The following is a 144,179-nucleotide window of genomic DNA, read 5'->3' as shown; positions in this document are numbered from 1 at the left end:
TTTATACAGATAGCACTGTAGATATTTCCATGTTTATACAGATAGCGGTGTAGGTATTTCCATGTGTATACAGATGGCAGTGTAGATATTTCCATGTTTATACAGATAGCAGTGTAGATATTTCCATGTTTATGCAGATAGCGGTGTAGTTATATCCATGTTTATAGAGATAGCAGTGTAGATATTTCCATGTTTATACAGATGGCTGTGTGTATATTTCCATGTGTATACAGATGGCAGTGTAGATATTTCCACGTTTATACAGATGGAGGTGTAGATATTTCCATGTTTATACAGATAGCGGTGTGGCTATTTCCATGTTTATAGAGATAGCGGTGCAGATATTTCCATGTTTATGGAGATGGCTGTGAGGATATTTCCATGTTTATAGAGATGGCAGTGTAGATATTTCCACGTTTATACAGATAGTGGTTTAGGTATTTCCATGTTTATACAGATGACTGTGTGGGTATTTCCATGTATATACAGATAGCGGTGTAGATATTTCCATGTTTATGCCGATAGCGGAGTAGATGTTTCCATGTTTATACAGATAGCGGTGTAGATATTTCCATGTTTACAGAGATAGCGGTGTAGGTATTTCCATGTTTATAGTGATAACAGTGTAGATATTTCCATGTTTATACAGATCGTGGTGTAGATATTTCCATGTTTATACAGATAGCGGTGTGGCTCTTTCTATGTTTATACAGAAGGCAGTGCAGATATTTCCATGTTTATACATATGGCGGTGTAGATATTTCCATGTTTATGCTAATGGCGGTGTAGATATTTCCATGTTTATACAGATAGCGTTGTAGATACTTAAATGTTTATAGATATTGCAGTGTAGATATTTCTATGTTTATACAGATGGCAGTGTAGATATTTCCATGTGTATACAGATTGCAGTGTAGATATTTCCATGGTTATAGAGATGGAGGTGTAGATATTTCCATGTTTATGCACATGACTGTTTAGATATTTCCATATTTTTACAGATGGCGGTGTAGTTATTTCCATGTTTATAGAGATGGCTGTGAAGGTATTTACATGTTTATTCAGATCGTGGTGTAGATATTTCCATGTTTATAAAGATAGCGGTGTAGATATTTGCATGTTTATACAGATAGTGGTGGAGATATTTCCATGTTTATAGAGATAGCGGTGTAGATATTTCCATGTTTATACAGATAACGGTGTAGATATTTCCATGTTAATAGAGATAGCGGTGTAGATATTTCCATAGTTATACAGATAGCGGGGTGGCAATTTCCATGTTTATACAGATGGCAGTGTAGATATTTCCATGTTTATACAAATTGCGGTGTAGATATTTCCATGTTTATAAAAATAGGTGTGTAGATATTTCCAAGTTTATAGAGATAGCGGTGGAGATATTTCCGGGTTTATAGAGATAGCGGTGGAAATATTTCCATGTTTATACAGATAACGATGTAGATATTTCCATGTTTATACAGATGGCGGTGTAGATATTTCAATGTTTATAAAGATAGCGGTGTAGATATTTCCATGTTTATAGAGATAGCGGTGGAGATATTTCCATGTTTATAGAGATAGCGGTGGACATATTTCCATGTTTATACAGATAGCCATGTAGATATTTCCATGTTTATAGAGATAACGGTGTAGATATTTCCTCATTTATACAGATAGCGGTGTAGGTATTTCCACGTTTATACAGATGGCAGTGTAGATATTTCCATGTTTATACAGATAGTGGTGTAGATATTTCCATGTTTATACAGATGACTGTGTTGGTATTTCCATGTATATACAGATGGCGCTGTAGATATTTCCATGTTTATAGAGATAGCCTTGTAGATATTTCCATGTTTATACAGATAGCGGTGTAGACATTTCCATGTTTATAGAGATAGCGGTGTGGATATATCCTAGTTTATAGAGATAGCGGTGTAGATAATTCCAAATTTATGCAGGTAGCCGTGTAGATATTTCCATGTTTATACAGATGACTGTGTAGATATTTCCAAGTTTTTACAGATGGCGGTGTGGATATTTCCATATTTATACAGATAGCGGGGTGGCTATTTCCATGTTTATACATATAGCGGTGTAGATATTTCCAAGTTTATAGAGATGGCTTTGAGAATATTTCCATGTTGATATAGATAGCAGTGTAGATATTTCCATGTACAGATGGAGGTGTAGATATTTCCATGTTTATACAGATAGCGGTGTGGCTATTTGCATGTTTATAGAGATAGCAGTGGAGGTATTTCCATGTTTATAGAGACAGCTGTGAGGAGGTTTCCATGTTTGTACAGATGGCAGTGTACATATTTCCAAGTTTATACAGATAGTGGTTTAGGTATTTCCATGTTTATACAGATGACTGTGTATGTATTTCCATGTATATTCAGATAGCTGTGTAGATATTTCCATGTTTATACACATAGCGTTGTAGATATTTTCATGTTTATACAGATAGCGGTGTAGTTATTTCCATGTTTATTCAGATGGCGGCGGAAATAATTCCATGTTTGTACGGATGGCGGTGGAGATGTTTCCAAGTATATACAGATGACGGTGTAGATATTTCCATGTTTATACAGATAGCGGTGTAGATATTTCCATGTTTATACAGATGGCTGTGTAGATATTTCCATGTGTATACAGATGGCATTGTAGATATTTCCATGTGTATACAGATAGCGGTGTAGATATTTCCATGTTTATACAGATAGCAGTGTAGGTAATTCCATGTTTATAGAGATAGCGTTGTAGATATTTCCATGTTTATACAGTTAGCAGTGTAGATATTTCCATGCTTATACTGATAGCGGTGTAGACCTTTCCAACTTTACACAGATATCGGTGTAGATATTTCCATCTTTGCACAGATTGTGGTGTAGATATTTCCATCTTTAAACAGATAGCGGTGTAGATATTTTCAGGTTTACACAGATAGTGGTGTAGATATTTCTATGTTTACAAAGTTAGTGGTGTAGATATTTCCATGTTTTTACAAATGACTGTGTAGGTATTTCCAGGTTTATACAGATGGCTGTGTAGATATTTCCATGTGTATAGAGATGGCAGTGTAGATATTTCCATGTTTATACAGATGGGGGTGTAGATATGTCCATGTTTATGCAGTTGACTGTGTAGATATTTCCATGTTTTTACAGATGGCGGTGTGGATATTCCATGTTTATACCGATAGCGGTGTGGCTATTTCCATGTTTATATAGATCGCGGTGGAGATATTTCCATCTTTCTACAGATGGCAGTGTACATATTTCCATGTCTCTACAGACTGCGGTGTGGATATTTCCATATTTATACAGATGGCAGATAGAGGTGTAGATATTTGTGTATTCATTCAGACGGCAGTGTATATATTTCCTTGTTTATACAGATAGCGGGGTGGCTATTTCCATGTTTATACAGATAACGATGAAGATATTTCCATGTTTATACAGATAACGATGCAGATATTTCCTTGTTTATACAGATAGCGGTGTTGATATTTCAATGTTTATACAGATAGCGGTGTGGACATTTCCATGTTTATACAGATAGCATTGTAGATATTTCCATGTTTATACAGATAGTGGTGTAGATATTACCATGTTAATAGAGATAGCGGTGTAGATATTTCCATGTTTATAGAGATATCGGTGGAGATATTTCCATGTTTATACAGATAACGATGTAGATATTTCCATGTTTATAGCGTTAGTGGTGTGGTTATGTCCATGTTTATACAGATAGCGGTGTAAATATTTCCATGTTTATACAGATAGCGGTGTAGATATTTCCATGTTTATTCAGATAGCGGTGTAGATATTTCCATGTTTATACAGACAGCGGTGTAGATATTTCCTTGTTGATACAGATAGCGGTGGAGATATTTCCAAGTTTATACCGATAGCGGTGGACATACTTTCATGTTTATAGAGATGGCGGTGTAGATATTTCCAACTTCATACAGATAGCGGTGTAGTTATTTCCATGTTTATACATATAGCGGTGTAGATATTTCATGTTTATACAGATAGTGGTGTAGGTATTTCAATGTTTATAGAGATAGCTGTGTAGATGTTTCCATGTTTACACAGATGGCTGCGTAGATATTTCCTTGTGCATACAGATGGCAGTGTAGATATTTCCATGTTTAAACAGATGGAGGTGTAGATATTTCCATGTTTATACAGATGACTGTGTAGATATTTCCATGTTTATACAGATGACTGTGTAGATATTTCCATGTTTTTTACAGATTGCGGTGTAAATATTTCCATGTTATACAGATAGTGGTGTGGCAATTTCCATGTTTATACAGATAGCTATGTTGATATTTCCATGTTGATAGAGATGACTGTGCAGATATTTCCATGTTTATACAGATCACAGTGTAGATATTTCCATGTTTATAGAGATAGTGGTGTAGATATTCCCATGTTTATAAAGGTGGCTGTGTAGTTATTTCCATGTTTATACAGATGGCGGTGTAGATATTTCATGTTTATAGAGATAGCCATGTAGATATTTCCATGTTTATACTGATAGCAGTGTAGACATTTCCATGTTTATAGAGATTGCGGTGTAGATATTTCCATATTTATACATATAGCAATGTAGATATTTCCATATTTATACAGATATTGGTGTAGTTTTTTCCATGTTTATACAAATGTCTTTGTACATATTTCCGTGTTTATACAGATGGCGGTGTAGATATTTCCATATTTATAGAGATAGCGGTGTAGATATTTCCATGTTTATACAGATGGCAGTGTAGATATTTCCATGTTTATACACATAGCGGTGTAGATATTTTCATGTTTATACAGATAGCGGTGGAGATATTTCCATGTTTTTACAGATAGTGGTTTAGATATTTCCATGTTTATACAGATGACGATGTAGATATTTCCAAGTTTATGCAGATAGCGGTGTAGATATTTCCGTGTTTATACAGATAGCGGTGGAGATATTTCCATGTTTATACAGATAGTGTTGGAGGTATTTCCATGTTTACAAAGATTGCGGTTTAGATATTTCCAAGTTTAAGCAGATAGCGGTGTAGATATTTCCATGTTTATAGAGATAGCGGTATAGTTTTTTCCATGTTTATACAGATAGTGGTGTAGTTATTTCCATGTTTATAGAGATAGCAGTGTAGATATTTCCATATTTATACAGATAGCGGTGTAGATAATTCCATGTTTATTCAGATGGCGGTGTATATATTTCCAGGTTTATACACATAGCGGTTTGGCTGTTTCCACGTTTTTACTGACGGCAGTGTAGATATTTCCATGTTTATACAGATAGAGTTGTAGATATTTCCATGTTTATAAAGATAGTGGTGTAGATATTTCCATGTTCATTGAGATAGCGGTGGAGAGATTTCCATGTTTATAAAGATAGCAGTGTAGATATTTCCATGTTTACAGAGATAGCGGTGGAGATGTTTCCATGTTTATAGAGATAGCGGTCGAGATATTTCCATGTTTATACAGATAACGATGTAGATATTTCCATGTTTATACAGATAGCGGTGTAGATATTTCCATGTTTATAGAGATGGCTGTGTGGATATCTCCATGTTTATGGAGATGGCAGTGTAGATATTTGCATGTTTATACAGATAGTGGTGTAGGTATTTCCATGTTTATACAGATGACTGTGTAGGTATTTCCAAGTTTATAGAGATGGCGTGTAGATATTTCCATGTTTATAGAGATAGCCATGTAGATATTTCCATGTTTAAACAGACAGCGGTGTAGACATTTCTATGTTTATAGAGATTGCAGTGTAGGTATTTCCATATTTATACAGATGGCGGTGTAGGTATTTCCATGTTTATAGAGATAGCAATGTACATATTTCCATGTTTATACAGATAGCGCTGTAGACATTTCCATGTTTATAGAGATAGCGGTGTAGGTGTTTCCATATTTCTACAGATATCCATGTAGATACTTCCATGTTCATTCAGATGCCAGTGTAGGTATTTCCATGTTTATACAGAGAGCTGTGTAGATATTTCCAACTTTACACCTATGGCGATGTAGATATTTCCATCTTTGCACAGATTGCGGTGTAGATATTTCCATCTTCACACAGATAGCGGTGTAGTTATTTCCATGTTTACACAGATAGTGGTGTAGATATTTCCATGTTTACACAGATAGTGGTGAAGATATTTCCATGTTTTTACAGATGACTGTGTAGGTATTTCCATGTTTATACAGATGGCAGTGTAGATACTTCTATGTTTATACAGTTGGCGGTGCAGATATTTCCATGTTTATACAGATGGCCGTGTAGATATTTCCATGTTTATACTGATGGCGTTGAAGATATTTCCATGCTTATGCAGATGGCGGTGTAGATATTTAAATGTTTTTAGAGATGGCGGTGTAGATAACTCTAAGTTTATAGAGACAGCAGTGTAGATATTTCCATGTTTATAAAGATGACGGTGTAGCTATTCCCATGTTTATAGAGATAGCGATGTAGATATTTCCATGTTTATAGAGATGGCTGTGTAGATATTTCTAGGTGTATACAGATGGCAGTGTAGATATTTCTATGTGTATACAGATGGCAGTGTAGATATTTCCATGTTTATACAGATGGAGTAGCTGATATTTCCATGTTTATACAGATGACTCTGTAGATATTTCCATTTTTTACAGATGGCGGTTTAGATATGTCCAGGTGTATACAGATAGCGGTTTGGCTATTTCCATGTTCATACAGAAAGCGGTGTAGATATTTCCATGTTTATACAAATAGTGGTGTAGATATTTCCAAGTTTATACGGATGACTGTGTAGATAATTCCATGTTTATACAGATGGCCTTGTAGATATTTCCCTGTTTATAGAGATAGCCATCTAGATATTTCCATGTTTACACAGATTGTGGTGCAGGTATTTCCATGTTTAAAGGGATAGCGAAGTAGATATTTCCATCTTTGCACAGATTGCGGTGTTGATATTTCCAGCTTTACACAGATAGCGGTGAAGATATTTCCATGTTAATACAGGTAGCGGTGTAGAAATTTCCATGTTTATATAGATCGCGGTGGAGATATTTCCATCTTTCTACAGATGGCAGTGTACATATTTCCATGTCTCTACAGACTGCGGTGTGGATATTTCCATATTTATACAGATGGCGGTGTAGATATTTGCATGTTTATGCAGATGGCTTTGTAGATATTTCCACGTTTATAGATATGGCGGCCTAGATATTTCTATGTTTATACAGATAGCGGTGTAGATATTTCCATGTTTATAGAAATGGCGGTGTATTTCCATGTTTGTAGAAATAGCGGTGTAGATATTTCCATATTTATACAGATAGCGGTGTAGATATTTTTATATTTATTCAGATGGCAGTGTAGATATTTCCATGTTTATACAGATAGCGGGGTGGCTATTTCCATGTTTATACAGATGGCAGTGTAGATATTTCCATGTTTATAGAGATAGCGGTGGAGGTATTTCCACGTTTATGGAGATGGCGGTGTAGATATTTCTATGTTTATAGAGATAGCGGTGTGGATATTTCCATGTTTATAGTAATGGCGGTGTAAGTATTTCCATGTTTATAGAGATAGCGGTGTAGATATTTCCATCTTTATACAGATAGCGGTGTAGATATTTCCATGTTTATACAGATGGCGGTGTAGATATTTCCATGTTCATAGAGATAGCGATGGAGATATTTCCATGTTTATACAGATAGCGGTGGGGATATTTCCATGTTTATACAGATGGCATTGTAGATATTTCCATATATATACAGATGACGGTGCAGATATTTCCATGTTTATGCAGATGGCGGTGTAGAAATTTCCATGTTTATATAGGTGGCGGTGTACATATTTCTATGTTTATAGAGGTAGTGGTGTAGATATTTCCATGTTTATAGAGATGGCGGTGTAAGTATTTCCATGTTTATAGAGATAGCAGTGTAGATATTTCCATATTTATACAGATAGCGGTGTAGATATTTCCATGTTTATTCAGATAGCGGTGTTTGCATTTCCATGTTTATACAGATAGCGGTGTTGATATTTCCATGTTTATAAAGCTCGCGCTGTAGATATTTCCATCTTTATACAGATGGCAGTGTAGATATTTCCATGTTTATACACATAACGGTGGACATATTTCCATGTTCATAGAGATGGCGGTGTAGATAGTTCCATGTTTATGGAGATGGAAGTGTAGATATTTTCAGGTTTATAGAGATGGCGGTATAGATATTTCCATGTCTATTGAGATAGCGGTGTAGATATTTCCATGTTTTACAGAACGCTGTGTAGATATTTCCATGTGTATACAGATGGCCGTTTAGATATTCCCATGTTTATACAGATGGTGATGTAGATATTTCCATGTTTATACAGATGTCTGTGTAGGTATTTCCATGTATATACAGATGGCGGTGAAGTTATTTCCATGTTTATACAGATAGCTGTGTAGACATTTCCGTGTTTATAGAGATAGTGGTGTAGGTATTTCCATGTTTATACAGAGAGCGGTGTAGATATTTCCGTGCTTACAGAGATTGAGGTGTAGATATTTCCATATTTGGACAGATTGCGTTGCAGATATTTCCATCTTCACACAGATAGCGGTGTACATATTTGCATGTTTACACAGACAGCTGTGTAGATATTTCCATGTTAACACAGATAGTGTTGTAGATTTTTCCATGTTCATACAGATTGCGGTGAAGGTATTTCCATGTTGATACAGATAGCGGTGTAGATATTTCCATGTTTACACAGTCAACGGTGTAGATATTTCCATGTTTATACAGATGGCGGTGTAGATATTTCCATGTTCATAGAGATAGCAATGGAGATATTTCCATGTTTATACAGGTAGCGGTGGGGATATTTCCATGTTTATACAGATGGCGTTGTAGATATTTCCATATATATACAGATGACGGTGCAGATATTTCCATGTTTATGCAGATGGCGGTGTAGATATTTCCATGTTTATAGAGGTGGCGGTGTACATATTTCTATGTTTATAGAGATAGTGGTATAGATATTTCCATGTTTATAGAGATGGCGGTGTAAGTATTTCCATGTTTATAGAGATAGCAGTGTAGATATTTCCATATTTATACAGATAGCGGTGTAGATATTTCCATGTTTATTCAGATAGCGGTGTTTGCATTTCCATGTTTATACAGATAGCGGTGTTATTTCCATGTTTATAAACATGGCGTAGATATTTCCAAGTTTATACAGATAGCAGTGTAGATATTTCCATGTTTATACATATGGCGCTTTAGATATTTGCATGTTTATAATGATAGCGGTGTAGGTATTTCCATGTTTAGAGAGATAGCGGTGTAGATATTTCCATGTTTATACAGATAATGTTGTAGATATTTCCATGTTTATACAGATGACTGTGTAGGAACTTCCATGTTTCTACAGATGGCAGTGAAGATATTTCTATGTTTATACTGATGGCAGTGCAGATATTTTCATGTTTATATAGATGTCGGTGTACATATTTGCATGTTTATGCAGATGGCGGTGCAGATATTTCCATGTTTATAAAGATGGCGGTGTAGATATTTCTATGTTTATAGAGATAGAGGTGTAGATTTTTCCATATTTGGACAGATTGCGGTGTAAATATTTCCATCTTCACACAGATAGCGGTGTACATATTTGCATGTTTACACAGAGAGCTGTGTAGGTATTTCCATGTTAACACAGATAGTGTTGTAGATTTTTCCATGTTTATACAGATTGTGGTGTAGTAATTTCCATGTTTATAAAGATAGCGGTGTAGATATTTCCAGGTTTATACAGATAGCGGTGGAAATATTTCCAAGTTTACACAGACAGCGGTTTAGATATTTCCATGTTTATACAGATAGCGGTATAGATATTTCCATGTTTATACAGATAGCGGTGGAGATATTTCCATGTTAATACGGATAGCGGTGGAGATATTTCCATGTGTATACACATGGCGGTGTAGATATTTCCAAGTTTAAGCAGATAGCAGTGTAGATATTTCCATGTTTATACAGATGGCGGTTTAGATATGTGCATGTTTATAAAGATAGCGGTGTAGGTATTTCCATGTTTATAGAGATTGCGGTGTAGATATTTCCATATTTATACAGATAGAGGTGTAGATATTTGTGTATTTATTCAGACGGCAGTGTAGATATTTCCATGTTTATACAGATAGCGGGGTGGCTATTTCCATGTTTATACAGATAACGATGTAGATATTTCCATGTTTATACAGATAACGATGCAGATATTTCCTTGTTTATACAGATAGCGGTGTTGATATTTCAATGTTTATACAGATAGCGGTGTGGACATTTCCATGTTTATACAGATAGCATTGTAGATATTTCCATGTTTATACAGATAGTGGTGTAGATATTACCATGTTAATAGAGATAGCGGTGTAGATATTTCCATGTTTATAGAGATATCGGTGGAGATATTTCCATGTTTATACAGATAACGATGTAGATATTTCCATGTTTATAGCGTTAGTGGTGTGGTTATGTCCATGTTTATACAGATAGCGGTGTAAATATTTCCATGTTTATACAGATAGCGGTGTAGATATTTCCATGTTTATTCAGATAGCGGTGTAGATATTTCCATGTTTATACAGACAGCGGTGTAGATATTTCCGTGTTGATACAGATAGCGGTGGAGATATTTCCAAGTTTATACCGATAGCGGTGGACATACTTTCATGTTTATAGAGATGGCGTTGTAGATATTTCCAACTTCATACAGATAGCGGTGTAGATATTTCCATGTTTATACATATAGCGGTGTAGATATTTCATGTTTATACAGATAGTGGTGTAGGTATTTCAATGTTTATAGAGATAGCTGTGTAGATGTTTCCATGTTTACACAGATGGCTGCGTAGATATTTCCTTGTGCATACAGATGGCAGTGTAGATATTTCCATGTTTATACAGATGGAGGTGTAGATATTTCCATGTTTATACAGATGACTGTGTAGATATTTCCATTTTTTTACAGATGGCGGTGTAAATATTTCCATGTTATACAGATAGTGGTGTGGCAATTTCCATGTTTATACAGATAGCTATGTTGATATTTCCATGTTGATAGAGATGGCTGTGCAGATATTTCCATGTTTATACAGATCACAGTGTAGATATTTCCATGTTTATAGAGATAGTGGTGTAGATATTCCCATGTTTATAAAGATGGCTGTGTAGTTATTTCCATGTTTATACAGATGGCGGTGTAGATATTTCATGTTTATAGAGATAGCCATGTAGATATTTCCATGTTTATACTGATAGCAGTGTAGACATTTCCATGTTTATAGAGATTGCGGTGTAGATATTTCCATATTTATACATATAGCAATGTAGATATTTCCATATTTATACAGATAGCGGTGTAGTTTTTTCCATGTTTATACAAATGTCTTTGTACATATTTCCGTGTTTATACAGATGGCGGTGTAGATATTTCCATATTTATAGAGATAGCGGTGTAGATATTTCCATGTTTATACAGATGGCAGTGTAGATATTTCCATGTTTATACACATAGCGGTGTAGATATTTTCATGTTTATACAGATAGCGGTGGAGATATATCCATGTTTTTACAGATAGTGGTTTAGATATTTCCATGTTTATACAGATGACGATGTAGATATTTCCAAGTTTATGCAGATAGCGGTGTAGATATTTCCATGTTTATACAGATAGCGGTGGAGATATTTCCATGTTTATACAGATAGTGTTGGAGGTATTTCCATGTTTACAAAGATTGCGGTTTAGATATTTCCAAGTTTAAGCAGATGGCGGTGTAGATATTTCCATGTTTATAGAGATAGCGGTATAGTTTTATCCATGTTTATGCAGATAGTGGTGTAGTTATTTCCATGTTTATAGAGATAGCAGTGTAGATATTTCCATATTTATACAGATAGCGGTGTAGATAATTCCATGTTTATTCAGATGGCGGTGTATATATTTCCAGGTTTATACACATAGCGGTTTGGCTGTTTCCACGTTTTTACTGACGGCAGTGTAGATATTTCCATGTTTATACAGATAGAGTTGTAGATATTTCCATGTTTATAAAGATAGTGGTGTAGATATTTCCATGTTCATTGAGATAGCGGTGGAGAGATTTCCATGTTTATAAAGATAGCAGTGTAGATATTTCCATGTTTACAGAGATAGCGGTGGAGATGTTTCCATGTTTATAGAGATAGCGGTCGAGATATTTCCATGTTTATACAGATAACGATGTAGATATTTCCATGTTTATACAGATAACGATGTAGATATTTCCATGTTTATACAGATAGCGGTGTAGATATTTGCATGTTTATAGAGATGGCTGTGTGGATATCTCCATGTTTATGGAGATGGCAGTGTAGATATTTCCATGTTTATACAGATAGTGGTGTAGGTATTTCCATGTTTATACAGATGACTGTGTAGGTATTTCCAAGTTTATAGAGATGGCGGTGTAGATATTTCCATGTTTATAGAGATAGCCATGTAGTTATTTCCATGTTTAAACAGACAGCGGTGTAGACATTTCTATGTTTATAGAGATAGCAGTGTAGGTATTTCCATATTTATACAGATGGCGGTGTAGGTATTTCCATGTTTATAGAGATAGGAATGTACATATTTCCATGTTTATACAGATAGCGCTGTAGACATTTCCATGTTTATAGAGATAGCGGTGTAGGTGTTTCCATATTTCTACAGATATCCATGTAGATATTTCCATGTTCATTCAGATGCCAGTGTAGGTATTTCCATGTTTATACAGAGAGCTGTGTAGATATTTCCAACTTTACACCTATGGCGATGTAGACATTTCCATCTTTGCACAGATTGCGGTGTAGATATTTCCATCTTCACACAGATAGCGGTGTAGTTATTTCCATGTTTACACAGATAGTGGTGTAGATATTTCCATGTTTACACAGATAGTGGTGAAGATATTTCCATGTTTTTACAGATGACTGTGTAGGTATTTCCATGTTTATACAGATGGCAGTGTAGATATTTCTATGTTTATACAGTTGGCGGTGCAGATATTTCCATGTTTATACAGATGGCAGTGTAGATATTTCCATGTTTATACACATAACGGTGGACATATTTCCATGTTCATAGAGATGGCGGTGTAGATAGTTCCATGTTTATGGAGATGGAAGTGTAGATATTTTCAGGTTTATAGAGATGGCGGTATAGATATTTCCATGTCTATTGAGATAGCGGTGTAGATATTTCCATGTTTTACAGAACGCTGTGTAGATATTTCCATGTGTATACAGATGGCCGTTTAGATATTCCCATGTTTATACAGATGGTGATGTAGATATTTCCATGTTTATACAGATGTCTGTGTAGGTATTTCCATGTATATACAGATGGCGGTGAAGTTATTTCCATGTTTATACAGATAGCTGTGTAGACATTTCCGTGTTTATAGAGATAGTGGTGTAGGTATTTCCATGTTTATACAGAGAGCGGTGTAGATATTTCCGTGCTTACAGAGATTGAGGTGTAGATATTTCCATATTTGGACAGATTGCGTTGCAGATATTTCCATCTTCACACAGATAGCGGTGTACATATTTGCATGTTTACACAGACAGCTGTGTAGATATTTCCATGTTAACACAGATAGTGTTGTAGATTTTTCCATGTTCATACAGATTGCGGTGAAGGTATTTCCATGTTGATACAGATAGCGGTGTAGATATTTCCATGTTTACACAGTCAACGGTGTAGATATTTCCATGTTTATACAGATGGCGGTGTAGATATTTCCATGTTCATAGAGATAGCAATGGAGATATTTCCATGTTTATACAGGTAGCGGTGGGGATATTTCCATGTTTATACAGATGGCGTTGTAGATATTTCCATATATATACAGATGACGGTGCAGATATTTCCATGTTTATGCAGATGGCGGTGTAGATATTTCCATGTTTATAGAGGTGGCGGTGTACATATTTCTATGTTTATAGAGATAGTGGTATAGATATTTCCATGTTTATAGAGATGGCGGTGTAAGTATTTCCATGTTTATAGAGATAGCAGTGTAGATATTTCCATATTTATACAGATAGCGGTGTAGATATTTCCATGTTTATTCAGATAGCGGTGTTTGCATTTCCATGTTTATACAGATAGCGGTGTTATTTCCATGTTTATAAACATGGCGTAGATATTTCCAAGTTTATACAGATAGCAGTGTAGATATTTCCATGTTTATACATATGGCGCTTTAGATATTTGCATGTTTATAATGATAGCGGTGTAGGTATTTCCATGTTTAGAGAGATAGCGGTGTAGATATTTCCATGTTTATACAGATAATGTTGTAGATATTTCCATGTTTATACAGATGACTGTGTAGGAACTTCCATGTTTCTACAGATGGCAGTGAAGATATTTCTATGTTTATACTGATGGCAGTGCAGATATTTTCATGTTTGTATAGATGTCGGTGTACATATTTGCATGTTTATGCAGATGGCGGTGCAGATATTTCCATGTTTATAAAGATGGCGGTGTAGATATTTCTATGTTTATAGAGATAGAGGTGTAGATATTTCCATATTTGGACAGATTGTGGTGTAAATATTTCCATCTTCACACAGATAGCGGTGTACATATTTGCATGTTTACACAGAGAGCTGTGTAGGTATTTCCATGTTAACACAGATAGTGTTGTAGATTTTTCCATGTTTATACAGATTGTGGTGTAGTAATTTCCATGTTTATAAAGATAGCGGTGTAGATATTTCCAGGTTTATACAGATAGGGGTGGAAATATTTCCAAGTTTACACAGACAGCGGTTTAGATATTTCCATGTTTATACAGATAGCGGTATAGATATTTCCATGTTTATACAGATAGCGGTGGAGATATTTCCATGTTAATATGGATAGCGGTGGAGATATTTCCATGTGTATACACATGGCGGTGTCATATTTCCAAGTTTAAGCAGATAGCAGTGTAGATATTTCCATGTTTATACAGATGGCGGTTTAGATATGTGCATGTTTATAAAGATAGCGGTGTAGGTATTTCCATGTTTATAGAGATTGCGGTGTAGATATTTCCATATTTATACAGATAGAGGTGTAGATATTTGTGTATTTATTCAGACGGCAGTGTAGATATTTCCATGTTTATACAGATAGCGGGGTGGCTATTTCCATGTTTATACAGATAACGATGTAGATATTTCCATGTTTATACAGATAACGATGCAGATATTTCCTTGTTTATACAGATAGCGGTGTTGATATTTCAATGTTTATACAGATAGCGGTGTGGACATTTCCATGTTTATACAGATAGCATTGTAGATATTTCCATGTTTATACAGATAGTGGTGTAGATATTACCATGTTAATAGAGATAGCGGTGTAGATATTTCCATGTTTATAGAGATATCGGTGGAGATATTTCCATGTTTATACAGATAACGATGTAGATATTTCCATGTTTATAGCGTTAGTGGTGTGGTTATGTCCATGTTTATACAGATAGCGGTGTAAATATTTCCATGTTTATACAGATAGCGGTGTAGATATTTCCATGTTTATTCAGATAGCGGTGTAGATATTTCCATGTTTATACAGACAGCGGTGTAGATATTTCCATGTTGATACAGATAGCGGTGGAGATATTTCCAAGTTTATACCGATAGCGGTGGACATACTTTCATGTTTATAGAGATGGCGGTGTAGATATTTCCAACTTCATACAGATAGCGGTGTAGATATTTCCATGTTTATACATATAGCGGTGTAGATATTTCATGTTTATACAGATAGTGGTGTAGGTATTTCAATGTTTATAGAGATAGCTGTGTAGATGTTTCCATGTTTACACAGATGGCTGCGTAGATATTTCCTTGTGCATACAGATGGCAGTGTAGATATTTCCATGTTTAAACAGATGGAGGTGTAGATATTTCCATGTTTATACAGATGACTGTGTAGATATTTCCATGTTTTTTACAGATGGCGGTGTAAATATTTCCATGTTATACAGATAGTGGTGTGGCAATTTCCATGTTTATACAGATAGCTATGTTGATATTTCCATGTTGATAGAGATGGCTGTGCAGATATTTCCATGTTTATACAGATCACAGTGTAGATATTTCCATGTTTATAGAGATAGTGGTGTAGATATTCCCATGTTTATAAAGATGGCTGTGTAGTTATTTCCATGTTTATACAGATGGCGGTGTAGATATTTCATGTTTATAGAGATAGCCATGTAGATATTTCCATGTTTATACTGATAGCAGTGTAGACATTTCCATGTTTATAGAGATTGCGGTGTAGATATTTCCATATTTATACATATAGCAATGTAGATATTTCCATATTTATACAGATAGCGGTGTAGTTTTTTCCATGTTTATACAAATGTCTTTGTACATATTTCCGTGTTTATACAGATGGCGGTGTAGATATTTCCATATTTATAGAGATAGCGGTGTAGATATTTCCATGCTTATACAGATTGATGTGTAGATATTTCCATTTTTATTGAGATAGCGGTGTAGATATCTCCATGTTTATACATATAGCGGTGTAGATATTTCCATGTTTATACAGATAGTGGTGTAGATATTTCCATCTTTATACAGGTAGCAGTGTAAATATTTCCATGTTTATACAGATAGCGGTGTACATATTTCCATGTTTTTACAGATAGCGGTTTAGATATTTCCATGTTTATACATGTGACGGTGGAGATATTTCCATGTTTATACAGATGGCGGTGTAGATATTTCCAAGTTTATACAGATTGCGGTGTAGATATTTCCATGTTTATACAGATAGCGGTGTAGATATTTCCAAGTTTAAGCAGATAGCGCTGTAGGTATTTCCATGTTTATAGAGATAGCAGTGTAGATATTTCCATGTTTATACAGATGGCAGTGTAGATATTTCCATTTTCATGCAGATGGTGGTTTAGATATTTAAATGTTTATACAGAAGGCAGTGTAGATATTTCTGTTTATAGAGATAACGGTGTTGATATTTCCACGTTTATAAAGATGGCGGTGTAGGTGTTTCCATGTTTATAGAGATAGCGGTGTAGATATTTCCATGTTTATACAGATAGCGGTGTAGATATTTCCATGTTTATAGAGATAGTGGTGTGGTTATGTCCATGTTTATACAGATAGCGGTGTACATATTTCCATGTTTATACAGCTCGCGTTGTAGATTTTTCCAAGTTTACACAGATAGCGGTGTAGATAGTTCCATCTTTGAACAGATTGCTGTGTAGATATTTCCATATTTACACAGATAGTTGTGTAGATTTTTCCATGTTTACACAGATAGCGGTGTAGATATTTCCATATTTACACAGATAGTGTTGTAGATATTTCCACGTTTTTACAGATGGCTGTGTAGTTATTTCCATGTTTATGCAGATGGCAGTTTAGATATTTCTATGTTTATAGAGATGGTGGTGCAGATATTGCCATGTTTATACAGATGGCGGTGTAGATATTTCCATGTTTATGCACATGGCGGTGTAGATATTTCCGTGTTTATAAAGATGGCAGTGTAGATATTTCTATGTTTATAGAGTTAGTGGTGTGGTTATGTACATGTTTATACAGATAGCGGTGTAGATATTTCCATGATTATACAGATAGCGGCATAGATATTTCCAAGTTTATAGAGATTGCGGTGGAGATATTGCCATGTTTATACATATAGCGATGTAGATATTTCCATGTTTATACAGATAGCGGTGTAGATATTTCCATGTTTATACAGATAGCGGTGTAGATATTTCCATGATAATGCAGATAGCGGTGTAGATATTTCCATGTTGATACAGATAGCGGTGGAGGTATTTCCCAGTTTATACAGATAGCGGTGGACATACTTTCATGTATATTGAGATGGCGATGTAGATATTTCCAAGTTTATACAGATAGCGGTGTACATATTTCCATGTTTATACAGATAGCGGTGTAGATATTTCCATGTTTATACAGATAGCGGTGTAGGTATTTCCATGTTTAAAGAGACAGCGGTGTAGATTTTTCCATGTTTATATGGAAGGCTGCGTATATATTCCCTTACGTACACAGATGGCAGTGTAGATATTTCCATGTTTAAACAGATGGAGTTATAGTTATTTCCGTGTTTATACAGATGACTGTGTAGATATTTCCATGTTTTTAACAGATGGCGGTGTAAATATTTCCTTGTTATACAGATAGTGGTGTGGCTATTTTCATGGTTATACAGATAGCGATGTATATATTTCCATGTTTATAGAGATGGCTGTGAAGATATTTCCATGTTTATACAGATTGCAGTGTATATATTTCCATGTTTATACAGATAGTGGTGTAGATATTCCCATGTTTATAAAGATGGCTGTGTAGGTGTTTTCATGTTTATACAGATGGCGGTGTAGACATTTCATGTTTATAGAGGTAGCCATGTAGATATTTCCATGTTTATAATGATAGCAGTGCTGACATTTCCATGTTTATGGATATACTGGTGTAGATATATCCATATTTATACAGATAGCTATGTAGATATTTCCATGTTTATATATATAGCAGTGTAGTTATTTCCATGTTTATACAGATGACTGTGTACATATTTCCATGTTTATACAGATGGCTGTGTAGATATTTCCATGTTTATAGAGATATCGGTGTAGATATTTCCATGCTTATACAGATAGCTGTGTAGATATTTCCATGTTTATAGAGATGGCGGTATAGATATCTCCATGTTTACACACATAGCGGTGTAGATATTTCCTTGTTTATACAGATAGCTTTGTAGATATTTCCAAGTTTATACAGATAGCGGTTTAGATATTTCCATATTTATACAGATGGCGGTGGAGATATTTCCATGTTTACACAGATGGCGGTGTAGATATTTCCCAGATAATACAGATTACGGTGTAGATATTTCCATGTTTACACAGATAGCGGTGTAGGTATTTCCATGTTTATAGAGACAGCAGTGTAGATATTTCCATGTGTATACAGATGGCTGTGTAGTTATTTCCATGTCTATAGAGATGGCAGTGTAGATATTTCCATGATTATACAGACGGAGGTGTAGATATTTCCATGTTTATGCACATGACTGTTTAGATATTTCCATATTTTTACAGACGGTGGTGTAGATATTTCCATTTTTATAGAGATGGCTGTGTAGATATTTCCATGTTTACACAGATGGCGGTGTAGATATTTCCATATTTATACAGATAGTGTTTTGGATATTTCCATGTTTATACAGATGACTGTGTAGTTATTTCCATGTTTATACAGATAGCGGTGAAGACATCTCCATGTTTACAGAGATAGTGGTATATATATTTCCATATTTATACAGATAGCGGTGCAGATATTTCCATGTTTATACAGATAGCGGAGTAGATGTTTCCATGTTTACACAGATAGCGGTGTAGTAATATCCATGTTTATACAGTTCGTGGTGTAGATATTTCCATGTTTATAGAGATAGCGGTGTAGATATTTCCATGTTTACAGAGATAGAGTTGTAGATATTTCCGTATTTGCACAGATAGGTGTGTAGATATTTCCATGATTATACAGATAGCGTTGGAGATATTTCCATGTTTATAGAGATAGCGTTGTAGATATTTGCATGTTTACACAGATAGTGATGTAGTTATTTCCATGTTTATAGAGATAGCGGTGTAGATATTTCCATGTTTATACAGATAGCGGTGTAGATATTTCCATGTTTTTACAGATAGCGGTGTAGGTATTTCCATGTTTATAGAGATAGCGGTGTAGATGTTTCCATGTTTATACAGATGGCTGAATAGATATTTCCTTGTTTATAAAGATGGCAGTGTAGAAATTTCCATGTTTAAACAGATGGAGGTGTAGATATTTCCATCTTTATACAGATGACTCTGTAGATATTTCCATGTTTTTTACAGATGGCTGTGTAAATATTTCCATGTTATACAGATTGTGGTGTAGCTATTTCCATGGTTATAGAGATGGCGGTGTAGATATTTCCATGTTTATAGAGACGGCTGTGAGTATATTTCCATGTTTATACAGATGGCAGTGTAGATATTTCCACGTTTATACAGATAGTGGTTTAGGTATTTCCATGTTTATACAGATGACTGTGTACGTATTTCCATGTATATTCAGATAGTGGTGTGGATATTTATACACATGTTTATACAGATGACTGTGAAGGTATTTCCATGTTTATACAGATGTCGGTGTAGATATTTCCATATTTATAGAAATATCCATGTAGATATTTCCATGTTTATAAAGATAGCGGTGAAGACATTTCCATGTTAATTGAGATAGCGGTGTATATATTTCCATATTTATACACATAGCGGTGTAGATATTTCCATTTTTATACAGAAAGTGGTGTAGATATTTCCATGTTTATCCAGATAGCGGTGTAGACATATCCATGTTTATACAGATCGTGGTGTAGATATTTCCATGTTTATACAGATAGCGTCGTAGATATTTCCATGTTTACACAGATAGTGGTGAAGATATTTCCATGTTTTTACAGATGACTGTGTAGGTATTTCCATGTTTATACAGATGGCAGTGTAGATATTTCTATGTTTATACAGTTGGCGGTGCAGATATTTCCATGTTTATACAGATGGCAGTGTAGATATTTCCATGTTTATACACATAACGGTGGACATATTTCCATGTTCATAGAGATGGCGGTGTAGATAGTTCCATGTTTATGGAGATGGAAGTGTAGATATTTTCAGGTTTATAGAGATGGCGGTATAGATATTTCCATGTCTATTGAGATAGCGGTGTAGATATTTCCATGTTTTACAGAACGCTGTGTAGATATTTCCATGTGTATACAGATGGCCGTTTAGATATTCCCATGTTTATACAGATGGTGATGTAGATATTTCCATGTTTATACAGATGTCTGTGTAGGTATTTCCATGTATATACAGATGGCGGTGAAGTTATTTCCATGTTTATACAGATAGCTGTGTAGACATTTCCGTGTTTATAGAGATAGTGGTGTAGGTATTTCCATGTTTATACAGAGAGCGGTGTAGATATTTCCGTGCTTACAGAGATTGAGGTGTAGATATTTCCATATTTGGACAGATTGCGTTGCAGATATTTCCATCTTCACAAAGATAGCGGTGTACATATTTGCATGTTTACACAGACAGCTGTGTAGATATTTCCATGTTAACACAGATAGTGTTGTAGATTTTTCCATGTTCATACAGATTGCGGTGAAGGTATTTCCATGTTGATACAGATAGCGGTGTAGATATTTCCATGTTTACACAGTCAACGGTGTAGATATTTCCATGTTTATACAGATGGCGGTGTAGATATTTCCATGTTCATAGAGATAGCAATGGAGATATTTCCATGTTTATACAGGTAGCGGTGGGGATATTTCCATGTTTATACAGATGGCGTTGTAGATATTTCCATATATATACAGATGACGGTGCAGATATTTCCATGTTTATGCAGATGGCGGTGTAGATATTTCCATGTTTATAGAGGTGGCGGTGTACATATTTCTATGTTTATAGAGATAGTGGTATAGATATTTCCATGTTTATAGAGATGGCGGTGTAAGTATTTCCATGTTTATAGAGATAGCAGTGTAGATATTTCCATATTTATACAGATAGCGGTGTAGATATTTCCATGTTTATTCAGATAGCGGTGTTTGCATTTCCATGTTTATACAGATAGCGGTGTTATTTCCATGTTTATAAACATGGCGTAGATATTTCCAAGTTTATACAGATAGCAGTGTAGATATTTCCATGTTTATACATATGGCGCTTTAGATATTTGCATGTTTATAATGATAGCGGTGTAGGTATTTCCATGTTTAGAGAGATAGCGGTGTAGATATTTCCATGTTTATACAGATAATGTTGTAGATATTTCCATGTTTATACAGATGACTGTGTAGGAACTTCCATGTTTCTACAGATGGCAGTGAAGATATTTCTATGTTTATACTGATGGCAGTGCAGATATTTTCATGTTTGTATAGATGTCGGTGTACATATTTGCATGTTTATGCAGATGGCGGTGCAGATATTTCCATGTTTATAAAGATGGCGGTGTAGATATTTCTATGTTTATAGAGATAGAGGTGTAGATATTTCCATATTTGGACAGATTGTGGTGTAAATATTTCCATCTTCACACAGATAGCGGTGTACATATTTGCATGTTTACACAGAGAGCTGTGTAGGTATTTCCATGTTAACACAGATAGTGTTGTAGATTTTTCCATGTTTATACAGATTGTGGTGTAGTAATTTCCATGTTTATAAAGATAGCGGTGTAGATATTTCCAGGTTTATACAGATAGCGGTGGAAATATTTCCAAGTTTACACAGACAGCGGTTTAGATATTTCCATGTTTATACAGATAGCGGTATAGATATTTCCATGTTTATACAGATAGCGGTGGAGATATTTCCATGTTAATATGGATAGCGGTGGAGATATTTCCATGTGTATACACATGGCGGTGTCATATTTCCAAGTTTAAGCAGATAGCAGTGTAGATATTTCCATGTTTATACAGATGGCGGTTTAGATATGTGCATGTTTATAAAGATAGCGGTGTAGGTATTTCCATGTTTATAGAGATTGCGGTGTAGATATTTCCATATTTATACAGATAGAGGTGTAGATATTTGTGTATTTATTCAGACGGCAGTGTAGATATTTCCATGTTTATACAGATAGCAGGGTGGCTATTTCCATGTTTATACAGATAACGATGTAGATATTTCCATGTTTATACAGATAACGATGCAGATATTTCCTTGTTTATACAGATAGCGGTGTTGATATTTCAATGTTTATACAGATAGCGGTGTGGACATTTCCATGTTTATACAGATAGCATTGTAGATATTTCCATGTTTATACAGATAGTGGTGTAGATATTACCATGTTAATAGAGATAGCGGTGTAGATATTTCCATGTTTATAGAGATATCGGTGGAGATATTTCCATGTTTATACAGATAACGATGTAGATATTTCCATGTTTATAGCGTTAGTGGTGTGGTTATGTCCATGTTTATACAGATAGCGGTGTAAATATTTCCATGTTTATACAGATAGCGGTGTAGATATTTCAATGTTTATTCAGATAGCGGTGTAGATATTTCCATGTTTATACAGACAGCGGTGTAGATATTTCCATGTTGATACAGATAGCGGTGGAGATATTTCCAAGTTTATACCGATAGCGGTGGACATACTTTCATGTTTATAGAGATGGCGGTGTAGATATTTCCAACTTCATACAGATAGCGGTGTAGATATTTCCATGTTTATACATATAGCGGTGTAGATATTTCATGTTTATACAGATAGTGGTGTAGGTATTTCAATGTTTATAGAGATAGCTGTGTAGATGTTTCCATGTTTACACAGATGGCTGCGTAGATATTTCCTTGTGCATACAGATGGCAGTGTAGATATTTCCATGTTTAAACAGATGGAGGTGTAGATATTTCCATGTTTATAGAGATGACTGTGTAGATATTTCCATGTTTTTTACAGATGGCGGTGTAAATATTTCCATGTTATACAGATAGTGGTGTGGCAATTTCCATGTTTATACAGATAGCTATGTTGATATTTCCATGTTGATAGAGATGGCTGTGCAGATATTTCCATGTTTATACAGATCACAGTGTAGATATTTCCATGTTTATAGAGATAGTGGTGTAGATATTCCCATGTTTATAAAGATGGCTGTGTAGTTATTTCCATGTTTATACAGATGGCGGTGTAGATATTTCATGTTTATAGAGATAGCCATGTAGATATTTCCATGTTTGTACTGATAGCAGTGTAGACATTTCCATGTTTATAGAGATTGCGGTGTAGATATTTCCATATTTATACATATAGCAATGTAGATATTTCCATATTTATACAGATAGCGGTGTAGTTTTTTCCATGTTTATACAAATGTCTTTGTACATATTTCCGTGTTTATACAGATGGCGGTGTAGATATTTCCATATTCATAGAGATAGCGGTGTAGATATTTCCATGTTTATACAGATGGCAGTGTAGATATTTCCATGTTTATACACATAGCGGTGTAGATATTTTCATGTTTATACAGATAGCGGTGGAGATATTTCCATGTTTTTACAGATAGTGGTTTAGATATTTCCATGTTTATACAGATGGCAGTGTAGATATTTCCAAGTTTATGCAGATAGCGGTGTAGATATTTCCATGTTTATACAGATAGCGGTGGAGATATTTCCATGTTTATACAGATAGTGTTGGAGGTATTTCCATGTTTACAAAGATTGCGGTTTAGATATTTCCAAGTTTAAGCAGATAGCGGTGTAGATATTTCCATGTTTATAGAGATAGCGGTATAGTTTTTTCCATGTTTATGCAGATAGTGGTGTAGTTATTTCCATGTTTATAGAGATAGCAGTGTAGATATTTCCATATTTATACAGATAGCGGTGTAGATAATTCCATGTTTATTCAGATGGCGGTGTATATATTTCCAGGTTTATACACATAGCGGTTTGGCTGTTTCCACGTTTTTACTGACGGCAGTGTAGATATTTCCATGTTTATACAGATAGAGTTGTAGATATTTTCATGTTTATAAAGATAGTGGTGTAGATATTTCCATGTTCATTGAGATAGCGGTGGAGAGATTTCCATGTTTATAAAGATAGCAGTGTAGATATTTCCATGTTTACAGAGATAGCGGTGGAGATGTTTCCATGTTTATAGAGATAGCGGTCGAGATATTTCCATGTTTATACAGATAACGATGTAGATATTTCCATGTTTATACAGATAGCGGTGTAGATATTTGCATGTTTATAGAGATGGCTGTGTGGATATCTCCATGTTTATGGAGATGGCAGTGTAGATATTTCCATGTTTATACAGATAGTGGTGTAGGTATTTCCATGTTTATACAGATGACTGTGTAGGTATTTCCAAGTTTATAGAGATGGCGGTGTAGATATTTCCATGTTTATAGAGATAGCCATGTAGTTATTTCCATGTTTAAACAGACAGCGGTGTAGACATTTCTATGTTTATAGAGATAGCAGTGTAGGTATTTCCATATTTATACAGATGGCGGTGTAGGTATTTCCATGTTTATAGAGATAGCAATGTACATATTTCCATGTTTATACAGATAGCGCTGTAGACATTTCCATGTTTATAGAGATAGCGGTGTAGGTGTTTCCATATTTCTACAGATATCCATGTAGATACTTCCATGTTCATTCAGATGCCAGTGTAGGTATTTCCATGTTTATACAGAGAGCTGTGTAGATATTTCCAACTTTACACCTATGGCGATGTAGACATTTCCATCTTTGCACAGATTGCGGTGTAGATATTTCCATCTTCACACAGATAGCGGTGTAGTTATTTCCATGTTTACACAGATAGTGGTGTAGATATTTCCATGTTTACACAGATAGTGGTGAAGATATTTACCATGTTTTTACAGATGACTGTGTAGGTATTTCCATGTTTTTACAGATGGCAGTGTAGATATTTCTATGTTTATACAGTTGGCGGTGCAGATATTTCCATGTTTATACAGATGGCAGTGTAGATATTTCCATGTTTATACACATAACGGTGGACATATTTCCATGTTCATAGAGATGGCGGTGTAGATAGTTCCATGTTTATGGAGATGGAAGTGTAGATATTTTCAGGTTTATAGAGATGGCGGTATAGATATTTCCATGTCTATTGAGATAGCGGTGTAGATATTTCCATGTTTTACAGAACGCTGTGTAGATATTTCCATGTGTATACAGATGGCCGTTTAGATATTCCCATGTTTATACAGATGGTGATGTAGATATTTCCATGTTTATACAGATGTCTGTGTAGGTATTTCCATGTATATACAGATGGCGGTGAAGTTATTTCCATGTTTATACAGATAGCTGTGTAGACATTTCCGTGTTTATAGAGATAGTGGTGTAGGTATTTCCATGTTTATACAGAGAGCGGTGTAGATATTTCCGTGCTTACAGAGATTGAGGTGTAGATATTTCCATATTTGGACAGATTGCGTTGCAGATATTTCCATCTTCACAAAGATAGCGGTGTACATATTTGCATGTTTACACAGACAGCTGTGTAGATATTTCCATGTTAACACAGATAGTGTTGTAGATTTTTCCATGTTCATACAGATTGCGGTGAAGGTATTTCCATGTTGATACAGATAGCGGTGTAGATATTTCCATGTTTACACAGTCAACGGTGTAGATATTTCCATGTTTATACAGATGGCGGTGTAGATATTTCCATGTTCATAGAGATAGCAATGGAGATATTTCCATGTTTATACAGGTAGCGGTGGGGATATTTCCATGTTTATACAGATGGCGTTGTAGATATTTCCATATATATACAGATGACGGTGCAGATATTTCCATGTTTATGCAGATGGCGGTGTAGATATTTCCATGTTTATAGAGGTGGCGGTGTACATATTTCTATGTTTATAGAGATAGTGGTATAGATATTTCCATGTTTATAGAGATGGCGGTGTAAGTATTTCCATGTTTATAGAGATAGCAGTGTAGATATTTCCATATTTATACAGATAGCGGTGTAGATATTTCCATGTTTATTCAGATAGCGGTGTTTGCATTTCCATGTTTATACAGATAGCGGTGTTATTTCCATGTTTATAAACATGGCGTAGATATTTCCAAGTTTATACAGATAGCAGTGTAGATATTTCCATGTTTATACATATGGCGCTTTAGATATTTGCATGTTTATAATGATAGCGGTGTAGGTATTTCCATGTTTAGAGAGATAGCGGTGTAGATATTTCCATGTTTATACAGATAATGTTGTAGATATTTCCATGTTTATACAGATGACTGTGTAGGAACTTCCATGTTTCTACAGATGGCAGTGAAGATATTTCTATGCTTATACTGATGGCAGTGCAGATATTTTCATGTTTATATAGATGTCGGTGTACATATTTGCATGTTTATGCAGATGGCGGTGCAGATATTTCCATGTTTATAAAGATGGCGGTGTAGATATTTCTATGTTTATAGAGATAGAGGTGTAGATATTTCCATATTTGGACAGATTGCGGTGTAAATATTTCCATCTTCACACAGATAGCGGTGTACATATTTGCATGTTTACACAGAGAGCTGTGTAGGTATTTCCATGTTAACACAGATAGTGTTGTAGATTTTTCCATGTTTATACAGATTGTGGTGTAGTAATTTCCATGTTTATAAAGATAGCGGTGTAGATATTTCCAGGTTTATACAGATAGCGGTGGAAATATTTCCAAGTTTACACAGACAGCGGTTTAGATATTTCCATGTTTATACAGATAGCGGTATAGATATTTCCATGTTTATACAGATAGCGGTGGAGATATTTCCATGTTAATACGGATAGCGGTGGAGATATTTCCATGTGTATACACATGGCGGTGTAGATATTTCCAAGTTTAAGCAGATAGCAGTGTAGATATTTCCATGTTTATACAGATGGCGGTTTAGATATGTGCATGTTTATAAAGATAGCGGTGTAGGTATTTCCATGTTTATAGAGATTGCGGTGTAGATATTTCCATATTTATACAGATAGAGGTGTAGATATTTGTGTATTTATTCAGACGGCAGTGTAGATATTTCCATGTTTATACAGATAGCGGGGTGGCTATTTCCATGTTTATACAGATAACGATGTAGATATTTCCATGTTTATACAGATAACGATGCAGATATTTCCTTGTTTATACAGATAGCGGTGTTGATATTTCAATGTTTATACAGATAGCGGTGTGGACATTTCCATGTTTATACAGATAGCATTGTAGATATTTCCATGTTTATACAGATAGTGGTGTAGATATTACCATGTTAATAGAGATAGCGGTGTAGATATTTCCATGTTTATAGAGATATCGGTGGAGATATTTCCATGTTTATACAGATAACGATGTAGATATTTCCATGTTTATAGCGTTAGTGGTGTGGTTATGTCCATGTTTATACAGATAGCGGTGTAAATATTTCCATGTTTATACAGATAGCGGTGTAGATATTTCCATGTTTATTCAGATAGCGGTGTAGATATTTCCATGTTTATACAGACAGCGGTGTAGATATTTCCATGTTGATACAGATAGCGGTGGAGATATTTCCAAGTTTATACCGATAGCGGTGGACATACTTTCATGTTTATAGAGATGGCGGTGTAGATATTTCCAACTTCATACAGATAGCGGTGTAGATATTTCCATGTTTATACATATAGCGGTGTAGATATTTCATGTTTATACAGATAGTGGTGTAGGTATTTCAATGTTTATAGAGATAGCTGTGTAGATGTTTCCATGTTTACACAGATGGCTGCGTAGATATTTCCTTGTGCATACAGATGGCAGTGTAGATATTTCCATGTTTAAACAGATGGAGGTGTAGATATTTCCATGTTTATACAGATGACTGTGTAGATATTTCCATGTTTTTTACAGATGGCGGTGTAAATATTTCCATGTTATACAGATAGTGGTGTGGCAATTTCCATGTTTATACAGATAGCTATGTTGATATTTCCATGTTGATAGAGATGGCTGTGCAGATATTTCCATGTTTATACAGATCACAGTGTAGATATTTCCATGTTTATGGAGATAGTGGTGTAGATATTCCCATGTTTATAAAGGTGGCTGTGTAGTTATTTCCATGTTTATACAGATGGCGGTGTAGATATTTCATGTTTATAGAGATAGCCATGTAGATATTTCCATGTTTATACTGATAGCAGTGTAGACATTTCCATGTTTATAGAGATTGCGGTGTAGATATTTCCATATTTATACATATAGCAATGTAGATATTTCCATATTTATACAGATAGCGGTGTAGTTTTTTCCATGTTTATACAAATGTCTTTGTACATATTTCCGTGTTTATACAGATGGCGGTGTAGATATTTCCATATTCATAGAGATAGCGGTGTAGATATTTCCATGTTTATACAGATGGCAGTGTAGATATTTCCATGTTTATACACATAGCGGTGTAGATATTTTCATGTTTATACAGATAGCGGTGGAGATATTTCCATGTTTTTACAGATAGTGGTTTAGATATTTCCATGTTTATACAGATGGCAGTGTAGATATTTCCAAGTTTATGCAGATAGCGGTGTAGATATTTCCATGTTTATACAGATAGCGGTGGAGATATTTCCATGTTTATACAGATAGTGTTGGAGGTATTTCCATGTTTACAAAGATTGCGGTTTAGATATTTCCAAGTTTAAGCAGATAGCGGTGTAGATATTTCCATGTTTATAGAGATAGCGGTATAGTTTTTTCCATGTTTATGCAGATAGTGGTGTAGTTATTTCCATGTTTATAGAGATAGCAGTGTAGATATTTCCATATTTATACAGATAGCGGTGTAGATAATTCCATGTTTATTCAGATGGCGGTGTATATATTTCCAGGTTTATACACATAGCGGTTTGGCTGTTTCCACGTTTTTACTGACGGCAGTGTAGATATTTCCATGTTTATACAGATAGAGTTGTAGATATTTCCATGTTTATAAAGATAGTGGTGTAGATATTTCCATGTTCATTGAGATAGCGGTGGAGAGATTTCCATGTTTATAAAGATAGCAGTGTAGATATTTCCATGTTTACAGAGATAGCGGTGGAGATGTTTCCATGTTTATAGAGATAGCGGTCGAGATATTTCCATGTTTATACAGATAACGATGTAGATATTTCCATGTTTATACAGATAGCGGTGTAGATATTTGCATGTTTATAGAGATGGCTGTGTGGATATCTCCATGTTTATGGAGATGGCAGTGTAGATATTTCCATGTTTATACAGATAGTGGTGTAGGTATTTCCATGTTTATACAGATGACTGTGTAGGTATTTCCAAGTTTATAGAGATGGCGGTGTAGATATTTCCATGTTTATAGAGATAGCCATGTAGTTATTTCCATGTTTAAACAGACAGCGGTGTAGACATTTCTATGTTTATAGAGATAGCAGTGTAGGTATTTCCATATTTATACAGATGGCGGTGTAGGTATTTCCATGTTTATAGAGATAGCAATGTACATATTTCCATGTTTATACAGATAGCGCTGTAGACATTTCCATGTTTATAGAGATAGCGGTGTAGGTGTTTCCATATTTCTACAGATATCCATGTAGATATTTCCATGTTCATTCAGATGCCAGTGTAGGTATTTCCATGTTTATACAGAGAGCTGTGTAGATATTTCCAACTTTACACCTATGGCGATGTAGTCATTTCCATCTTTGCACAGATTGCGGTGTAGATATTTCCATCTTCACACAGATAGCGGTGTAGTTATTTCCATGTTTACACAGATAGTGGTGTAGATATTTCCATGTTTACACAGATAGTGGTGAAGATATTTCCATGTTTTTACAGATGACTGTGTAGGTATTTCCATGTTTATACAGATGGCAGTGTAGATATTTCTATGTTTATACAGTTGGCGGTGCAGATATTTCCATGTTTATACAGATGGCAGTGTAGATATTTCCATGTTTATACACATAACGGTGGACATATTTCCATGTTCATAGAGATGGCGGTGTAGATAGTTCCATGTTTATGGAGATGGAAGTGTAGATATTTTCAGGTTTTTAGAGATGGCGGTATAGATATTTCCATGTCTATTGAGATAGCGGTGTAGATATTTCCATGTTTTACAGAACGCTGTGTAGATATTTCCATGTGTATACAGATGGCCGTTTAGATATTCCCATGTTTATACAGATGGTGATGTAGATATTTCCATGTTTATACAGATGTCTGTGTAGGTATTTCCATGTATATACAGATGGCGGTGAAGTTATTTCCATGTTTATACAGATAGCTGTGTAGACATTTCCGTGTTTATAGAGATAGTGGTGTAGGTATTTCCATGTTTATACAGAGAGCGGTGTAGATATTTCCGTGCTTACAGAGATAGAGGTGTAGATATTTCCATATTTGGACAGATTGCGTTGCAGATATTTCCATCTTCACACAGATAGCGGTGTACATATTTGCATGTTTACACAGACAGCTGTGTAGATATTTCCATGTTAACACAGATAGTGTTGTAGATTTTTCCATGTTCATACAGATTGCGGTGAAGGTATTTCCATGTTGATACAGATAGCGGTGTAGATATTTCCATGTTTACACAGTCAACGGTGTAGATATTTCCATGTTTATACAGATGGCGGTGTAGATATTTCCATGTTCATAGAGATAGCAATGGAGATATTTCCATGTTTATACAGGTAGCGGTGGGGATATTTCCATGTTTATACAGATGACGTTGTAGATATTTCCATATATATACAGATGACGGTGCAGATATTTCCATGTTTATGCAGATGGCGGTGTAGATATTTCCATGTTTATAGAGGTGGCGGTGTACATATTTCTATGTTTATAGAGATAGTGGTATAGATATTTCCATGTTTATAGAGATGGCGGTGTAAGTATTTCCATGTTTATAGAGATAGCAGTGTAGATATTTCCATATTTATACAGATAGCGGTGTAGATATTTCCATGTTTATTCAGATAGCGGTGTTTGCATTTCCATGTTTATACAGATAGCGGTGTTATTTCCATGTTTATAAACATGGCGTAGATATTTCCAAGTTTATACAGATAGCAGTGTAGATATTTCCATGTTTATACATATGGCGCTTTAGATATTTGCATGTTTATAATGATAGCGGTGTAGGTATTTCCATGTTTAGAGAGATAGCGGTGTAGATATTTCCATGTTTATACAGATAATGTTGTAGATATTTCCATGTTTATACAGATGACTGTGTAGGAACTTCCATGTTTCTACAGATGGCAGTGAAGATATTTCTATGTTTATACTGATGGCAGTGCAGATATTTTCATGTTTATATAGATGTCGGTGTACATATTTGCATGTTTATGCAGATGGCGGTGCAGATATTTCCATGTTTATAAAGATGGCGGTGTAGATATTTCTATGTTTATAGAGATAGAGGTGTAGATACTTCCATATTTGGACAGATTGCGGTGTAAATATTTCCATCTTCACACAGATAGCGGTGTACATATTTGCATGTTTACACAGAGAGCTGTGTAGGTATTTCCATGTTAACACAGATAGTGTTGTAGATTTTTCCATGTTTATACAGATTGTGGTGTAGTAATTTCCATGTTTATAAAGATAGCGGTGTAGATATTTCCAGGTTTATACAGATAGCGGTGGAAATATTTCCAAGTTTACACAGACAGCGGTTTAGATATTTCCATGTTTATACAGATAGCGGTATAGATATTTCCATGTTTATACAGATAGCGGTGGAGATATTTCCATGTTAATACAGATAGCGGTGGAGATATTTCCATGTGTATACACATGGCGGTGTAGATATTTCCAAGTTTAAGCAGATAGCAGTGTAGATATTTCCATGTTTATACAGATGGCGGTTTAGATATGTGCATGTTTATAAAGATAGCGGTGTAGGTATTTCCATGTTTATAGAGATTGCGGTGTAGATATTTCCATATTTATACAGATAGAGGTGTAGATATTTGTGTATTTATTCAGACGGCAGTGTAGATATTTCCATGTTTATACAGATAGCGGGGTGGCTATTTCCATGTTTATACAGATAACGATGTAGATATTTCCATGTTTATACAGATAACGATGCAGATATTTCCTTGTTTATACAGATAGCGGTGTTGATATTTCAATGTTTATACAGATAGCGGTGTGGACATTTCCATGTTTATACAGATAGCATTGTAGATATTTCCATGTTTATACAGATAGTGGTGTAGATATTACCATGTTAATAGAGATAGCGGTGTAGATATTTCCATGTTTATAGAGATATCGGTGGAGATATTTCCATGTTTATACAGATAATGATGTAGATATTTCCATGTTTATAGCGTTAGTGGTGTGGTTATGTCCATGTTTATACAGATAGCGGTGTAAATATTTCCATGTTTATACAGATAGCGGTGTAGATATTTCCATGTTTATTCAGATAGCGGTGTAGATATTTCCATGTTTATACAGACAGCGGTGTAGATATTTCCATGTTGATACAGATAGCGGTGGAGATATTTCCAAGTTTATACCGATAGCGGTGGACATACTTTCATGTTTATAGAGATGGCGGTGTAGATATTTCCAACTTCATACAGATAGCGGTGTAGATATTTCCATGTTTATACATATAGCGGTGTAGATATTTCATGTTTATACAGATAGTGGTGTAGGTATTTCAATGTTTATAGAGATAGCTGTGTAGATGTTTCCATGTTTACACAGATGGCTGCGTAGATATTTCCTTGTGCATACAGATGGCAGTGTAGATATTTCCATGTTTAAACAGATGGAGGTGTAGATATTTCCATGTTTATACAGATGACTGTGTAGATATTTCCATGTTTTTTACAGATGGCGGTGTAAATATTTCCATGTTATACAGATAGTGGTGTGGCAATTTCCATGTTTATACAGATAGCTATGTTGATATTTCCATGTTGATAGAGATGGCTGTGCAGATATTTCCATGTTTATACAGATCACAGTGTAGATATTTCCATGTTTATAGAGATAGTGGTGTAGATATTCCCATGTTTATAAAGATGGCTGTGTAGTTATTTCCATGTTTATACAGATGGCGGTGTAGATATTTCATGTTTATAGAGATAGCCATGTAGATATTTCCATGTTTATACTGATAGCAGTGTAGACATTTCCATGTTTATAGAGATTGCGGTGTAGATATTTCCATATTTATACATATAGCAATGTAGATATTTCCATATTTATACAGATAGCGGTGTAGTTTTTTCCATGTTTATACAAATGTCTTTGTACATATTTCCGTGTTTATACAGATGGCGGTGTAGATATTTCCATATTTATAGAGATAGCGGTGTAGATATTTCCATGCTTATACAGATTGATGTGTAGATATTTCCATTTTTATTGAGATAGCGGTGTAGATATCTCCATGTTTATACATATAGCGGTGTAGATATTTCCATGTTTATACAGATAGTGGTGTAGATATTTCCATCTTTATACAGGTAGCAGTGTAAATATTTCCATGTTTATACAGATAGCGGTGTACATATTTCCATGTTTTTACAGATAGCGGTTTAGATATTTCCATGTTTATACATGTGACGGTGGAGATATTTCCATGTTTATACAGATGGCGGTGTAGATATTTCCAAGTTTATACAGATTGCGGTGTAGATATTTCCATGTTTATACAGATAGCGGTGTAGATATTTCCAAGTTTAAGCAGATAGCGCTGTAGGTATTTCCATGTTTATAGAGATAGCAGTGTAGATATTTCCATGTTTATACAGATGGCAGTGTAGATATTTCCATTTTCATGCAGATGGTGGTTTAGATATTTAAATGTTTATACAGAAGGCAGTGTAGATATTTCTGTTTATAGAGATAGCGGTGTTGATATTTCCACGTTTATAAAGATGGCGGTGTAGGTGTTTCCATGTTTATAGAGATAGCGGTGTAGATATTTCCATGTTTATACAGATAGCGGTGTAGATATTTCCATGTTTATAGAGATAGTGGTGTGGTTATGTCCATGTTTATACAGATAGCGGTGTACATATTTCCATGTTTATACAGCTCGCGTTGTAGATTTTTCCAAGTTTACACAGATAGCGGTGTAGATAGTTCCATCTTTGAACAGATTGCTGTGTAGATATTTCCATATTTACACAGATAGTTGTGTAGATTTTTCCATGTTTACACAGATAGCGGTGTAGATATTTCCATATTTACACAGATAGTGTTGTAGATATTTCCACGTTTTTACAGATGGCTGTGTAGTTATTTCCATGTTTATGCAGATGGCAGTTTAGATATTTCTATGTTTATAGAGATGGTGGTGCAGATATTGCCATGTTTATACAGATGGCGGTGTAGATATTTCCATGTTTATGCACATGGCGGTGTAGATATTTCCGTGTTTATAAAGATGGCAGTGTAGATATTTCTATGTTTATAGAGTTAGTGGTGTGGTTATGTACATGTTTATACAGATAGCGGTGTAGATATTTCCATGTTTATACAGATAGCGGCATAGATATTTCCAAGTTTATAGAGATTGCGGTGGAGATATTGCCATGTTTATACATATAGCGATGTAGATATTTCCATGTTTATACAGATAGCGGTGTAGATATTTCCATGTTTATACAGATAGCGGTGTAGATATTTCCATGATAATGCAGATAGCGGTGTAGATATTTCCATGTTGATACAGATAGCGGTGGAGTTATTTCCCAGTTTATACAGATAGCGGTGGACATACTTTCATGTATATAGAGATGGCGATGTAGATATTTCCAAGTTTATACAGATAGCGGTGTACATATTTCCATGTTTATACAGATAGCGGTGTAGATATTTCCATGTTTATACAGATAGCGGTGTAGGTATTTCCATGTTTAAAGAGACAGCGGTGTAGATTTTTCCATGTTTATATGGATGGCTGCGTATATATTCCCTTACGTACACAGATGGCAGTGTAGATATTTCCATGTTTAAACAGATGGAGTTATAGTTATTTCCGTGTTTATACAGATGACTGTGTAGATATTTCCATGTTTTTAACAGATGGCGGTGTAAATATTTCCTTGTTATACAGATAGTGGTGTGGCTATTTTCATGGTTATACAGATAGCGATGTATATATTTCCATGTTTATAGAGATGGCTGTGAAGATATTTCCATGTTTATACAGATTGCAGTGTATATATTTCCATGTTTATACAGATAGTGGTGAAGATATTCCCATGTTTATAAAGATGGCTGTGTAGGTGTTTTCATGTTTATACAGATGGCGGTGTAGACATTTCATGTTTATAGAGGTAGCCATGTAGATATTTCCATGTTTATACTGATAGCAGTGCTGACATTTCCATGTTTATGGATATACTGGTGTAGATATATCCATATTTATACAGATAGCTATGTAGATATTTCCATGTTTATATATATAGCAGTGTAGTTATTTCCATGTTTATACAGATGACTGTGTACATATTTCCATGTTTATACAGATGGCTGTGTAGATATTTCCATGTTTATAGAGATATCGGTGTAGATATTTCCATGCTTATACAGATAGCTGTGTAGATATTTCCATGTTTATAGAGATGGCGGTATAGATATCTCCATGTTTACACACATAGCGGTGTAGATATTTCCTTGTTTATACAGATAGCTTTGTAGATATTTCCAAGTTTATACAGATAGCGGTTTAGATATTTCCATATTTATACAGATGGCGGTGGAGATATTTCCATGTTTACACAGATGGCGGTGTAGATATTTCCCAGATAATACAGATTACGGTGTAGATATTTCCATGTTTACACAGATAGCGGTGTAGGTATTTCCATGTTTATAGAGACAGCAGTGTAGATATTTCCATGTGTATACAGATGGCTGTGTAGTTATTTCCATGTCTATAGAGATGGCAGTGTAGATATTTCCATGATTATACAGACGGAGGTGTAGATATTTCCATGTTTATGCACATGACTGTTTAGATATTTCCATATTTTTACAGACGGTGGTGTAGATATTTCCATTTTTATAGAGATGGCTGTGTAGATATTTCCATGTTTACACAGATGGCGGTGTAGATATTTCCATATTTATACAGATAGTGTTTTGGATATTTCCATGTTTATACAGATGACTGTGTAGTTATTTCCATGTTTATACAGATAGCGGTGAAGACATCTCCATGTTTACAGAGATAGTGGTATATATATTTCCATATTTATACAGATAGCGGTGCAGATATTTCCATGTTTATACAGATAGCGGAGTAGATGTTTCCATGTTTACACAGATAGCGGTGTAGTAATATCCATGTTTATACAGTTCGTGGTGTAGATATTTCCATGTTTATAGAGATAGCGGTGTAGATATTTCCATGTTTACAGAGATAGAGTTGTAGATATTTCCGTATTTGCACAGATAGGTGTGTAGATATTTCCATGATTATACAGATAGCGTTGGAGATATTTCCATGTTTATAGAGATAGCGTTGTAGATATTTGCATGTTTACACAGATAGTGATGTAGTTATTTCCATGTTTATAGAGATAGCGGTGTAGATATTTCCATGTTTATACAGATAGCGGTGTAGATATTTCCATGTTTTTACAGATAGCGGTGTAGGTATTTCCATGTTTATAGAGATAGCGGTGTAGATGTTTCCATGTTTATACAGATGGCTGAATAGATATTTCCTTGTTTATAAAGATGGCAGTGTAGAAATTTCCATGTTTAAACAGATGGAGGTGTAGATATTTCCATCTTTATACAGATGACTCTGTAGATATTTCCATGTTTTTTACAGATGGCTGTGTAAATATTTCCATGTTATACAGATTGTGGTGTAGCTATTTCCATGGTTATAGAGATGGCGGTGTAGATATTTCCATGTTTATAGAGATGGCTGTGAGTATATTTCCATGTTTATACAGATGGCAGTGTAGATATTTCCACGTTTATACAGATAGTGGTTTAGGTATTTCCATGTTTATACAGATGACTGTGTACGTATTTCCATGTATATTCAGATAGTGGTGTGGATATTTATACACATGTTTATACAGATGACTGTGAAGGTATTTCCATGTTTATACAGATGTCGGTGTAGATATTTCCATATTTATAGAAATATCCATGTAGATATTTCCATGTTTATAAAGATAGCGGTGAAGACATTTCCATGTTAATTGAGATAGCGGTGTATATATTTCCATATTTATACACATAGCGGTGTAGATATTTCCATTTTTATACAGAAAGTGGTGTAGATATTTCCATGTTTATCCAGATAGCGGTGTAGACATATCCATGTTTATACAGATCGTGGTGTAGATATTTCCATGTTTATACAGATAGCGTCGTAGATATTTCCATGTTTACAGAGATAGAGGTGTAGCTATTTCCATATTTGCACAGATAGCTGTGTAGATATTTCAATGATTATACAGATAGTGGTGGAGATATTACCATGTTTATAGAGATGGCGGGGTAGGTATTTCCAAGTTTATGTAGATAGTGGTGTATATATTTGCATGTTTATACAGGTAGTGAGGTAGATATTTGCATGTTTACACAGATAGCGATGTAGTTATTTCCAAGTTTATAGAGATAGCGGTGTAAATATTTCCATGTTTATAGAGATGGCTGTGAGGATATTTCCATGTTTATACAGATGGCAGTGTAGATATTTCCACGTTTATACAGATAGAGGTTTAGGTATTTCCATGTTTATACAGATGACTGTGTAGGTATTTCCATGTATATACAGATAGTGGTGTAGATATTTCCATGTTTATACAGATAGTGGTGTAGGTATTTCCATGTTTATAGAGATAGCAGTATAGATATCTCCATGTTTATACAGATGGCGTTGGAGATAATTCCAAGTTTATACAGAGGGCAGTGTAGGTATTTCCATGTTTATACAGATAGCATTGTAGATATTTCAATGTTTATACAGATAGCGGTGTAGGTATTTCCATGTTTATAGAGATAGCAGTGTAGATATTTCCATGTTTTTACAGATGGCTGTGTAGATATTTCCATCTGTATGCAGATGGCAGTGTAGATATTTCCATGTTTATACAGATAGCGGTGTGGCTATTTCCAACTTTATAGAGATAGCGGTGTAGATATTCCCATGTTTATAGAGATGGCTGTGAGGATATTTCCATGTTTATACAGATGGCAGTGTAGATATTTCCACGTTTATACAGATAGTGGTGTAGTTATTTCCATGTTTATGCAGATGACTGTGTTGGTATTTCCATGTATATACAGATAGCGGTGTAGATATTTCCATGTTTATACAGATAGCGGTGTAGGTATTTCCATGTTTATAGAGATAGCGGTGTAGATATTTCCATGTTTATAGTGTTAGCGGTGTAGATATTCCATGTTTATTCAGATGGCGGTGTAGATATTTCCATGTTTATACAGATAGCGGTGTAGATATTTCCATGTTTATATAGATAGCGGTGAAGACATTTCCAACTTTACATAGATAGCGGTGTAGATATTTCCATCTTTGCACAGATTGCGGTGTAGATATTTCCATTTTTACACAGATAGCGGTGTAGATATTTCCATGTTTACACAGATAGTGGTGTAGATATTTCCATGTTTTTACAGATGACTGTGTAGGTACTTCCATGATTATACAGATGGCAGTGTAGATACTTCTATGTTTATACAGATGGCGGTGCAGATATTTCCATGTTTATACAGATAGCGGTGTAGGTATTTCCATGTTTATAGAGATAGCAGTGTAGATATTTCCAAGTGTATTCAGATGGCTGTGTAGTTATTTCCATGTGTATAGAGATGGTAGTGTAGATATTTCCATGATTATACAGACGGAGGTGTAGATATTTCCATGTTTATGCACATGACTGTTTAGATATTTCCATATTTTTACAGACGGTGGTGTAGATATTTCCATGTTTATAGAGATGGCTGTGTAGACATTTCCATGTTTACACAGATGGCGGTTTAGCTATGTCCAGGTGTATACTGATAGCGGTGTGGCTATTTCCATGTTTATACAGATAGCGGTGTAGATATTTCCATGTTTATTCAAATAGTAGTGTAGATATTTCCAGGTTTATACAGATGACTGTATAGATATTTCCATGTTTATACAGATGGCCTTGTAGATATTTCCCTGTTTATAGAGATAGCCATCTAGATATTTCCATCTTTATACAGATAGCGGTGAAGGTAATTCCATGTTTATAGAGATAGCGGTGTAGATATTTCCATGTTTATGCAGTTAGCATTGTAGATATTTCCATGTTTATACTGATAGTGGTGTAGATAATTCCAACTTTACACAGATATCAGTGTAGATATTTGCATTTTTGCACAGATTGTGTTGTAGATATTTCCATCTTTACACAGATAGCGGTGTAGATATTTCCAGGTTTACATAGATAGCGGTGTAGATGTTTCCATGTTTACAAAGATATTGGTGTAGTTATTTCCATGTTTTTACAAATGACTGTGTAGGTATTTCCATGTTTATACAGATGGCAGTGTAGATATTTCTATGTTTATACAGATGACGGTGCAGATATTTCCATGTTTATACAGATGGCGGGGTGGATATTTCCATGTTTATGCAGATGGCGGTTAGGTATTTCCATGTTTATAGAGATGGCGGTGTACATATTTCTATGTTTACAGAGATAGCGGTGTAGATATTTCCATGTTTATACTGATAGCGGTGTAGATATTTCCATGTTTATAGAGATACTGTTGTGGTTATGTCCATGTTTATACAGATAGCGGTGCAGATACTTCCATGTTTATACAGCTCGCGGTGTAGATATTGCCAGCTTTATACAGATGGCAGTGTAGCTATTTCCATGTTTATGCCAATAGCTTTGTAGATATTTCCATGTTTATACAGATGGCTGTGTAGATATTTCCATGTGAATACAGACGACTGTGTAGGTATTTCCATGTTTAAACAGATGGCAGTGTAGATATTTCCATTTATATAGAGAGAGACATGTAGATATTTCCATGTTTATACATATAGTGGTGTAGTTATTTCCATGTTTATATAGATAGCGATGAAGATATTTCCATGTTTACACAGATAGCGGTGGATATATTTCCATTTTCATAGAGATGGCGGTGTAGTTATTTCCACGTTTATACAGATAGCGGTGTAGATATTTTCATGTTTATACAGATAGTGATGTAGATATTTCCATGTTTATACAGATAGCCGTGTAGATATTTCCATGTTGATACAGATCGTGGTGTAGATATTTCCATATTTATACAGATACCGCTGTATATATTTCCATGTTTATACAGGTAGCGGTGTACATATTTCCATGTTTATAGAGATATCGGTGTAGAATTTTGAATGTTTTTACAGATGGCGGTGAAAATATTTCTATGTTTATACAGGTGGCGGTGTAGATATTTCCATGTTTATACTGATGGTGGTGTAGTTATTTCCATATTTATGCAGATGTCAGTGTAGATATTTCCATGTTTATAGAGATGGCGGTGTAGATATTTCCATGTTTATATGGATAGCAGTGTTATATTTCCATGTTTATACAGGTAGCGGTGTAGATATTTCCAGATTTATACAGATCGCGGTGTGGATATATCCAACTTTTTACAGATGGCGGTGTAGATATTTCTATGTTTATACAGATGGCGGTGTAGATATTTCCATGTTTATACAGATGGTGGTGTAGACATTTCCATGTTTATGCAGATGGCGGTGTAGGTATTTCCATGTTTATAGACATGCTGGTGTAGATATTTCTATATTTATAGAGATAGCGGTGTAGATGATTCCATGTTTATAGAGGTCGCGGTGTAGGTATTTCCATGTTTATGGAGACAGCGGTGTAGGTATTTCCATGTTTATACAGATAGCGGTGAGGCTATTTCAATATTTATACAGATATCGATGTAGATATTTCCATGTTTATACAGATAGCGGTGTAGATATTTCCATGTTTATACAGATAGCGGTGGAGATATTTCCATGTTTATAAAGATTGCGGAGGAGATATTTCCATATTTATACAGATGGCGGTGAAGATATTTCCATGTTTATACAGATATCGTTGTGGCTGTTTCCATGTTTATACAGTCGGCAGTGTAGATATTTCCAGGTTTATACAGATAGTGGTGTAGATATTTCCATGTTTATAGAGATAGCAGTGTAGTTATTTACATGTTTATACAGACTGCTGTGTAGATATTTCCATGTGTATACAGATGGCAGCGTAGATATTTCCATGTTTATACAGATTGAGGTGTAGATACTTCATTGTTTCTACAGATGACTGTGTAGATATTTCCATGTTTTTACACATGGCGTTGTAGATATTTCCATGTTTATACAGATAGCGGTGTGGCTATTTCCATGTTTATACAGATAGCAATGTACTTATTTCCATGTCTATAGAGATGGCTGTGTAGATATTTCCATGTTTATACTGATAGCGGTGTAGTTATTTCCAAGTTTATAGAGATAGCAGTGTAGATATTTCCAGATTTATACAGATAGCGGTGTAGATAATTCCATGTTTATTCAGATGGTGGTGTAGATATTTCCAGGTTTATACACATAGCAGTGTGGCTGTTTCCATGTGTATACAGATGGCAGTGTATATATTTCCATGTTTATTCAGATAGTGGTGTAGATAATTCCTTGTTCATGAAGATAGCGGTGTAGATATTTCCATGTTTATAGAGATTGCGGTGGAGGTATTTCCATGATTATAGAGATAGCGGTCGAGATGTTTCCATGTTTATACAGGTAACGATGTAGATATTTCCATGTTTATGAGATATCGGTGTAGATATTTCCATGTTTACAGAGATGGCGGTGTAGATATTTCCATGTTTATGCAGATGGCAGTGTAGATATTTCCATTTTTATACAGATATTGGTGTGGCTATTTCCATGTTTATACAGATGACTGTGTATATATTTTCATGTTTATAGAGATGGCGGTGTAGATATATCCATGTTTATAGAGATAGCCATGTAGATATTTCCAAGTTTAAACAGACAGCGGTGTAGACATTTCTATGTTTATAGAGATAGCAGTGTATGTATTTCCATATTTATACAGATGGCGGTGTAGATATTTCCATGTTTATATAGATAGCCATGTAGATATTTCCATGTTTATACAGATTGCGGTGAAGACTTTTCCATGTTTGTAGAGATAGCGGTGTATGTATTTCCAAATTTATACAGATAGCCCTGTAGATATTTCCATATTCATTAAGATGCCGGTGTAGATATTTCCATGTTTATACAGATAACGTTGTGGCTATTTCCATGTTTATACAGATGGCAGTGTAGGTATTTCCATGTTAATACAGATAGCGATGTAGATATTTCCATGTTTATACAGATAGCCGAGCAGATATTTCCATGTTTATACATATAAAGTTGTAGATATTTCCATGTTTATACAGATAGCCGAGCAGATATTTCCATGTTTATACATATAACGTTGTAGATATTTTCATGTTAATACAGATAGCGGTGAAGGTATTTCCATGTTTATACATATAGCGGTGGAGATATTTCCATGTTTATACAGATAGCGGTGGAGATATGTCCTTGTTTATTCAGTTGGCGGTGTTGATATTTCCATGTTTACCCAGATCGTGGTGTAGATATTTCCATGTTTATACAGATAGCGGTGTAGATATTTCCATGTTTATACATATAGAGGTGGAAATATTTCCATCTTTATACAGATAGTGGTGGAGATATTTCCATGTTTATACAGATGACTGTGTCTATATTTGCATGTTTATACAGATGGCGGTGTAGATATTTCCAAGTTTATAGAGAAAACACTGTAGATATTTCCATGTTTTTACAGATAGCGGTGTGGATATTTTCATGTTTATAGAGATAGCGGTGTAGAAATTTCCATGTTTATACAGATAGTGGTGTAGATATTTCCATATTTACACTGAGAGTGGTGTAGATATTTCCATCTTTGCACACATTGCGGTGTAGATATTTCCGTCTTTACACAGATAGCGGTGTAGATATTTCCAAGTTTACACATATATCTGTGTAGATATTTCCACGTTTACACAGATAGTGTTGTATATATTTCCATGTATATACATATAGCGGTGCAGATATTTCCATGTTTATACAGATAGCAGTGGAGACATTTCCAGGTTTATACAGATAGCGGTGAAGATATTTCCATGTTTATGCAGATAGCAGTGTTGATATTTCCATGTTTATAGAGATGGCGGTGTAGATATTTCCATGTTTATACAGATAGCGATGTAGATATTTCCATGTTTATAGAGATAGCGGTGTATATATTTCCATGTTTATACAGATACCGGTGTTGGTATTTCCATGTTTATACAGATAGCGGTGTAGATATTTCCATTTTTATACAGCTCGCGGTATAGATATTTCCATGTTTATACTCATAGCGGTGTAGATATTTCCATGTTTATACAGATGGCGGTGTAGATATTTCCATGTTTATAGAGATAACATTGTAGATATTTCTATGTTTGTAGAGATAGCGGTGTAGATTTTTAGAAGTTTATAGAGATGGCGCTGTATGTATTTACATGTTTATAGACATAGCGGTGTAGATATTTCCATGTTCATACAGATGACAGTGTAGATAATTCCATGTCTATGGAGATGGCAGTTTATATATTTTCATGTTTATATAGATGGCGGTGTAGATATTGCCATGTTTTTAGAGATAGTTGCGTAAATATTTTCATGTTTATACAGATTGCTGTGTAGATATTTCCATGTGTATACAGATGTCTTTGTAGATATTTCCATGTTTATACAGATGGCGCTGTAGATATTTCCATGTTTTTACAGAGAGCGGTGTACATATTTCCATGTTTATACAGATAGCGGTGAAGTTATTTCCATGTTTATAGAGACACCGGTGTAGATATTTCCATATTTATGCAGAGAGCGGTGTAGATATTTCAAAGTTTACTGATGGCGGTGTAGATATTTCCATGTTTATACAGATGCCGGTGTAGATACTTCCATGGTTTTGCAGATAGCGTTGTAGATATTTCCATTTTTATACAAATAACGTTGTAGATATTTCCATGTTTGTAGAGATAGCGGTGTAGATATTTCCTTGTTTATACAGATGGTGGGGTAGATGTTTCTACATTTATACAGATAACTGTGTAGATATTTCCATGTTTATACTGAGAGCGGTGGAGATATTCCCATGTTTATATAAATAGCGGTGTAGATATTTCCATGTTTATACAGATAGTTTTGTAGATATTTCCATGTTTATACAGATAGGGGTGGATATATTTCCTTGTTTATACAGATCGTGGTGTAGGTATTTCCATGATCATACTGACAGCTGTGTAGATATTTCCATGTTTATACAGGTAGCGGTGTAGATATTTCCATGTTTTTACAGATCCTGGTGTAGCTATTTCCATCTTTCCACAGATGGCATTGTTGATATTTCCATGTTTATACAGATGGCGCTGTAGATATTTCCATGTTGATACAGATCGCGGTGGAGATATTTCCATCTTTAAACAGATGGCCGTGTAGATATTTCCATGCTTACATAGATAGTGGTGTAGATATTTCCATTTTTACACAGATGGTGGTGTTGATACTTTCATGTTTATGGAGATGGCTGTGCAGATATTTTCATGCTTATATAGATGGTGGTGTAGATATTTCCACGTTTACAGAGATGGCGGTGTAGATATTTCCATGTTTATAGAGATAGCAGTGTAAGTATTTCCATGTGTATAGAGATGGCGGTGTACATATATCCATTTTTATACAGATTGCTGTGTAGATATTTCCATGTTTGTACAGATGGCAGTGTAGATATTTCCATGTTTATAGGGACGCTGGTGTAGATATTTCCATGTTTATACAGATGACTGTGTAGGTATTTCCATGTTTATAGAGATGGCAGTGTAGATATTTCCATGTTTATAGATATAGCGATGTAGATATTTCCATGTTTATACAGATGACTGTGTCGTTATTTCCATGTTTATAGAGATGGCGGTGTAGTTATTTCCATGTCTATTCAGATGGCAGTGTAGATATTTCCACGTTTATTCAGATGGCGGTATAGATATATCCATGTTTATACTGATAGCGTTGCGGATATATCCATGTTTATACAGATAGCGGTGTACATATTATCATGTTTATAGAGAAGGCTGTGTAGATATTTCCATGTTTATACACTTGGCAGAGTAGCTATTTCCATGTTTCTACACACAGTGGTGTAGATATTTCCATATATATACAGACGGCGGTGTTGATATTTCCATGTTTATTCAGATGCGGCTGTAGGTATTTCCACGTTTATTCAGATGGCGGTGTAGATATTTCCATGTTTATACAGATAGCAGTCTGGCTATATCCACGTTTATACAGATATCGGTGTAGATATTTCCATGTTTATAGTGATGGCTGTGTAGATATTTCCATGTTTATACACTTGGCAGTGTAGCTCTTTCCATGTTTCTACAGATAGTGGTATAGGTATTTCCATGTTTATACAGATGACTGTGTAGTTATTTCCATGTTTATACAGATGGCGGTGTAGGTATTTCCATGTTTATAGAGATTGCCATTTAGATATTTCCATGTTTATACAGATAGCGGTGTAGATATTTCCATGTTCATACAGATAGCCGTGTAGATATTTCCATATTTATACAGATAGCGCTGTAGAAATTTCCATGTTTATACGGATAGCTGTGTAGATATTTCCATGTTTATAGAGATGGGGGTGTAGACATTTCCATATTTATACAGATAGCGGTGTAGATATTAGCATCTTTGCACAGATTGTGGTGTCGACATTTCCATGTGTATTCAGATAGCGGTGTAGATATTTCCATGTTTACACAGATATCTCTGTAGATATTTCCATGTTTACACAGATAGCGTTGTAGATATTTCCAGGTTTATACAGATTGCGGTGTAGATATTTCCATGTTTATACACATAGCAGTGCAGATATTTGCAAGTATATACAGATAGCGGTGTAGGTATTTTCATGTTTATATAGATGGCGGTGTAGATATTTCCATGTTTATACAGAGATCGGTGTAGATATTTCCATGTTTATACAGATATCGGTTTAGATATTTCCATGTTTATACAGATAGCTTTGGAAATATCTCCATGTTTATAGAGATCGTGGTGTAGGTATATCCATGTTTATACAGATAGCGGTGTAGTTATTTCCACGTTTATAAAGTTAGCGGTGTAGATATTTCCATGTTAATACAGATCGTGTTGTAGGTATTTCCATCTTTCCACAGAAGCAGTGTAGATGTTTCCATGTTTATACAGATGGCGCCGTAGATATTTCCATGTTTATAGAGATAGCGTTGTAGATATTTCCATGTTCATGCAGATGGCGGTGAAGATATATCCATGTTTATAGAGTTGGCGGTGTAGATTTTCCATGTTTATACACATGGTGGTGCAGATATTTCCATGTTTATGCAGGTGGCGGTGTAGATAATTTCATGTTTATAGAGATTGCTTGTAGATATTTCCATGTCTATAGAGATAGCGGTGAAGTTATTTCCTTGTTTATACAAATGGCGGTGTAGATATTTCCATGTTTATACAGAGAGCGGTGTAGATATCTCCAAGTATATACAGATAGCGGTGTAGCTATTTCCATGTTTATACAGATAGCTGTGTAGATATTTCCATGTTTATACAGATAGCAGTGTAGATATTTCCATGGTCCTGCAGATGGTGGTGAAGATATTTCCAGGTTTATACAAATGGCGGTGTAGATAGTTAAATGTTTATGGAGATGGCAGTGTATATATTTTCATGTTTATAGAGATGGCGGTGTAGATATTTCCAAGTTTTTAGAGATAGCGGTGTGGATATTTCCATGTGTACACAACTAAAGTTGTAGATATTTCCATGTTTATAGAGATAGTGCTTTATATAATTCCATGTTTACATGGATAGCGTTGTAGATATTTCCATGTTTATAGAGATAGCGGTGTAGATATTTCCATGTTTATACTGATAGTGGTGTAGATATTTCCATGTTTATACACACATTGGAGTAAATTTTTCCATGTTTATACAGATAGAGGTGTAGATATTTGCATGTTTATACATATAGCGATGTAGAGATTTCCTTGTTTATACAGATAGCGGTGTAGATATTTCCATGTTTGCACAAATGGCAATGTAGGTCGTTCCATGTTTATGGAGATGGCGGTGTATTTTCTGTTTCTGGAGATGGCGGTGTAGATATTTAAATTTTTATAGAGATAGCGGTGTAGATATTTCCATGTTTATAGAGATAGCGGTGTAGGTATTTCCATATTTATTGTGATAGCGGTGTAGATATTTCCAAATTTATTCAGATAGCGGTGTAGATATTTCCATGTTCATATGGATTTCGGTGTTGATATTTCCATGTTTATAGGGATAACGCTGTAGTTATTTCCATGTTTATACAGATAGCGTTGTAGGTATTTCCATGTTCATGCAGAGAGCGGTGTTGATATTTCATTGTTTATAGAGATGGCTGTGTAGATATTTCCATGTTTATAAAGATGGCAGTGTAGATATTTCCATGTTTATACAGATGGAGTTGTAGACATTTCCATGTTTATGAAGATGACTGTGTAGTTATTTCCATGTTTATACAGATGTCGGTGTAGATATTTTCATGTTTATACAGATAGTGGGGTAGATTTTTCCATGTTTGTAGAAATGGCGGTGTAGCTATTTCCTTGTTTATACAGATGGCTATGTAGATATATCCATATGTATGCAGATGGCAGTGTAGATATTTCCATGTTTATAGATATGGTGGTGTAGTTATTTCCATGTATATACAGATGACTGTGTAGGTATTTGCATGTTTATTCAGATGGCAGTGAATTTATTTCCGTGTTTATAGAGATAACGGTGTAGATATTTCAATATTTATACAGATAGCGGTGTAGATATTTCCATGTTTATACAGATTGTGGTGTAGATATTTCCTTCTTTATACCGATAGCGGTGTAGATATTTCCATGTTTATGCAGATGGCGGTGTAGATACTTCCATGTTTATGCAGATGGCGGTGTAGGTATTTGAGTTTATAGAATAGCGGTGTAGATATTTCCATGTTTATAGAGATAGCATTGTAGATATTTCCATGTTCATAGAGATCGCGGAGTAGGTATTTCCATGTTTATACTGATAGAGGTGTTGACATTTCCATGTTTATAGGGAGAGCAGTGTAGATATTTCCATGTTTATATGGATAGCGTTGTAGGTATTTCCATGTTTATACAAATAGCGGTGCAGATATTTCTATGTTTATAAGGATGGCTGTGTAGATATTTCCAAGTTTATGCAGATGGCAGTGTGGATATTTCCATGTTTATACAGATGACTGTGTAGGTATTTCCGTGTTTATACATATGGTGTTGTAGATATTTCCATGTTTATAGAGATAGTGGTGTAGGTATTTCCATGTTTATACAGATAGCAGTGTAGATATTTCCATGATTATAGATATGGCGCTGTAGGTATTTCCATGTTTATAGAGATAGTGGTGTAGATATTTCCATGTTTATACAGATGGCGGTGTAGGTATTTCCTTGTTTCTACAGATAGCGGTGTAGATATTTCCATGTTTGTAGGGATAGCGCTGCAGATAATTCCATGTTTACAGAGATAGCGGTGAAGATATTTCCATCTTTGCACAGATTGCGGTGTAGATATTTCCATCTATTCACTGAGAGCTGTGTACATATTTCCAAGTTTACAAATATAGCTGTGTAGTTATTTCCATGTTTACACAGATAGAGTTGCAGAAATTTCCATGTATATACAGATAACGGTGTAGATATTTCCATGTTCATAAAGACAGTGGTGTAGATATTTCCATCTTTATTCAGATAGCGGTGGAGATAGCTCCATGTTTATGCAGATAGCGATGTAGATATTTCCATGTTTATACAGACAGCGGTGTAGATATTTCCATGTTTATGGAGATAGCGTTGTAGATATTTCCATGCTTATAAAGATGGCTGTGTAGATATTTCCATGTGTATACGGATGGCAGTGTAAATATTTCCATGTTTATAAAGATAGTGGTGTAGATATTTGCATGTTTATGCAGATGGCGGTGTAGATTTTTCCATGTTAATAGAGATAGCGCTGTAGATATTTCCATGATTATTAGAAATAGTTTTATAGATATTTCCATGTTTATACAGATAGCGGTGTGCATATTTCCATGTTTATACAGATGGCGGTGTAGATATTTCCATGTTTATACAGATGGCGGTGTAGATTTTTCCATGTTTATACAGATGGAGGTGTAGATATTTCCATGTTTATACTGATACCGGAGTACATATTTCCATGTTTACAGAAATAACGGTGTAGATATTTCCATCCTTCCACAGATTGCGGTGTAGGTATTGCCATCTTTACACAGATAGCGGTGTAGATATTTCCAAGTTTACAAAGATAGCGGTGTAGATATTTCCATGTTTTCACAGATAGCGTTGTAGGTATTTCCATGATTATACAGATGGCGGAGTAGATATGTCCATGATGGTACAGGTAGCGTTGTAGATATTTCCAGGTTCATAGAGATAGCGGTGGAGATATTTCCATATTTATACGGTTTGCGGTGTTGCTATTTCAATGTTTATACAGATAGTGCTGTAGGTATTCCCATGTTTATATGGATAGCGGTGTTGATATTTCCATGTTTATGGAGATGGCTGTGTAGATATTTCAAATTTATACAGATGGCATTGTAGATATTTTCATGTTTATACAGAAGGTGGGGTAGATATTTTCATGTTTATACAGATGACTGTGTATGCATTTCCATGTTTATACAGATGTCAGTGTAGATGTTTACAATATTTATAGAGATAGCGAAGTATATATTTCCATGTTTATACAGATTGCGGTGTAGATATTTCCATGTTTATACACATAGCTGTGGAGGTATTTCCATGTATATACAGACCGTGGTGTAGATATTTCCATGTTTATACAGATTGCGGTGTAGATATTTCCCTGTTTATACAGATAGCGGTGTAGATATTTCCATGATCATAGAGATAGCGGTGGAGATATTTCCATCTTTGTAGAGATAGCGGTGTAGATATTTTCATGTTGCTACAGATGTGGGTGTAGATATTTCCATTTTTATAGAGATAGCAAAGAAGTTATTTCCATGTATATAGAGATAGCGCTGTAGATATTTCCATGTTTATAGAGATAGGGGTGAAGATATGTCCTCGTTTATACAGATAGCGGTGTAGATATTTCCATGTTTATAGAGATAGCGCTGTAGATATTTCCATGTTTATAAAGATAGCGTTGTAGATACTTCCTTGTTTATACAGATATCGGTGTAGATATTTCCATGTTTATACAGATAGCAGTGTAGATATTTCCACGTTTAAACTGGTAGCGGTGTAGATGTTTCCATGTATATACAGATCGTGGTGTAGATATTTCCATCTTTCCACAGATGGCAGTGTAGATATGTCCATGTTTATGCAGATGGTGCTGTAGATATTTCCATGTTTATACAGATAGCGTAGTAGATATTTCCTTATTCATACAGATGGTGGTGAAGATATTTCCATGTTTATAGAGATGGCGGTGTAGATATTTCTATGTTTATAGTGATAGCGGTGTAGATATTTCCATGTGTATAGAGATGGCGGTGTAGTTATTTCCATGTTTACAGAGATAGTGTTGTAGATATTTCCATGTTTAAACAGATCGCGGTGTAGATATTTCCATGTTTATACAGATATCGGTGTTGGTATTTCCATGTTTATACTGCTCGCGGTGTAGATGTATCCATCTTTATACAGATGGCAGTGTAGATATTTCCATGTTAATACAGATAGCTGTGTAGATATTTCCATGTTTATACAGAAGGCGGTGTAGTTAGTTCCATGTTTATGGAGATGGCGGTGTAGATATTTTCATGTTTATAGAGATGGCGGTGTAGCTAATTCCATGTTTATACAGATGGAGGTGTAGGCATTTGCATGTTTATACAGATGGCAGTGTAGATATTTCCATGTTTACGCAGATGGCGGTGTAGATATTTCCATGTTTATAGAGATAGCGTTGTAGATGTTTCTATGTTTATAGAGATAGTGTTGTAGATATTTCCATGTTTATAGAGACAGCGGTGTAGATAGTTCCATGTTTATACAGCTCGCAATGTAGATGTTTCCATCTTTTTTCAGAGGGCAGCGCAGATATTTCCATGTTTGTACAGATAGCGGTGTAGATATTTCCATGTTTATACAGATGACGGTGTTGATAGTTCCATGTTTATGGAGATTGCAGTGTAGATATTTTGATGTTTATATAGATGGCGGTGTAGATATTTACATGTTTATAGAGATAGCGGTGTAGATGTTTCCATGTTTATACAGATGGATGTGTAGATACTTCCATGTGCATACAGATGACTGTGTAGATATTTCCCTGTTTATACAGATGGCTGTGTAGATATTTCCATGTTTATACAGATAGCGGAGTAGATATTTCCATGCTTATACAGATAGTGGTGTAAATATTTCCATGTTTATATAGCTCGTGGTGTAGATACTTCCATGTTTATACAGATGGCGATGTAGATATTTCCATGTTTATACAGATAGCGGTATAGATATTTTCATGTTTATACTGATAGCGGTGTAGATATTTCCATGTTTATACAGGTAGCGGTGCAGATATTTCCATGTTTATACAGATCGTGTTGAAGATATTTCCATCTTTCCACAGATGGCAGCGTACATATTTCCACGTTTACACAGATAGTAGTGTAGATGTTTCCAAGTTTACACAGATAGTGGTGTAGATATTTCCATGTTTATACAGATATCGGTGTAGATATTTCCATGCTTATAAATATAGCATTGTAGATATTTCCATGTTTGTACAGATAGCGGTGTAGATATTTCCATGTTTATACAGATAGCGGTGTAGTTATTTCCATATTTATACAGATAGCGGTGTTGATATTTCCATGTTTATAGGGATAGCGGTGTAGATTTTTCCATGTTTACACAGATAGCAGTGTAGGTATATCCATGTTTGTACAGATAGCGGTGTAGATATTTTCATGTTTATACAGGCGGCTGTGTAGTTATATCCATGTTCATACAGATGGCTGTTTATAAATTTCCATGTTTATACAGATAGTGGTGTAGATATTTCCACGTTTATACATACGGCTATGTAGATATTTCCATCTTTATACAGATGGCACTGTAGGTATTTCCATGTATATACAGATAGCGGCGTAGGTATTTCCATTTTTACACATATAGCGGTGTAGACATTTCTATGTTAATACAAATGTCGTTGTAGTTATTTCCATGTTTACACAGATAGCGGTGTTCATACTTTCATGTTTATACAGATGGCTGTGTAGATATATCCATGTTTATACAGATGGCAGTGTAGTTATTTCCAAGTTTATATTGATGTTCGTGTAGAGGTTTCCATGTTTATACAGATGACTGTGTAGTTATTTACATGTTTATACAGTTGGCTGTGTAGATATTTCCATGTTTATACAGATGGCGGTGTAGATATTTCCATGTTTATAGAGATAGCCGTGTAGATATTTCCATGTCTATACAGATGACGGTGTAGTTATTTCCATGTTTATACAGATATCGGTGTAGATATTTCCGTGTTTATACAGATGGCAGTGTAGATATTTTCATCTTTATACAGATGGCGGTGTAGATATTTCCATATTTATACAGATGGTGGGGTAGATATTTCCAGGATTATAGAGATGGTAGTGTAGATATTTCCATGTTGATACAGATAGCGATGTAGACATTTCCATGATTACACATATAGCGGTTTAAATATTTCCATGTTTATACAGATGGCGGTGTAGATATTTCCATGTTTATAGAGATGGCGGTGTAGATATTTCCATGTTTATGCAGATGGCGGTGTAGATATTTCCATGTTTACAGAGATAGCGGTTTAGGTATTTCCATGTTTATACATATAGCGGTGTAGATATTTCCATGTTTACACTGATAGCATAGAAGATATTTCCATGTTTATACAGATAGCGGTACAGATATTTCCATGTTTATATAGATACCGGAGTAGATATTTTCATCTTTACACTGATAGCGGTGTAGATATTTCCATATTTATACAGATAGCTGTGTAGATATTTCCGTGTTTATACAAATAGCGGTGTAGTTATTTCCATGTTTATACAGATAGCTGTGTTGATATTTCCATGTTTATAGGGATAGTGGTGTAGGTAATTCCATGTTTATACAGATAACGGTGTAGTTATTTCCAAGTTTATACAGATAGCGGTGTAGATATTTCCATGTTTATACAGATGGCAGTGTAGGTATTTCCATGTTTATACAGATGGCGGTGTAGATATTTCCATGTTTATAGAGATGGCGGTGTATATGATTCCCTGTTTATGCCGATAACGGTGTAGATATTTCCATGTGTATACAGATATCGGTTTAGATATTTCCATGTTTACACAGATAGTGGTGTATATATTTCCATCTTTTCACAGATTGTGGTGTAGATATTTCCATCTTTACACATATAGCTGTGTAGATATTTCCATGTTTACACAGATAGCTCTGTAGTTATTTCCAAGTTTGCACAGATAGCGTTGTAGATATTTCCATCTTTATACAGATAGCGGTGTAGATATTTCCATTTTTACACAAATGGTTGTGCAGATAGTTCCATGTTTGGGGAGGCAGCGGTGTATATGTTTTCAAGTTTATAGAGATGGCGGTGTAGTTATTTCCATATTTATAGAGATAGCGTTGTAGACATTTCCATGTCTACACAGGTAGAAGTCTACGTATTTCCATCTGAATAGAGATAGCGGTGCAGTTGTTTCCATATTTATACTGATGGCTGTGTAGATATTTCCATGTGTATGCAGATGACAGTGTAGATATTTCCATGTTTATAGGGATTGTGGTGTAGATATTTTCACGTTTATACAGATGATCTTGTAGGTATTTCCATTTTGTACATATGGTGGTGTAGATATCTCCGTGTTTATAGAGATGGCGGTGCAGTTATTTCCATGTTTATAGTTTGCGGTGTAGATATTTCCATATTCACACAGATAGCGGTGTAGATATTTCCATGTTTACCCAGAGAGCTGTGTAGATATTTGCATGTTTATACTAATAGCGTTGTAGATATTTCCGTCTTTATACAGATAGCGGTGAAGATATTTCCATGTTTATACAGATAACGGTGTAGATGTTTCCATGTTTATACAGATTGCGGTGGAGATGTATCCATGTTTATACAGATAGCGGTGTAGATAATTCCATGTTTATAGAGATAGCGGTGTCGATATTTCCATATTTATACAGAGAGCGGTGTGGTTATTTCCATGTTTAAACAGAAGGCAGCGTAGATATTTCCATGTTTATACAGATAGAGGTGTAGATATTTCCATGTTTCTACAGATAGCTGTGTAGATATTTCCAGATTTGTAGATATAGCGGTGTAGATATTTCCATGTTTATGCAGATGGTGGTGTAGGTCTTTCCATATTTATACAGATAGCAGAGGAGATATTTCCATGTTTATACAGATAGCGATGTAGATATTTCCATGTTTATACAGATGTCTGTGTAGATATCTCTATGTGTATACAGATGGCAATATAGATATTTCTATGTTCATAGAGATGGTGGTGTAGATATTTCCATGTTTATTCAGATGACTGTGTAGATATTTGCATGTTTATACAGATGGTGGTGAAGAAATTTCCATGTTTATACAGACAGCGGTGGAGATATTTCCACGTTTATACAGATGGCGATGCAGATATTTCCAAGTTTATACAGATAGCGGTGTAGATATTTCCTTGTTTATAGAGATTGCGGTGTAGATACTTCCATGTGTATACCGATGGCATTGTAGATATCCCCATGTTTATACAGATGGAGGTGTAGCTATTTCCATGTTTACACAGATAGCTCTGTAGATATTTCCAAGTTTACACAGATAGCATTGTAGATATTTCCATCTTTATACAGATAGCGGTGTAGATATTTCCATATTTATACAGATAGCGGTGTAGATATTTCCATTTTTAAACAGATGGTGGTGCAGATAGTTCCATGTGTATGGAGACAATGGTGTAGATATTTCCATGTTTATACAGATGGCGGTGTAGGTATTTACATGTTTGTAGAGATTGCGGTGAAGATATTTCCTTGTTAATACTTATGACGCTGTACATATTTCCATGTTTATAGAGAAAGCCGTGTAGATATATCCATCATTATACATATAGCGGTGTAGTGATTTCCATGTTTAAACAGATAGGGTTGGAGATATGTCCATGTTTACCCAGATACTGGTGTAGATATTTCCATGTTTACATAGTTAGCGGTGTAGATATTTCCAGCTTTACACATATAGCAGTGTAGATATTTCCAAGTTTATACATATACCGGTGTAGATATTTCCATGTTTACACAGATAGTGTTGTAGATATTTCCATGTTTATACAGATAGCGGTATAGATATTTCCATGTTTATATAGATACCGGTGTAGATATTTCCATCTTTACACAGATAGCGGTGTAGATATTTCCATGTTTATACAGATAGCGGTGTAGATATTTCCATGTTTATACAGATAGCGGTGTAGTTATTTCCATGTTTATAAAGATAGCGGTGTAGATATTTCCATGTTTAGAGAGATGGTGGTGTAGATATTTCCATGTTTATACAGATGGCTGTGTAGATACTTCCATGTTTATACAAATGGCGGTGCAGTTATTGCCTTGTATATACAGATGGCGGTGTAGATATTTACATGTTTTTAGAGATGGCGGTGAAGATATTTCCATATTTAATGAGATGTCGGTGTAGATATTTCCATGTTTATGGAGATGGTAGTGTAGATATTTCTATGTTTATACTGATAGCGGGTTAGATATTTCCATGTTTACACGGATAGCGATGTAGATATTTCCATGTTTATAAAGATTGCGGTGTCGATATTTCCATGTTTATAAAGATAGCGGTGTAGTTATTTCCATGTTTATACAAATGTCAGAGTAGATATTTCCATTTTTATGGAGATTGCGGTGTAGATATTTCCATGTTTATACAGATATCGATGTCGATATTTCCATGTTTATACAGATGGCACTGTAGTTATTTCCATCTTTATACAGATGGCGGTGAACATATTTCCATGTTTTTACAGAAGGCAGTGTGGATATTTCCATGTTTATACTGATGACGGTATAGATATTTCTATGTTTATACAGATGGCGTTGTAGACATTTCCATGTTTATATAGATGGCGGTGTTGATAGTTCCATATTTATACAGATAGCGGTGTGGATATTTCCATGATTACACAGATAGCGGTGATCATTTTTCCATGTTTATAGGGATAGCGGTGTAGATATTTGCCTGTTTATACAGATAGCTGTGTAGATACATTCATGATTATACAGATGGCTGTGTGTATATATCCAGGTTTATATAGATGGCAGTGTAGTTATTTCCATGTTTATATAGATGTTTGTGTAGAGATTTCTATGTTTATACAGATGACTGTGTAGATATTTCCATGTCTGTACAGATGGCAGTGTAGATATTTCCATGTACACAGACTGCGGTGTAGATATTTCCATGTTTATACAGATGGCGGTGTGGATATTTCCTTGTTTATACATATGGCGCTGTAGATATTTCCATGTTTATAGAGAAAGCGGTGTAGGTATTTCCATGTTTATACATATAGCAGTGTACATATTTCCATGTTTACACAGATAGCGGTGTAGTTATTTCCATGTTTATACAGGTCATGATGTTGATATTTCCATGTGTGTACGAATAGTGGTGTACGTATTTCCATGTTTATACAGATGGCAGTGTAGATATTTCCGTATTTATACAGATGGTGGTGTTGATATTTCCATGTTTATACAGATGACTGTGTAGATATTTCCGTGTGTATACTGATGGCAGTGTTGATATTTCCATCTTAATACAGATGGCGTTGTAGTTATTTCCATGTTTATACAGATGGCACTGTGGATATTTCCATGTTTATACAGATGGTGGTTTATGTATTTCCATGTTTATGTAGATAGCGGTGTAGATATTTCTATGTTTACACTAATATCGGTGTAGATATTTCCATGTTTATACAGATGGCGGTGCAGATTATTTCGTCTTTATACAGCCGGCATTGTAGATATTCCATGTTTACACAGATAGCGATATAGATATTTCTATGTTTTTAGAGATAGCGGTGCAGATATTTCCATGATTATACAGATAGCAGTGTAGATATTTGCATGTTTATACTGATTGTGGTGTAGATAATTCCATCTTTACACAGACTGCAGTGTAGATATTTCCATGTTTATACAGATGGCGGTGTAGATATTTCCATGTTTATACAGATAGCGGTGTATATATTTCCATGTTTACACAGATAGCGGTGTAGATATTTCCATCTTTTCACAGATTGCGTTGTAAATATTTCCATGTTTATTCAGATAGCGGTGTAGGTATTTCCATGTTTATACAGATGGCAGTGTAGATATTTCCATCTTTAAAACAGATGGCGGTGTAGATATTTCCATGTTTATACAGATGGCGGCGTAGATATTTTCAGGTTTATAGAGATGGCAATGTAGACATTTCCATGTTTATACAGATAGCGATGTAGATATTTCCATGATAACACAGATCGCGTTGTAGATTTTTCCATGTTTATTGAAATGGCGGTGTAGATATTTCCGTGTTTATACTGATAGCGGTGTAGTTATTTCCATGTTTATAAAGATAGCGGTGTTGATATTTCCATGTTTATAGGGATAGCGGTGTAGATATTATGTGTAGATATTTCCATGTTTTTAGAGATAGCAGCGTAGATATTTACATGTTTACACAGATAGCGTTGTAGATACGTCCATGTTTACACAGATAGTGGTGTAGATATTTCCATGTTTACATAGTTAGCAGTGTAGATATTTCCAGCTTTACACAGATAGTGGTGTAGATACTTCCAAGTTCATATAGATAGCGGTGAAGATATTTTTATGTTTATTCAGATAGCGGTGTACATATTTACATGTTTATACTGGTCATGGTGTAGAAATTTCCATGTTTATGCGGATAAAGGTGTACGTATTTCCATGTTTATACAGATGTCAGTGTAGATATTTCCATATTTATGCAGATGGTGGTGTAGGTATTTCCATGTTTATAGAGATGACTTTGTAGATATTTCCGTGTTTATACTCATTGCAGTGTTGGTATTTCCAAGGTAATACAGATGGCGGTGTAGATTTTTCCATGTTTATACAGATGGCGTTGTATGTATTTCCATGTTTATTCAGATGGCGGTGTAGATATTTGCATATTTACCCAGATAGCGTTGAAGATATTTCCATGTTTATACAGACGGCCTTGAAGATATTTCTATGTTTATACAGATAGCGGTGTAGGTATTTCCATTTTTGCACTGGTAGCGCTGTAATTATTTCCATGTTTATACACATGGCCGTGTTGATAATTCCATCTTTATACAGATGGCATTGTAGATATTTCCATGTTTATACCGATAGCGATATAGGAATTTGCATGTTTATACAAATGGCGGTGTAGATAATTCCATCTTCATTCAGATAGCGGTGTAGATAATTCCATGTTTATACAGATGGCGGTGTAGATATTTCCATGTTTATAAAGAGGGCGGTGTAGATATTTCCATGTTTATAGAGATGGAAGTGTAGTTATTTCTATGTTTATACAGCGGGAGGTGTAGATATTTAAATGTTTATACAGATAGTGATATAGATATTTCCACGTTCATACAGATGACGGTGTATATATTTCCATTTTTATAAAGATTTCGGTGTAGATATTTCAATGTTTATACAGGTGGCGTTGTAGATATTTCCATGTTTCTACAGATGGCAGTGTAGGTATTTCCATGTTTATAGAGATGGCGGTGTTGATATTTCCATGTTTATACAGATTGCGGTGTAGAGATTTCCATGATTACACAGATAGCGGTGTAGATATTTCCATGTTTATACAGGTAGCGTTGTAGATATTTCCATGTTTATACAGATAGCGGTGTAGTTATTTTTATGTTTATACAGATAGCGGAGTTGATTTTTCCATGTTTATAGGGATAGCGGTGTAGATTTTTCCATGTTTATACTGATAGCGGTGTAGATATTTCCATGTTTATATACATAGTGGTGTACTTATTTCCATGTTTATAGAGATAGCGGTGTAGATATTTCCAGGTTTATACAAATGGCTGTGTAGATATCTCCATGTGTATACAGATGGCAGGGTAGATATTTCCATGTTTACACAGATGGAGGTGTAGATACTTCCATGTTTATACAAATGACTGTGTAGATACTTCCATGTTTTTACAGATGGCGGTGTAGATATTTCCATGTTTATACAGATAGCGGGGTAGACATTTACATGTTTATAGAGATAGCGGTGTAGATATTTCATTTTTATACAGATAGTGTTGTAGAAGTTTCCATGTTTTTACTGATAGCTGTGTAGATATTTCCTTGTTTATTGAGATGGCTGTGTAGATATTTCCATGTATATAGAGATAGTTATGTAGATATTTCCATGTTTATACAGATGGAGGTGTAGATACTTCCATGTTTACATAGAAGACGATGTAGTTATTTCCATGTTTTTACAGATGGCGGTGTAGATATTTCCATGTTTATACCGATAGCGGTGTGGCTATTTCCATGTTTATACAGATAGCAATGTAGATATTGCCATGTTTATTGAGATGGCTGTGTGTATATTTCCATGTTTTTACAGATGGCTGTGTAGATATTTCCATGTTAATAGAGATACCCATGTAGATATTTCCATGTTTATACAGATAGCAGTGTAGACATTTCCAAGTTCATAGAGATAGCGGAGTAGATATTTCCAAATTTATACAGATAGCGTTGAAGGTATTTTCATGTTTATACAGATGGCGGTGTAGATAATTCCATGTTTATTCAGATAGCGCTGTAGTTATTTCCATGTTTGTACAGATGTTGGTGTGTACATTTCCATGTTTATACAGATGGCGGTGGAGATATTTCCAAGTTCATACAGATGGAGGTGTAGATATTTCCATATTTATACAGGTAGCCGTGTAGATATTTCCATGTTTATTCAGATGGCGGTGTATATACTTCCATGTTTATACAGATAGCGGTGTGGCTATTTCCTTCTTTATACAGATAGCAGTGTAGATATTTCCATGTTTATGCAGATAGCGTTGTAGATATTTCCATGTTTATACAGATAGTGGTGTAGTTATTTCCGTGTTTATAAAGAAAGCGGTGGAGATATTTCCATGTTTATACAGATAGCGGTTTAGTTATTTCCATTTTTATACACATAGCGGTGAAGTTATTTCCATGTTCATAGAGATAGCGTTGTAGATATTTCAAGGTTTATACAGATGGATGTGTAGATATTTCCATGTGTATGTAGATGGCAGTGTAGATATTTCCATTTTTATACAGATGGAGGTGTAGATACTTCCATGTTTATACAGATGACTGTGCAGGTATTTCCATGTTTTTACAGATGGCGGTGCAGATATTTCCATGTTTATACAGATAGCGGTGGAGATATTTCCAAGTTTATACAGATAGCGGAGGAGATATTTCCATGTTTATACAGATAGCGGTGGATATATTTCTATGTTTATAGAGATGGCGGTGTAGATATTTCCAAGTTTATACACATAGTATTGTAGATATTTCCATGTTTATGCAGATAGCGGTGTAGATATTTCCATGTTTCTACAGATAGCGGTGTAGATATTTCCATGTTTATAGAGGTAGCGGTGTAGATATTTCCAGGTTTATACAGATGGCAGTGTAGATATTTCCATGTTTATAGAGACGGAGGTGTAGATACTTCCATGTTTATACAGATGAGTGTGTAGATATTTCCATGTTTTTATAAATGGCGGTGTAGATATTTCCATATTTATAAAGATAGCGGTGTGGCTATTTCCATGTTTTTACAGATAGCGATGTAGATATTTCCAGGTTTATAGAGATGGCTGTGTAGATATTTCCATGTATACACAGATGGCAGTGTAGATATTTCCATGTTTATACAGATAGTGGTGTAGATATTTCCATCTTTATACAGATGACTTTGTAGGTATTTCCATGTTTATACAGCTGGCGGTGTAGATATTTCCATGTATATCGAGATAGCCATGTAGATAATTCCATGTTTATACAGATAGCACTGTAGACATTTCCTTGTTTATAGAGATGGCGGTGTAGATATTTCCATATGTATACAGATAGCGGTGTAGATATTTAAAAGTTTATACAGATAGCGATGTAGATATTTCCATGTTTATACAGATAGCGGTGTAGATATTTCCATGTTTATACTGATAGCGGTAGAGATATTTCCACGTTTATACAGATAGTGGTGTAGATATTTCCTTGTTTATAGAGAAAGCGGTGTAGATATTTCCAAGTTTATACAGATAGCAGTGTAGATATTTCCATCTTTATACAGATAGCGGTGTAGTTATTTCCATGTTTATAGAGATAGCGGTGTGGATATTTCCAGGTTTATACAGATGGCTCTGTAGATATTTCCATGTGTATACAGATGGCAGTGTAGTTATTTCCATGTTTATACAGAAGGAGGTGTAGATACTTCCATGTTTATACAGATGACTGTGTAGATATTTCCATGTTTTACAGATGGCGGTGTAGATATTTCCATGTTTATACAGATAGCGGTGTGGCTATTTCCATATTTATAAAGATAGCGATGTATTTTTTTCCAGGCTTATAGAGATGGCTGTGTAGGTATTTCCATGTTTATACAGATGGCAGTGTAGTTATTTCCATGTTTATACAGTTAGTGGTGTAGAAATTTCCATGTTTATAGAGACGAATGTGTAGGTATTTTCATGTTTAAACAGATGGCGGTGTGGATATTTCCAAGTATGTAGAGATAGCCAAGTAGTTATTTCCATCTTTATACAGATAGCGGTGTAGACATTTCCATGCTTATAGAAAGGGCGGTGTAGATATTTCCATATGTATACAGATAGCGGTGTAGATATTTCCAAGATTATACAGATAGCGGTGTAGATATTTCCATGTTTATACAGAGAGCGATGTAGAAATTTCCATGTTTATATAGATAGCGGTGGAAATATTTCCATGTATATAGAGATAGCGGTGGATATATTTCCATGTTTATAGAGATGGCAGTGTAAATATTTCCACGTTTATACAGAGAGGGGTGTAGATATTTCCATGTTTATACAGATAGTGGTTTAGATATTTCCATGTTTATACAGATAGCGGTGTAGGTATTTCCAGGTTCATAGAAATAGCGTTGTAGATATTTCCAGGATTATACAGATGGCTGTGTAGATATTTCCATGTGTATACAGATGGCAGTGTAGCTATTTCCATGTTTATACAGATGGAGGTGTTTATAATTCCATGTTTATACAGATGGAGGTGTTGATACTTCTATGTTTATACAGATGAATGTGTAGATATTTCCATGTTTTTATAGATGGCGGTGTAGATATTTCCATGTTTATATAGATAGCGGTGTGGTTATTTCCATGTTTATACAGATAGCGATGTAGATATTTCCATGTTAATAGAGATGGCTGTGTAGATATTTCCATGTTTATACAGATGGCAGTGTAGATATTTCCATGTTTATACAGAAGGAGGTGTAGATACTTCCATGTTTATACAGAAAACTGTGTAGATATTTCCATGTTTTACAGATGGCGGTGTAGATATTTCCATGTTTATACAGATAGCGGTGTAGCTATTTCCATGTTCATAAAGATAGCGATGTAGTTTTCTCCAGGCTTATAGAGATGGCTGTGTAGGTATTTCCATGTTTATACAGATGGCAGTGTAGATATTTCCATGTTTATACAGTTAGTGGTGTAGATATTTCCAAGTTTATAGAGACGAATGTGTAGGTATTTTCATGTTTAAACAGATGGCGGTGTGGATATTTCCAAGTATGTAGAGACAGCCAAGTAGTTATTTCCATGTTTATACAGATAGCGGTGTAGACATTTCCATGTTTATAGAAATGGCGGTATAGATATTTCCATATGTATACAGATAGCGGTGTAGATATTTCCAAGATTAGACAGATAGCGGTGTAGATATTTCCATGTTTATACAGATAGCGATGTAGATATTTCCATGTTTATATAGATAGCGGTGGAAATATTTCCATGTATATAGAGATAGCGATGTAGATATTTCCATGTTTATATAGATAGCGGTGGAAATATTTCCATGTATATAGAGATAGCGGTGGATATATTTCCATGTTTATAGAGATGGCAGTGTAAATATTTCCACCTTTATACACATAGCGGTGTAGATATTTCCATGTTTATACAGATAGTGGTGTAGATATTTCCATGTTTATACAGATAGCGGTGTAGGTATTTCCAGGATCATAGAGATAGCGTTGTAGATATTTCCAGGATTATATAGATGGCTGTGTAGATATTTCCATGTGTATACAAATGGCAGTGTAGCTATTTCCATGTTTATACAGATGGAGGTGTTTATAATTCCATGTTTATACAGATGGAGGTGTTGATACTTCCATGTTTATACAGATGAATGTGTAGATATTTCCATGTTTTTACAGTTGGCGGTGTAGATATTTCCATGTTTATATAGATAGCGGTGTGGTTATTTCCATGTTTATACAGATAGCGATGTAGATATTTCCATGTTAATAGAGATGGCTGTGTAGATATTTCCATGTTTATACAGTTGGCAGTGTAGATATTTCCATGTTTATACAGATAGTGGTGTAGATATTTCCATGTTTATACAGAAGACTGTGAAGGTATTCCCATGTTTATACAGATGGCGTTGTAGATATTTCCATGTTTATAGAGATACCCTTGTAGATATTTCCATGTTTATACATATAGCGGTGTAGACATTTCCATGTTTATAGAGATAGCGGGGTAGATATTTCCATATTTATACAGATAGTGTTGTAGATATTTCCATGTTTATACAGACAGCGGTGTTGATATTTCCTTGTTTATACAGATAGCGGTTTAGTTATTTCCATGTTTATGCAGATGGTGGTGTATATATTTCCATGTTTATGCAGATAGCAGTTGAGATATTTCCATGTTTATACAGTTGGCGGTGTAGATATTTCCATGTTTTTAGAGATAGCTGTGTAGTTATTTCCATGTTTATGGAGTTAGCGGTGTAGATATTTCCATATTTATACAGATAGCCGTGTAGTTATTTCCATGTTTATTCAGATGGCAGTGTAGATATTTCGACGTTCATGCAGATAGCAATGTAGTTATTTCCATGTTTATACAGATAGCGGTGTAGATATTTCCATGTTAATACAGATAGCGGTGGAGATATTTCCAAGTTCATACAGATAGCGGAGGAGATATTTCCATGGTTATACAGATAGCGGTGGATATATTTCTATGTTACTAGAGATGGCAGTGTAGATATTTCCAAGTTTATACACATAGCTGTGAAGATATTTCCATGTTTATACAGATAGCGGTGTAGATATTTCCATGTTTATACAGATAGCGGTGTAGTTATTTCCATGTTTATAGAGATAGCATTGTAGATACTTCCAGGTTTATACAGATGGCTGTGTAGATATATCCATGTTTATAGAGATGGCAGTGTAGATATTTCCATTTTTATAGAGATGGAGGTGTAGATACTTCCATGTTTATACAGATGACTTTGTAGATATTTCCATGTTTTTATAAATGGCGGTGTAGATATTTCCATATTTATAAAGATAGCGGTGTGGCTATTTCCATGTTTTTACAGATAGTGATGTAGATATTTCCAGATTTACAGAGATGGCTGTGTAGGTATTTCCGTGTATACACAGATGGCAGTGTAGATATTTCCATGTTTATACAGATAGTGGTGTAGATCTTTCCATGTTTATACAGATGACTGTGTAGGTATTTCCATGTTTATACAGATGGCGGTGAAGATATCTCCATGTATATCGAGATAGCCGTGTAGATAATTCCATGTTTATACAGATAGCGCTGTAGACATTTCCATGTTTGTACAGATGGCGGTGTAGATATTTCCATATGTATACAGATAGCGGTGTATATATTTCCAAGTTTATACAGAAAGCGATGTAGGTATTTCCATGTTTATACAGATAGCGGTGTCTATATTTCCATGTTTATACAGATAGCAGTGCAGGTATTTCCATGTTCATAGAGATAGCGTTGTTGATATTTCCAGATTTATACAGATGGCTGTGTTGATATTTCCATGTGTATATACATGGCAGTGTAGACATTTCCATGTTTATACAGATGGAGTTGTAGATACTTCCATGTCATACAGATTACTGTGTAGGTATTTCCATGATTTTACAGACGGCTGTGTAGATATTTCCATGTTTATACAGATAGCAGTGTTGAAATTTCCATGTTTAAAAAGAAAGCGGTGGAGATATGTCCATGTTCATACAGATATCGGTGTCGTTATTTCCATGTTTATAGAGATAGCGGTGTAGATATTTCCAGGTTTACTCAGATGGCTGTGTAGATATTTCCATGTTTATACAGATAGCGGTGTAGATATTTCCATGTTGATACAGATAGCGGTGGAGATATTTCCACGTTTATACAGATAGTGGTGTAGATATTTCCATCTTTATACAGATAGCGGTGTGGATATTTCCAAGTTTATACTGATAGCGGTGTAGATATTTCCATGTTTATACAGATAGCAGTGTAGATATTTCCATGTTTATACAGATAGCGTTGGACATATTTCCATGTATGTAGAGATAGCGGTGGATATAATTCCATGTTTATTGAGATGGCGGTGTAGATATTTCCACGTTTATACAGGTGGCAGTGTAGATATTTCAATGTTTATACAGATGGAGGTGTTGATATTTCCATGTTTATATAGATGGAGGTGTTGATACTTCCATGTTTATACTGATGAAGGTGTAGATATTTCCATGTTTTTACAGATGGCGGTGTAGATATTTCCATGTTTATACAGATAGCGGTGTAGATATTTCCATGTTTATACAGATGACTGTGTAGGTATTCCCATGTTTATATAGATGGCGGTGTAGATATTTCCATGTTTATAGAGATACCCATGTAGATATTTCCATGTTTATACAGATAGTGGTATAGACATTTCCATGTCTATAGACATAGCAGTGTAGATATTTCCATATTTAAACAGATAGTGTTGTAGATATTTTCATGTTTATACAGATAGCGGTGTGGCTATTTCCATGTTTATTCAGATGTCGATGTAGTTATTTCCATGTTTACCGAGATGGCTGTGCGGATATTTCCATGTTTATACAGATCACGGTGTAGATATTTCCATGTTTATACAGATAGTTGTGCAGATACTTCCATGTTTATTCAGATGACTGTGTATGTATTTCTATGTTTAGACAGATGGCGGTGTACATATTACCAAGTTTATACAGATATCGTTGTAGATATTTACATGTTTATACAGAGAGCGGTGTAGATATTTCCGTGTTTATACAGATAGCGGTGTAGGTATTTCCGTGCTTATGGAGATAGCAGTGTAGATATTTCCATGTTTATACAGATGGCTGTGTTGATATTTCCATGTATGTACAGATGGCAGTGTAGATATTTCCATGTTTATAAAGATGGAGGTGTAGATATTTCCATTTTTCTCCAGATGACTGCGTAGATATTTCCATGTTTTTACAGATGGCGGTGAAGATATTTCCATGTTTATACAGATAGTGGTGGAGGTATTTCCATGTTTATACAGATAGCGGTGTAGATATTTCCCAGTTTATGCAGATAGCGGTGTAGATATTTCCATGTTTATGGAGATAGCAGTGTAGATATTTCCATGTTTACACAGAGAGCGGTGTAGTTATTTCCATGTTTATAGAGATAACGGTGCAGATAATTCCATATTTATACAGATTGCAGTGGAGGTATTTCCATGTTTATAAAGTTAGCGGTGGAGATATTCCCATGTTTATAAAGATAGCGGTGGAGATATTTCAATGTTTATGCAGATAGCGCTGGAGATATTTCCATGTTTATACTGATAGCGATGTAAATGTTTCCATGTTTATACAGATAGAGGTGTAGATATTTCCATGTTTATACAGATAGCGGTGTAGATATTTCCATGATTATACAGATAGCGGTGTAGTTATTTCTATGTTTATACAGATTGCGCTGGAGATATTTCCATCTTTAAGCAGATAGACTTGTAGAAAATTCCATGTTTATAGAGATAGCGGTGAAGATAAATCCATGTTTATAGAGAGAGCGGTGGAGTTATTTCCATGTTTGTACATATAGCGATTTAGATATTTCCATGTTCATGCAGATAGCAGTTGAGATATTTCCAAATTTATGCAGATAGCGAGGTAGATATTTCCATGTTTATACAGATAGTGGTGTGGCTGTTCCATGTTTATACAGATGACAGTGTAGATATTTCCATGTTTATACAGATAGCGGTGGAGATATTGCCATGTTTATAGAGATAGCCGTCTAGATATTTCCATGTTTATAAAGATAACGATGTACATATTTCCATGTTTATACAGATAGCGGTGTAGATATTTCCCTCTTTACTGAGATGGCTGTGTAGATATTTCCATGTTTATGCAGATGGCACTGTAGATATTTCCATGTTTATACAGATAGTGGTGTTGGTATTTCCATGTTTATACTGATGATTGTGTAGCTATTTCCATGTTTATAGAGATGGCGGTGTAGATATTTCCATGTTTATAGAGATAGCCATGAAGATATTTCCAGGTTTAAAAAGATAGCGGTGTAGACATTTCCATGTTTATAGAGATAGCGGTGTAGATATTTCCATGTTCATACACGTTGCGGTGTAGTTGTTTCAATGTTTATGGAGACCACTGTGTATTTATTTCCATGTTTATACAGATGGCGGTGTAGATATTTCCATGTTTACAGAGATAGCGGAGAAGATATTTCCATGTTTCTACATATAGCTTGGTAGTTATATCCATGTTTATAGAGATAGCGGTGTAGATATTTCCATATTTACAGATAGCCGTGTAGATATTTCCATGTTTATTCAGATGGCGCTGTAGATATTTCCATGTTTATACAGATAGCGATGTGGCTATTTCCATGTTTATAGAGATAGCGATGTAGATATTTCCATGTTTATACAGATGGCTGTGTCGATATTTCCATGTTTATACTGATGGCAGTGTAGATATTTCCATCTTCATACACATAGAGGTGTAGATATTTCCATGTTTATACAGATGACTGTGTAGGTATTTCCATGTTCATACAGATTGCAGTGCAGATATTTCCATGTTTACACAGATAGCGGTGTAGATATTTCCATGTTTATATAGATGGCGGTGTTGATATTTCCATGTTTATACAGATGGCCATGTAGATATTGCCATGTTCATACAGATGGTGGTGTAGATATTTCCATGTTTATGCAGATGATGGTGTAGATATTTCCATGCTTATAGAAATGGCGGTGCAGATATTTCCGTGTTTATAGAGATAGCGGTGTAGACATTATCATGTTTATACAGATCATGGTGTAGATATTTCCATATTTATACTGATAGCATTGTAGGTAATTCCATGTTTATTCAGATAGCGGTGTACATATTTCCATGTTTATACAGATCACGGCGTAGATATTTCCATCTTTCCACAAATGGCAGTGTAGATATTTCCATGTATATACAGATGGCGGTGTAGATATTTCAATGTTTATATAGATGGCGGTGTAGATATTTCCTTGTTTATGTAGATGGCAGTGTAGATATTTCCATGTTTATAGAGATCGCGATGTATATATTTCCATGTTTATTGAAATAGCGGTGTAGGTATTTCCATGTTTATACCGTTAGCGGTGTAGATGTTTCCATGTTTACACAGATGGAGGTGTTGATATTTCCATTTTATACAGGTGGCCGTGTAGATATTTCCATGTTTATACAGATGGCGGAGTAGATATTTCCATGTTTATGCAGATGGCGCTGTAGATATTAAAATGTTTAAAGAGATGGCGTTGTAGATATTTCCATGTTTATAAAGATAGCGGTGTTGATATTTCCATGTTTATACAGATCGCGATGTAAATATTTCCATCTTTCTACAGATGGCATTGTAGATATTTCCATGTTTATATATATGGCGGTGTAGATATTTCCATGTTCATTTAGATGGCGGTGTAGGTATTTCAATGTTTATAGAGATGGTGGTGTATATATTTCCATGTTTATAGAGATAGCCGTGTAGAAATTTCCATCTTTATACAGATACCGGTGTAGGTATTTCCAAGTTTATAGAAATAGCAGTGTAGTTATTTCCATGTTTGTACAGATAGCGGTGTAGATATTTCCATGTTTAAAAAATCGTGGTGTAGATATTTCCATCTTTAAACAGATGGCAATGTAGATATTCCCATGTTTATACAGATGGCGGTGTAGATATTTCGACGTTTATACAGATGGCAGTGTAGATGTTTCCATGTTTATGCAGATGGCGGTGTAGGTATTTGCAAGTTTATAGAGAATGCGGTGTAGATATTTCCATGTTTATAGAGATAGCGGTGTAGATATTTCCATGTTTATAGAGATGGCAGTGTAGGTATTTCCATGTTTATAGTCACAGCGGTGTAGATATTTCCATGTTTATACAGACAGTGGGGTAGATATTTCCATGTTTATACAGATACCGGTGATGATATTTCCATGTTTACAGGGATAGTGGTGTAGGTATTTCCATGTTTATTGTGATAGCGTTTTAGTTTTTTCCATGTTTATACACATAGCGTTGTACATGTTTCCATGTTTGTACAGATGGCTATGTAGACATTTCCATGTTTATACGGATAGCGGTGTTGGTATTTCCATCTTTATACTGATAGTGATGTAGATATTTCCTTGTTTATACAGCTCGCTGTGTAGATATTGCGATCTTTAAAAAGACGGCAGTGTAGATATTTCTATGTTTATACAGATGGCGGTGTAGATATTTCCATGTTTACGGAGATGGCGGTGTATATATTTCCATGTTTATATTGATAGCGGTGTAGATATTTCCATATTTCGACAGATCGCGGTGTAGATATTTCCATCTTTCTACAGATGTCGGTGTAGGTATTTCCATGTTTATAGAGATAGCGGTTGAGTTATTTCCATGTTTATACAGATAGCAATGTAGATATTTCCATGTTGATACAGTTTGCGGTGAAGATATTTCCATGTTTATACAGTTAGCGGTGAAGATATTTCCCTGTTTATACAGGTATCGGTGTAGATATTTCCATGTTTATAGAGATCGCGGTGTAGATGTTTACATCTTTCTACAGATGGCAGTGTATATACTTCCATATATATAGAGATAGCGGTTGAGATATTTCCATGTTTATAGAGATAGTGGTGTAATTATTTCTCAGTTTATACAGATCGCGGTGCAGATATTTCCATGTTTATACAGACAGCGGTGTAGATATTTCCATGTTTATATAGATGACGGAGTTGATATTTCCATGTTTATACAGACGGCCATGTAGATATTTCCATGTTCATACCGATGGTGGTGTAGATTTTTCCATGTTTATGCAGATGGCGGTGTAGATATTTCCATGTTTATAGAGATAGCGGAGTAGATATTTCCATGTTTATGCAGCTCATGGTGTAAATATTTCCATGTTTATACAGATAGCATCGTAGATAATTACATGTTTATACAGATAGCGGTGTAGATATTTCCATATTTATACAGATCATGGTGTAGATATTTCCACCTTTCTACAGATGGCAGTGTAGATATTTCCATGTTTATATAGATGCCGGAGTATATATTTCCATGTTTATAGAGATAGCGTTGTAGATATTTCCATGTTTATACAGATAGCGGTGTAGATATTTCCATGTTTATACAGATAACGGTGTCGGTATTTTCATGTTTATAGAGATAGCGATGTAGATATTTACATGTATATACAGTTCACGGTGTAGATATTTCCATGTTTATACAGTTAGCGGTGTATACATTTCCATGTTTACACACATAGCGTTGTAGATAATTCCATGTTTATACAGATAGCGGTGTAGATATTTCCATGTTTATACATATCGTGTTGTAGATATTTCCATCTATCTACAGATGGCAGTGGGGATATTTCCATGTTTATACAGAAGGCGGTGTTGGAATTTCCATGTTTATATAGATGGCTTTGTAGATATTTCCATGTGTATACAGACCGCTGTGTAGATATTTCCATGTTTATACAGATTGTGGTGTAGATATTTCCGTGTTTATACATAAGACTGTGTAGATAGTTCTATGTTTTTACAGATGGCGGTGTAGATATTTCCATGTTTATAGATATAACGGTGTACATATTTCCATGTTTATACAGATAGCGGTGTAGATATTTTCATGTTTATACAGCACGCAGTGTAGATATATCCATCTTTATACAGATGCCACTGTAGATATTCCCATGTTTATACAGATGGTGGTGTAGATACTTCCATGTTTTTGCAGATGGCGGTGTAGATATTTCCATGTTTATACAGATGGCGGTGTGGATATTTCTATGTTTATTCAGATGGCAGTTTAGATATTTTCAAGTTTATGCAGATGGCGGTGTAGATAATTGCAAGTTGATAGACAATGAGGTGTAGATATTTCCATGTTTACACAGACAGCGGTGTAGATATTTACATGTTTATACAGATAGCGGTGTTGATATTTCCATGTTTAAATGGATAGTGGTGTAGATATTTCCATGTTTATTGAGATAGCGGTTTAATTATTTCCATGTTTATACAGATAGCGGTGTAGATATTTCCATGTTTGTACAGATGGCTATGTAGTGATTTCCATGTTTATAGAGATAGCAGTGTTGGTATTTCCGTGTTAATACAGATAGCGGTGTAGATATTTCCATGTTTATACAGATCACAGTTTATATATTTCCATCTTTCTACAGATGGCAGTGTAGATATTTCCGTATATATAGAGATAACGACTGAGATATTTCCATTTTTATGGAGATGGCGGTGTATATATTTCCATGTTTATAGAGATAGCGGTATAGATATTTCCATGTTTATACAGATAGCGGTGTTGATATTTCCATGTTTATACAGATAGCGGTGTAGACATTTCCATGTTTATACAGCTCACAATCTAGATATTTACATATTCTTATAGATGGCAGTGTAGATATTTCCATGTATATTCCAATGGCGGTGTAAATATTTCCATGTTTATACAGATGGCGGCGTGGATAGTTTCATGTTTATGGCGATGGCAGTGAAGTTATTTTCATGTTTATAGAGATGGCGATGTAGATATTTCCATGTTTATAGAGATAGCGGTGTAGATATTTGGATGTTTATACAGTTGGCTTTGTAGATATTTCCATGTGTATACAGATCGCTGTGTAGATATTTCCATGTTTATACAGATGGTTGTGTAGATATCTCCATGTTTATACATAAGACTGTGTAGATATTTCCATGTTTTTACAGATGGCGGTGTAGATATTTCCATGTTTATAGATATAGCGGTGTAGATATTTCCATGTTTATACAGATAGCTTCGTATATATTTTCATGTTTATAGAGATAGCATTGTAAATATTGCCATATTTATAGAGAATGCGGTGTAGATATTTCCATGTTTATGCAGATAGCGGTATAGATATTTCCATGTTTATACAGATAATGGTGTAGATATTTCCACTTTTATACAGATCATTGTGTAGATATTTCCATGTTTATACAGATAGCGTTGTAGATATTTCCATGTTTTTACTGGTAGCGGTGTAGATATTTCCATGTTTACAGATCGCGATGTAGATATTTCCATTTTTCTACAGATGGCAGTGTAGATATTTCCATGTTTATATATATGGCAGTGTAGATATTTACATGTTTATATAGATGGCGGTGTAGATATTTCCTTGTTTATGGAGATGGCGGTGTAGATATTTCCATGTTTATAGAGATGGCGGTGTAAATATTTCCGTGTTTACAGAGATAGTCGTGCAGATATTTCCATGTTTATGCAGATACCGGTGAAGTTATTTCCAAGTTTATAGAAATAGCGGTGTAGATAATTCCATGTTTATACAGATAACGGTGTAGATATTTCCATGTTTATACAGATAGTGGTGTTTGCATTTCCATGTTTATACAGATAGCGGTGTAGATATTTCCATGTTTACACAGCTCGTGGTGTAGGTATTTCCATCTTTATACAGATGGCAGTATAGATATTCCCATGTTTATACATATGGCGGTGTAGATATTTCCATGTTTATACAGATGGCGGTGTAGATATTTCCATGTTTATACATATGGCGGTGTGGATATTTCCATGTTTATGCAGATGGCAATTTAGATATTTCCATGTTTATGCAGATAGTGGTGTAGATATTTGCAAGTTTATAGAGAATGCGGTGTAGATATTTCCATACTTCTACATACAGTGGTGTAGATGTTTCCATGTTTATATAGATAGCGGTGTTGATATTTCCATGTTAAATTGGATAGTGGTGTAGGTGTTTCCATGTAGCGGTGTTGATATTTCCATGTTTAATTGGATAGTGGTGTAGATATTTCCATGTTTATAGAGATGGCGGTGTGGATATTTCTATGTTTATGCAGATGGCAGTTTAGATATTTCCATGTTTATGCAGACGGTGTTGTAGATATTTGCAAGTTTATAGAGAATGCGGTGTAGATATTTCCATGTTTATACAGATAGCGGTGTTGATATTTCCATGTTTAATGGGATAGTGGAGTAGATATTTCCATGTTTATTGAGATAGCAGTTTAGTTATTTCCATGTTTATACAGATAGCGGTGTAGTTATGTCCATGTTTGTACAGATGGCTATGTAGTTATTTCCATGTTTATACAGATACCAGTGTTGCTAACTCCGTCTTTATACAGATAGCGGTGTAGATATTTCCATGTTTATACAGCTCGCGGTGTAGATATTTCCATCTTCATAGAGACGGCAGTGTAGATGTTTCCATGTTTATACAGATGGTGGTGTAGATATTTCCATGTTTATAGAGATGGAAGGGTATATTTTTCCATGTTTATTCAGATAGCGGTGTAGATAATTCTATGTTTATGCAGGTAGCGGTGTAGATATTTCGATCTTTCTACATATCGCGGTGTAGATATTTAAATTTTTCTACAAATGGCAGTGTAGATATTTCCATGTTTATAGAGATAGCGTTTGAGATATTTCCATGTGTATACAGATGGTAGTGTAGGTATTTCCATGTTTATACAGATGACTGTGTAGATATTTACATATTTTTACAGATGGCGGTGTAGATATTTCCATGTTTATAGAGATAGCGGTGTAGACATTTCCATGTTTATACAGATCGTGGTGTAGATATTTCCATGTTTATACAGATAGCGGTGTAGATATTTCCATGTTAATACAGATAACGGGGTAGATATTTCCATGTTTACAGATATAGCGGTGAGGATATTTCCATGTTTATTCAGCTCCCGGTGTGGACATTTCCATCTTTATACAGATGGCGGTGTAGATATTTCCATGTTTATAGAGATAACACTGTAGATATTTCCATGTTTATGCAGATAGCGGTGAAGATATTTCCATGTTTATAGAGATTGCGGTGTAACTAATTGCATATTTACAGATATCGCTGTAGATATTTCCATGTTTATACAGAAGGCAGCGTAGATATTTCCATGTTTCTACAGATGGCTGTGTAGGTATTTCCATGTTTATATAGATAGCGGTGTGGATATTTCCATGTTTATACAGATAGCGGTGTAGATATTTCCATGTTTATACAAATATTGGTGTAGATATTTCCATGTTTATGCAATTGACTCTGTAGGTATTTCCATGTTTATACAGATGGCAGTGTAGATATTTCCATGTTTATAGAGATAGCCAAGTAGATATTTCCATGTTTATACAGCTAGCGGTGTAGATATTTCCATGTTTATACAGATAGCGGTTTAGATATTTCCATGTTTGTACAGATTGAGGTGTAGGTATTTCCATGTTTATGGAGTTAGCGGTGTAGTTATTTCCATGTTTATATAGACGGCTGGGTAGATATTTCCATGTGTATTCAGATGGCGGTGTAGATATTTCCATGTATATACACATGGAGATGTAGATATTTCCATGTTTATACAGATGACTGTGTAGATATTTCCATGTTTTTACAGATGGCGGTGTAGATATTTCATGTTTATACAGATAGCGGTGTGGCTATTTCCATGTTTATACAGATAGCTGTGTAGATATTTCCATGTTTATAGAGATGGCTGTGTTGATATTTCCATCTTTATACAGATGGCTATGTAGATATTTCCATGTTTATACAGATAGTGGTGTTGATTTTCCATGTTCATACAGATGACTGTGTAGCTATTTCCATGTTTATACAGATGGCGGTGTAGATATTTCCATGTTTATAGAGATAGCCATGTAGATATTTCCATGTTTATACAGATAGCAGTGCAGATATTTCCATGTTTATACAGATAGCGGTGTAGATATTTCCATGTTTACATGGATTGCGGTGTAGGTATTTCCATGTTTATAGAGATAGCGGTGTAGATATTTCCATGCTTATACAGATTGCGGTGTAGCTATTTCCATGTGTATATAGACGGGAGTGTAGATATTTCCATGTTCATACAGGTAGAGGTGTAGATATTTCCATGTTTATGCAGATCTCGGTGTGATATTTCCATCTTTCTACTGATCACAGTGTTGATGTTTCTATGTTTATAGAGTTGGCGGTGAAGATATTTCCCTGTTTATACAGATGGCGGTGTAGTTATTTCCTTGTTTATGCTGATGGCATTGTAGATATTTCCATGTTTATAGAGATGGCGTTTTAGATATTTCTATGTTTATAGAGATAGCGGTGTAGATAATTCCATGTTTATACACATAGCGGTGTAGGTATTTCCATGTTTATACAGCTAGAGGTGTAGATATTTCCATATTTATACAGATAGCGGTGTAGATATTTCCATGTTTGTACAGATTGCGGTGTAGGTATTTCCATGTTTATGGAGATAGCGGTGTAGATATTTCCATGTTTAGACAGATGGCTGTGTAGATATTTCCATGTGTATACAGATGGCGGTGTAGATATTTCCTTGTATATACATATGGAGATGGAGATATTTCCATGTTTATACAGATGACTGTGTAGATATTTCCATGTTTTTACAGATGGCAGTGTAGATATTTCCATGTTTATACAGATAGCAGTGTGGCTATTTCCATGTTTATACAGATAGCTGTGTAGATATTTCCATGTTTATAGAGATGGCTGTGTAGATATTTCCATGTATATACAGATGGCTGTGTAGATATTTCCATGTTTATACAGATGGCAGTGTAGATATTTCCATGTTTATACAGATAGTGGTGTGGATTTTTCCATGTTCATACAGTTGACTGTGTAGGTATTTCCATGTTTATACAGATGGCGGTGTAGATATTTCCATGTTTACAGAGATAGCCATGTAGATATTTCCATGTTTATATAGATAGCAGTGCAGATATTTCCATGTTTATACAGATAGCGGTGTAGATATTTCTGTGTTTACAGAGATAGCAGTGTAGATATATCCATATTTGCGCATATTGCGGTGTAGATATTTCCATCTTTACACAGATAGTGGTGGACATATTTCCATGTTTACACTGGTAGCTGTGAAGATATTCCCATGTTTACACAGATAGTGTTGTAGATATTTCCACGTTTATACAGGTAGCGGTGTAGATATTTACATGTTTACAAAGATAGCGGTGTAGATATTTCCATGTTTATAGAGATAGCGCTGGGGATATTTCCATGTTTATACAGATAGCGACGTAGATATTTCCATGTTTATATAGATAGCGGTATAGATATTTCCATGTTTACACAGATTGCCGTGGAGATAATTCCATGTTTACACAGATAGCGGTGAAGATATTTCAATGTTTATACAGATCGTGGTGGAGATATTTCCACGTTTATACAGATAACAGTGGGGTATTTCCATGTTTATACAGATGGCGGTGTAGATATTTCCAAGTTTATAAAGTTAGCGGTGTAGATATTTCCATGTTTATACACATAGCGGTGTAGATATTTCCATGTTTATACAGATTGCGGTGCAGGTATTTCCATGTTTATAGAGATAGCGGTGTAGACATTTTAATGTTTATACAGATGGCTGTGTATATATTTCCATGTGTATACAAATGGCAGTGTAGATATTTCCATGTTTGTACAGATGACTGTGTAGATATTTTCAAGTTTTTACATATGGCGGTGTAGATATTTCCATGTTTATACAGATAGCGGTGTCGCTATTTCTATGTTTATACAGACAGCAGTGTAGATATTTCAATGTTTATAGAGACAGCTGTGTAGATATTTCCAAGTTTGTACAGATAGAGGTGTAGATATTTCCATGTTTATACAGATGACTGGGTAGGTATTTCCATGTTTATACAGATGGCGGCGTAGATATTTCCATGTTTAAAGAGATAGCCATGTAGATATTTCCATGTTTATAAAGATAGCGGTGTAGGCATTTTCATGTTTATAGAGATAGCGTTGTAGTTATCTCAATATTTATAGAGATAGCGTTGTAGTTATCTCAATATTTATAGAGATAGCGATGTAGATATTTCCATGTTCATGCAGATAGTTGTGTAGATATTTCCATGTTTATACAGATAGCGGTGTAGACATTTCCATGTTTATACAGATCGTGGTGTAGATATTTCCATGTTTATACAGATAGCGGTGTAGATATTTCCATGTTAATACAGATAACGGGGTAGATATTTCCATGTTTACAGAGATAGCGGTGAGGATATTTCCATGTTTATTCAGCTCCCGGTGTAGACATTTCCATCTTTATACAGATGGCAGTGTAGATATTTCGATGTTTATACTGATAGTGGTGTAGATATTTTCATGTTTATAGAGATGGTTTTGTACATATTTCCATGTTTATACACATTGCGGTGAAGATATTTCCATGTTTATAGAGATGGCGGTGTAGGTATATCCATGTTTATAGAGATAGCGGTGAAGATACTTCCACGTTTCTACAGATGGCTTTGTAGATATTTCCATGTGTATATTGATGGCAGTGTAGATATTTCCATGTTTTTAAATATGGTGGTGTAGATATTTCCATGTTTATACAGATAACTGTGTAGATATTTGCATGTTTATACAGATGGCTGTGTAGATATTTCCATGTTTATAGAGATAACACTGTAGATATTTCCATGTTTATACAAATACTGGTGTAGATATTTCCATGTTTATGCAATTGACTGTGTAGGTATTTCCATGTTTATACAGATGGCAGTGTAGATATTTCCATGTTTATAGAGATAGCCAAGTAGATATTTCCATGTTTATACAGCTAGCGGTGTAGATATTTCCATGTTTATACAGATAGCGGTGTAGATATTTCCATGTTTGTACAGATTGAGGTGTAGGTATATCCATGTTTATGGAGATAGCGGTGTAGTTATTTCCATGTTTATACAGACGGCTGGGTAGATATTTCCATGTGTATACAGATGGCGGTGTAGATATTTCCATGTATATACACATGGAGATGAAGATGTTTCCATGTTTATACAGATGACTGTGTAGATATTTCCATGTTTTTACAGATGGCGGTGTAGATATTTCCATGTTTATACAGATAGCGGTGTGGATATTTCCATGTTTATACAGATAGCTGTGTAGGTATTTCCATGTTTATAGAGATGGCTGTGTTGATATTTCCATGTTTATACAGATGGCTATGTAGATATTTCCATGTTTACACAGATAGTGGTGTTGATTTTTCCATGTTCATACAGATGACTGTGTAGCTATTTCCATGTTTATACAGATGGCGGTGTAGATATTTCCATGTGTATAGAGATAGCCATGTAGATATTTCCATGTTTATACAGATAGCAGTGCAGATATTTCCATGTTTATACAGATAGCGGTGTAGATATTTCCATGTTTATACGGATTTCGGTGTAGGTATTTCCATGTTTATAGAGATAGCGGTGTAGATATTTCCATGCTTATAGAGATTGCGGTGTAGATATTTCCATGTGTATATAGACGGGAGTGTAGATATTTCCATGTTCATACAGGTAGAGGTGTAGATATTTCCATGTTTATGCAGATCTCGGTGTGATATTTCCATCTTTCTACGGATCACAGTGTTGATGTTTCTATGTTTATAGAGTTGGCGGTGAAGATATTTCCCTGTTTATACAGATGGCGGTGCAGTTATTTCCTTGTTTATGCTGATGGCATTGTAGATATTTCCATGTTTATAGAGATGGCGTTTTAGATATTTCTATGTTTATAGAGATAGCGGTGTAGATAATTCCATGTTTATACACAAAGCGGTGTAGGTATTTCCATGTTTATACAGCTAGCGGTGTAGATATTTCCATGTTTATACAGATAGCGGTGTAGATATTTCCATGTTTGTACAGATTGCGGTGTAGATATTTCCATGTTTATACAGATAGCAGTGTGGCTATTTCCATGTTTATACAGATAGCTGTGTAGACATTTCCATGTTTATACAGATAGTGGTGTGGATTTTTCCATGTTCATACAGATGTCTGTGTAGGTATTTCCATGTTTATACAGATGGCGGTGTAGATATTTCCATGTTTATAGAGATAGCCACGTAGATATTTCCATGTTTATACAGATAGCAGTGCAGGTATTTCCATGTTTATACAGATAGCGGTGTAGATATTTCTATGTTTACAGAGATATCAGTGTAGATATTTCCATATTTGCGCATATTGCGGTGTAGATATTTCCATCTTTACACAGATAGTGGTGGACATATTTCCATGTTTACACTGGTAGCTGTGAAGATATTCCCATGTTTACACAGATAGTGTTGTAGATATTTCCACGTTTATACAGGTAGCGGTGTAGATATTTCCATGTTTACAAAGATAGCGGTGTAGATATTTCCATGTTTATAGAGATAGCGCTGAGGATATTTCCATGTTTATACAGATAGCGATGTAGATATTTCCATGTTTATACAGATAGCGGTATAGATATTTCCATGTTTACACAGATAGCCGTGGAGATAATTCCAAGTTTACACAGATAGCGGTGAAGATATTTCAATGTTTATACAGATCGTGGTGGAGATATTTCCACGTTTATACAGATAACAGTGGGGATATTTCCATGTTTATACAGATGGCGGTGTAGATATTTCCAAGTTTATAAAGTTAGCGGTGTAGATATTTCCATGTTTATACACATAGCGGTGTAGATATTTCCATGTTTATACAGATTGCGGTGCAGGTATTTCCATGTTTATAGAGATAGCGTTGTAGACATTTTAATGTTTATACAGATGGCTCTGTATATATTTCCATGTGTATACAAATGGCAGTGTAGATATTTCGATGTTTATACAGATGACTGTGTAGATATTTTCAAGTTTTTACACATGGCGGTGTAGATATTTCCATGTTTATACAGATAGCGGTGTCGCTATTTCTATGTTTATACAGACAGCAGTGTAGATATTTCCATGTTTATAGAGATAGCTGTGTAGATATTTCCAAGTTTGTACAGATAGAGTTGTAGATATTTCCATGTTTATACAGATGACTGGGTAGGTATTTCCATGTTTATACAGATGGCTGTGTAGATATTTCCATGTTTATACAGATGACTGTGCTGATATTTCCATGTTTTTACAGATGGCGGTATAGATATTCCATGTTATACAGATAGCGGTGTGGCTATTTCCATGTTTATACAGATAGCGACGTAGATATTTCCATTTTTCTAGAGATGGCTGTGTAGATATTTCCACGTTTATACAGATGGCAGTGTAGAAATTTCCATGTTTATAGAGATGGCTGTGTAGATATTTCCATGTTTATACAGATGGCATTGTAGATATATCCATGTTTATATAGATAGTGGTGTAGATATTTCCATGTTTATACAGATGACTCTATAGGTATTTCCATGTTTATACAGATTGCGGTGTAGATATTTCCATGTTTATAGAGATAGACATGTAGTTATGTCCATGTTTATACAGATAGCGCTGTAGCCATTCCCATGTTTATGGAGATAGCGATGTAGATATTTCCATGTTTATAGAGATGGCTGTGTAGATATTTCCATGTTTATAGAGATGGCAGTGTAGGTATTTCCATGTTTATACAGATAGTGGTGAAGATATTTCCATGTTTTTACAGATGACTTTGTAGGTATTTCCATGTTTATACAGATGGCGGTGTATATATTTCCATGTTTATACAGATAGCGGTGTAGATATTTCCATGTTAATACAGATAACGGGGTAGATATTTCCATGTTTACAGATATAGCGGTGAGGATATTTCCATGTTTATTCAGCTCCCGGTGTGGACATTTCCATCTTTATACAGATGGCGGTGTAGATATTTCCATGTTTATAGAGATAACACTGTAGATATTTCCATGTTTATGCAGATAGCGGTGAAGATATTTCCATGTTTATAGAGATTGCGGTGTAACTAATTGCATATTTACAGATATCGCTGTAGATATTTCCATGTTTATACAGAAGGCAGCGTAGATATTTCCATGTTTCTACAGATGGCTGTGTAGGTATTTCCATGTTTATATAGATAGCGGTGTGGATATTTCCATGTTTATACAGATAGCGGTGTAGATATTTCCATGTTTATACAAATATTGGTGTAGATATTTCCATGTTTATGCAATTGACTCTGTAGGTATTTCCATGTTTATACAGATGGCAGTGTAGATATTTCCATGTTTATAGAGATAGCCAAGTAGATATTTCCATGTTTATACAGCTAGCGGTGTAGATATTTCCATGTTTATACAGATAGCAGTTTAGATATTTCCATGTTTGTACAGATTGAGGTGTAGGTATTTCCATGTTTATGGAGTTAGCGGTGTAGTTATTTCCATGTTTATATAGACGGCTGGGTAGATATTTCCATGTGTATTCAGATGGCGGTGTAGATATTTCCATGTATATACACATGGAGATGAAGATATTTCCATGTTTATACAGATGACTGTGTAGATATTTCCATGTTTTTACAGATGGCGGTGTAGATATTTCATGTTTATACAGATAGCGGTGTGGCTATTTCCATGTTTATACAGATAGCTGTGTAGATATTTCCATGTTTATAGAGATGGCTGTGTTGATATTTCCATCTTTATACAGATGGCTATGTAGATATTTCCATGTTTATACAGATAGTGGTGTTGATTTTCCATGTTCATACAGATGACTGTGTAGCTATTTCCATGTTTATACAGATGGCGGTGTAGATATTTCCATGTTTATAGAGATAGCCATGTAGATATTTCCATGTTTATACAGATAGCAGTGCAGATATTTCCATGTTTATACAGATAGCGGTGTAGATATTTCCATGTTTACATGGATTGCGGTGTAGGTATTTCCATGTTTATAGAGATAGCGGTGTAGATATTTCCATGCTTATACAGATTGCGGTGTAGCTATTTCCATGTGTATATAGACGGGAGTGTAGATATTTCCATGTTCATACAGGTAGAGGTGTAGATATTTCCATGTTTATGCAGATCTCGGTGTGATATTTCCATCTTTCTACTGATCACAGTGTTGATGTTTCTATGTTTATAGAGTTGGCGGTGAAGATATTTCCCTGTTTATACAGATGGCGGTGTAGTTATTTCCTTGTTTATGCTGATGGCATTGTAGATATTTCCATGTTTCTAGAGATGGCGTTTTAGATATTTCTATGTTTATAGAGATAGCGGTGTAGATAATTCCATGTTTATACACATAGCGGTGTAGGTATTTCCATGTTTATACAGCTAGAGGTGTAGATATTTCCATATTTATACAGATAGCGGTGTAGATATTTCCATGTTTGTACAGATTGCGGTGTAGGTATTTCCATGTTTATGGAGATAGCGGTGTAGATATTTCCATGTTTAGACAGATGGCTGTGTAGATATTTCCATGTGTATACAGATGGCGGTGTAGATATTTCCTTGTATATACATATGGAGATGGAGATATTTCCATGTTTATACAGATGACTGTGTAGATATTTCCATGTTTTTACAGATGGCAGTGTAGATATTTCCATGTTTATACAGATAGCAGTGTGGCTATTTCCATGTTTATACAGATAGCTGTGTAGATATTTCCATGTTTATAGAGATGGCTGTGTAGATATTTCCATGTATATACAGATGGCTGTGTAGATATTTCCATGTTTATACAGATGGCAGTGTAAATATTTCCATGTTTATACAGATAGTGGTGTGGATTTTTCCATGTTCATACAGTTGACTGTGTAGGTATTTCCATGTTTATACAGATGGCGGTGTAGATATTTCCATGTTTACAGAGATAGCCATGTAGATATTTCCATGTTTATATAGATAGCAGTGCAGATATTTCCATGTTTATACAGATAGCGGTGTAGATATTTCTATGTTTACAGAGATAGCAGTGTAGATATATCCATATTTGCGCATATTGCGGTGTAGATATTTCCATCTTTACACAGATAGTGGTGGACATATTTCCATGTTTACACTGGTAGCTGTGAAGATATTCCCATGTTTACACAGATAGTGTTGTAGATATTTCCACGTTTATACAGGTAGCGGTGTAGATATTTACATGTTTACAAAGATAGCGGTGTAGATATTTCCATGTTTATAGAGATAGCGCTGGGGATATTTCCATGTTTATACAGATAGCGACGTAGATATTTCCATGTTTATATAGATAGCGGTATAGATATTTCCATGTTTACACAGATTGCCGTGGAGATAATTCCATGTTTACACAGATAGCGGTGAAGATATTTCAATGTTTATACAGATCGTGGTGGAGATATTTCCACGTTTATACAGATAACAGTGGGGATATTTCCATGTTTATACAGATGGCGGTGTGGATATTTCCAAGTTTATAAAGTTAGCAGTGTAGATATTTCCATGTTTATACACATAGCGGTGTAGATATTTCCATGTTTATACAGATTGCGGTGCAGGTATTTCCATGTTTATAGAGATAGCGGTGTAGACATTTTAATGTTTATACAGATGGCTGTGTATATATTTCCATGTGTATACAAATGGCAGTGTAGATATTTCCATGTTTGTACAGATGACTGTGTAGATATTTTCAAGTTTTTACATATGGCGGTGTAGATATTTCCATGTTTATACAGATAGCGGTGTCGCTATTTCTATGTTTATACAGACAGCAGTGTAGATATTTCAATGTTTATAGAGACAGCTGTGTAGATATTTCCAAGTTTGTACAGATAGAGGTGTAGATATTTCCATGTTTATACAGATGACTGGGTAGGTATTTCCATGTTTATACAGATGGCGGCGTAGATATTTCCATGTTTAAAGAGATAGCCATGTAGATATTTCCATGTTTATAAAGATAGCGGTGTAGGCATTTTCATGTTTATAGAGATAGCGTTGTAGTTATCTCAATATTTATAGAGATAGCGTTGTAGTTATCTCAATATTTATAGAGATAGCGATGTAGATATTTCCATGTTCATGCAGATAGTTGTGTAGATATTTCCATGTTTATACAGATAGCGGTGTAGACATTTCCATGTTTATACAGATCGTGGTGTAGATATTTCCATGTTTACACAGATAGCGGTGTAGATATTTCCATGTTAATACAGATAACGGGGTAGATATTTCCATGTTTACAGAGATAGCGGTGAGGATATTTCCATGTTTATTCAGCTCCCGGTGTAGACATTTCCATCTTTATACAGATGGCAGTGTAGATATTTCGATGTTTATACTGATAGTGGTGTAGATATTTTCATGTTTATAGAGATGGTTTTGTACATATTTCCATGTTTATACACATTGCGGTGAGGATATTTCCATGTTTATAGAGATGGCGGTGTAGGTATATCCATGTTTATAGAGATAGCGGTGAAGATACTTCCACGTTTCTACAGATGGCTTTGTAGATATTTCCATGTGTATATTGATGGCAGTGTAGATATTTCCATGTTTTTAAATATGGTGGTGTAGATATTTCCATGTTTATACAGATAACTGTGTAGATATTTGCATGTTTATACAGATGGCTGTGTAGATATTTCCATGTTTATAGAGATAACACTGTAGATATTTCCATGTTTATACAAATACTGGTGTAGATATTTCCATGTTTATGCAATTGACTGTGTAGGTATTTCCATGTTTATACAGATGGCAGTGTAGATATTTCCATGTTTATAGAGATAGCCAAGTAGATATTTCCATGTTTATACAGCTAGCGGTGTAGATATTTCCATGTTTATACAGATAGCGGTGTAGATATTTCCATGTTTGTACAGATTGAGGTGTAGGTATATCCATGTTTATGGAGATAGCGGTGTAGTTATTTCCATGTTTATACAGACGGCTGGGTAGATATTTCCATGTGTATACAGATGGCGGTGTAGATATTTCCATGTATATACACATGGAGATGAAGATGTTTCCATGTTTATACAGATGACTGTGTAGATATTTCCATGTTTTTACAGATGGCGGTGTAGATATTTCCATGTTTATACAGATAGCGGTGTGGATATTTCCATGTTTATACAGATAGCTGTGTAGGTATTTCCATGTTTATAGAGATGGCTGTGTTGATATTTCCATGTTTATACAGATGGCTATGTAGATATTTCCATGTTTACACAGATAGTGGTGTTGATTTTTCCATGTTCATACAGATGACTGTGTAGCTATTTCCATGTTTATACAGATGGCGGTGTAGATATTTCCATGTGTATAGAGATAGCCATGTAGATATTTCCATGTTTATACAGATAGCAGTGCAGATATTTCCATGTTTATACAGATAGCGGTGTAGATATTTCCATGTTTATACGGATTTCGGTGTAGGTATTTCCATGTTTATAGAGATAGCGGTGTAGATATTTCCATGCTTATAGAGATTGCGGTGTAGATATTTCCATGTGTATATAGACGGGAGTGTAGATATTTCCATGTTCATACAGGTAGAGGTGTAGATATTTCCATGTTTATGCAGATCTCGGTGTGATATTTCCATCTTTCTACGGATCACAGTGTTGATGTTTCTATGTTTATAGAGTTGGCGGTGAAGATATTTCCCTGTTTATACAGATGGCGGTGCAGTTATTTCCTTGTTTATGCTGATGGCATTGTAGATATTTCCATGTTTATAGAGATGGCGTTTTAGATATTTCTATGTTTATAGAGATAGCGGTGTAGATAATTCCATGTTTATACACAAAGCGGTGTAGGTATTTCCATGTTTATACAGCTAGCGGTGTAGATATTTCCATGTTTATACAGATAGCGGTGTAGATATTTCCATGTTTGTACAGATTGCGGTGTAGATATTTCCATGTTTATACAGATAGCAGTGTGGCTATTTCCATGTTTATACAGATAGCTGTGTAGACATTTCCATGTTTATACAGATAGTGGTGTGGATTTTTCCATGTTCATACAGATGTCTGTGTAGGTATTTCCATGTTTATACAGATGGCGGTGTACATATTTCCATGTTTATAGAGATAGCCACGTAGATATTTCCATGTTTATACAGATAGCAGTGCAGGTATTTCCATGTTTATACAGATAGCGGTGTAGATATTTCTATGTTTACAGAGATATCAGTGTAGATATTTCCATATTTGCGCATATTGCGGTGTAGATATTTCCATCTTTACACAGATAGTGGTGGACATATTTCCATGTTTACACTGGTAGCTGTGAAGATATTCCCATGTTTACACAGATAGTGTTGTAGATATTTCCACGTTTATACAGGTAGCGGTGTAGATATTTCCATGTTTACAAAGATAGCGGTGTAGATATTTCCATGTTTATAGAGATAGCGCTGAGGATATTTCCATGTTTATACAGATAGCGATGTAGATATTTCCATGTTTATACAGATAGCGGTATAGATATTTCCATGTTTACACAGATAGCCGTGGAGATAATTCCAAGTTTACACAGATAGCGGTGAAGATATTTCAATGTTTATACAGATCGTGGTGGAGATATTTCCACGTTTATACAGATAACAGTGGGGATATTTCCATGTTTATACAGATGGCGGTGTAGATATTTCCAAGTTTATAAAGTTAGCGGTGTAGATATTTCCATGTTTATACACATAGCGGTGTAGATATTTCCATGTTTATACAGATTGCGGTGCAGGTATTTCCATGTTTATAGAGATAGCGTTGTAGACATTTTAATGTTTATACAGATGGCTCTGTATATATTTCCATGTGTATACAAATGGCAGTGTAGATATTTCGATGTTTATACAGATGACTGTGTAGATATTTTCAAGTTTTTACACATGGCGGTGTAGATATTTCCATGTTTATACAGATAGCGGTGTCGCTATTTCTATGTTTATACAGACAGCAGTGTAGATATTTCCATGTTTATAGAGATAGCTGTGTAGATATTTCCAAGTTTGTACAGATAGAGTTGTAGATATTTCCATGTTTATACAGATGACTGGGTAGGTATTTCCATGTTTATACAGATGGCTGTGTAGATATTTCCATGTTTATACAGATGACTGTGCTGATATTTCCATGTTTTTACAGATGGCGGTATAGATATTCCATGTTATACAGATAGCGGTGTGGCTATTTCCATGTTTATACAGATAGCGATGTAGATATTTCCATTTTTCTAGAGATGGCTGTGTAGATATTTCCACGTTTATACAGATGGCAGTGTAGAAATTTCCATGTTTATAGAGATGGCTGTGTAGATATTTCCATGTTTATACAGATGGCATTGTAGATATATCCATGTTTATATAGATAGTGGTGTAGATATTTCCATGTTTATACAGATGACTCTATAGGTATTTCCATGTTTATACAGATTGCGGTGTAGATATTTCCATGTTTATAGAGATAGACATGTAGTTATGTCCATGTTTATACAGATAGCGCTGTAGCCATTCCCATGTTTATGGAGATAGCGATGTAGATATTTCCATGTTTATAGAGATGGCTGTGTAGATATTTCCATGTTTATAGAGATGGCAGTGTAGATATTTCCATGTTTATACAGATAGTGGTGAAGATATTTCCATGTTTTTACAGATGACTTTGTAGGTATTTCCATGTTTATACAGATGGCGGTGTATATATTTCCATGTTTACAGAGATAGCGGTGTAGGTATTTCCATGTTTATACAGATAGCGGTGTGGCTATTTCCATGTTTATACAGATAGCGATGTATTTATTTCTAGGTTTATAGAGATGGCTCTGTAGATATTTCCATGTTTATAGAGATAGTGGTGTAGATATTTCCAGGTTTATACAGATGACTGTGTAGATATTTCCATGTGTATACAGATGGCAGTGTAAATATTTCCATGTTTATAGAGATGGAGGTGTTGGTACTTCCATGTTTATACAGCTGACTGTGTAGATATTTCCATGTTTTTACAGATGGCAGTGTAGATATTTCCATGTTTATATAGATAGTGGTGTGGCTATTTCCATATTTATACAGATAGCGATGTAGATATTTCCATGTTTATAGAGATGGCTGTGTAGATATTTCCATGTTTATACAGATGGCAGTGTAGATATTTCCATGTTTATATAGATAGTGGTGTAGATATTTCCATGTTTATACAGATGACTGTGTAGGAATTTCCATGATTATACAGATGGCGGTGTTGATATTTCCATGTTTATACACATAGCGGTGTAGATATTTCCATGTTTATACAGAGAGCGGTGTAGTTACTTCTATGTTTATTCAGATGACTGTGTATATATTTCCATGATTATGCAGAAGGTGATGTAGATATTTCCATGTTTATAGAGATAGCGGTGTAGATGTTTCCATGTTTATACAGATGGCTGTGTAGATATTTCCATGTTTACTGAGATGGCGGTGTAGTTATTTCCATGTTTATACAGATAGAGGTGTGGCTATTTCCATGTTTATACAGATGGCAGTGTAGATATTTCCATGTTTCTACAGATAGCGATGTAGATATTTGCATGTTTATACAGATAGTGGTGTAGATGTTTCGATGTTTATACAGATAACTGTGTAGGTATTTCCATGTTTACACAGATGGCGGAGTAGATATTTCCATGTTTATAGAGATAGCCATGTAGATATTTCCATGTTTATAAAGATAGCGGTGTAGGCATTTCCATGTTTTAGAGAAAGCGTTTTAGGTATTTCAATATTTATAGAGATAGTAGAGTAGATATTTCCAAGTTTATACAGAGAGCGGTGTAGATATTTCCATGTATATACAGATAGCATTGTTGACATTTCCATGTTTATACAGATCGTGGTATAGCTATTTCCATGTTAATACAGATAGCAGTGTAGATATTTCCACGTTTATACACCTTGCGGTGTAGTCATTTCCAATTTTATACAGATGGCAGTGTAGATATTTTCATGTTTATACAGATAGCGGTGTAGATATTTCCATGTTTACACAGACGGCGCTGTAGATAGTTCCAAGTTTATAGAGATTGCGGTGTAGATATTTCCATGTGTATAGAGATAGCGGTGCAGATGTTTTCATGTTTATACCGATGGCTGTCTAGATATTTCCATGTGTATACAGATTTCAGTGTAGATATATCCATGTTTATTGAGATGTTGGTATAGATATTTCCATGTACATACAAATGAATGTGTAGATATTTCCATGTTTATACAGATGGCGGTGTAGATATTTCCGTGTTTATAGAGATAGCGGTGTACATATTTCCATGTTAATACAGCTTGCAATTCAGTTATTTCCATGTTTATACAGATAGCGTTGTAGATATTTCCATCTTTGCACAGATTGCGGTGTTGATATTTCCATCTTTACACAGATAGTGGTGTAGATATTTCCATCTTTACACAGAAAGCTGTGTAGATATTTCCATGTTTACACAGATAGCGTTCTGGATATTTCCATGTTTATAGAGATAGCCTTGTAGATGTTTCCATGTTTATACAGATAGCGGTGGAGATATTTCCATGTTTATACATATAGCGGTGTAGATATTTCCATGTTAATACAGATAGCGGTGTAGATATTTGCAAGTTTATACACATAGCGGTGAATATATTTCCATGTTTATACAGATAGCGGTGGTGATATTTCCATGTTTACACAGATAGCGGTGGTGATATTTCCATGTTTAGAAAGATGGCGGTGTAGATATTCCCATGTTTATATAGATAGCGTTGTTGTTATTTCCAGGTTTATAGAGAGAGCGGTTTAGATATTTCCATATTTACAGATAGCCGTGTAGATATTTCCAAGTTTATTCAGATTGCAGTGTCGATATTTCCATGTTTATAGAGATACCCATGTAGTTATTTCCATGTTTATACAGATAGCGGTCTAGACATTTCCATGTTTATAGAGATACTGGTGTAGATTTTTCCATATTTCCACAGATAACGGTGTAGATATTTCCATGTTTATACAGATAGCGGTTTAGATATTTCCAGGTTTATACTGATAACGGTGTACATATTTCCGTGTTTATACAGATAGCGGTGTATATATTTCCAGGTTTATGCAGATAGCGGTGTAGTTATTTCCATGTTTATACAGATGGTGGTGTATATATTTACATGTTTATACAGATGGCGGTGTAGATATTTCCATGCTTGTAGAGATAGCTGTGTAGATATTTCCATGTTTATACAGATAGCGGTGTAGATATTTCCATATGTACACAGATAGCCATGAAGATATTTCCATGTTTATTGAGATGGCGGTGTAGATATTTCCATGTTTATGCAGATAGCGGTGAGGCTATTTCCATGTTTTTACAGATGGCAGTGTAGATATTTCCATGTTTGTGCAGATGGAGGTATAGATACTTCCATGTTTATACAGATGACTCTGCTGATATTTCCATGTTTTTACAGATGGCGGTATAGGTATTCCATGTTATACAGATAGCGGTGTGGCTATTTCCATGTTTATACAGATAGCGATGTAGATATTTCCATTTTTCTAGAGATGGCTGTGTAGATATTTCCACGTTTATACAGATGGCAGTGTAGAAATTTCCATGTTTATAGAGATGGCTGTGTAGATATTTCCATGTTTATACAGATGGCATTGTAGATATTTCCATGTTTATATAGATAGTGATGTAGATATTTCCATGTTTATACAGATGACTGTGTAGGTATTTCCATGTTTATACAGATTGCGGTGTAGATATTTCCATGTTTATAGAGATAGACATGTAGTTATGTCCATGTTTATACAGATAGCGGTGTAGCCATTCCCATGTTTATGGAGATAGCGATGTAGATATTTCCATGTTTATAGAGATGGCTGTGTAGATATTTCCATGTTTATACAGATGGCAGTGTAGATATTTCCATGTTTATACAGATAGTGGTGAAGATATTTCCATGTTTTTACCGATGACTTTGTAGGTATTTCCATGTTTATACAGATGGCGGTGTAGATATTTCCATGTTTACAGAGATAGCGGTGTAGGTATTTCCATGTTTATACAGATATCGGTGTAGATATTTCCATGTTTATACAGAGAGCGGTGTAAGTATTTCCATATATATAGAGATAGCGGTGTAGATATTTCCTGGTTTATACAGATGGCTGTGTAGGTAATTCCATGTGTATACACATGGCAGTGTAGATGTTCCCATGTTTATACAGATGGAGGTGTATATATTTCCATGTTTCTACAGATGACTATGCAGATATTTCCATGTTTTCACAGATGACGGTGTAGGTATTTCCATGTTTATACAGATAGCGGTGTGGCTATTTCCATGTTTATACAGATAGCGATGTATTTATTTCTAGGTTTATAGAGATGGCTCTGTAGATATTTCCATGTTTATAGAGATAGTGGTGTAGATATTTCCAGGTTTATACAGATGACTGTGTAGATATTTCCATGTGTATACAGATGGCAGTGTAAATATTTCCATGTTTATACAGATGGAGGTGTTGGTACTTCCATGTTTGTACAGATGACTGTGTAGATATTTCCATGTTTTTACAGATGGCAGTGTAGATATTTCCATGTTTATATAGATAGTGGTGTGGCTATTTCCATATTTATTCAGATAGCGATGTAGATATTTCCATGTTTATAGAGATGGCTGTGTAGATATTTCCATGTTTATACAGATGGCATTGTAGAAATTTCCATGTTTATTGAGATGGCTGTGTAGATATTTCCATGTTTATACAGATGGCAGTGTAGATATTTCCATGTTTATATAGATAGTGGTGTAGATATTTCCATGTTTATACAGATGACTGTGTAGGTATTTCCATGATTATACAGATGGCGGCATTGATATTTAAATGTTTATACACATAGAGGTGTAGATATTTCCATGTTTATACAGAGAGCGGTGTAGTTACTTCCATGTTTATTCAGATGACTGTGTATATATTTCCATGTTTATACAGAAGGTGATGTAGATATTTCCATGTTTATAGAGATAGCGGTGTAGATGTTTCCATGTTTATACAGATGGCTGTGTAGATATTTCCATGTTTATTGAGATGGCGGTGTATTTATTTCCAAGTTTATACAGACAGAGGTGTGGCTATTTCCATGTTTATACAGATGGCAGTGTAGATATTTCCATGTTTCTACAGATAGCGATGTAGATATTTCCATGTTTATACAGATAGCGGTGTAGACATTTCCATGTTTATAGAAATGGCGGTGTAGACACTTCCATATGTATACAGATAGCGTTGTAGATATTTACGAGCTTATACAGAAAGCAGTGTAGATATTTCCATGTTTATACAGATAGCGGTGTAGACATTTCCATGTTTATACAGATTGTGGTGGAGGTATTTCCAAGTTTATACAGATAGCGGTGTAGATATTTCCATGTTTACACAGAAAGCGTTGTAGATATTTGCATGTTTATACAGATAGCATTGTAGATATTTCCATGTTTATACAGATAGCGGTGTAAGGATTTCCACTGTCATAGAGACAGCGGTGTAGATATTTCTGGGTTTATACAGTTGTCTGTGTAGATATTTCCATGTGTATACAGATGGTAGTGCAGATATTTCCATGTTTATACATTTGGAGGTGTAGATACTTCCATGTTTCTACAGATGACTATGTAGATATTTCCATGTTTTTACAGAAGCGGGGTAGATATTTCCATGTTTTACAGATAGCGGTGTGGCTATTTCCATGTTTATACAGATAGCGGTGTAGATATTTCCAGGATTAGAGAGATGGCTGTGTAGATAATTCCATGTTTATACTGATGCCAGTGTGGATATTTCCATGTTTATACAGATAGTGGTGTAGATATTTCCATGTTTATAGAGATAGCGGTGTAGATATTTCCATGTTTATAGAGAAAGCGGTGTAGATATTTCCATATTTATACAGATAGCCGTGTACGTATTTCCATGTTTATTCAGATGGGGATGTAGATATTTCCATGTTTATACAGATAGCGGTGTGGCTATTTCAATGTTTATACAGATGGCATTGTAGATATTTCCATGTTTACACAGATAGCGATGTAGATATTTCCATGTTTATACAGATAGCGGTGTACTTATATTCATGTTTATACAGATAGCGTTGTAGATATTTCCATGTTTATAGAGATCGCTGTGTAGATATTTCCATGTTTATACACATAGCGGTGAAGCTATTTCCATGTTTATACAGATAGCGGTTGATATATTTCCATGTTTATACCTATGGCGGTGTAGGGATTTCCAAGTTCACACAGATGGCGGTGTAGATATTTCTATGTTTATACAGATGGCAGTGTAGATATTTCCATGTTTATACAGATAGCGGTGTAAGTATTTCCATATATATTGAGATAGCGGTGTAGATATTTCCAGGTTTATACAGATGGCTGTGTAGGTATTTCCATGTGTATACACATGGCAGTGTAGAAGTTTCCATGTTTATACAGATGGAGGTGTAGATATTTCCATGTTTATACAGATGACTTTGTAGATATTTCCATGTTTTCACAGATGACGGTGTAAGAATTTCCATGTTTATACAGACAGCGTTGTGGCTATTTCCATGTTTATACAGATAGCGATGTAGTTACTTCTAGGTTTATAGAGTTGGCTGTGTAGATACTTCCATTTTTATAGAGATAGTGGTGTAGATATTCCCAGGTTTATACAGATGGATGCGTAGATATTTCCATGTGTATACAGATGGCAGTGTAGACATTTCCATGTTTATACAGATGGAGGTGAAGTTACTACCATGTTTATACAGATGACAGTGTAGATATTTCCATGTTTTTACAGATGGCGGTGTAGATATTTCCATGTTTATACTGATAGCGGTGTGGATAATTCCATATTTATACAGATAGCGATGTAGATATTTCCATGTTTATAGAGATGGCTGTGTAGATAATTCCATGTTTATACAGATGGCATTGTAGAAATTTCCATCTTTATAGAGATGGCTGTGTAGATATTTCCATGTTTATACAGATGGCAGTGTAGATATTTCCGTTTTTTACAGATAGCGGTGTAGATATTTCCATGTTTATACAGATAGCGGTGTAGTTATTTCCATGTTTATACAGATGACTGTGTATATATTTGCATGTTTATACAGATGGCGGTGTAGATATTTCCATGTTTATAGAGATAGCGGTGTAGATATTTCCATGTTTATGCAGAGAGCTGTGTAGATATTTCCATGTTTACAGAGATAGCTGTGAAGGTATTTCCATATTTATACAGATAGCAGTGTAGATATTTCCATGTTTATTCAGATGGCGGTAAAGATATTTCCATGTTTGTACAGAGAGCAGTGTGGCTATTTCCATGTTTTTACAGATGGCGGTGTAGATATTTCCATGTTTATACAGATGGCAGTGTAGAAATTTCCATGTTTATAGATATAGCTGTTTAGATAATTCCATGTTTATACAGATGGCAGTGTGGATATTTCCATGTTTATATAGATAGTGGTGTAGATATTTCCATGTTTATACAGATGACTTTGTAGGTGTTTCCATGTTTATACAGATCGCAGTGTAGATATTTCCATGTTTATAGAGATAGCCATGTAGATATTTCCAGGTTTATACAGATAGCGTTGAAGACATTTCCATGTTTATAGAGATAGCGATGTAGATATTTCCATGTTTATAGATATGGCTGTGTAGATATTTCCATATTTATAAAGATGGCAGTGTAGATATTTCCATGTTTATACAGATACTGGTGTAGATATTTCCATGTTTTTACCGATGACTTTGTAGGTATTTCCATGTTCATACAGATGGTGGTGTAGGTATTTCCATGTTTATAGAGATATCCATGTTGATATTTCCATGTTTATATTGATGGCAGTGTAGATATCTCCATGTTTATAGAGTTAGCGGTTTAGGTATTTCCATATTTTTACAGATAGTAGTGTAGATATTTCCATGTTTATACATATAGCGGTGTAGATATTTCCATGTTTATACAGATAGTGGTGAAGTTATTTCCATGTTTATACAGATGACTGTGTATATATTTCCATGTTTATAGAGATAGCGATGTAGATATTTCCATGATTATACAGAGAGCAGCGTAGATATTTACATGTTTAAAGAGAAAGTGGTGTAGATATTTCCATATTTATACATATAGTCGTGTAGATATTTCCATGTTTATTCAGATGGCGGTGTAAATATTTCCATGTTTGTAGAGATAGCGGTGTGGCTATTTCCATGTTTTTACAGATGGCGGTGTAGATATTTCCATGTTTATAGAGATAGCGGTGGAGATATTTCCATGTGGTATATATAGCGATGTATATATTTCCATGTTCATAAAGATAGCGGTGGAGATATTTCCATGTTTATACAGATAGTGGTGGAGATATTTCCATGTTTATGCAGATAGCGTTGGAGATATTTCCATGTTAATAGAGTCGGCTTTTTACATATTTCCATATTTATACTGATAGCCGTGTACATATTTCGATGTTTATTCAGATGGTGGTGTAGGTATTTCCATGTTTATACAGATAGCGATGTAGATATTTCCATGTATGTCGAGATAGCGGTGTAGATATTTCCATGTTTATACAGATAGCGATGTAGATATTTCCACGTATGTCGAGATAGCGGTGTAGGTATTTCCATGTTTATACAGAAGGCTGTGTGGATATTTCCATGTGTATACAGATGGCAGTGTAGATATTTCCATGTTTACACAGATGGAGGTGTAGGTATTTCCATGTTTATACAGATGACTGTGTAGATATTTCCATGTTTTTACAGATGGTGTTTTAGATATTTCCATGTATATACAGAAAGCGTTTGGGCTATTTCCATGTTTATACAGATGGCAGTGTAGTTATTTCCATGTTAATACAGATATCGTTGTAGATATTTCCATGTTTATACAGATACCGTTGTATATATTTCCAAGTTTATAGAGATAGTGGTGTAGATATTTCCATGTTTATACAGATGGCGATGTAGGTATTTCCATGTTTATACAGATAGCGGTGTAGGTATTTCCATGTTTATAGAGAAAGAGGTGTAGATATTTCCATCTTTAATCAGATTGCTCTGTAGATATTTCCATGTGTATACAGATGGCAGTGTAGATATTTCCATGTTTATACAGATGGAGGTGTGGATACTTCCATGTTTCTACAGATGACTGTGTAGATATTTCCATGTTTTTACACATGGCGGTGTAGATATTTCCATGTTTGTACAGACAGCGGTGTGGATATTTCCATGTTTATACAGATAGCTGTGTAGATATTTCCATGTTTATAGAGACAGCGGTGGAGATATTTCTATGTTTATAGAGATAGCGGTGGAGATATTTCCATGTTTATAGAGATAAAGATGTAGATATTTCCATGTTTATACAGATAGTGGTGTAGATATTTCCATAATTATATAGATAGCGGTGTAGATATTTCCATGTTAATACTGATAGCGTTGGAGTTTTTTCCATGCTTTTACAGATAGCGGTGGAGATATTTCCATGTTTACACTGATAGCGTTGGAGATATTTCCATGTTTATAGAGATGATGGTGTAGATATTTCCAACTTTACACAGATAGCGGTGTAGATATTTCCATGTTTATACAGATAGCGTGTAGTTATTTCCATGTTTATAGAGATAGCGGTGTAGATATGTCCAGGTTTATATAGATGGCTGTGTAGTTATTTCCATGTGTATACAGATGGCAGTGTAGATATTTTCATGTTTGTACAGATGGATGTGTAGATAATTCCATGTTTATACAGATAGCGGTGTGGATATTTCCATGTACTTACAGATAGCGGTGTAGATATTTCCAGGTTTATAGACATGGCTGTGTAGATATTTCCATGAATACACAGATGGCATTGTAGTTATTTCCATGTTTATACAGAAAGAGGTGTAGATATTTACATGTTTATACAACGACTGTGTAGGTATTTCCATGTTTATACTAATGGCGGTGTAGATATTTCCATGTATATCGAGATAGCCATGTTGATATTTCCATGTTTATACAGATAGCGGTGTAGACATTTCCATGTTTATAGAGATGGCGGTGTAGACATTTCCATATGTATACAGATAGCGGTGTAGATATTTCCAAGTTTACACAGATAGCTATGTAGATATTTCCATGTTTACACAGATAGCGGTGTAGATATTTCCATGTTTATACAGATAACGGTGGAGATATTTCCATGTTTATACAGATAGCGGTGGATATATTTCCATGTTTATAGAGATGGCGGTGCAGATATTTCTACGTTTATACAGATAGTGGTGTAGATATTTCCATGTTTATACATATAGCGGTGTAGATATTTCCATCTTTATACAGATAGCGGTGTAGGTATTTCCATGCTCATACAGATAGCGTTGTAGATATTTCCAGGTTTTTACAGACGGCTGTGTAGATATTTCCATGTTTATACAGATGGCGGTGTACATATTTCCATGTTTTTACAGATAGTGATGTAGATATTTCCATGTTTGTACAGATGACTGTGTAGTTGTTTCCATGTTTATAAAGATACAGGTGTAGATATTTCCATCTTTATGGAGATAGCGGTCGAGATATTTCCATGTTTATACAGATATGGATGTAGATATTTCCATGTTTATGCACAGAGCGGTTTAGATATTTCCATGTTTATACAGATAGCGGAGGAGATATTTCCATGTTTATACAGATAGCGGTGTAGATATTTACATGTTTATACAGAAAGCGGTGCCGGAATTTCCATGTTTATACTGATTGCGGTGGGGATATTTCCATGTTTATACTGATAGCGGTGAAGATAATTCCAGGTTTTTAGAGACAGTGGTTGAGATATTTCCATGTTTCTACAGATAGCGATGTAGATATTTCCATGTTCATACAGATAGCAATGGAGATATTTCCATGTTTTTACAGATAGCGGTGGAGATATATCTATGTTTATACAGATAGCGGTGGAGATATTTCCATGTTTATAGAGATGGCGGTGTAGATATTTCCATATTTATACAGATAGCTCTGTAGACATTTCGATGTTTATTCAGATGGTGGTGTAGCTATTTCCATGTTTATACAGATAGCGGAGTGGCTACTTCCATGTTTATACAGATGGCAGTGTAGATATTTCGATGTTTATAAAGATAGCGATGTAGATATTTCCATATTTATAGAGATAGCGGTGTAGATATTCCAATGTTTATACAGATGACTGTGTGAATATTTCCATGTGTATACAGATGGCATTGTAGATATTTCCATGTTTACACAGATGGAAGTGTAGGTATTTCCATGTTTATACAGATGACTGTGTAGATATTTCCATGTTTTTACAGATGGCGGTGAAGATATTTCCATGTTTATACAGATAGCGGTGGGGCTATTTCCATGTTTATACAGATAGCGATGTAAATATTTCCATGTTTATAGAGATGGCTGCCTAGGTATTTCCATGTTTATACAGATGGCAGTGTAGAAATTGCCATGTTTATACAGATAGCGGTGCAGATATTTCCATGTTTATACTGATAGCGTTGCAGATATTTCCATGTTTATACAGATAGCGGTGAAGATATTTCCATGTTTATACAGATAGCGGTGCAGATATTTCCACATTTATGAAGGTAGCGGTGTAGATATTTCCATGTTTATAAAGATAGCGGTGTAGTTATGTCCATGTTTATAGAGATAGCGGTGGAGATATTTCCATGTTTATACAGATAACAATGTAGATATTTCCATGTTTATACAGATAGCGGTGTAGATTTTTCCATGTTTATACAGATTGCAGTAGAGATATTTCCATGTTTATACAGATAGCGGTGGAGATATTTCCAGGTTTATACAGGTAGCATTGGAGACATTTCCATGTTTATAGAGATGGCGGTGTAGATATTTCCATGTGTATACTGATGGCAGTGTACGTATTTCCATGTTTATACAGATGTAGGTGTAGATAGTTCCATGTTTCTATAGATGACTGTGTAGGTATTTCCTTGTTTTTACAGATGGCGGTGTAGGTATTTCCATGTTTATACAGATAGTGGTGAGGCTATTTCCATGTTTGTACAGATAGCGATGTAGATATTTCCATTTTTATAGAGATGGCTCTGTAGATATTTCCATGTTTATACAGATAGCGGTGTAGACATTTCCATATTTATAGAGATAGCTGGTTAGATATTTCCATATTTATACTGATAGCGGTGAAGATATTTCCAAGTTTATAAAGATAGCGGTGTAGATATTTCCATGTTTATACAGATAGCGGTGTAGTTATTTCCATGTTTATACAGATGACTGTGTATATATTTCCATGTTTATACAGATGACGGTGGAGATATTTCCATGTTTATAGAGATTGCAGTGTAGATATTTCCATGTTTATACATAGGGCTGTGTAGATATTTCCATGATTATAGAGATAGCGGTGTAGATATTTCCATATTTGTACAGATGTCCATGTAGATATTTTTATATTTATTCAGATGTTGGTGTATATATTTCCATGTTTATACAGATAGCGGTGAGGCTACTTCCATGTTTATACAGATGTCAGTGTAGATATTTCCATGTTTATACAGATAGCGATGTAGATATTTCCATGTTTATACAGATAGCGTTGTAGATATTTCCATGTTTATACAGCTGGCTGTGTAGATATTTCCATGTGTATACAGATGGCAGTGTAGATATTTCCATGTTTATACAGATAGCGATGTACATATTTCCATGTTTATACAGATAGCGGTGTAGATATTTCCATGTTGATACAGATGGCTGTGTAGATATTTCCATGTGTATACAGATGGCAGTGTAGATATTTCCATGTTTATACAAATGGAGGAGTAGATATTTCCACGTTTACACAAATGACTGTGTAGATATTTCCATGTTTTTCAGATGGCGGTGTAAATATTTCCATGTTTATGCAGATAGCGTTGCGGCTATTTCCATGTTTATACAGATAGCGGTGTAGATATTTCCATGTTTATAGAGATGGCTGTGTAGATATTTCCAAGTTTATACAGATAGCGGTGTAGATATTTCCATGTTTATACAGATAGCTTTGTAGATATTTCCATGTGTATACAGATAGCGGTGTAGGTTTTTCCATGTTTATAGAGATAGCGGTGTACATATTTCGATGTTAATACAGATGGCTCTGTTGATATTTCCATGTTTCTAGAGATGACTGTGTAGATATTTCCGTGTTTTACAGATGGCGTTGAAGATATTTCCATGTTTATACAGATACCGGAGTGGCTATTTCCATGTTTATACAGATAGCGATGAAGACATTTCCATGTTTACACAGATAGCAGAGGAGATATTTCCATGTTTATACAGGTAGCAGTGTAGTTATTTCCATGTTTAGAGAGATAGCTGTGTAGATATTTCCAAATTTATACAGATAGCGGTGTAGATATTTCCATGTTAATAAAGATAGCGGTGTAGATATTTCCATGTTTATACAGTTGGCGGTGGAGATATTTCCATGTTTATAGAGATGGCGGTGGAGATTTTTCCATGTTTATACAGATAAAGATGTAGATATTTCCATGTTTATACAGATATTGGTATAGATATTTCCATGTTTATACAGACAGTAGTGTAGATATTTCCATGTTTATACAGATAGCGGTGTATGTATTTCCATGTTTATACAAATTGCGTTGGAGATATTTCCATGTTTGTACAGATAGCGATGTAGATATTTCCATGTTCATGGAGATAGCGGTGTAGATATTTCCATGTTTATACAGATAGCGTTGAAGATATTTCCTTATTTATACAGATAGCGGTGTAGATATTTTGATGTTTATTCAGATGGTGGTGTAGATATTTCCATGTTTATACAGATAGCGGTGTGGCTACTTCCATGTTTATACAGATGGCAGTGTAGGTATTTCCATGTTTATAAAGATAGCGATGTAGATATTTACATGTTTATACAGATAGCGGTGTAGATATTTCCAGGTTTATAGAGATGGCTGTGTAGATATTAACATGTTTATACAGATCGCGGTGTAGATATATCCATGTTTATAGAGATAGTGGTGTAGATATTTAGATGTTTATGCAGATGACTCTGTAGGTATTTCTATGTTTATACAGATGGTGGTGTAGATATTTCCAAGTTTATACAGATAGCGGTGTAGATTTCCATGTTTATACAGATTGTGGTGTAGGTATTTCCATGTGTATAGAGATGGCAGTGTAGACATTTCCATGTTTGTACAGATGGAGGTGTAGATATTTCCATGTTTCTACAGATGACTCTGTAGATATTTTCATGTTTTTACAGATGGCGGTGAAGATATTTCCATGTTTATACAGATAGCGGTGTTGCTATTTCCATGTTTATACAGATAGCTATGAAGATATTTCCATGTTTATATAGATAGCGGTGGAGATATTTCCATGTTTATACAGATGGCGGTGTAGATATTTCCAAGTTTATGCAGATAGCAGTGTAGATATTTCCATGTTTATAGAGATAGAAGTGTAGATATTTCCATATTTATACATATAGCCGTGTAGATATTTCCATGTTTATTCTGATTGCGGTGTAGATATTTCCATGTTTATAGGGATAGCGGTGTAGATATTTCCCTGTTTATACAGAGATCTGCGTAGATATCTCCATGTGTATAGAGATAGCAGTGTAGATATTTCCATATTTATACAGATAGCCGTGCAGATATTTCCATGTTTATTCAGATTGCGGTGTAGTTATTTCCATGTTTCTACAGATGACTGTGTAGATATTTTCAGGTTTTTACAGATGTCTGTGGAGATTTTTCCATGTTTATACAGTTAGCGTTGTGGATATTTCCAAGTTTATACAGATAACGATGAAGATATTTCCATGTTTATTCAGATGACTGTGTATATATTTCCATGTTTATACAGATGGCGATGTAGATATTTCCATGTTTATAGAAATAGCTGTGTAGATGTTTCCATGTTTATACAGATGGCTGTGTAGATATTTCCATGTTTATTGAGATGGCAGTGTAGTAATTTCCATGTTTACAGATAGCGGTGTGGCTATTTCCATGTTTACAGAGATGGTAGTGTAGATATTTCCATGTTTCTACAGATAGCGATGTAGATATTTCCATGTTTATACAGATAGCGGTGAAGACATTTCCATGTTTATAGAGATGACGGTGTAGATATTTCCAAATGTATACAGATAGCGGTGTAGATATTTACGAGCTTATACAGATAGCAGTGTAGATATTTCCATGTTTATACAGATAGCGGTGTAGACATTTCCATGTTTATACAGACAGCGGTGGAGATATTTCCATGTTTATACAGATAGCGGTGGATATATTTCCATGTTTATAGAGACGGCGGTGGAGATATTTCCAACTTTATACAGATAGCGGTGTAGATATTTCCATGTTTATACAGATAGCGGTGTAGGTATTTCCATGTTTATACAGATAGCGGTGTAGATATTTCCATGTTTATACAGATAGCGGTGAAGTTATTTCCATGTTTATACAGATGACTGTGTATATATTTCCATGTTTATACAGATGGCCGTGTAGATATTTCCATGTTTATAGAGATAGCGGTGTAGATATTTCCATGTTTATACAGAGATCTGCGTAGATATTTCCATGTTTATAGAGATAACAGTGTAGGTATTTCCATATTTACACATATAGCCGTGTAGATATTTCCAAGTTTATACAGATGGCGGTGTAGATATTTCCATGTTTATATAGATAGTGGTGTAGATACTTCCATATTTAAACAGATAGCGGTGTAGATATTTCCATCTTTGCACAGATTGCGGTGTAGAAATTTCCAACTTTACACAGATAGCGGTGTAGATATTTCCATGTTTATGGAGATAGTAGTGTAGATATTTCCACATTTATACGGATAGCGGTGTAGATATTTCAATGTTTATACACATGGCGATGTAGATATTTCCAGGTTTATACAGATGGCGGTGTAGATATTTCCATGTTTATACAGATGGCGCTGTAGATATCTCCATGTTTATACAGATGGCGATGTAGATATTTCTATGTTTATACAGATGGTGGTGAAGTTATTTCCATGTTTATACAGCTCGCTGTGTAGATATTTAGATCTTTATTCAGATGGCAGTGTAGATATTTACATATTTACACTTGTCATTGTAGGTATTTCCATGTTTATGGAGATAGCCGTGTAGATATTTTCATGTTTATAGAGATGGCGTTGTAGATATTTCCATGTTTATAGAGTTAGTGGTGTAGATATTTCCACCTTTATAGAGAGAGCGGTGTAGGTATTTCCATGTTTGTAGAGATAGCAGTGTAGTTATTTCCATGCTGATACAGATGGCTGTGTAGATATTTGCAGCTGTATACAGATGGCAATGTAGGTATTTCCATGTTTATAGAGATGGCTGTGAGGATAATTCCATGTTTATACAGATGGCAGTGTAGATATTTCCACGTTTATACAGATAGTGGTGTAGATATTTCCATGTTTATACAGATGTCTGTGTAGGTATTTCCATGTATTTACAGATGGCGGTGTAGATATTTCCATGTTTATAGAGATAGCCATGTAGATATTTCCATGTTTATACAGATAACGGTGTAGTCATTTCCATGTTTATAGAGATAGCAGTGTAGATATTTCCTAGTTTATAGAGATAGCGGTGTAGATATTTCCATATTTATAGAGTTAGTCGTGTAGTTACTTCCATGTTTATTCAGATGGTGGTGTAGATATTTCCATGTATATGCAGATAGCGGTGTGGCTATTTCCATGTTTATACAGATGGCAGTGTAGATATTTCCATATTATTACAGATAGCGGTGTAGATATTTACATGTTTATATGGATTGCGGTGTAGGTATTTCCATGTTTATACAGATAGCAGAGTAGATATTTCCATGTTTATACAGAGAGCGGTGTAGATATTTACAAGTTTATACTGATAGCGGTGTAGATATTTCCATGTTTATACAGATAGCGGTTTAGATATATTTATGTTTATACAGATCGTGGTGTAGATATTTCCATGTTTATATAGATAGCGGTGTAGATATTTCCATGTTTACAGAGATAGCGGTGTAGATATTTCCATATTTGCACAGATTGCGGTGAAGTTATTTCCATCTTTACTCAGACAGCGGTGTAGATATTTCCATGTTTACACAGATAGCGGTGTAGATATTTCCATGTTTACACAGATAGTGGTGTAGATATTTCCATGTTTTTACACACGACTGTGTAGGTATTTCCATGTTTATACAGATGGCAGTGTAGATATTTCCAAGTTTATACAGATGGCGGTGTAGATATTTCCATGTTTATGCAGATGATGGTGTAGATATTTCCATGTTTATAGCGATGGCGGTGTAGATATTTCTAGTTTATAGAGATAGCGGTGTAGATATTTCCATGTTTACAGAGATAGTCGTGTGGTTAGGTCCATGTTTATACAGATAGCGGTGTAGATATTTCCATGTTTATACAGATAGTGGTGTAGTTATTTCCATGTTTAAACAGAAAGCGGTGTACGTATTTCCATGTTTATAGAGATAGCGGTGTAGATATTTCCATATTTATACAGATAGCGGTGTAGATATTTCCATGTATATAGAGATGGCTGTGTAGATATTTGCATGTTTATACAGATGGAGGTGTAGATATTTCCATGTTCATACAGATGACTGTGTAGATATTTCCATGTTTTTTACAGATGGCGGTGTATATATTTCCATGTTATACACATAGCGGTGTGGCTATTTCCAAGTTTATACAGATAGCGATGTAGATATTTCCATGTTTATAGAGATGGCTGTGCAGATATTTCCATGTTTATACCGATCTCAGTGTAGATATTTCCACGTTTATACCGATGGTGGTGTAGTTATTTCCATGTTTATACAGATGACTGCATAGGTATTTCCATGTTTATACAGATGGTGGTGTAGATATTTCCATGTTTATAGAGGTAGCCATGTAGATATTTCCATGTTTATACAGATAGCGGTGTAGACATTTCCATGATTTAGAGACAGCGGTGTAGATATTTCCATATTTATACAGATAGCGGTGTAGACATTTCCATGCTTATACAGAGAGCGGTGTAGATATTTCCAAGTTTATACAGACACCGGTGTAGTTACTTCCCTGTATATACAGATGACTGTCTACATATTTCCATGCTTATACAGATGGCGGTATAGATATTTCCATGTTTATACAGATAGCGGTTGAGGTATTTCCTTGTTTATACAGATAGTGGTATAAATATTTCCATGTTTATACAGATAGTGGTGTAGATATTTCCATGTTTACAGAGATAGCGGTGTAGATATTTCCATCTTTACACAGATAGCAGTGTAGATATTTCCAAGTTTACATTGATAGCTGTGTAGATATTTCCATGTTTACACACATAGCGTTGTAGATATTTCCATGTTTATACAGATAGCTGTGTAGATATTTCCATGTTTATACAGATAGCGATGTAGATATTTCCATGTTTATACAGATAGCGGTTGAGGTATTTCCTTGTTTATATAGATAGTGGTATAAATATTTCCATGTTTATACACATAGCGATGTTGGTATTTCCACGTTTATACAGATAGCTGTGTAGATATTTCCATGTTTATACAGTTAGCGGTGTAGATATTTCCATGTTTATACAGATGGCGGTGTAGATAGTTCCATGTTTATGGAGGTGGCGGTGTAAATATGTTCATGTTTATGGAGATGGTGTTTTAGATATTTCCATGTTTATAGAGATTGCGGTGTAGATATTTCCGTGTTTATAGAAATAGCGGTGTAGGTATTTCCAAGTTTAAAGAGATAGCGTGGTAGATACTTCCATGTTTATACAGATGGCTGTGTAGATATTTCTATGTGTATACAGATGGCAGTGTAGATATTTCCATGTTTATAGAGATGGTGGTGTAGATATTTCCATGCTTATACAAATGACTGTGTAGATATTTCCATGTTTATACATATGGCAGTGTAGATATTTCCATGTTTATATAGATGGCGCTGTAGATATTTCCATGTTTATACAGATATCTGTGTGGATATTTCCATGTTTACACAATAGCGGTGTAGATATTTCCATGTTTACAGATATAGCGGTGTCGTTATTTCCATCTTTGCACAGATTGTGGTGTAGATATTTCCATCTTTACACAGATAGCGGTGTAGATATTTCCAAGTTTACATTGATAGCTTTGTAGATATTTCCATGTTTATACAGATAGCAGTGTAGATATTTCCATGTTTATACTGATAGCGATGTAGATATTTCCATGTTTATACAGATAGCGGTTGAGGTATTTCCTTGTTTAGACAGATAGTGGTATAAATATTTCCATGTTTATACACATAGCGATGTTGGTATTTCCATGTTTATACTGATAGCTGTGTAGATATTTCCATGTTTATACAGATAGCGGTGTTGTTATTTCCATGTTTATAGGGATAGTGGTGTAGATGCTTCCATGTTTATACAGATAGCGGTGTAGGTATTTCCATTTTTATACAGTTAGCGGTGTAGATATTTCCATGTTCACAGAGATGGCTGTGTAGATATTTCCATGTTTATGCAGATGGCAGTGTAGGTACTTCCATGTTTATACAGATGGCAGTGAAGATATTTCATTGTTTATACAGATGTTGGTGTAGATATTTTCATGTTTATAGAGATATCGGTGTAGACATTTCCATGTTTATACAGATAGCGGTGTAGACATTTCCATCTGTATAGAGATAGCGGTGTAGATATTTCCATATTTATACAGATAGCGATGTAGATATTGCATGTTTACACAGATAGCGGTGTAGATATTTCCATGCTTATGCAGATATCGGTGTAGATATTTCCATGTTTATAGAGATGGCGACGTAGGTATTTCCATGTTTATAGAGATAGTGGTGTAGATATTTCCATGATTATGCAGACACCGGTGTAGATATTTCCATGTTTATACAGATACCGGTGTTGGTATTTCCATGTTTATACAGATAGCAGTTTAGATATTTCCATGTTTATACAGATGGCAGTGTAGATGTTTCCATGTTTATATAGAAAGCGGTTAAGATATTTCCAAGTTTATACAGATGGCGGTGTAGTTAGATCCATGATTATGTAGATGGCGTTGTAGATATTTTCATGTTTATAGAGATGGCGGTGTAGATATTTCCATGTTTATAGAGATTGCGTTGTAGATATTTCCATGTTTCTAGAGATAGCTTTGTAGGTACTTCCATGTTTATAGAGATAGCAGTGTAGATATTTCCATGTTTATAAAGATGGCTGTGTAGATATTTGCATGTGTATACAGACGTCAGTGTAGATATTTCCATGTTTATAGAGTTGGTGGTGTAGATATTTCCATGTTTATAGAGATAGTGGTGTAGATATTTCCATGTTAATACAGATATTGTTTTAGATATTTCCAAGTTTATACAAAACCCGTTGTAGGTATTTCCATGTTTATACACATGGCGGTTTAGTTATTTAAATGTTTATAGAGATAGCGGTGTAGATATTTCCGTGTTTATACAGATTGCGGTGTAGATATTTCAATGTTAACAGAGAAAGCAATGTAGATATTTCCATCTTTGCACAGATTGCAGTGTAGATATTTCCATCTTTACACAGATAGCGGTGTATTTACTTCCAAGTTTACACAGATAGCTGTGTAGATATTTACGTGTTTACACAGAGAGCGTTGCAGATATTTCCATGTTTATACTGATAGCGGTGTAGATATTTCCATGTTTATACAGATAGCGGTGTAGATATTTCATTGTTTATACAGATAGCGGTGGAGATATTTCCATCTTTATGCAGATAGCGATGTAGACATTTCCATGTTTATACAGATAGCGGTGTAGATATTTCCGTGTTTATAGAGATAACGGTATAGATATTTCCATGTTTATACAGATGGCTGTGTAGATATTTCCATGTCTGTATAGATGGTGGTGTAGATATTACCATGTTTATGCAGATCGCGGTGTTGGTATTTCCATGTTTACACAGATCGTGGTGAAGATATTTCCATGTTTATACAGATCGCGGTGAAGATATTTCCATGTTTATACAGATCGCGGTGTAGATATTTCCATGTTTATAGAGATTGCGTTGCAGATATTTCCATGTTTATACAGATAGCGGTGTAGATATTTCCTTGTTTACACAGATAGCGGTGTAGATATTTCCATGTTAATAGAGATAGCTGTGTAGGTATTTCCATGTTTATAGCCATAGCGGTGTAGATATTTCCATGTTTATATAGATGGCGTTGTAGATATTTCCATGTTTATACCGAGAGCGGTGTTGGTATTTCCACGTTTATACAGATAGCGATGTAGATTTTTCCAAGTTTATACAGCTCGCGGTGCAGATAATTATATCTTTATACAAATGGCATTGTAGATATTTCCTTATTCACACAGATGGCGGTGTAGATGTTTCCATGTTTATACAGATGGCGGAGTAGTTAGTTCCATGTTTTTGGAGATGGCAGTGTAGATATAATCATGTTTATAGAGATGGCGGTGTAGACATTTCCATGTTTATAGAGATAGCACTGTAGATATTTACATGTTTATACAGATGGCTGTGTAGATATTTCCATGTGTATACAGATGGCATTGTAGATATTTCCATGTTTATACAGATGACTGTATAGTTATTTCCATGTTTTTACAGATGGCAGTGCAGATATTTCTATGTTTATAGAGATGGCGCTGTAGATATTTCCATGTTTATACAGATAACGGTGGAGATATTTCCATGTTTATACAGAGAGCAGTGGAGATATTTCCATGTTTATACAGATCACGGTGTAGATATTTCCATGTTTATACAGATCGCGGTGTAGATATTTCCATGTTTATACACATCATGGTGTAGATATTTCCATGTTTACCAGATTGAGGTGTTGATATAACCATGTTTGTAGGGATAGCGGTGAAAATATTTCCACATTTATACAGATAGCGGTGTAGTTAGTAGCATGTTTATACAGATAGCGGTGTAGATATTTCCATGTATAAACAGATGTCTGTGTATATATTTCCATGTTTAAACAGATGGCGGTGTAGATATTTCCTTGTTTATACAAATAGCGGTGTAGTTATTTTCATTTTTATACAGATAGCGGTGTAGATATTTCCATGTATATAAAGATGGCTGTGTAGATATTTCCACGTTTATACAGACGGCTGTGTAGATATTTCCATGTTTATACAGATGACTTTGTAGGTATTTCCATGTTTATACAGATGGCGGTGTAGGTATTTCCATGTTTATAGGGATAGCTGTGTAGATATTTCCATGTTTATACAGACAGCATTGGAGATATTTCCATGTTTATACACATAGCGGTGTACATATTTCCATGTTTATAGAGACAGCGGTGTAGGTATTTCCATGTTTATACAGATAGCGGTGCAGATATTTGCATGTTTATACAGATGCCTATGCAGATATTTCCATATTTATACAGAGGGCTGTGTAGATATTTCCATGTTTATACAGATGGCAGTGTAGATATTTCCATGTTCCTACACATGACTGTGTAGGTATTTCCAGGTTTATACAGATGGCTTTCTAGATATTTCCATGTTTATAGAGATAGCGGTGTAGAGATTTCCATGTTTATACAGATAGCGGTGTAGATATTTCCATGTTTATACAGACCGCGGTGTAGATATTTCCATGTTTACACAGATAGCGGTGCAGTTATTTCCATGTTTGTACAGATGGCGGTGTTGACAATTCGATCTATACACAGATGACCGTGTAGATATTTCCATGTTTATACAGATGGCCGCACAGATATTTCTATGGATATGTAGATGGAGGTGTAGATATTTCAGTGTTTATACAGACAGTGGTGTAGTTATTTCCATGTTTATATAGATAGCGGTGTAGGTATTTCCATGAATATACACATGGCTGTGTAGTTATTTCCATGTTTATACACATGGCGGTGTAGATATTTCCATGTTTATACAGATAACTTTGTAAGTATTTCCATGTTTATACAGATGGCGGTGTAGATATTTCGATGTTTATAGAGATAGCAGTGGAGATATTTCCAAGTTTATACAGATAGTGGTGTAGATATTTCCATGTTTATACTGATCCCGGTGTAGATATTTCCATGTTTATAGACATGGCGGTGTAGATATTTCCGTGTTCATAGAGATAGCGGTGTTGGTTTTTCCATGTTTATAGAGATTGCTGTGTGGATATTTCCAGGTTTATACAGTTAGGGGTGTAGATATTTCCATGTTTATACAGATCACGGTGTAGATATTTCCATGTTTATACAGATCGTGGTGTAGATACTTCCATGTTTATACAGATCGTGGTGTAGATATTTCCAGGTTTATAGAGATCGCGGTGTTGATATTACCATGTTTATTACAATAGCGGTGCAAATATTTCCACATTTATACAGATAGCGGTGTAGTTATTAGCATGTTTATACAGATAGCGGTGTAGACTTTTCCATGTATAAACAGATGTCTGTGTATATATTTCCATGTTTAAACAGATGGCGGTGTAGATATTTCCTTGTTTATACAAGTAGCGGTGTAGATATTTCCATGTTTATACACATAGCGGTGTAGATATTTCCATGTATATACAGATGGCTGTGTAGATATTTCCATGTTTATACAGATGGCTGTGTAGGTATTTCCATGTTTATACAGATGACTTTGTAGGTATTTCCGTGTTTATGCAGGTGGCGGTGTAGATGTTTCCATGTTTATAGAGATAGCTGTGTAGATATTTCCATGTTTACACAGATAGCGGTCTAGATATTTCCATGTTTATACAGATCGCAGTGTAGTTATTTCCATGTCTATACAGATCGCGGTGTAGATATTTCCATGTTTATACAGATAGCTGTGTTGATATTTCCATGTTTATACAGATGGCGGTGTAGATATTTCCATGTTTATAGAGATGGCGGTGTAGATATTTCCACGTTTATAGAGATAGCGGTGTAGATATATCCATGTTCATAGAGATAGCAGTTAGGATATTTCCATTTTTATACAGATAGCAGTGTAGATATTTCCACTTTTATAGAGATAGCGGTTTAGATATTTCATATTTACACAGATAGCGGTGTAGATATTTCCATGTTTATACAGATTGCGGTGTAGATATTTCCACGTTTGTAGACATAGCGATGTAGATATTTCCACGTCTATACAGATAGCGGTGTAGGTATTTCCACATTAATACAGATAACGGTGTAGATATTTCCAGGTTTATAGAGACAGCGGTGTAGATATTTCCATGTTTCTGCAGATAGCGGTGTAGATATTTCCATGTTTATACAGACAGCTGTGTAGTTATTTCCATGTTTATACAGATAGCGGTGTAGATATTTCCATGTTTATACAGTCAGAGGTGTAGATATTTCCATGTTTAAACAGATAGCCCTGTATATATTTCCATGTTTATACAGACAGCGGTGTAGATATTTCCATGTTTTACAGATAGTGGTGTAGATATTTCCATGTTTATAGAGATAGCGGTGTAGATATTTCCATGTTTATAGAGATAGCTTTGTAAATATTTCCATGTTTATACAGATAGCGGTGTAGATATTTCCAGGTTCATAGGGTTAGCGGTGTAGATGTTCCCACGTTTATAGAGATAGCGGTGTAGATATTTCCATGTTTTTAGAGATAGCGGTGTATATATTTCCACGTTTATAGAGATAGCGGTGTAGATATTTCCATGTTTCTAGAGACAGCGGTGTAGATATTTCCATGTTCATAGAGATAGCCGTGTAGATATTTCCATGTTTATAGAGACAGTGATGTAGATATTTGCATGTTTATACAGATAGCATTGTAGATATTTCCATGTTTATAGAGACAGTGGTGTAGATATTTCCAAGTTTATACAGATGGCGGTGTAGATATTTCCATGTTTATACAGATGGCAGTGAAGGTATTTCCATGTTTATACAGATATTGGTGTAGATATTTCCATGTTTATACAGATGGCGGTGTAGATACATCCATGTTTCTGAACATGGCGGTGTAGATATTTTCATGTTTGTAGAGATGGCGGTGTAGATATTTCCATGTTTATAGAGATTGCGATGTAGATATTTCCATGTTTATACAGATATCTGTGTAGATATTTCCATGTTTATGCAGATAGCGGTGTAGATATTTCCATGTTCATAGAGATGTCGGTATAGTTATTTCTAAGTTTATAGAGATAGCAGTGTAAATATTTCCATGTTTATAGATATCGTGGTGTAAGTATTTTCATGTTTATAGAGATAGCGGTTTAGATATTTCCATGCTTATACAGATAACGGTCTTGGTATTTCCATGTTTATAGAGATAGCGGTGTAGATATTTCCATGTTTATAGAGCTCGCGGTGTAGATATTTCCATCTTTATACAGATGGCAGTGTAGATATTTCCATGTTTATACAGATAACGGTGTTGATATTTACATGTCTATAGAGGTAGCGGTGTAGGTATTTCCATATTTATACAGATGGCGGTATACATATTTCCATCTTTATACAGATGGCCGGGTAGATATTTCCATGTTTATACACATGGCAGTGAAGATATTTCCATGTTTATACAGATGGCGGTGCAGATTCATCCATGTTTCTGAAGATGGCGGTTTAGATATTTTCATGTTTATAAAGATAGCGGTGTAGATATTTCCCTGTATATAGAGACTGCAGTGTAGATATTTCCATGTTTATAGAGAAAGCGGTGTAGGTATTTCCAAGTTTATAGAGATAGCGGTGAAGATATTTCCAGTTTTATACCGATTGCGGTGTAGAAATTTCCAAGTTTATACACATAGCAGTGCAGATATTTCCACGTTTATACACATACCGGTGTAGATATTTCCACGTCTATACAGATAGCGGTGTAGGTATTTCCACATTAATACAGATAACGGTGTAGATATTTCCAGGTTAATAGAGACAGCGGTGTTGATATTTCCATGTTTCTACAGATAGCGGTGTAGATATTTCCATGTTTATAGAGACAGCTGTGTAGTTATTTCCATGTTTATACAGATAGCGGTGTAGATATTTCCATGTTTATACAGTCAGAGGTGTAGATATTTCCATGTTTAAACAGATAGCCCTGTATATATTTCCATGTTTATACAGACAGCGGTGTAGATATTTCCATGTTTTACAGATAGTGGTGTAGATATTTCCATGTTTATAGAGATAGCGGTGTAGATATTTCCATGTTTATAGAGATAGCTTTGTAAATATTTCCATGTTTATACAGATAGCGGTGTAGATATTTCCAGGTTCATAGGGTTAGCGGTGTAGATGTTCCCACGTTTATAGAGATAGCGGTGTAGATATTTCCATGTTTTTAGAGATAGCGGTGTATATATTTCCACGTTTATAGAGATAGCGGTGTAGATATTTCCATGTTTCTAGAGACAGCGGTGTAGATATTTCCATGTTCATAGAGATAGCCGTGTAGATATTTCCATGTTTATAGAGACAGTGATGTAGATATTTGCATGTTTATACAGATAGCATTGTAGATATTTCCATGTTTATAGAGACAGTGGTGTAGATATTTCCAAGTTTATACAGATGGCGGTGTAGATATTTCCATGTTTATACAGATGGCAGTGAAGGTATTTCCATGTTTATACAGATATTGGTGTAGATATTTCCATGTTTATACAGATGGCGGTGTAGATACATCCATGTTTCTGAACATGGCGGTGTAGATATTTTCATGTTTGTAGAGATGGCGGTGTAGATATTTCCATGTTTATAGAGATTGCGATGTAGATATTTCCATGTTTATACAGATATCTGTGTAGATATTTCCATGTTTATGCAGATAGCGGTGTAGATATTTCCATGTTCATAGAGATGTCGGTATAGTTATTTCTAAGTTTATAGAGATAGCAGTGTAAATATTTCCATGTTTATAGATATCGTGGTGTAAGTATTTTCATGTTTATAGAGATAGCGGTTTAGATATTTCCATGCTTATACAGATAACGGTCTTGGTATTTCCATGTTTATAGAGATAGCGGTGTAGATATTTCCATGTTTATAGAGCTCGCGGTGTAGATATTTCCATCTTTATACAGATGGCAGTGTAGATATTTCCATGTTTATACAGATAACGGTGTTGATATTTACATGTCTATAGAGGTAGCGGTGTAGGTATTTCCATATTTATACAGATGGCGGTATACATATTTCCATCTTTATACAGATGGCCGGGTAGATATTTCCATGTTTATACACATGGCAGTGAAGATATTTCCATGTTTATACAGATGGCGGTGCAGATTCATCCATGTTTCTGAAGATGGCGGTTTAGATATTTTCATGTTTATAAAGATAGCGGTGTAGATATTTCCCTGTATATAGAGACTGCAGTGTAGATATTTCCATGTTTATAGAGAAAGCGGTGTAGGTATTTCCAAGTTTATAGAGATAGCGGTGAAGATATTTCCAGTTTTATACCGATTGCGGTGTAGAAATTTCCAAGTTTATACACATAGCAGTGCAGATATTTCCACGTTTATACACATACCGGTGTAGATATTTCCACGTCTATACAGATAGCGGTGTAGGTATTTCCACATTAATACAGATAACGGTGTAGATATTTCCAGGTTAATAGAGACAGCGGTGTTGATATTTCCATGTTTCTACAGATAGCGGTGTAGATATTTCCATGTTTATAGAGACAGCTGTGTAGTTATTTCCATGTTTATACAGATAGCGGTGTAGATATTTCCATGTTTATACAGTCAGTGGTGTAGATATTTCCATGTTTAAACAGATAGCCGTGTATATATTTCCATGTTTGTACAGACAGCGGTGTAGATATTTCCATGTTTTACAGATAGTGGTGTAGATATTTCCATGTTTATAGAGATAGCGGTGTAGATATTTCCATGTTTATAGAGATAGCTTTGTAAATATTTCCATGTTTATACAGATAGCGGTGTAAGTATTTCCATGTTTATAGAGATAGCGGTGTAGATATTTCCATGTTTATACAGATAGCGGTGTAGATATTTCCACATTTATACTTATAGCGGTGTAGATATTTCCAGGTTTATAGAGTTAGCGGTGTAGATGTTCCCACGTTTATAGAGATAGCGGTGTAGATATTTCCATGTTTTTAGAGATAGTGGTGTATATATTTCCATGTTTATAGAGATAGCGGTGTAGATATTTCCATGATTCTAGAGACAGCGGTGTAGATATTGCCATGTTCATAGTGATAGCGGTGTAGATATTTCCATGTTTATAGAGACAGTGATGTAGATATTTGCGTGTTTATAGAGATAGCATTGTAGATATTTCCATGTTTATAGAGACAGTGGTGTAGATATTTCCATGTTTATACAGATAGAGGTGTAGATATTTCCATGTTTACAGAGACAGCAGTGTAGATATTTCCATGTTTATACAGATAGCGGTGTAGGTATTTCCATGTTTATAGAGATAGCGGTGTAGATATTTCCATGTTTATAGAGATAGTGGTGTAGATATTTTCATGTTTATAGAGACGGCATTGTAAATAGTTCCATGTTTATACAGATAGCGTTGTAAATGTTTACACATTTACAGAGATAGCGGTGTAGATATTTCCACGTTTACAGAGATTTTATGAAAAGTTATTTTATGAAGACCAAACAAGTCATTGGGGTACCTACCTTATGTCATTTTTTACATTGAGAGTGTGAAAAATACCCCTACCCTAACCAAAACCCTGACAAATAGAACCAGGGAAGGCCATGCAATAAAGGATTCTTGGGCTTGTATGCCTGATAACAAAAACTTATCACAGAAGACTGCAAAAAACACAATCTTGCACAAAGCCCATTGCAACTTTGCACACAACCATGCTTTTGAAGGATATTTGCCCAACAACTGCCTGTCCAACCTGTGCCTGGCATCACCTTTGTTATTGATCTTTGTAGCCAAGGACAGTCATTTCCAAATGATCATATAATCTTCCTCATTTTTTCTTTTGTCTTCCTTTACCTCCGTGAATATGCATATAGTTTACTCTGGCTTGCCTGTTTCTATTGCAAGGCTCTGTTTCCAAACGAATATCTTTTTCTTGTGGAGAGCCTCTCTCTGTTTGTTATTTAGGTTGATAAGAGAAATGTGAACATTTGAGAGCTCAGGTAAAAGGCCTTAGTCTACAGTGAAACTTTTTTGCACCCTTAGATGCTTACTTCCCCTACAACTTGCAGGTGGGCCTTGAAAAGTTCTTGGAATAAGTTTGAGCTTTGGTCTTCTCTGATTCATTTAGCATAGATTCTCAAAATGTGGTCCCTGGACCCACAGCATCAGCATCACCTGGAGATTGTTAGAAATGCAAATCATCGGGCCTCATTCCAGACCCTCAGCTGGAAACTCTAGGGGCATGGCCAGACCCTCTGTAGCTGAACAAGCCATCCAGGTGGTTTTGATGCAGCTAAAGTTTTGGAACAACTAATGTAGCCCCATTTGGAAAACTTGCCTCTACAGGCCTCCCTAGCTGGTAAGCTGCTAGCATTTTTTGTTTGTTTGTTTCTTTGTTTTGATACAGGGTCTTGCTCTGTTGACCAGACCGTGACCTCCTGGGTTCAAGCGAGGACTCAGCCTCCTGAGTAGCCGGGACTACAGGTATGTGCCACCACCATGCCCAACTACTTTTTGTATTTTTTTTTTTTTTGTAGGGATGGGGTTTTAGCCCAGGCTAGTCTCAAACTCCTGGACTCAAGCAATCTGCCCACTTTGGCCTCACGAAGTGCTGGGATTATAGGCATGGGCCACCACTCCTGGCCCAAAGTTCATATTTTAACTACTAACCTAAATTATTTTAAAAACAAAATTCTCCTTGGACTCAAACCAGGTCAGAGTGACATGATCATGTGCCTGTTTTGTGCAGGGTGAAGTGAGATTATTATCTAGGAAACAGCTGAAATGTCCTGAGGGTGACAAAGAGGAGCTGTGTTTTCAGCCAAATATCAGAACCAGGGCCACTGCCTGCCGCTGAACCCCAGCGGGGACCCCTACTTTGTGTTTATCTGTGCTGGCTACGCTTGCCCACCTGGGTGGGAACCCCGAGAATGACTCCAGACTTTTCCAGGGACTGCATGCCAGGGTATTTTTACAATTTATGTGTAGACTTTGTTCGGGTGGAAAAGTTATTTTATGAAGACGAAACAAGCAATTGGGGTACCTACCTTATGGCATTTTTTACATTGAGAGTGTTAAAAATACCCCTCCCCTAACCAAAACCCTGACAAATAGAGCCCGGGAAGGCCATGCAATAAAGGATTCTTGGGCTTGTATGCCTGATAACAAAAACTTATCACAGAAGACTGCAAAAAACACAATCTTGCACAAAGCCCATTGCAACTTTGCACACAACAATGCTTCTGAAGGATATTTGCCCAACAACTGCCTGTCCAACCTGTGCCTGGCATCACCTTTGTTATTGATCTTTGTAGCCAAGGATAATCATTTCCAAATGATCATATAATCTTCCTCATTTTTTCTTTTGTCTTCCTTTACCTCCGTGAATATGCATATAGTTTACTCTGGCTTGCCTGTTTCTATTGCAAGGCTCTGTTTCCAAACGAATATCTTTTTCTTGTGGAGAGCCTCTCTCTGTTTGTTATTTAGGTTGATAAGAGAAATGTGAACATTTGAGAGCTCAGGTAAAAGGCCTTAGTCTACAGTGAAACTTTTTTGCACCCTTAGATGCTTACTTCCACTACAACTTGCAGGTGGGCCTTGAAAATTCTTGGAATAAGTTTGAGCTTTGGTCTTCTCCGATTCATTTAGCATAGATTCTCAAAATGTGGTCCCTGGACCCACAGCATCAGCATCACCTGGAGATTGTTAGAAATGCAAATCATCGGGCCTCATTCCAGACCCTCAGCTGGAAACTCTAGGGGCATGGCCAGACCCTCTGTAGCTGAACAAGCCATCCAGGTGGTTTTGATGCAGCTAAAATTCTGGAACAACTAATGTAGCCCCATTTGGAAAACTTGGCTCTACAGGCCTCCCTAGCTGGTAAGCTGCTAGCATTTTTTGTTTGTTTGTTTCTTTGTTTTGATACAGGGTCTTGCTCTGTTGACCAGACCGTGACCTCCTGGGTTCAAGCGAGGACTCAGCCTCCTGAGTAGCCGGGACTACAGGTATGTGCCACCACCATGCCCAACTACTTTTTGTATTTTTTTTTTGTAGGGATGGGGTTTTAGCCCTGGCTAATCTCAAACTCCTGGACTCAAGCAATCTGCCCAATTTGACCTCACGAAGTGCTGGGATTATAGGCATGAGCCACTGTGCCCGGCCCTGCCAGCTTTGTATAAGCTGAGGAGTTTTTAAAAATACCTAGACTCAGGGCAAACCCCAGACACTTAAGTCAGATTCTCTGGGAGGTGAAGCCCAGGCACTGGTATTTTTAAAGTCTCTACAGATGGTTCTAATGTGCTGCTAAGTTAGAGAACCGCTGATCTAGACCAGGCCTTTTCAAACTTAATGTGCACGTGAATTACCTGGACCTTGTTAAAATGAAGATTCAGTCTGCATAGGCCTGGGGTGGAGCCTGAGCTTCTGCATTTTTAACAAGTCTCTAGAGGATGCTGCTGCATCTGGGCTGCTAACTACACTTGGAGATAGGAGGTTCTGGAGAGCAGAGGAAAGAGCATGAACCATTACCTAGGGGCTGGTAGTCCTGACTTCTGAGCCAAGGTTTGCCTTTATGTGGCTGGCAACTTGCTTGGACTCCTACCTCAATTCTTTGGGCCCAAGGTTTGTCCTGCCTCAGAAGGATGTCAACAAAATTGAGTGAGTAATGCAGAATTGTTTCTTAAAGTGTGTGCAGATGCTCCATGAATTTAGAGAGTATGTGGATGCACATTAGTAAATTTTAATAGTTGTGACCATCTTGTTATGAGTACTTAGAACAAGTAATAATGGCTTTTGATGTATAGTAGTAAGAAAGCTTCCTTTTAAAAGGCGTGTATTTAAGTTTCAAAAGTGGGTCTATTTAAAAATATATGAAATAAATAATAGTAGAGGTAATTGACAGATCAAAATTAGGAAGGCAGGATGAGAATGACTCAAGTTTGGGAAATGCTGAGAAAGCAGATGCCCAAGGGCTATGAAAACTTAAAAAAATAGGTAGCACTTGATTTTGATTGGCTGAATGAGATGATGTGTTTGATTATTTATGGGGTTGGCATTTGGCAACATGCACTGGGTGGCTGGGATCACTGTTTATTAAAAAATATTTGAGTCTCCACTTTGCACTAGATACTCTTTTAGTCTCTTGGAAAAGGGATTGGGGGGCAGGCAGGATAAAAACAAATCATTTATGCCCACAAGAAAATTGCAGGAAGATAAAAGTCATGAAATAAACTCTATGCTTCTAATTTAATATTTTTTATAGATTATGAGAAAAAAGTTTTGCTCACTATCAGCTAGGAAAGCTGTCTTAGCACAACCATTCATTCTTGCACAAATCAAAATCAAGACGAGCCAGATTTAATTTAATATTTTTTCACAGATTATGAGAAAAAAGTTCTAATTTAATTTTTTTATAGATTATGAGAAAAAAGTTTCGCTCTCTATCAGCTAGGAAAGCTGTCTTAGCACAACCATTCATTCTTGCACAAATCAAAATCAAGATGAGCCAGAAGGCTCCATTCTGACAGCTTCTAATGGAGAAGCTACATTTACTGGACATGGGGAAAGTTGCTGGGCTCTAAGGACTGTGCATTTCTTGAACTAGATAAATGGTCTTGGTGTAGCATAATACCAAAACTTCTTGTCGCAGCCCGTAAGGACAGAACTCAATCAGCCTGAAAAGGAAGTCAGTGACTCCGACTCAACACAGGAATGTTCTGTGATTCCTAAAGAAGGATGTAGGAGTGTGGCACAATTCAACCACAGTCTGTGGCCCTGTGCCTCTGCCTTGACATGAGTGGGATTTCCCAGCTGGTCATTTTCTTCTTATCTAAGACATTGGGAACAAATTACTTGACCTCCTCTGGGCTTCAGTACTCCCACTCATCAAATTAGAGGACTGGCAGTCGCTAGGCTCTCTTTAGGCATCATATTTTAGTTTCTGTGATTTTAAATTTGAGAAGGGGTGTCTAAGGGAGAATACATAGGGGAGGGGGAAAGGCTTATTAAAAGTGTAGTTAGACACTGAATGTTTAAGAATTGCATTTTGTAATAATACCTTTACCTAATCAGGACTGACAATCTTACCTGATGACAGAACATGGAGGAATGGCTGCATTCAAAAATAAAAATGAAATAAAACAAGACCTTATTTGAACTTAGCAATAATGCTGATTCCTCTTTTTGATTTGAGGAGGTTATAGCTGTTGTAAATGCTTGAATTGGGTCTGCCCAGGCAAAACGGAGTCAAGAGTCCATGTCGGATGAATTTTAACAATGTAGACAATAGAAAGGGTTGCTTAAACTGCCCCTCTTTTACCAAAACACATTTACAAATGAAAGAACAACGCTTCCATTTTTTAAAAACATTTTTTGAGATGAAGTCTTCCTTTGTCACCCAGAGTGGAGTGCAGTGGTGCGATCTTGGCTCACTGCAAACTTTGCCTCCCGGGTTCAAGTGATTCTCCTGCCTCATCCTCCCGAGTAGCTGGGACTACAGGCGCCCACCACCATTCCTAGCTAATTTTTGTATTTTTAGTAGAGACAGGGTTTCACCATGTTGGCCAGGCTGGTCTCAAACTCCTGACCCCAGGTGATCCGCCGACCTCGGCCTCTGAAAGTGCTGGGATTACAGGCGTGAGCCAACACGCGTGGCCAAAAAATTTCCATTTTTAATTGCAGGGTCTGGGGAATTAAAATGCATCCGTAATTTCTTGCATCTCTCCGCTCGGGCTTGCATGAATGCAGAGGGATGGGGAGGACTTCTTGAGGCAAGCATCCCCCTCTTGTCGCCTGCCATCTAGAGAGAGAGGGCTGTGATTTATCTCACTTTAATCAGGAAGGACCCGATGTGTGGATGGAGAGGTCTGACGGCTTTGTTGCTCCATGTGGGAAAGAAGCGGACAGAGTGAATTTGTGTATGATCCCTAAGGAGAAAGCGTCTTTGTGCTCTATTTCTTTTTGACCTGGAGCCCCTGAAAGCAAGCTAGTTACAAGTTGAAATAGGCCGTTTCTAAAGTGTGATTTTGTTTGTGTATGAGCCTTGATTACAAAGGGGAAAAAACCCGCTTAATTTACATACACCACATGTAGTGCAGGATCCCCTGGGCTGTCTTTTCAGTTATCAGGGAACTTTGATGAAAGTTGCTTCTCTCATCTAGGAGTCATTTCATATTGTTTAGCAGAGCCTGGTATTAACATTTCCTTCCAACTGTTTACTGGAATCTGTGTGTTCCCTTCAAGTGATGCATTCTAGGTGCACAGGCTTCCTGCCACTGTCATCCTAATCTTTCCGTGCAGACAGGAGCAGAGGGGAGAGCGCTGAGCCAGGCCCCAGCTTGCTTTTCTTTCCTGACACAGCCCGGCTCCACTGCACTTCTCAGCTCTTGCTCTAGGTGGTGCTGTTTGACCATTTTCTTCATGTGACCCTCCACTCGGTAATATAAATTCATTCGGAGGATGACCTGATATCAAAAAAAATTCCTTTTGATTAGTAGAATCAACTTGTTTCTTCACACGATACTCTTCCCACTGAGACACATGGAGACAATTCTGACTCCAGGTTTGCAACCTTGAGATTTCTCTCAGATGCAATAAAAAAAACAAAAAAGCATTTTGAGTGGCACAGTGATGCCTAGTGCATGATGATGTTTGTCTGCTCAAACATTAAAGGGAAACTTGTGGGTTTGAGGATGCCCAGCAGCACGACAGCTGCCAATGTAAATGAGCCGTATAGAGAGAGAGGGGGCGGGAGGGCACTACAAACTTCAGAATATGAGCTGATCGTTTATAAGTTAAAAAAAAAAAAAAAAAAAAAACAAGTCAAAAGGGAGCCCAGGATGGTGCAAGAAAGAGGAGAAAGGAAGATTTTCCTTGCAGCTAATCAGGAGAGTTCATAAGGGCTGATTATATGAGTGGAAGCCTTAAGTTCTTTTTTTAAAAAAAATGTGAAAATTTGCATGTATGTATGTATGTATGTATGTATGTATGTATGTATAGCTTCGTGTATTACCATTATTATTGCAATCAGCAAATGGATTTACTTCCTTTATCTCATGGGCTCCTTCCCACTCACTTCTGGCAGCACATTTTCCTTTCTCCTTCATCCCAGAACACCAAAGAACAGATGCGCTTCCTAACCCTGGCTCCAGGGGACTTTATACAATGTAAACAGTGCACCTCTAACATGGTTCACCGCTTAGAGAACGTGTGTCCCATTTTAAAACTGTGACTCCTTTATATATTGCAGTGCTTATTTTAATAAGAGACATTGGACTTGTGACTTATTTTTCATGGAGGAGTGAGCTTAATGGTTGAAAGTAATCGATAAACTTGTTTTTCCTCTGATGCCATCAGCCAAGATCCTATGGCAATAGTAAGAGGATGACACTGGGCTGGCACCCCCTCCATAACATATTTGGACCATGTTTTCCCCCCAGAATGCACATGCAATAGCTTTGGTTTGGTAAGAGAGAGATGGTGTACTTGGTTTCCTTCTGTCACACTTTTGGTGAAATGAATTAGACTTTTAAATCAGGAAATTCAGCGAGATGAGTTAGATTTTTACACAAGAGCAGTGGAGGACTTCCAGCTGGTTGGGGGAATGATACGGAAATATCTTGCTAAATCAGGGTCTGGTGGAATGCTGCTCCCCTGGCAGGCTCCTCTTCACAGGGAGCAATCTGTGGGTTGCTTATAGAACAGAGCGAGCAGGAGGCATAGCATGGTCTTGCTCAGGTGTTCAAACATCTGAACCCGGTGTTCAGATGTTTGTCATTAGGAACTGGGTGTGGGCTTTTTCAAGTTAAACTGAAGCAGCAGTTCTATTAGGAAGAGCCTCCCAGATCAGCATCTTCTGTTTCTGGATACTCTCCCTTTGAAAAGCCAGATTTCAGCAAAAAGCTTTGCTAATGGTGAAATTGCACAACTGAAACCCTATGGGAGCAATGGGAAAGATGGAGAAAGAGGTGGTTATATCATGTACTTCAACAGTTTATTTAGAGGCTGTTGACGTTAGAATAACAAGCCAAGACAAACAAAAATACTCATTTTGGATGAAAATATTGTCTTTTCATGTTATTATAGATAGCTGAGTCCTAAGACTTCTACAGAAACACATTTTCCTAATGAGTGGCTGATTTTTCTGGTTGTGCAAGTAATATCCAAATTATTGTACAAATTTTTGGCTCAGGAGCAAACATTGTATTGCATATTGAGCTAATCACTTGCCCTTTCTAAGGTAAGCCCTTACCTCTGCTTTCCCTTCATCTTGCCATTTCTGTTTGTTGGGTACAGGTTTCCTGTTGGTTCTTTCTGTTGGCTCTGATGTAACATGAATGAAGTTCTTAACATCCTTTCAGACATAAACACACCTTAGCTCATTTTTTCTGAGTTCATATAGAGGTTTTCTTGCCCCTGAGACTTTCGTGTCAGACAGCTGGATGTTGCTGTGTTCAAGGCTCTATATGTTGATTTTGTATCCTACAACTTTACTGATATCACCTATCAGTTCAGTTCTAACAGTTTTCAAATTTTATTTATTTGTTTTTGTTTTTTAAATATTGCATGTTTCATTTTAGAGTCAGGAGCGTAGATGTACAGGTTTCTTAAACAGGTATATTGCATGGTGCTGAGGTTTGGGCTTCTAATGATCCCACCACCCAAGCAGTGAGCATAGTAATCGATACGTAGTTTTTCAACCCTTGCTCCCACCATCCTTCCCTCCCACCTTTGGAGTCCCCCAGTGTCTATTGTTCCCTTCTTTGTGTTGAGTTCTAACCTTTTTTTAGTGAGTCAATCTTGGTAGGTTTTATGTGCCTGGGAATTTATCCATTTCTTCTAGATGATCCAGTTAGTTAGTGTGTAATTATACCTAGCAGTTTCTTAGGATCCTTTGTATTTCTGTGATATTGGCTACGATGTTTCATCTTTCATTTCTGATTTTATGCTCTATTGAAAACATGAGGCATAGCAGGTAGGGGGCACTGGTCAGGACTTGGGGTATAAACTGGCAGATGTTAAGGTGGGTGATTCTGGTTAACTCAGAAACTCCGAAGTCCCGTGTGGAAGAATTAACTGCCTGTACTCACCTAGTAATGTATATCCTTGGTCAAAAAAGATCCAGCTGAGAATGTTGGATGAAGGGACCAAATCAATATTCATCATTATATTGAAAACAAGTCAGATTGGCTGTGGTCTTTTGACAGCAGGTCAGTGGCTAAGTCTATTTGAACAAAGTTAGGGCAGGTTCAAGGGAGAATCCTGAGATCGGTATTCTTTGTTCCATACAAACTTGCCTTTCAGTTTCTTCTCCCCATGCCTCCAGGATGTCCCTGCACAGCTCGTAGGGCCCCCTCCTTCAGTACCTTGCCTTACGAAGGGGAGAAAATGAGTTTTCCAATGTTAGCATATATTTAGCCTTCCAAAATTTTCTATTTCTATTTTAGGGGAGCTCTAGGAAAACAGCAGATTACTCTAAATCCCCAGGTAAAAATCTGAAATGGTGGAATTTCATTTGACCAGGAGACATATTTTGGGGCAAGTGGGCTTTTCACAATCACTTGGACATGAAGGCATCTGCTTCTTCTATGCCTAAAATAGTCCTTCAATTTAGTAGTTTAATTCCTCTTCCACTTTTTCAAATTTCAAGACAATACATGTAGTGACTGAACAATTTGGATCCAAGTTTCACTATTTAACTGCCAGTGTGACCTTGGGCGAGTCACTTAATCTTTTCAAGGTTCAATTTCATCATGTAAAGTAGAAGTACAAACAATCCCTGACTTAGAATATTTTGACTTATGATTTTTCAACTTTAAGATAGTTTGAAAGCAATACACATTCAGCAGAAGCTGTACTTTGAGTACTCATACAACCATTCTGTTTTCCACTTTCAGTACAGTATTCATCATATTACATGAGATATTCAAAGCCCACTTTATTATAAAATGGGCTTTCTGTTAGATGATTTTGCCTAACTGTAGGTTAATGTGAGTGTTAAAGGTAGGCCGAGCTAAGCTATGATGTTTAGTAGGTTAAGTGTATTAAATGCATTTTCAGCTTACAATATTTTCATAAGTTTATTGGAATATAACCCTATTGTAAATTGAGGGGTATTTGTAATAATGATATCTCTTCAAGGAGACTTTGTGAGCCTCTCATAGGAAAATGCATACACAGATGCATATAAATATATAATCTTTCTTTTCCATACATATGATATTCTTTAAGGATATTCAAAAATCTGGAAACAGTTGCCTCCAGGGAGATAAATGGTAGTGGGTTGGGAAACTTTTAACTGTATACGCTTTTGTACCTTTTGCATTTTGAATCAGATGTATGTATAATCTACATAAAATATTAAGATTAAAACATCACCGAATAACTTATCAGGAGTTTGGTGAACATAAGGGAAGGCCACCTATGGTGGCTGTATTTTATTCAGTGTTGGTCACTGTTGGGCACTTCATAGAGCTTATTTCATTTCATCCTCACAAGCGCCGTAGGAGGAAGGGGCCCCAGAGGGATTCATGGTTAGAATAGCAGAGTAGGAACATTTGGCAGCTATATTCTGTGTAGGTGATAACTTTAAAGATATTTTTGTTATAAAATGTTTCAAACATACAAAAAATATAGAGAAGCAGTTTTCTATAGTTATTAAATATTCTTAATGGGTAGTCACAGAAATTATCATCCAAAGTGGGATATTCTTGAGAGAAAAAGGAGGTTCTATTTATAATTATGGTGGGATAACAAACTTAAGATGAACAGCTCTGGACAAACTGGGTTGTATGGTCCCTGGAAAACAAGGATTACTGTAAATGTGAGTCCCGCCTTGTGCTTCTCTCTGTCCCACCAAGAAAATATGATCTTGATACAGATGTTCATTGTGTCAAGGCAACCATGGCAAGCATGATCTAGATACACTGTTAAAGTTTTATGCTGATCCTACCTAGGTATGTCTCAGGAACTTTCCAGAGTTTCCTTTGAGTGCTTCTAAATTTTGCATAAATGGTATGTTGTCCCTTGTCTCTTTTTAAAACCAATAAGCCATTTTCCCTTCTTTTCCTGGAAAATTAAAGGAACAAAGACCAGGAAATAACAACGTATTAGCTAAGGTTCTGTTGATTGAAAGCAACAGAACCTAATTCTGGCTAGCTTAAACCATGCTAGGATTTAATGAAGAATACTGCAGAATCTTAGATATCTTATGACTGGGAAAGAGGAGGTACAGGCAGTTCCTGGGATGTCAGCAACAGGTAGCTGTCAATTAACTGCCCCCACACCACCCACTGCTGCCGTCATCAATATAGCACACCACGATGGCTCCCAGCCTCTGTACGTCTGGGTTCCAGTGTTCAAATTCTAGAGACAGCAAGAGAAATCCCATTGAGTCAGGGATCCTTCCCTGGGTCACACTCCCTGCATATGGTCAGAAATGCAGGATTATGTACTAAAGACACAGCTAAAGAGGACCCACTTCACTGTTTTGGGACCATTTGCAGGGGAGGCAAAATTATGAGCTACTCACTTAAAGAGGTGATAACCATAAGTTTGCAGGAAAAAAAAAATTGGAGAAGAGAAGGATAACACTATCCTACGGTTTCTTCTGAAAATGGACTAAGGGAACAGCATTTCCATTTGGAAATTCTCTCCTGGCATTACAATATTTATGGATTCTGAATTCTGAGAAAAATCAGTTGAGAAATTAGGAAAATGGGAAGGAACATTCTAATTTTCCTGTGAAAATTACAGCTTAATAGTCAGTATAGAGAACTTACTGGCTTGAAGAAATGCACTGACTTCAAGTCAAGCAAGATGAGGAAGCACTGACATGTGGAGATGAAAGTTAAGGTGAACAGGACAGGAGCAGTAAAGGGGCCTCAGTCAGACTTTCTTGTATCTGTTGCTGTGTTACAAGTGTGTGTTCATGGCCTTGTCCACTGCTAACAGTGAACCATTTCTGCAAATAAATATTAATGTGTTCATAGGCATAGTATATGTTTTACAAATCCTATGAGAGGTTTTCTAAGAAATGCCAAGTTTTAGAAACAAAATATGCCCTTAAATCGGCAATTTTGACAGTTGCTTCTTTCTAGTGCTATTCATCTTGCCAGGAGATCAGAATGTTATGTTATTTAAATGGTATTGGAGGGGATGATTGATGCCTTGTTTAACAATGTCATGTAAACAACGATTAAAGCATTAAGTATTTGTGGTGTTACCTTTCAATCTTTAAAGGACTTTTCTTTAGCATTTATTTTGTGATAATATTCATTTCTTTTTAATGTTTTCTCTATTAATGCTATTGGATTTTATAATCTTGTTACAATATGTTGGCTCCTAATAATAAGAAATCATCATTTGTTTTCATATCTTTTAAAAACAGAAGACTACTAAAACTTTTCATATAATCCTGTTACAGAAAAAAACGACTATTTGCTTGTTATTATAGTCACTTATTATTTTTCAAAACTTGTAAGTGAAGTGTTATGAAAATCATATGAATTTGGGAATTCCCAAGCATTCTCAGAAATTCTATTTCCTTGTTCCCAAATCCCTATGATTAATATCTGCCAGGAGTCGGAAAACAGTGAAAGGAAGTAACATCCTATGTTGGATACCTGGTAGGGTTAGTGAAGAAACGTTATTGCTGAGCTCTGTGTTACGCTCACGAATGATGCCATTGAGGAAGTCACGCTTGTTGAAAAGAACGCAGATACACAAAGAGTTTTGCTGCTGTCTGTTGGATAAGAACCCCCTGGTCGATTTCAGCTCCTACTGCAAGTTACAAAAATCAATCCAATGATAAATGAAAAGTGCCCAGTGTGCTGGGAAATAACTTAATTTTTGGCTTCAGAGGAAATTTTAGAAACAGTGCCAAGTGAAACGTAAAAACAAACTACGAAGACGTTCATGAATTTCCCTCTGAAGCTGACAGCCGTATTTTAGCAGATGGAACTCCTACTATTAGCCCAACTCTTGGGTTGAAACAGTGTGTCCAGGAAACCCTATGTTAAAATGCAATGTGTTGGGGATATTGTTCCTCTATTTGCTTGAGTTAATTTTCAAATTAGTGTACTCTTGCTTAGCTGTGCTCTGAGGGAATGAACAAAAGATTGGTAAACTCTGATGGAGAACACTGGTCAGGCAGGGCACATAGAATCCCTGGGGATGGTGGTTCCTGGCAAATGGGGGAGGAGGACCTGAGCCAGGCTTGGGCTGGGCTGGAGGAACATGAAGATGGGATCTACTCACAACCCCCAAAACTGAGGGGTCCTGGTAACACATTATTTTACCCTCTACATTGAAATGTTAAAATATTTATATAGAGATTAGAAATATTTATATAGAGATTATTGGGAATCCCCTCCTAAAGCCCAAACATAAAAACTACCAAAAAAAGAAATTCCGTGTAGGCTAAGATTGCAAATGACTGATGGAATGTAATTTAAATTAAACATGGAAAATATATTTCCTCTTTAATAAAGATCTAAATTCTATTCTTTTTAGGAGCCTTCAGAAATGAAATTCAACTATTAAAAAAAGTATAGAGAAGCCTTTAGAAAAGAAACTTTTCTTTTGCTGTATTATATATTAAAGAATTTTGATGAGAATAGTTCTAAAGTGTTTAATACTCGATTCCACTGATGTTTCTAGGTATTGTGGGGAACACCTAGAAATTAAATCTTCATCTTGGCAGATCAGAGGCCTATTATTTTTAGGTAAAACAATTAAAATCTGCTTTTAATAAATCACAAATTTTGCAAGTTAGCCATTAATAATAAGTGCTTTTCAAAGTTTGGCCCAATACATGAAAAAGCCAGAAAAACATACCTGCATTAATTTTGCCCATCACCTTCTTATTCTGGCCTCAGGAGATTTATTAACAGCATTCAATATTTTAGGTAGGCTGGATGTGATGGCTCATGCATGTAATCCCAGCACTTTGGGAGGCTGAGGTGGGAGGATGGCTTGAGACCAGGAGTTCAAGACCAGCCTGGTCAACCTAGTGAGCCCCTCGGTCTCTCTGAAAAGAAAAAAAAATTAGGTATCCTGTGGCTACCTCCAAAAACAAACTCCAGAGGAACTGAATTTTTTTTTTTTATTTCATGTGTTGGGATAATGGCTTCTTTTGCAGTTACTTACGAAGAATTGAAGGGTCAGTTAAAATATTTTTTCATCCTTAATAACATGAATTCTCTAATTTGTGTGTGATATAATGCTAGATATTGTGCCAAAAGTGTTACATAGACATAATCCATGCCCATTTTCAAAGATAATACTAATATAGAGAATAAGAATCATTATTATTGTAGTAATTATTATTTTAGTAATAGTAGTAATAATCAAAACAATTACATCAAACACTTATTAAACCCTTATTATGTGATAGGTAGTGTGTAAGCAATTTCCACATATTAGCTCCTTAAATGTGATCACTAACCCCATGAGGTAGGTAGCATTATGTCCATTTTATAGATGCAGAAACTGAGCTTTGAAGAGGGAAACAACTTGCCCAAGGCCATGCAGGCAGTCATTGATAAGGGTGGGGAGCGAGAAGTTGAAGTCTGAGATGTAACTTCACAGACACGAGTACACAAACACGTACAAGATACTCGTATGACATGTGGGGTTGCTTGAAATATGTAATTGACTTTCCCCAGCACAAGAAAGTGTTTGGACAGATTTCAAAGGGATCTAACACTTCCTCAGAGGACTGCCCTACGACATTTTTCCGTGTGCTTTTCTGCCTCTTGTTCTATACTTTTGGCATTTCTTCTGCTCTTAGAGGCAATGAGTCAACAGCATATTTTTAGCACCTCCTGTGTGCATAGAAGTGGCCCCTGACTCAATGTGAGTGTATAACTACCATGGGCCAAATCAGTGTGCTTTCCTGTTAGCCAGGGGATTATAGAAGGACACGCTCCCCTGATTCCAACAGAACTTGCTGCCACTCTGATGTCTTCATTGTAAGGCCTCAAAATGAATGTTCAAGAAATTCATGTTAAAGGCACGTGTCATATGTGTAACTTGTAAACATTTGTGTACTTGTCTCTGTGTCCTTACACCTCAGGCTTCAACTCTTGTTTTTACCTTTATCAATGACTACCTGTGTGCTGTGTGGCTTCGGACCAATTGCTCACCCCCTCTAAAGCTCAGTTTCTGCATCTGTAAAATGGATATAATGCCATATATACATAGATATAGATATACATACACCAATATATATACACACATATATATGTGTGTATACATATATACACACATATATATGTGTGTATATACATACATATATATGTGTGTATATACATATATATATAATATACAAACTGAAATATATAGTTATATAAATATTTCAGTTTAAGTTTCAAAAATCACTGGAGGGTATTTTTATAATACCCTTCAGCAATTTTACCTGCTGCCTTTGCACATTCTGGTGAATTTCTAAATGGAAGTCTGATAGAGATTAATCTTTTAATGCATCATAAATAAAAAAGAAAATCACAGAATGATGTAGCTGGAGAGGACCCTGGGGATCTAGTGTTTCATGAAAGATTAATGTCCTTGATCTGCTTGTAAGTGTTTTGGAAAAATCTTCCATGGTCAAATAAAACTTGGCAATGTTGGATTAAAGTTAAATAGGTTTTTTTTTTCCTGCAGAACTTCATAGTCTTTAATATGCTAATATGTTTTGTGAATCTACAAGGAATGAAGTGTTTCAATGCTTATTTTACCCAGATTCTCATTTTGGGACAGGCTGGTCAAGCTGAGTCAGATAGTATATTCTCTAGATGGAGATGATGGCTGATTCCTTTTTGAGAGCAAGAGAGTCCCCAGGGGAAGCAAGGGTATATCAGTTGCTCCATTTCATGCCAAGGATCCTCAGTCTTTAGAGGCTCAGAGAAGGCTGAAAGGCTACTCTAGGCTATCAGGGCTACCATTCATTGTGACCCATGCTACAGAGAAGCTTTGAGCTCAGTGCAAAGGAGTGACCAGCCCTTGAGAATCAGGAAAATTTATTTATTCCTGACCTAGTCCACTGAGGACATACAAGGAATGGGGCAGGGGAGTGTCACCAGCTATGGTTACAAGCTAGTCTGATTCTCTTTCCTTAAGAAAACTGTTCCCTGTGAGTTTAGATTGGGAAGCACAAGGTTAAAAAAAATTTAGGCCAGGGGTGGTGGCCACTGTACTCCAGCCTGGGTGACAGAGTGAGAATCTGTCTTAAAAAAAAAAAAAAAGTTAAGTGATGTCTTCTGTTGAGGACCTCTCAGAACTTTTAATATGAAAGTGTGCATTGTGAAGAATGGGAGTAGAGTGTACAGGAGTTTTAAAAGCTACTTGGTCATGAAACTCTTGCTTTGTGCAGGATTCGAGGGGCACTAACATTCTGAGGAAAATATTTTTGGCAACATTGATCTAATCCAAACTTCTCATTTTACCAGCAAACAACTGTGGGGCCCTCTAAGTTTCCTTTCTCCATCATTGTGACAAATTCATTGGAATTAATTCAATTAAACCTGGGGTCAGCTTTGAAGAGATTTATTTAGCAGGTAAATCTGTTTTGTACATTTTGAGGGAGTTCTGAGTTTCCATAGTCAAAAACCACAGATCAATTTAACCAACCTTTATGGAATATCACCTATGGCCCAAAGACACTTTAGCTACAGTGATGGTCTACAAAAATATAAACTGTAATTCTTGCAATACAGGAGATTAGTAATAATGGTAAATATAATGATGATGACACCATGAATAGCTAACATTTATTGAATGCCTTTCTATTAGTCAGGCACTTTACTAAGTATTTTAATCCTCCCAACAATTTATGAGGTAGGGATTATAATAATTCCCATCTTATAGTGAGGACACTGAGGTTAGGAAATTATCCTAGCCTAAATGTTAAGTATAAGCATGAATAGAAAGGTGTTATTAGCTTATAAGACATTCCTTTATGAGTGATACAAAGTCCTATGTAAATTCAGAGAAAAGAAAAGTGGTTTTACAAATCCTTGATCAGTGAGTGTGAAGCATGTGGTGGCCCGGTTACTGTTTGGTTGCCCATCTGTCCTCCCTCTGGGATCAGCACCCCCTTACTTTGGAAGAATTGTTTTCCTTTTCACTGTAAGGTTCTTTCTGGCTATGCGATGGGGCACATTGCCTCAAACTAGCCCTGTTCCAGTCTTTGAGAACCTTGAAATTGGAACCAAGGGAAGAGGATTGCCTCTTGAATGGTAATTCTCTAAAATCTAGTCTGAGGTGCTGGTGCCTAATCCCTGGGTCTGTGGAAGGAGCTGGGCTGTGAGAGGGGAGAATGATGTTGATGTCAAGAGAGAGGCAGGTGCTAGGAGCAGAGAAATGGAGGCCTGGAGGGTTTCTGGGCTTCTCTGAGGCTTAGGGTTTGGATCATTGTCTTCGTTACTGGAACAAAGGATTTACCATACCTGCTCTTCTGGGAATGAAACTGTCCTGCTTTGCAAAATAAAGTGTCATTAGAAAGAGATCTTAAAAACCCCACACCTTAGACAGGTGCACAGATCCGTAGAAGTGTTAAAGTTCTGTCTGTTGGATGCTAAGCCAAGACTCTTAAGTATGTTCTAAAGAGAAACTGGTGTGTGTAGGCTGTGCACTCCCAGGGAGATAAAAAGTTAGGAACTTTATGGGTTGGGCTTGGTGGCTCCCACCTGTAATCCCAGCACTGTGGGAGGCTAAAGTGGGCAGATTGATTGAGCTGAGGAGTTCGAGACCAGCCTAGGCAACATGGTGAAACCCCATGTCTACAAAAACTACAAAAATTAGCTGGGCGTGGTGGCATGTACCTGTAGGCGGGAGGATCGCTTGAGCCCAAGAGGGAGAGGGTGCAGTGAGCCATGATTGTGCCACTGCACTCCGCCTGGGTGACAGGAACTTTATGGGGAATGGGATCTTGGAGACTGAGTAGAGACTAGAGGAAAAAAAAAAAAAAACTACCTCCCCAACTGGCCACACTATTCTTTTAAAAAATGTTAATTGACAAATTAAAATTGTATGTATTTACGGAGGTATAATGTGATGTTATGATATATGTATACATTGTGGAATAATTAAATCCAGAGAATTAATAGATTCATCACCTCAAAACCTATCTTTTTTGTGGTGAGAACATTTGAAATTTATTGACTTAGCAATTTTGAAATACACAATACTTCATTGTAAACTACAGTCACCATGCTGTGCTGTAGATCTCAACAAAATGTATTCTTCCTGTCTCAACTAAAACATTGTACTCTTTGACAACATTTCCCCATTCCTCTCACCCCCTCCAAAAACACCCATTCTTTATGTTGAAGAGAATGGCTAAAAAGTCCCAGCAGGTTTCAACTGACAGCTTCAGTGGTTGTCCCATCACACTTCAATGTTATTAATAGAAAGGGGAGGGGCAATACATAATTTGGACAGGCGGAAAGTACCACTGTAACCATTTTCCTGACTTCACAGAAAAAGTCCTCTTGTTTTCATCTGTAAAATGGGAACTGCGTGAATACCATTCTTCTTTTCTTCAGCCTCCAAAGAAAAAACAGATGCAGAGCCTTTTATCAATTGCAAAACAGTATACAATGTGTGTTATTACTCACAGTTGTCTTACTGTGACCAAACACTTTATGAGCCTGTGGCAAGTCAGCCTTACTCTGAGGAAGTGGACAATATTTGGGGAAGGAGAAGCAGCAGGATCTTTCAGGACAGTAGCCTTGGTGGGTCCAAAAATTCCTTGAGCGAAATGGGAGACAAAACTTTCTTCCTGCTTTGGGGTTTATCCTGTTAGTCTTTTCTCTCTTCACTCCTATTTTCTATGGAGAATTTCCTGGTTTTGGAGTTTGGGTGCGTTTTATGGAGAGGAGGCAGAACATCTTTAGCTCCAGCAGAATGAAAGGATACATGCAAAGGAACCTAGCACAGTATGTGGTACCCAGTTCCCCTTTAACTTGGCTTTATTCATTCACTCCTGGTAGGGCATTAATAAGGGATTTAGCCCCCTCCTATTGAAAACGATTAATTCAGGGAAGAGTTCAGGCAGTGTGGACAGATACAGTGTAGGCCAAGCCTGTTTCTAAGGCAGGAGCTGGGTAGAGAGGGTGAGAAGGGCGAGAAGAATAGGGAAATATGTGTCGTCTGTGTTGCTGCTGTTGCAACCACCAAAACAAACAAACAAGTGAAAAAAAAAAAAAAGAAGAATTCTCCATACCGGAAAGTGTGCTGTTTTGGAGGAGGCTGGGGAAAGTGTGGATGGCTCGAGTGGGTCCTGTTGGATTGAAGTCTGACAGTGGTGATTCCCTTCAACAAATGGTCGGGGTGGGAGGGTACACACACACATGCACACACACACACACCCCACACGCAGCACCAAGCCTCCGATTTCAGCGCTGGCAGGAGATAACCATTCTTAGCTCGCCTTTCCAGGGTTATTTTTGGCTGAGGCTGTTCGCTGATGGCAAAAGGTTTCAGCCCCCTCCCAAATCCCTCCCCATGCTTGTTCTAAAGAGAAACTGGTGCATGTAGGCTGCGCACTCCCAGGGAGACAGGGAGACGGGCCTGGCGCCGGAGAGGAACCCGGACTCTGCCGAAAGTCTCGCCGCCCGCCGGCTGTTTTCTGGCGGAGGGTGTGCCCCGGAGGGCGGCGATCGCGCGTGAAGGCTGGGGCCAGGCGCGGGTGCAGGCGTCACCGGGGTCGGGCTAGCAGGCCCTGGAATCAGGCTTTTGGGACACCCCAAAAGTGAGTCCAACTTGGGGAGAAACTGAGGACACCTCGGGCGGTCTGGCAGCGGAGAAGGTGGGCGGGAGAAAACTTTACAGGAAGGCAGAAGCAATCTCCGCCGAGGGAGTCAGCGAGCGGCCGCGTGGAGAGGAGGGGCGGGCGGTCCCCACGCGGGCGGGCGCAGGGCGCAGGGTGCCAACCTGCCGGAGAGGGGGCCCGGGCGCGAGGCGGAGTCCCGGCACGCGGCCAGGCTGGTGGAGGCCCACGGCAGGCTGCAGATTCCCTCCGGCCCCGGGAGCCACAGCAGGACCGGCCAGGAGGCACCACGGAGGGGAGCCCCATCCCGGTGCTGACAGTGCCCACCGTGTCCTACGAGGACTCGCGGCGGGCCGGCGGCGGGGTTCTGCGGCGACCTACCGGCCTCTTCGAGGGCCAGTGCAACTACCTGCCCAAATTCATCCAGAGCGTGCTATCGTCCATTGACCAGCGCGACCGTCGGGGCTGCACCACGGTGGTGGGCAGCGACGGCAGGTACTTAAGCAGGACGGCCATCAAGATCGTGGGGCAGATGGCCGCGGCCAACGGGGTGAGTGTCCAGATGCCCCTCGCTTCCCGCCGCGCTGCCGCCATGCCCTCTCCTAGCCCTTGTCCACCTGCTGCCTCCAGGCCCAGCTGGGAGGCCCCTGCCCGGCCCAGGCTTTGCTTCCTCACTCCCGCGTCCTCACCCTCCAGCGCCCCACTCCCACCGTGCTTGCAGCCTCCCCGGCGCACCCCGGACACTGGGTTCTATTAGTACCCACCGCCCCCAAAAGCCTTGAGGGGTGTCTGTCGTTCCTGGAGCCACTCCGGGCGCCCTGGACTCTTCTCCGACTCTGCACACATCCCGCACCTGCTCATTTTTCTTTCGGACATTCTCTTACCCGGCCCTGTAGATTCCAAGGCAGCTCCCAGTTTTCCATATTGTTCCCAATGCGTTCACTGCCCACAGTCCCCACACAAACTTCTTTCCCAGGCTCACAACATAGTCCCTCTGCCCCGTGCCCTTTTTGCAATAATCTGCCAGTCCCCTAAGTCTTAGCTCTGCCTATTTAACAGTAGTGGTGTCTCAGAACACACACACACACACACACACACACACGATCCCTGACATATTTGGCAAGAGTAGGCCCTGAAGGTTTTTAATATTTTGGTTTTTTAACCCAGTGGAATTACTGAATGATTTATTTAATTAGGGTAGGGATGGAGTGGATCCATTTGTTTGATGCTAAACAGCCTGAGCTCGCAGTTCCCAGGGGGCATATCTCTAAATGGTCTGAAATGAGATTTGCAGTGGTTTTCTTAATGCAATTCCCAACTTCTCTCCAAATGCCTTTTGACATTTGACAACATTTCATGCCTCTTCCCCTTTCGCTTTTCATCCTTGTTTTCTCTCCCTTCTCCCACGACCTCGGTAGTCTTCTGCAATCCAGATTCTCAGACTTCGGGTTTTTCTCCCTCTGCCCCTTTCCTCTCTGTCCTATAACTAGAAGCACCTTTTGGCATAGACCCGTATCCCAGTTTCCTCTTTCCCAGGTCCAGCAGCATCTCAAGGACATCTACAAGAGGGATACCTAACTTCAGGGGTCTCTGAATGATATGTGGGAAACATCGTCTAAAAAAGTAATTTTATCCTTATTCATGCAACCAGACCCACACTCATAGAACTTTTCTTTAAGGGGAGTGTCTTGCAGATGTATAAATGAGTGTTAACATCTTTAAAAGGGAAACTGCACAATTCCCTGGCATTTGAATTCCCTCCTTCCTTCCCAACCCTCTCCTTTTCATTTTCTCATGTATTATTAAAAACATTTTTAAAGGATCTCCATGCTTCATATTTATCTACTATAATTCCTCCTTCTCGGTGTTGCAGGGATGGGGAAAGAGGATTTTTTAAAAAACACAATAAAAAGCAATTGGGAGAAACAGGGCCAATGGTGTTGGGGTGGGTAGTGGAATTGTGATTTTTGACTCCAGTAGACAATGATGCTGGATATATGGGGTTTGATTTCTCTCTGGCTCCTCACTTGAGATTGATGAAGTTTGGCTAGAATCAGGGAGTTGAAGAGAGGTTGACAAATGGTCTTTCACTCTTCTCTGACAGGCTGTTCCTGTGGAGTGATGGAGAATAATGAGCCTTGGGAGAGCTATGGGAGCTCTCATACTCCTTCCCGAGCCAATTTTTTAGGGAGTGAGAGAAACATGGCCTGTCCAATACTTGTTGTGGGTCAAGATATTTTTGAAGCTACGGTTGTTGATTTGCATGGGAAAATTATTATGTCTTATTATTTCTTGTCCCACTTTACCATAAGGGCTCCTCAGCTTCTTACTTCAATGGGTCTTCCATGACACACACACTTTATTAACTCTAAGAGTGGAATTTATTTTAACAGATAATTAGCATAGGTCAATATATGCTGAAAATAGAGTCAAATTAAACCTACTAGCTGTTATAAAGGACAGATGACAAAATCCACATAGAAGCATCGATTCTTAAATAATCTGAAAGTACTACTTCTAAGAGGGGCGGGCATGGGTGAAGGGAATGGTGGACATGTTTCAGAATTTCAAATGCCAACTTTAACCAATCGTTTCCTCATTTTGTTCACCTTCTTGGGGGCTTATGCTAAAGTGAAGTGAATAGCCATAAGGCTGGCTTCAGGAGAAAGGTGGTCTAAAAGAACTGGATAATTATAAGCAAAATTGGTCTCGAATGATTGAAAATTGATGAGAATGTGCTTGTCTCCTGATTTGGCATCCTGAGTTAGACTCAGGAATACTGAACATGGATCCCAAAGGCTTTGGTCTTTTTTGATATCCTATTGGATAATCATAAGCAGGCTAGAAAAATAGGAAACTAGAATTTATTCTCTTTGAACTGACAAATCTGGCCAGTGGGCTGCATTCTCTATATCTGAAAAATCTTGGTTTTGATTGAAAAATTAATTTTACAAAGCAATTTTCTTTTTTTTCAATTAAATTTCATTTTTTTTGACACAGGGTCTCACTTTGTTGCCCAGGCTGGAGTGCAATGGTACAGTCTTGGCTCACTGTAGCCTTGACCTCCCCAGATTCAGGTGATCTTCCCACCTCAGCCTCCTGAGTAGCTGGGGCTATAGGTGCACGCCACTATGCACAGCTGATTTTTGTGTTTTTACTACTCATAGGGTTTCTCTGTTGCCCAGTCTAGTCTCAAACTCCTGATCTCAAGAGATCTGCCTGCCTTGGCCTCCTAAAGTGTCATGAACCACCATGCCCAGCCTACAAAGCAATGTTCTAGGAAAAACTACAGTTACTCTTTGATTATGTAATTGCTGGAGAAGAAAAGCATGGCATTTCTAAAATGATGAACTATATTACTTATATTTTAATATCTCATAAAGTTTGAAATAGACATTTCAAACATAAACATGTATAAAAATTTTTATAAATTATAAAATCAAAAACATTTTACAATTATTTTATTATAAAATTATTATAGAATCAAAAACATTATAAATTTAAACAACTTTTTTAAAAATTTATTTTGGGATTTCCCATGGAGTGATGGAGAATAATGAGCCTTGGGAGAGCTATGGCAGCTCTCATACTCCTTCCTGGGCCAACTTTTTTAGGAAATGGGAGAAATATACCCTGTTCAATGTTTATTGTGGGTCAGGATATTTTTGAAGCTATAGTTGTTGATTTGCTTCAAACTTTAAAAAAATTATTATAAAATTATGGGATGTAAAAAAATTTATTATAAAACTTTGAAATTTTCAAACTTTCAGAAAAGCAGAGAGATGAGATTAATGGCACTCACAGGCAAGCATAGAACATAGATTGTAAACATTTTGCTATATTTGTGTCATGACTATTTTTTGCTTGTGTTTGAAAGTATATTAAAGAAAATGATATTTTACCCCTAAATTCTTTAGTACAGATTTCTAAAAAAAAAAGAACATTTTCCTGTATAGTTACAAAATCATCTTTTCAAACAAAATAAAAAATGGCTTTTTTATATCATTTATTACCCAGTCCACATTCAGATTTCCTCAATTATTATGAAATGTCCTTTTATTTTTTGAGACAAAGTCTTGCTCTTTCACACAGCCTGAAGTGCAGTGAAACAATCATAGCTCATTGCAGCCTCAAACTCCTGGGCTCAAGTGATCTTCCTGCCTCAGCTTCCTGAGTAGCTAGGACTAGAGGTGCACACCACCATGCCCAGCTAATTTATTGTTTTTGTAGAGATGGAGGTCTTACTACGTTGCCCAGGCTGGTCTCAAACACCTGGCCTCAAGTGATCCTTCCAGCTTGGTCTCCCTGAAATATCTTTTGTGGCTGGTTTGTTCAAATTAGTTTCTTCTAATCAAGGGATACACATTGCATTTGATTATTTAGCTCAAGACTTTTTTAACCTGGAAAATACCCATACTCTTTGTTTATGTATTTATTTAGTGAAATTGACTTGTTGAAAAACTAGTCAGTTGTCCTGTAGAATATTTCCCCTTCTGGAATTTTCTGGTTGCTTTTTATGGTGTCATTTAACTTTTCACTCTGTTTTTTCCTGGTTAACTGGAAGTTAGTTCTAAAGGCTTTTAGGCCTGCTATAACAAAATACCAAAAACTGGATGACTTATAAAGAACAGAAATTTATTTCTCACAGTCCTAGAGGCTAGCAAGTTTAAAATCAAGGAGCATGTGGTTTTGATATCTGGTTAGGACCAACTTTCTGGTTCATAGATTGGCCTTCTTGCTGGGCCCTCACATAGTGGGAGAGACTAGCTAGGTCTCTGGGGCCTCTTTTATAAGGGCACTAATTCCAATCATGAAGCCTCTGTCCTTATGATCTAATGACCCCCTAAAGGCCCCACCTTTTAATACCAGCACCTTTGGGGTTAGGATGTCAACATATTAATTTTGGGAAGACATACACGTTCAGCCCATTGCAAGGTTTAGTTAGATTCAGGTTCAACTTCTTTTTTTAAAGACTATTTCATAGGCAATAATGTGTATTCACATCCCATCATTAGTGATGGTGAGATGATCGCAAGGTTAGGGTGATCACTGCCTATCTCCTCTGCTATATTCCCCCTTGGGTCAAGCCAGTAGTCTGCGACGTGAACTTTGTACCATGTGTATATTCAGTTATATTCTGTATCAATAGTTACTTGATTGTTTTAGCATTTATTAATGATCCTTGCTTGAGTTGATTATTTCATTAGGGGTTTCAAAATGGTGAATTTCTAATTCTCTAATTCTATCTACATGTTTTAGCTGGCATTTTTCTATAAGCAGACCATTTTCTTCACCACTGGGTTATTTGGCTACCCTGAAACATAGTTCCTTCCGGGAAGGCAGAACACATGTTTATTTCTGTCTTTTAAAAATTACTGGTGTTTGGAGTGAAGATTAGGTGAGCTAACTACCTCCACAGGTGACAAATGAATTTTGTTTTGTCTCACTTTTGCTTTTTTGAATATCACTGTGGCTGCTTGGATTTTTATATTTAATTTGAATGGATTAGGGAATAAATGAGAAGATAGGTTTTATCTGTTTCTGTAGTTTTTATGTGGCTGTGTGAACTTACTTTTAAAAATTCCCAGAAATATTTTAATTCCCCTTTAAAGATATAAACTATGTCATACTATAAAGCAAAAGAAAAACCAATCATGTGAAGAGTAAATAGTATCGTTTAAACGAATTGTGGTTAAGCTTAGTTTGTAACTAATTAGTTTTTTATTTTCTTTCTACTTTTATCTGCTTCAGAGCCTCTTCAGTGGTTTAGATCTTCTACGTGTCAAATTATTCTAATCTCTTAAAAAGTTTAAGAGCTAAAATACAACACAATGACTACAGGAATGCCCTTGTCCTTTTCTGGATAGGTACACCTAAGGCAACTTCTTTTTCTCTTCTTTGTTCTCTTCTTCTTTCTTATTCTTAAATCATCTTCAATATTGGACAGATGACAGCACTATGCCTGCCTCAAGATGTTTCTGACTTTTTCTTTTTCTTTTTTTTTTTTTTTTGAGATGGAGTCTTGCTCTGTCACCCAGGCTAGAGTGCAGTGGCACAATCTTGGCTCACTACAACTTCTGTCTCCTGGGTTCCAGTGATTCTCCCAACTCAGCCTCCTGAGTAGCTGGGGTTACAGGCATGCACCACCACGCCTAGCTAATTTTTTGTATTTTTACCAGAGACGGGGTTTCACCATGTCGGCCAGGCTGGTCTTGAACTCCTGACCTCAAGGGATCTGCCTGCCTTGGCCTCCCAAAGTGCTGGGATTACACGTGTGAGCCACTGCACCCGGCCATTTCTGAGTTTTTCTAAAGTCTTCTTTCTCTGGAGATGACATTATATAATAGCACTGTTCAATAGAAGTTTCTTTGATGATGGAACTGTTCTATAATCTGCATTGTCCCAGCCACTAGCCATATGTGACTACTGTAACACTTGAAATGTGGCTAGAGCAACTGAAGAACTGAATTTTGCATTTTACTGAATTTTAATTAATTAAAATAGAAATGCAAATAACCATAAGTGGTTAGTAGCTGCCATACTGGACAGCAAAGATCTATAATTCAGCATTTAAAATCGATTTTGTTTTGTTTTCAAAAATGGAGTCAGACTGTTACAACCCAAAAGAACTGTAGGTTAAATTAAGGTAAATCCCCAAATACTACATACACATTTGGGAAATCCAAACCAGATTTTTTTCATGTGATAACCACACCCTCTTTTGAGTTTAGCCTTGGAGGTAATGGAGTATGGCAGAGAAAACCCTGTATCAGCAGCTGGAAGACTCACCTTCTTTTCCTAGCTCTGCCATATATTGACCAAAAGAGTCAAAGTCCATTCAGATGGTTGAGGGGCCTTGGAATTTTGTTTTTGGTTTTCACATACAAGTTGGAGGGCAGATGCGTTAGCCTCTTGAAATACCCAGAAACCACTTGTTTCCTCATCTAAAAATCAGGTATGACAGGATCATTTAATTATCCTGGAAATCAGATGAAGCACTGCATATGAAAGCACTTTGTAACATCGATAGCACTGGGAAATGTAAAGACCTTTTACTGAAATATAAAGGTGTATGGTCAACTGAATATATCTCAGATAGTTAGGATTTGACTGTATATATTGAATATAACCTGTAGTGGGCCCCTTGGTAAACAGCTTACAGTTTTGTTGCAAGTTTTAGCCAAGAGAAAATTTATTTGTTGACTAGTCATGCCCTTCATTGGCCACATGATGAGCAGCCAAGATATTAACACACAGTGCACCTTGCAGAATTCAAGAATGTCTCAGTGTCTTGTGAACTAGGAAGCTGAAATGCAGTGGTATGCAGAAGGCTGGCTCAGTAGGAGCCTTGGGAGTGTCCTCCAGATAGATGTTTGTGCAGGTTGTGTTTGATTCCAGTTGGCCATGAAAAGCTGGTTGCTCTAAAGAATGAGAATATACTTGGTTTTGCATTTACTAGAACTATCTGGGGAACAAATCTTGGGGTGGAAGAAAGAAGGGAGGGAGGGAAAGCTGTGCTTCAAT

Source organism: Pan paniscus, chromosome 8, assembly GCF_029289425.2.
Source record: "Pan paniscus chromosome 8, NHGRI_mPanPan1-v2.0_pri, whole genome shotgun sequence".
Classification (NCBI taxonomy): domain Eukaryota; kingdom Metazoa; phylum Chordata; class Mammalia; order Primates; family Hominidae; genus Pan; species Pan paniscus.
Note: the sequence above shows the minus strand (reverse complement) of the source record.